The sequence below is a fragment of the Pogoniulus pusillus genome, chromosome 2 (genome assembly GCF_015220805.1).
Source record: "Pogoniulus pusillus isolate bPogPus1 chromosome 2, bPogPus1.pri, whole genome shotgun sequence".
Lineage (NCBI taxonomy): Eukaryota > Metazoa > Chordata > Aves > Piciformes > Lybiidae > Pogoniulus > Pogoniulus pusillus.
The window spans coordinates 48,161,852-48,296,609 of record NC_087265.1 but is presented as its reverse complement, the minus strand read 5'-3'; the positions used below and the strand labels follow the sequence as shown (position 1 = coordinate 48,296,609).

General features: G+C 56.2%; 9 protein-coding genes across 13 annotated transcripts in view; 4 read left to right on the top strand and 5 right to left on the bottom strand.

The window, feature by feature from the left end:
* ASIC4 (acid sensing ion channel subunit family member 4) overlaps nt 1-5,891 on the top strand; it is a 30,350-nt gene extending 24,459 nt beyond the window's left edge. Inside the window, exons 2-10 of the mRNA XM_064164432.1 lie at nt 307-451; nt 654-781; nt 864-1,023; nt 1,591-1,647; nt 1,744-1,897; nt 2,541-2,632; nt 2,945-3,024; nt 3,349-3,453; nt 3,691-5,891. Of these exons, the coding sequence (XP_064020502.1) occupies nt 307-451; nt 654-781; nt 864-1,023; nt 1,591-1,647; nt 1,744-1,897; nt 2,541-2,632; nt 2,945-3,024; nt 3,349-3,453; nt 3,691-3,810 (1,041 nt within the window). The 3' untranslated portion in view covers nt 3,811-5,891. The remainder of the gene's footprint in view (nt 1-306; nt 452-653; nt 782-863; nt 1,024-1,590; nt 1,648-1,743; nt 1,898-2,540; nt 2,633-2,944; nt 3,025-3,348; nt 3,454-3,690) is intronic.
* Nucleotides 5,892-11,111: 5,220 nt separating this feature from the next.
* On the bottom strand, nt 11,112-16,731 carry CHPF (chondroitin polymerizing factor). Its single transcript, XM_064164421.1, has 4 exons — nt 16,335-16,731; nt 14,544-15,108; nt 14,164-14,346; nt 11,112-13,694 (listed from the first exon to the last, which is right to left on the bottom strand). Exons 1-4 carry the CDS (start codon nt 16,649-16,651, stop codon nt 12,432-12,434), a joined length of 2,328 nt encoding a protein of 775 aa, XP_064020491.1. The 5' UTR covers nt 16,652-16,731; the 3' UTR covers nt 11,112-12,431.
* A 4,652-nt stretch (nt 16,732-21,383) lies between these two features.
* On the top strand, nt 21,384-27,027 carry TMEM198 (transmembrane protein 198). 2 transcript variants are annotated; one of them, XM_064164408.1, is made up of 5 exons: nt 21,384-21,463; nt 23,518-23,768; nt 23,876-24,451; nt 24,981-25,171; nt 25,627-27,027. In XM_064164408.1, the coding sequence occupies exons 2-5, from the start codon at nt 23,579-23,581 to the stop codon at nt 25,771-25,773; spliced, it is 1,104 nt and encodes a 367-aa protein (XP_064020478.1). In that variant the 5' UTR covers nt 21,384-21,463; nt 23,518-23,578; the 3' UTR covers nt 25,774-27,027. The 2 variants fall into 2 exon arrangements, with proteins under 2 accessions (XP_064020478.1, XP_064020471.1); XM_064164401.1 differs by having other exon boundaries at nt 24,981-25,189.
* Nucleotides 27,028-27,173: 146 nt separating this feature from the next.
* Nucleotides 27,174-43,948, bottom strand: OBSL1 (obscurin like cytoskeletal adaptor 1). The gene is made up of 25 exons (XM_064166134.1): nt 43,847-43,948; nt 42,279-43,380; nt 41,267-41,536; nt 40,794-41,054; nt 40,164-40,469; nt 39,769-40,041; nt 39,397-39,672; nt 38,989-39,261; nt 36,295-36,567; nt 35,649-35,924; nt 35,300-35,572; nt 34,726-35,001; nt 34,254-34,529; nt 33,885-34,160; nt 31,130-31,399; nt 30,763-31,047; nt 30,409-30,445; nt 29,811-30,160; nt 29,187-29,453; nt 28,757-28,869; nt 28,468-28,621; nt 28,202-28,363; nt 27,943-28,050; nt 27,574-27,840; nt 27,174-27,335 (listed from the first exon to the last, which is right to left on the bottom strand). Exons 1-25 carry the CDS (start codon nt 43,946-43,948, stop codon nt 27,328-27,330), a joined length of 6,534 nt encoding a protein of 2,177 aa, XP_064022204.1. The 3' UTR covers nt 27,174-27,327.
* Nucleotides 31,454-33,585, bottom strand: LOC135181247 (obscurin-like protein 1). Its single transcript, XM_064154249.1, has 4 exons — nt 33,334-33,585; nt 32,311-32,586; nt 31,900-32,175; nt 31,454-31,812 (listed from the first exon to the last, which is right to left on the bottom strand). The coding sequence occupies exons 1-4, from the start codon at nt 33,572-33,574 to the stop codon at nt 31,454-31,456; spliced, it is 1,152 nt and encodes a 383-aa protein (XP_064010319.1). The 5' UTR covers nt 33,575-33,585.
* Nucleotides 43,949-45,974: 2,026 nt separating the features above from the next.
* Nucleotides 45,975-48,085, top strand: INHA (inhibin subunit alpha). The gene is made up of 2 exons (XM_064167593.1): nt 45,975-46,233; nt 46,870-48,085. The coding sequence occupies exons 1-2, from the start codon at nt 45,975-45,977 to the stop codon at nt 47,601-47,603; spliced, it is 993 nt and encodes a 330-aa protein (XP_064023663.1). The 3' UTR covers nt 47,604-48,085.
* Nucleotides 48,086-48,696: 611 nt separating this feature from the next.
* On the bottom strand, nt 48,697-53,072 carry LOC135186568 (gap junction gamma-1 protein-like). 2 transcript variants are annotated; one of them, XM_064164392.1, is made up of 4 exons: nt 53,005-53,072; nt 52,301-52,411; nt 49,687-50,888; nt 48,697-49,568 (listed from the first exon to the last, which is right to left on the bottom strand). In XM_064164392.1, exons 3-4 carry the CDS (start codon nt 50,861-50,863, stop codon nt 49,561-49,563), a joined length of 1,185 nt encoding a protein of 394 aa, XP_064020462.1. In that variant the 5' UTR covers nt 50,864-50,888; nt 52,301-52,411; nt 53,005-53,072; the 3' UTR covers nt 48,697-49,560. The 2 variants fall into 2 exon arrangements, with proteins under 2 accessions (XP_064020462.1, XP_064020454.1); XM_064164384.1 differs by lacking the exon at nt 53,005-53,072 and having other exon boundaries at nt 52,265-52,728.
* Nucleotides 53,073-62,791: 9,719 nt separating this feature from the next.
* On the bottom strand, nt 62,792-84,464 carry STK11IP (serine/threonine kinase 11 interacting protein). The gene is made up of 24 exons (XM_064164371.1): nt 84,236-84,464; nt 83,938-84,140; nt 81,443-81,517; nt 81,030-81,125; nt 79,793-79,900; nt 79,516-79,587; nt 78,413-78,542; nt 78,137-78,240; nt 77,456-77,545; nt 75,780-75,821; nt 75,133-75,300; nt 74,752-74,833; nt 74,296-74,658; nt 73,926-74,116; nt 73,179-73,289; nt 71,766-71,961; nt 69,832-70,314; nt 67,778-67,893; nt 67,506-67,603; nt 67,138-67,316; nt 66,828-66,912; nt 66,319-66,395; nt 64,055-64,281; nt 62,792-63,744 (listed from the first exon to the last, which is right to left on the bottom strand). Exons 1-24 carry the CDS (start codon nt 84,447-84,449, stop codon nt 63,604-63,606), a joined length of 3,651 nt encoding a protein of 1,216 aa, XP_064020441.1. The 5' UTR covers nt 84,450-84,464; the 3' UTR covers nt 62,792-63,603.
* SLC4A3 (solute carrier family 4 member 3) lies at nt 84,396-128,015 on the top strand. Of its 3 annotated transcripts, none has more exons than XM_064164345.1 (23): nt 84,396-84,563; nt 91,555-91,695; nt 92,754-92,910; nt 96,920-97,248; nt 97,678-97,820; nt 98,587-98,798; nt 107,227-107,378; nt 108,395-108,575; nt 109,116-109,251; nt 109,338-109,512; nt 109,903-109,999; nt 112,742-112,926; nt 115,299-115,512; nt 115,818-116,039; nt 116,346-116,494; nt 118,177-118,371; nt 118,803-119,009; nt 119,603-119,692; nt 122,991-123,157; nt 123,512-123,765; nt 124,084-124,253; nt 124,904-125,077; nt 126,239-128,015. In XM_064164345.1, exons 2-23 carry the CDS (start codon nt 91,642-91,644, stop codon nt 126,314-126,316), a joined length of 3,741 nt encoding a protein of 1,246 aa, XP_064020415.1. In that variant the 5' UTR covers nt 84,396-84,563; nt 91,555-91,641; the 3' UTR covers nt 126,317-128,015. The 3 variants fall into 3 exon arrangements, with proteins under 3 accessions (XP_064020415.1, XP_064020424.1, XP_064020433.1); XM_064164354.1 differs by lacking the exon at nt 84,396-84,563 and adding an exon at nt 84,677-84,749; XM_064164363.1 differs by lacking the exon at nt 84,396-84,563 and adding an exon at nt 91,418-91,466.
* The last annotated feature ends 6,743 nt before the right edge of the window (nt 128,016-134,758 follow it).

The window sequence follows — 134,758 nt, the reverse complement described above, 5'->3', positions numbered from 1 at the left end:
GGTGGAGTGCCGCTTTCGGGGAGAGCCCTGCGGCCCGCAGCACTTCAGCCCTGTGAGTCTGACAGAGGCAGCATGGCTGTGCTGCCTTCTGGGTGCTGGGAGTGATGCTTCACCCCCGCAAGGGTGGAAATGAGGTAGCATCAGGGAAGGAGAGTTAGATAAGCTCTTCAAGTGCCAGGCAAGACTGTTTACCCCTTCCAGCAACTCCATGGGAGTGAAAGGGAGTCCCAGGACTTCAGCCTGCTTGCAGAACACCCTGCCAAATCCCTGCCTGCTCCTTCACAACCTCTCCTTTCTCCTCCCCAGGTCTACACACGCTACGGTAAGTGCTACACTTTCAACGGAGACAGGAGGAACCCACGGGTTACCCGCCAAGGTGGCATGGGCAACGGGCTGGAGATCATGCTGGACATCCAGCAGGAGGAGTACCTGCCCATCTGGAGAGAGACCAGTGAGTAGTGCTGTGGCATGGCAGGGCACGGGAGAGGGCTGCTGGAATGGAGGGCTGCTGAGATGAAAGGCTGCTCAGCAAGCAGGGCTCTCTGGGAAGGGCTGTGGGGCAGGCAGGGAATTGGAGGGTCTCTGGGTTGCAGGATGCAAGGCCGAGGGCTGGCCATGTGACCAAGCATAGCCCCCGTGTCCCTCTCCTGCAGATGAGACATCATTTGAAGCTGGTATCCGGGTTCAGATCCACAGCCAGGATGAGCCACCCTATATCCATCAGCTGGGCTTTGGTGTCTCACCTGGCTTCCAGACCTTCGTGTCCTGCCAGGAGCAGCGGGTAAGGCAGGAAGCCCCAGGGGAGGTGTCTGTAGGCATCCAGCCTGGTGTAGCCCTGCAGCAATGCTCCTCTTGCCCCACAGCTCACTTACCTGCCACAGCCATGGGGGAACTGCCGGGCCAGCGTGCAGGGGGAGCAGATGCTGCCTGGCTACGACACCTACAGCATCGCTGCCTGCCGCCTGCAGTGTGAGAAGGAGGCTGTGGTGCGGAGCTGCCACTGCCGCATGGTCCACATGCCAGGTGAGGGATGTGCCTGGCAGAGCGGGGGCATCCCACTGCCCTGACAGTCCTGCCTGGAGCTGCCCCATACCCCTGCAGCCTGTACCCAAGGACCACCCCTACCCCATTCATCTGCACCCAAGGGTACTCCTCTGCTCATCCCATTGCACATGTGGGTTTTCCTTGCCCTATTCCTCTCCACTCATGGACCACCCATTCCTCTCCTCATGCTGGGTCAGCCCCTGTCCTACCCTCCTAACATCACAGATCAGTCCCTTCCCTGTCTGCCTTGTACCCAGGGACCACCTCTGCCCCAGCCAGCCTGCAGCTAAGGGCCATCCATTCCCATCCCCTCTGCATACAGGGGCTGCCCCTGCCCCACTGCCTTTAGGGTACTGAGTCCCAGGGTGGAATTATAGAATCATAGAATCAAGCAGGTTGGAAGAGACCTCCAAGCTCATCCAGTCCAACCTAGCACCCAGCCATGTCCAATCAACCAGACCATGGCACGAATTGCCTCATCAAGGCTTTTTTTTAAGTCAGAAGTGGACCAGACTCTCACCCCACTGACCAGCTCCTTCTCCACAGGCAATGAATCCATCTGCTCCCCCAACGTGTACATCGAGTGTGCTGACCACACGCTGGGTAGGTGTGGTGGTGGGCAGGCTTGGGGCCAGCCAGACGCTCCTGGGGAGGGAATGGGGGAGGGGTGCAGTCGTGATAAGGGGTGCATGTCCCCAGATGCAGCGGTGGAGGACAGTCAGGAGCACTGCAGCTGCCCCACGCCCTGTAACCTGACGCGCTACGGCAAGGAGATCTCCATGGTGCGCATCCCCAACAAGGGCTCAGCGCGTTACCTTGCCCGCAAGTACAACAAGAACGAGACCTACATTCGGTGAGTTGCTGGTGCTGGAGTATGCTGAGGTGGGTGGGAAAGGGGTCTGGGGAACCTGAGGAATGCCCCACTCCTGGGAGAAGGTGTGGAGAGTGGGTCCTGGCATGCATGGTCCCTGCAGCGTCCTCTGGTCGGGGGTGCTCCAGGACAAGGAGCAATGGGTGTAAGTTGCAGCACAGGAGGTTCCAGTGCAACACAAGGGGGAACTTCTTGACTGTAAGGGTCCCAGAGAGGTTGTGGGACCTCCTTCTATGGAGACTTTCAAGGCCTGTCTGGATGTGTTCCTCTGTGATCTGTGTTAGATAGGATTGTCCTGCTGTGGCAGGGGGGTTGGACTCGATGATCTCCTTGGGTCCCTTCCAACCCCTAACATCCTGTGGTCCTGTGATCCTGTGACTCCCACTAGAGCAGCTCCCTGACTCACCACCTTAGCCCTCCTGACAGCATCTCCCCATGTCACAGTCCCTTTTGGCTTGGAACATTCTCCTTCCATGTTTCCACTGCACCAGCCTGAATATCTTACCACGGCCCTGGGAGCACCTGAGAGATGGAGGGCTGAGAGATGGGGAAGGTTTGAAAGGACAATGAGCATGGGAGGGTTGATGATGAGCCCTCCTTACCAAGCACTATGGTGTTCCCACAGGGAGAACTTTCTGGTGTTGGACATCTTCTTTGAGGCACTGAACTACGAGGCCATTGAGCAGAAGAAAGCCTACGACCTTGCCGGACTTCTGGGTGACTTCCTCAACCTTCCTATGGGATGGGGAGGTGCAGAGCTTTGGGTCCCAGACCTAGAAGAGCTAATCAGGAAGGGACCACACCGGGCAGGAGCTAGCTGCAGACTAGCCAATGAGTGGGCATGCTGCCAGCTGTCCTCTGACCCACGTGTCTCCTTCTCCCTCCATTCTGCAGCCCCTTCCCCCATGACCATGCTGTGCCTCTCTGTCCAATAACCTTGACACTGCCCACAGCCCCACTGGCCAACACCAGGATCCCGGTGGGCTACACAGCATCTCCCCATGACCATCTCCTTGTCATCTTCCCCAGGGGACATCGGGGGGCAGATGGGCCTGTTCATCGGTGCCAGCATCCTCACCATCCTGGAGATCCTGGACTATGTCTATGAGGTGTGCTGAGCTTTTGGGGCTCTGTCTTGGCAGTGGGACTGGGCAAGGTGCAGAATGGGGACCAGGTTCCCCAGGGAGGGGGTGCTGTGCATGGTGACCCCAAAGGGCTATTACAGACCCTAAATTGGGGAATGCCCAGCAGGAGGTAGTGGGAGGAGAACAGATCTCCTCAGCAACACTTGGTGACCTGAGGATGGGGAGGGTGATGGGCAGAGGTGCTGTATCCAGTGTCAGGCCTGTGTCCTCTGAGCAGCTAGGGGAGGGGGTGGCAGGTCCTTGCAGATGAGGATGTGGCTTTGGAACTGACCCCTTGTCTGCACCCAGGTGATCCGGGACAGAGTGAGCCGGGTCCTGCACCGCTCCAAGCCACCCCTGAAGAAGCCCTCAGGCAGCATTGCCACACTGGGACTGGAGGAGCTCAAGGACCAGGTATCCACATGGGAGTGGGCTGCACAGGGGGCTGTGAGGACAGGGCCTTGGTAGCATCCTCCCCTGCCCTTGAGGGAAGGGATGTCACCCTCGGGACAGCACAGTTCCATGTTTGGTGCCCTCAGGCTGTGTGGCAGGGAGCTGGATGCTCCTGAGGACAGACTGTGCAGGGTGGGAGGGCAGAGGGCACAGTGTTTATGGTGTCTGCACCCACTCCACTGACTGCTATCCCTGCAGAGTCCCTGTGAGACACTGGGCCGACACGTGGAGGGCACCTACAATGCGGGCATTCTGCCCAACCACCACCACCGCCACCACTACCCTCACCAGGGGGTCTTCGAGGACTTCGCCTGCTAGGTCAGATCGGGACTGGGAGGGGGTAGCCCTATGCTTCCCCCTCCCCATCGTCCTTGTGGAGAGGGACTGTGGCAGGGGGCCTCTGCAGCTGCCTCGCACCAGCACCGGAGCGGAACCCCAGCCCCTCTGCCTGCTCCTTCCGCTCGCCCCTAGCGCGTGGGCTCAGCCCCTTCTCAAGCACACGGCATGGAGGGCAGTGGGCACACCGGGGGCGGTTGGGAGAGAAGCAGGGTGGGATCAGAGGGGCCCTGGCAATGCAGATCGCGCAGGGGTAAGCTGGGCTTCCTGTCAGCCCCTCCAAGACCTCCTCTGTGAGCCCTCCGGGGTGGAGATCTCTGCCCTGCATGAACTCACCCAGGAGAAGGATGTGCCTGGAACATCTTGCCCTCTGCCCAGGGACCATCCCCCTGCCACCTTCCTGCTGCAGAGCAGGGCCGTGTTGCAGGGCAAGCCTCTGAGCAGCACGGCCCCCGGCCAGCCCAGGGACACCCCACCTGCAGCCACACCTGCATGGCCCCACCCTGACCTCTGGCACCACCACCACTGTGACACCCCTAAGCATCTTCTCACTGTTTCCCGACCTCATGCAGCCTGCCAGGGCTGTAGAACCTCCCCCCCCCCCCCACCATCGCTGTTCCCAGCCAGACCCCTGCACTGTGACCCCCTGCCCCCAACTCCAGTGATGGCTCTCGATAGCCCCTAGTCATTGCAGCACTCTAAATCTACTTCCTCCCCCAAGTCCTGCCCCACTCCATCGTGCCCTGCACCCCTCCCCATCCTTCCCTTGCCTAGGTGTTGCCCAGAGCGGCTCATCCCTTGGTGCAGCTGCCTGGTACAGGCCAGGTGGCACAATGGGGAGTCCTGCCCTTACTCCCCCGCCTGTTGCCGCTGTTTTGCACCGTGCACGTATCCCCTGCCACGCTCCCACCCCCCGGGTGCTGAGCACCCACTGTGCCTCCCCCAGACTGTACATGGTTAGGAGCGTGCCCCGTGCCCAGCACCACACAGACAGCCCACCCTGCCGGCCAGAGCCTCAGCCAGGACTGGCATCCACAGCCTTCCAGCCTGCCCTGCGATGGCAGGACCCACAGCAGGACCCACGGCAGGACCCACAGCACTCCTGTTGGAAATTGCCCCCTCCCCCTCCACTGTAGCAGACACCAGCGCAGGGCCAACTGCCCAAAATATCTCAGGAGGGGGGGCAGGCTGGCAAAGCCCCCCTCAACATATACACACGGCAGAGAGGGGACCCCAGGGCAGGAATTTGGGACCTCTAGGGGAGGCTGGGGTTGAGCCAGGTGGTCCCTGGCCCTGCTGGTTTGACCCCCATGCCTGGTGCCCACAGATGGAACGTGGTCATACCATGCTGTGGCCAAAGCCATAGATGCAGGAGGAGCCATCGTCCTTGCAGCCCCTGAGGCCACACATGTGGAAGAGACAGTATGGGGGCAAGAGACCATCCTGATGGTGTGTCCAGCAGCCCTGGCTCTGGGTGTGTGCAGTCCAATGGTCCCCCAAAATATGCACCCATATGGAAACAACCCATGTGGTCCCCCTTGGTGCAAACACCACTCTGTGTGGTGCCTTGTGTCTCCCTGCGTGGGTGGACACTCAGCAAGCCTCCTGGCAGGGCAGGCACAGCTGTGCTCCCCAGGGAGCCCCTCCAGAGCCCCCTGTGCCAGCTCCAACGTGTGTTTGCCTCCCACTCACCTGCAAGCAAGAGTGTCTCCAGAGGGATGCCACACACTAGCCCAGGGACATGCTGGCCAGCCCTACACCAAGGTATCCTTCAGCAGGCCAGAGCTGAGGGGGGTGCAGGATGCAGCTCCCTCCCTTGCAGCGGGAGCAGCCAGCCCCACCGGGGGTCGGCGTGGGCAGCGTGGTGGGAGGGCCTGCAGGAGCACCCTGGTGCTGGTGAAGGTGAGAGATGCGTGTCACTGTTTTATACATGTACAGACGCTCCCTAATAAAGAGGCACAAGTAGGTCCAGAGCTGCCTGTGAGAGCTGGGGCCGGCAGGAGAGGCCGAGAGCTGGTCTCCCCCGGGCGAAGGTAGCAGTGGACCCAGGCAGCGCTTCACAACCCTGTGCAAGAGACGATGTGCTTGAGTTGCTGGAAGGTGAGCAGCTCTGCACTGCCGCCTGCAGAAAGGCTTCCTGCCGAGCAGCTCTTTGAGCCCCAGCTCCTGGCACAAGCGTGGTGGTTGCTAGCTGGACACCAGCAGCACTCACTGCCAGAGCCCTCAAATTGCTTCCCAGGGCAGGGCAAACACTTTACCAGTGCCCCATCAGATTCTATCAGCTCTGGGTAGGCCGTGCAGGTCCTGGCTCCTGCTCTGGGTGAGTGCTGCAGTACTGGGGGCAGGTCAGAGGGCAGAAACTTGGGCTCACACCATGTCATGTCAGGGGAGCATTAGGCTCGGGTCCTAAAGGGAAAAGCACAGAAAGTTACAACCTCCACATCCTTTGATCACCCAGTAAGAGAGTGATCAAAGGTCCCTTTGAGGTCCTTTGGGACAAGGCTGTACCTGCCACTGGGTTTTGACCCATCTGCCCCTCCAGGATGCTTCACCACTTTCACCCACAGCCAGGCTATGAGCAGGAGCTTGTGCTGCCTCCTGCTTTGCAGTGAAGACCTGCTGGAGGAGCTGAGCAAGGAGGAGAACAGGACGGGGCAGTGAGCCCAGTGCATGGCACTGGAGGTGCTAGAAGGCATACTGAGGAAGAAGCCCTGTGGAGAGAGACCTGGGAGTGCTGGTGGAGAACAAGTTAGCCCTGGGGCAGCAATGTGCCCTTGTGGCCAAGAAGGTAAATGGGATCCTGGGGTGCATTAAGAAGAGTGTGTCCAGCAGATCAAGGGAGGTTCTCCTTCCCCTCTACTCTGCCCTGCTGAGACCTCATCTTGAATATTGCCTTCAGTTTTGGGCTCCCCACTTGAAGAGGGACAGGGATCTGCTGGAGAGGGTCCAGCGGAGAGCTATGAGGATGCTGAGGGGACTGGAAGGCATGGCTGGTGAGGAGAGGCTGAGGGACCTGGGGCTGCTTAGTCTGCAGAAGACTGAGAGGGGATTTTATCAACGTTTATAAACATCTGAGGGCTGGCCAGGATGGAAGGGACAGGCTCTGCTCACTGCTCCCTGGGATAGGACACCGAGCAATGGGTGTAAGCTGCAGCACAGGAGGTTCCAGCTCAACACAAGGGGGAACTTCTCTACTGTAAGGGACCCAGAGCATTGGCACAGGCTCCCCAGGGAGGTTGTGGAGTCTCTTTCTCTGGAGCCTTTAACGGCCTCTTTGGATGTGTTCCTGTGTGATCTGTGCTAGATTGTGTGGTCCTGCTCTGGCAGGGGTGTTGGACTGGATGATCTCCTTGACACCCCTAACAACCTGTGAGCCTGTGATCCTGTGAACCAGGTCATGACAGGGAAGCTGGAAGGCATGGCAGTACTGGCTGGGGAGGACAGGGAGAGTGAGAGCTGGGTGCAGCACTATGCCATGCTCACCGAGGTGCTTCAGCCCCTTGTCTTCCAGCTCTGCCAAGCACCTTTTCAGAAACCTCCCTCACAGGGCCAGATCCTACACCTGTGAGAAAGCAGAGGTGATTTTGGAGGAGCAGGAATAAAGCACAGCTGAAGGAAAGGCTCAGGCATGACCCACCATGGCTCCCTGAGGCTGTCAACAAAGTGGCTTCTGGACAGGTCTTGGGACCTCTGTATCCAGCTAATAAACATCAGCACCTCTGGTCTTTGACAACTTCCTGGCAGCACCTAGAGATGATATCTCCTGACTCCCACCACCTCCTAATAGGATGGGTAGTTGAGGTGACCCTCACTACTGGTGTGCAGATGGTGCTGTGCCCAGGAGGACCAACAACAGAGGCATAGAATCATGGAATCATCATCCCCTTCACTAACAGAGCAATTGGCCTTGGGGATAGAAGTGTTAGATCTGAGATAAAGACTGCAGTTAGGCCTCTGGCACCCTCTTGCATGATGTTTCCCTGACCCAGGGAAAGTGGTGTAGACTAAGCTAATCCAGCACAAAAACAAGAGGCAGGGTAGTTATGCCCAGGGCAGCTCTCAGTGACTTGTTATCAAAGTGGAAGGACACACTCACAGGGGTTCAGATGTTAGGAAACCTTACCAAAAGGTGCAGATGGTGAAGGTAGAAGAGGCTGCTGGGAGTGGTCATCACAGGCTAGGCAGTGACCCAAGTGTTTCTCTGTCTTGTGGGAGAGGTTGGGCAAGATCATAGAACAGAATCAGTCAGGGTTGGAAGGGACCACAGGGAGCAGCCAGTTCCAACCCCCTGCCATGCCCAGGGACACCCTACCCTAGAGCAGGCTGCACACAGCCTCACCCAGCCTGGCCTCAAACACCTCCAGCCATGGGGCCTCAACCACCTCCCTGGGCAACCCATTCCAGCCTCTCACCACTCTCCTGCTCAACAACTTCCTCCTCACAGCCACTCTGACTCTCCCCACCTCCAGCTTTGCTCCATCCCCCCCAGTCCTATCACTCCCTGACAGCCTCAAAAGTCCCTCCCCAGCTTTTTTGCAGGGCCACTTGAAGGCCAGCCCCAAACTCTAGTGCCGTGGCCCTCAGGTGCCCCCTCCCACGCTGTGTTCATCCGCAGGTCACCAGAGGTTCAGCCTTTCTCAAGGATAAGGGTCACTGCCACCCAGTGCTGGCCAGGCTGAAAAACAATGTCAGCCCTGCCCAGCACCGCTTGAATCGCCTGTAATGAGCCACATGAAAAGCTGGGGTGTAATTAGGAGGGGACCCACTACAGTCAAACAGGTCCTTAACTTTAACGAGTGCAGCCCTCTGGACAAGTGCCAGGCACCCAGCTGCAGCAGGTTCTGCTACACTGGCAACGGCTCCTGTGGAGGCGACAGCCTTGGCAGACTCAGCTCCTGTGGCATGCACGGCCACCCCCCGGGGGGTGCACCAGGATGGAAGACAGAACAAGGATCCCTTCTGCCCCCAGGAGGTGGCCATCTCCTTGGGCACTTCACACTATGGCCACACCACAGTTACAGCTGTTCCCAGTGAAAAGCTGTGCTTCAAGGAAAAGAAACCATCCAGCTTTGCTCATAGAATCAACCAGGTTGGAGGAGACCTCCAAGCTCATCCAGCCCAACCTAGCACCCAGCCCTGCCCAATCAACCAGACCATGGCACTAAGTGCCCCAGCCAGGCTTTGCTTGAATTCCTACAGAGACAGCAACTCCACCACCTCCCTGGGCAGCCCATTCCAATGCCAATCACTCTCTCTGACAACAACTTCCTAACAACATCCAGCTTAGACCTCCCCTGCCATAACTTGAGACTGTGTCCCCTTGTTCTGTTGCTGGCTGAATGGCAGCAGAGCCCAACCCCACCTGGCTACAGCCTCCATTCAGGGACTTGTAGACAGCAATGAGCTCTGCCCTGAGCCTCCTCTTCTGCAGGCTGCACCCCCCCAGCTCCCTCAGCCTCTCCTCACAGGGCTCTGCTCCAGGACCCTCCCCAGCCTTGCTGCCCTTCTCAATACCTTCCAGCACCTCAGCATCTCTCTAGAATTCAGGAGCCCAGAACTGGACACAGCACTCAAGGTGCGGCCTGAGCAGTGCTGAGCACAGGGGCACAAGAACCTCCCTTGTCCTGCTGCCCACACTGCTCCTGAGCCAGCCCAGGATGCCACTGGCTCTGCTTCCCACCTGGGCACACTGCTGCCTCATCTTCAGCTCCTCTCTCCCAGCACCCCCAGGTCCCTCTCTGCCTGGCTGCTCTCAGCCCCTCTGTCCCCAGCCTGTAGTGCTGCTTGGGGTTGTTGTGGCCAAAGTATAGAACCCTGCACTTGGCCTTGTTCAATCTCACCACTTCCAAGTAAGCCTGTTTACTTCACCCAAGCACAAGGAGGCTGTTTCAGGCCTGTCAAGCAGGTTCCTGTCACCAGTGCCCTTCCTAAAACTTTGTCTATCCCTCCCCAGGGTTTCAGCATGCTTCAATGCTGCAAATAACCTGACAAACACCAAAGCAGCTTCAAAGCCTGCCAGCTCCTTTTAGAAGGGAGCAATAACTGTGCTGGGAGTGCTGTCATTTGCTCCTGTGTTGGAGCAGAGAGGGCCTTGCCGGCGTTGATACTGCAGAGCACTAAGTATGCAAATAGCTCTAACTCATCTGGGCAAACAGCAATGAGGAGGCAAGAGCAGTTCTATCTGCAGCATCCTGTGACAGCTAAATGACAATTCTGGGTTTCTTTTCGCAGCCAACTTGATTTGAAGCCAGTTTGCTTTATTACCATTTGGATACTCTTCTAACACCTAATCACATCCACCTCCTAGGTCTACTTTCCAAAGCAGAAATGTATCTGCAACCCACCTGCATCTGCCTCACTCCCTCTGTCCCAGATTCACATTTAAAGGGAATTTAGGATGTGCTTGGGGAAGATCAAAAATAGTAATATTCAGAGCAAGCTAATGGTTATCCTCTGAACTACAATAAAATTATGCCAGAACATCTACTCTGCTACACCATGAAGACAGGAGCAGGAATGTACAGATGAGGCATCTTGGGGGAAGGGCACACCACACAGCCCAGGGCCCTTCCATGAGTTCCACTAACAGCTTTGACAACTAACAGCAAGCAGTTTCAGTTAATTTTCTTGGGCACGTCTCTTGGTACATCTGCTTTGTGAACAAGTGAAATGTGATGAGCAAAGGGCTGCTGGGAAGCACACATGGAGCCATGGAAATCATGCCTGCAGCAGGCAGCACGGCCAAAGGACACAGTCTCTGCTCTTCACACCACAAACAGGAGCTGTAGGTGATGAGATGGTGAGACAGGACCATAGTGCTCAACCCAACCCAGAACTGGAAACTACAAGATGTTTTGAGAAGCCCTGAGATGCAAAAGGGCTCACAAAACACAGTGAAAGCAATGCAGAGAGGACAGGTCCTGCCCTAATGATTCAACACAGTGCTTGGATGATGACATTTCTGGCCCAGGAGTTTCCTCTGGAGCTGATCCCAGATCCTTGAAGGTGAAGCTCACCCAACTTGGGCATCCAACTTCCACTCTAACATGCGCCAGGGGTCCTCCATTACTCCTGTACAGCCCACAAAGGCTGGGGGACAGCACATGTAACAGGACACATGGCCACAGAAATCCCTCACTGCAGCCCTTTTCCATTCACAATCAGAGCAGAGGAGGGCTGGAAATCTGTGGTGAGTGAGACCACAAACTTAAGGCACCAGGAGAGACAAGGCACTGCCCAGAGCTCAGCACACTGCACGTGGGTACTGCAGCTTCCCATGGCAAGGGGCTCAGCATCCTGCTGCACCACCACTGCCTGGTAGCAGATGGTGACAGCTAGACGGTCCTAAGGACCCTGGGCATCAGAGGAGGTGCAAGACTCCTACTGCAAGCCTCTAGAGGTTCAAGGAGGTACTTCCACGTCTTGGCCTAGCGCCGGCCAGCCTGTCAGTAAGCTGATGGGGTCCCCCTTGGCCTCAATAATGAGAGCTGCTCATCTCCCAGCTGGCCTGGGAAAAGCAGCATCCCTGGGAAGAAGCATTTCAGCCAGCTACAGCGAGGTACAGCACCCAGCCAGATGCAGATCCCTGGCAGGACTCCCAGAGGTGTCCCAGGGAAGAATAAGCCAGACTCACAAATTCATCTCTCCCTTTTATTAGTGTAAATGTCCCCCTCCCCCCCTCCTCTCCCCACTATTAAATACAAACCAAGAGCAGAGAGCTGCTCCTCAGTCACTTTCTCCTTAGGAGACACGCAGGCAAACCCTTTGCTGTTCAGACCAGCACTGGGCACCACGTGCCCTGCTCCCAAGGGCTGCCCCATGGTGGGGAGGGCTCCCATCTCTGCTGGGAGGCTCTCACCCGAGAGCTGCGATCTCCGACGTCCTATTAACGCTGCGAAGGCCGAAGCGGCCAGGGTCACGGTTCCCATGGGGAGCAGCTCACAGTACATGGATACAGCAGGATCTGGCACGCCCTGCTTCCACCAGCCCTGGGGCCCAGGACTCCCCACCCCAGCTCACCAGGAGCATTACAACTCATCAAATTGCAAAACCTCAAATCCAACCTCCTTATTGCTCTTTTGGGATGGGCTGTGCCCCATCCTGCTGTCCCTGCACAACCGGGCCCATGCTCCGAGAGAACGAGGGGCACAGCCCTGTCCCAGGATGCTGGGGGAATCATGTGAGATTACCCCCAGCTCCATGGCAGATACAGCCCAGCAACAGGGCAGCCCTGGGCTCTGCATGACTCTCGGTGACTGTGGACAGGAAGGAACAGGACAGTCCACTGCCTCCCAGACGGGCAGCAGAACCAAGGCAGAAGGATAGAGCTGGCAGCTCTGGGGTGAGGAGCCAGGTGCTTACAGCTCAACAACTCTGACCCCACCTCACTCTGGGAGCTGCACAGCTGTGCCATGCCAGAAGGATCTGGGCACCCCAAGCTGGTGGACCCTAGTCTGAGCAGCCCCAGCAGGGGAAGTCACAAGCTTGGGCATCAGCAATCCCTGAAGCTGCCAGGAGGAGGAAGACAGACTTTGAGCAGCAGAAGAGGTGGGGTGGGCAGGCAGGCATGGCAGGGCAGGGCCAGCTCCTTTGCACCCTAGGGTTCAGGTGCTGTTCCCTTGCTCCTGCTCAAAAAGCACCATGGCCAGCTGGGAGCGAGAGCCTACACCCTCCAGGCTGCTCTGCATGCAGCGGTGGTAGATCTCCTCGCTGAGACGGGGATTGCATGCCTGGTGCCGGTAGTGCTGCAGCAGGGCAGGCTCCACAGCCCGGAAGACATGGAGGTTGGAGTACTTGATGAACATGTCATAGATGTCCAAGGTCTCAAGGATGTCCTCGTTCTCCTGCACATCACTCACCATGCGGGTGCGTGCTGCCATGTAGTCAGCATTGTAGAAGCAGGCCTCATGGAAGACATCACGGTCAAAGCGCCCCGCATCCCGCAGCAGGTCCAGTGTGGCAGGCGGCACCTGGTTGTGGTAAGCAATAGCAGGGTTGTAGCCCTGGAAGTGGATGGGGAAGAAGACCTGCCAGTTGTTGATGGTGTTCATCCGGCAGCGGTTCAGGAAGTCAACAGTGACTTCTGTCCCCACGCCGGCCACAAAGAAAAGTGTGTCCACAGGGTGCTTCTTGGAGATGATGTCCATGACCTTGATTTGGGAAGGTGCATCTGTCTTAACACTGATCCATGGGATCTTCACCTCTGCGTACCTGCGCTCATACTCTGTGATCTGGGCCTTCACACGGGCAAAGATGTCATTCTGGGTGACCTGCTGCGCCTCAAAGGGGTCATAGATGAAGAGGAAGGTGAGCACTGCATTCTCGCTGCTCTCAAAGGCAGCTGCCGCGTAAGCCTCCAAAAAGTGGGCAGCATGGTCCCGGTCGTGAGCAGTCAGTGGCAGGATGACGTTGATGCGGCTGGCCTCTGTCACATAGGGCATGGGGATGATCTCCACCTCACTAAGGGGCCGCACTAAGTGCACACGCTTGGTGATGGAGCGGCTGTGCCCCTTTTGGGTGACCACCTCCACCTGGAGGTCCAGCGTGTACTCCATGCCACGTGTGGGGTCGAAGCGCCGGTAGCCATTCACCAGCTGCTGCTTGCGGATGTGGAGCACTGGCTGGTACTTGCGGTTCAGCTCCTCCATGGCTGTGGCCACCACGTCGGCCACATCCGCCAGATCGGCGCCGCGCAGCTCACACTTAGGGGAGCCATCCACGCAGGCATAGACCTGCTCCTCTGTGAAGTAGTCCCAGCGCAGAACCTCAAAGCGAGTTTTGGGCTGGAAGGGGGGCGGGATGCCAACAGGCCATGTGGCGCCATGATCTCCATCAGCAGACAGACTGCTAGCGTTCTGGATTTCCAGCTGCAAGAGGAGAGATGGAGTGAGAGCCAAGGTGGGTGCAAGTAAGGCTCCCAGCTTTGGCTGCAGGAAAACTGACTCCCAATACTCAAGAGATCAGCCACTCCTGGCCCGAAGACCGGTGCCAGAAGAACTTTGCCTTCAGCCTGACTCCTGTCCAGAACCCTCAGGTTTCCTCCTAATAGCACCTCAAATATGGCACCTACTTCAGCAGAATCCATGCCCGCTCCCACCCTGCTCAGCCTTTGCTGGTGGACCTCAGCACCCTGCCAGCTTCATCACCCTGGACCACCACTGCAGCTCCAGGACCGATCCAGATACAAAGCTGCTTCCCGACTGGCACCACTCACACTGCAGCCATATGGATCCAGCTGATCCTGTCCCACAGCAGGTTCAGGTGAGAAACCCAGATGTTAGAGTGGAGAGGCATGACAGGGGGAGCCCAGATCCTCCTATCCAAGCCAGGTCTCACCTGGAGCTGCTGGATTTCCTGGTAGGTTCTCTCAAGCTCCACCTGTGCGAAGTACTTATGCAGCCGGTACATCTGAAGGGGATCCAGCACGGGGTGGACAGTGAAGGCACTCTGGAACCGGAGGTCAGTCTCCCGCTCAGGGTCCACGCTCTTTTCCAGCTCAAAATAGTTATAATGCAGGCCCTGCACCAGGCAGGAGAGATGGGTCACGGCCAGCCCCAACCCACACTCCCAACTCCACCAGCTGCCAGCACAGCCAGATAAAAGGATGACATGGTACAATGGCTGCTCCCCCCAGGACCTAGGAGTCCATGGGGAGGTGGGAACACCCACTGGGCCAGGATCAGGCTCTTGAGGGCCATCTCCACTGCAGGACCTACCTCGTGCTCCTCAGCACAGTTGATGCCTGTGTAGTCAATGATGCAACGGCCCAGCCACTCATCAGGCCGGGCGCTGAGGATGTCGTTGCGGCAGCTCTCCAGGTGCTGCTGCAGGAGCAGGAGGAGGCTGCGGGACAGCAAGTAACCAAATCCCCCATAGCAGTAGCGTCCCTCGGTGTCCCCACCAATGAATTCCTCAGGACGGCCAAGGTAGAGGTGGGTGTCGATGCTGAGGTGGGCAACCAGGCGGCTGATGCGGTGTGCCTCTGTGTAGGTATCATCCTGCACCATGAAGAACCAGTCAAAGTCGTTCACGTAGTGGTCCAGAAGGTACCTTATGGTCTGGTACATGTTCCAGATGGGTCGCTCATCACTGTGTGTCACCACTGTCATGCCATGGGGCATCTTGCGGCCCCGTGTGCCTGTGAAGTACACTAGGCGCTCCAGGCGGTGGGCCAGCGTGCGGTTGACTGCCACTCCCAGTGTGTTCAGTGTGCTTTTGGAGGTCAGTACACCCACAAAGAGCCGCTGTCGCATCCCCAGCTCTGTGCTGATATACCGGGTCCTGCGGGAGTGAGAGAATTTCTGGCTCCAGGGCACTGCAACCGACCTCGGCCGGCACCCTCCCTCTTTCCTTCAGTGGCACCGACTCTGGTTCCTCTGGGAACCGCTCCCAGGCTTGAATTACACAGGCAAAGAGCACTGGCTGCCGTTATGCCTGGGGCAGAGATACAGCAGAGTAGTCTGTCTGCTGAGGTCCCTCTCAAGCCAGAGGCTCGAAAAAGATTGAGCTACAAGAGGAAAACAGGACTGCACGCCCCAGGTCTAGCAGGGCCACAACCCACTAGGCATCCCACCACGCTGCCAGTCGCAGCCAGGACAGCTCAGCTGGGAAGCACCCAGCCAAGCGCACGCCGCTCAAGCAAGCAGGCAGGCAGGCAGCAGGACCCACGTTGCTCTTCACAGGGAAGCCAGGTGCCACGGGGGTGGTTGAAGCCAGCATGAGGCCAACTGTGTCCCACTCCCCACCACGGGCCCCAGCTGCCCATTCACAATGACTTTCAGGTTTAATTTCTCCAGCTCAGTGCAGTGGCAGGAAGCAACCTCCCCCCCACCCGGCCCCCAGCCTCCGCCTGGCACACACTGGCCCCATTCAAACCCCCTCCATCCACCCACCGCCTCTCCGGCACAAGGAAGCCCTTTCACTGCCTGCTCCCTGTCATCCCGGGGACGCCAGGACGGTCTGCAGCCGCTCTTAGAGCAGGCTGGATTTTGCAGTGTTGGCTGGGGACGTGCCATGGTGGGAGTGGTCCCTGCCAGGGCAGGGTAGAAGAGGGGCCAGGGTAGGGTGCCTGACAGTGTGTGGTGCAGCAAGCAACCTTTGCACAGCAGGCAGCACCGCGGGCATGAAGCTGTTCCGCGGGCACGACGCTCTTTGGGGTGCTCCCGAGGCAGGCAGCGGGAACAAGCAGGGGTAGGGGAGCAGAGAAGGGAAGCAGACTTCGCCCTGAAAGGCGACTTCAGTGAGAAAAATCCAGCTGCAGCCCAGGCTACCTGCAGAGCTGTGAGCAAAGCACACCGCCGGGTCACCTGCAAAGCCCCTCAGCACCAACCCAGCACGCAGTGTCCGACAAGCAGACAGCCCCCAGCACCGGCCCGGTGAGCAGCAGCTGGTGGCACCCCAGGCTGGGCAGCAGCTGCTCCCATGTAATGCTCAGTAAGCGCCGGCCGCCCTTCCTCCGCTGGGGCCCAGTTCCCCCGGTCCGGCCCAGCCCGCCCTGGTCCCCGCACCTGATGGCCTTCTTGGCGACCCTGCCGGGGCTGGGCGGGCGATAGGGAACGACGCGGGGCTCCCAGCTGTCGGCGCCCAGCCCGGGCGGCACAGCGTTGGGCCTGCGAGCCGCGTTGCCGTTGGTGTTGCCGGGGCCGAGAGGCGGCGCGGGGCCGTCCTCGGGACGCGGGCGGGCGGCGGCTGCGGGACGCGGCGACTGCCCACAGGGCTCCTCTACCCAAGTGACGCTGAGGAGGCTGAGGGTGAATCCCAGCGAGACGCCGATGGCCACCGGCCCTGCGGGCCGCAGCACCGACAGCACCAGCGACAGCCGCATGGCCGGGCCGGGAGCAGGAACGGGACCGTGAGCGGCTCCGGCTGCCGCTGGCGGCGCCGCCGTCCGACGTGTCACCCGCTGCCCCCGCCCCGCCGCGCGTCACCGCGGAGCTCAGCGCCCAGCCAATGGGCCGCGCCCGCACCGCGCGTCAGGCACCGCCGCGTCCGGGGGCGGCGTGCGGGCGGTGCCGCGTTGCTCGGAGACCGCCCGGCCCGGCCGCCCCTCGCTGCGGGGCAGGGGCCAGGCACGGGGGCGGAGCGGGCAGCGAGACCGACTCTCCTCTGCCCTTCCAGGCCCGGGAGGAGTCGCCAGGAACCGTGGAGGTGGCGAAGGATCTTCGAGATCATCGAATCCAACGGTTAACCCCGCACGACCAAGTCCACCATTAACCCGCTAAGCCTATATGGTTTTAAATACCTCCAAGGATGACCTGGGCGGCCTGCGCCAGTGCTTCACGATCCTGTCGGTGAAGACATTTTCCCTAACATCCAGCCTAAGCCTTCTCTCGAGCGGTCTGAGGCCATCTGCTTTTGTCCGATCACTTGTTACAGAGAGGAGACTGCTCCCCACCTTGCTACAAGTTCCTTTCAAGAACTGGTCGAGAGCAATGAGACCTCCTCATCAGCTTCATTTCCCCTGAGCTAAACAATCCCAGCTCACTCAACTGCTCCTTGCTTTCTAGATCCTTCCCCAGCTTCCTTGCCCTTCTTTGGACATGCTCCAGCAACTCAATGTCCTTCTTGTATGGAGGGGACTGAAACTGGACACAGTATTGGAAGTGCACAATCGCTGCTCTAGCCCTGCTGGCCACACTATTGCTCAGACAGGCCAGGATGCTTTTGGCCTTGGCCACTTGAACACACTGCTGGCTCGTATTTACCCAGCTTTTCACCAGCCCCAGGTCCTTTTCTGCCAGGTGCCTTTGCAGCCACTCTGCCCTAAGCCTGCAGCATTGCAAAGCGTAGTCGCAACCAAAGTGCAGCACTCAGGACTTGGCCTTGTTGAACCCCATCCCGTTGGCCTTGTCCAGATCCCTCTGTAGAGCCTTCCTACCCTCAAGGAGGTCAACACTCCCATCCAACTTGCTCTTACCTGCGTATTTACTAAGGATGCACATCACTGAGGGACAGAGCAGTGCCCAGTCACAGCCTTCACCTCTGGTGCTGTGGGGCAGCTCCTGGCCATGGCTGCCTGCAGGCTCCGAAAGCATGTTTGGCAGGGTTGTGACTCCTGGCTGAGATAGGGACACGGTGCCTGAGCCTGCTTAAGGGGAGATTCCTCCAGGCAAGTGCTGTGGGGCTGAGGCACAGCTGGCCCTTTGTTCTCGGGGCTGCAGGGGCTGCTGCAGTCAGCCGAGCACAGCTGCTGTCCCTTGCCTGGGATAGCCCAACCCACGCTGGTGATTTTGTGATAGTACTGAAACACCATGTTCTCCTTCTCCAACTGCTTCCAGAATGCAGGGGCAGTGGTGCTGGACTCCTCCTGGGTGTCCTCAAGAGATGGCTAGTGTTCCTGAGTGGGTGGAGTGGATGGGTCTGGGGCCAGGAGCAGCAAAGCACAGTCCACAGGCTGGAAAAGGAGCTGGCCATGATGGGGAGCCTGGGGATGAGGAACACGGGAGGACAAGCAGCAGCTGAAAGTCCATTGCATGCAGAATAGCAAATTGTGCCAGGGCAGAAGTGGGCAGAGTAGCAGGAAATCCCAGCAGTATGGACCCTTGTCCTGAAAGTCAAAGCAGGACCAAAGAGGAGGGCTTCTCCAGCAGAGGCCAGGTCACCATGCCTCCGTGAGCACTCTGCAGCATACAGCCACCTGCCACTGCCTGCCAGATGGAGCAGGTCTGGGCAGAGAGAGCTGGAGGGAGCCGTCTCGGGGCAGAGCTTGCTGCATACACAGAGCCTCCAGCACATGGATTATCCAAGCCAGAAGCTGTAAGGCCAGCAGCCCTACATGGGTGCTTGGTGCCAAGCATTACTGAATAAGGACAAGAAGGAGGACCTGGCCTTTCTGCTCGTTCCCAGTCCATGGCTCCACTTTCAGGATTCTCACAGCCACTGGGGCTGCCAAGTGCCTCTGGATTTACTCTGGCTGGTGGGGAGCCCATCCCACCCTCCTCATGAATACACATCCTGCCTGCCCTGGGGAGTGCTTTGACCACAGAGCATGGCAGGGAACCAAGGGCAGGCTGAAGCCTGCTTGGCTCGAAAGTCTCTTTCATTTTCTGGAACAAAGCAGCCTGTTTTCATCAGGAAGTGCTTAGCAGCTTCCCACCCCCCAGAGATATGGGACCATCATCCAAGCTCAGCTTATTTTCATAGGCCTTTTTCTTCTGGGGAGGCCAAGAGAAGCAACAGGCAGAGGTGGTCATGTGGACAGCAGTTTAACGCAGAACACGTCAAAAACTAGACACAGAAGGAATGTAGTGGAGAGGCCATAATGGGAAAGATGCAGGAAAAAAACATCAGTAGAGACTTCCCATGGACAAACAAAGAACAAAACCCAAATACCACCATGAACAACCAAAGTTGCCTGTTTTCTATATAGGAGAAACATGTCAGAAATAGATGGATTTGAGTTCCTTTGCGGGTTGGAGTATTTGATATCGGTGACTTCCTGCAAAGCCTGATGATCTCGCATGTGTGACAAGAGAGGTTTCATTGTGAAGTAAGCTCTTTAACCTGAGTTTGGGCTTGCAGGTGCAGACTGGAGGAAGTAGTGAAGTTTAAGAAAATGAGACTCTTGTCTCAGAAAAACTGCATAGATATGAAGGTGAGGGCAGACACCCCCTCAGGCTTTGCTTGGGCAGTGGCTGAGCCCAGGGCCCCCATGCCTGGCCCCAAGAGATCCCACAGGGGCTGACAGCGGCAGTGCCGTTCCTCTGGCAGCCCCTTCACAGACCCCCACCAGCTGCAGCGCCTGCCTTTGTCTCCCAGCCTTGGCGTGGGGCTGAGAAGTGGCTGCCAGGGAAACGGCTGCTGCTGCCAAAAGAGCCTTTTCCTTGCCAGGATTTCCCAGGTGTCTCTGGGAGCTGCAGCCAGGAGGTGCCAACTCCAGGGGGTTGTGCCTCTGCAGAGCTCCATGTCTGCCCATCTACCCACTGTGCCTGCATCTGCTGGCTGCTGGCAAGGAGACAGGTGGGCAGGCTCCATAGGTACCCCTTGCTTGTGGGTTTGCCCCCTATAAACGGAGATGCTGCAGTCCCTGTGGACCTGGCACAGGCCTGCTGCACACTGCCCAATCCTCTGTGCTTTGCCCCTGACACCTGAACTGTTGCCAGGTCCTGCCCCACACGGCCCTGCACATACCTCACACAAGTCTCTCCTGTGCTTTTCACGCTCACGTGACATATGGAGATTTGGGTTTCACACAATAAGGTATTCATAAGACTTAATCAGTGAAATACCAAGGTAGCCATGGGTGTTAGGTGTACCAGGGACGGTGTTAGGAGTTACCAAGAGAGTGTCCGCAACCAAAGATAACAGCATGGGAGGATCCAGGAGGCCACTCTGATTGATGTTTGTCGCCTTTCTCTCAACACCTTCCAGCACCTCCACATCTCTCTTGAATTGAGGAACCCAGATCTGGACACAGCACTCAAGGGGTGGCCTGAGCAGTGCTGAGCACAGGGGCAGAAGAACCTCCCTTGTCCTGCTGCCCACACTGCTCCTGAGCCAGCCCAGGATGCCATTGGCTCTGCTGCCTACCTGGGCACACTGCTGCCTCACCTTCAGCTCCTCTCTGCCAGCACCCCCAGCTCCCTCTCTGCCTGGCTGCTCTCAGCCCCTCTGTCCCCAGCTTGGGGTTGTTGTGGCCAAAGTGTAGAACCCTGCACTTGGCCTTGCTAAATCTCATCCCATTGGCCTCTGCCTGTATAAGCTGGATGTTAGAAGGAAGTTCTTGACAGAGAGAGTGATTGGCATAGGAATGGGCTGCCCAAGGACTTGCTGTCCCTGAAGGTGTTCAAGCAAAGCCTGGATGAGGCACTTAGTGCCATGGTGTGGTTGACTGGATAGGGCTGGGTGCTAGGCTGGACTGGCTGAGCTTGGAGGTCTCTTCCAACCTGGTTGATCCTGTGATTCTATGAAAGTACAACGGGGCCAAGTTCACCTTGTAAAGAAGAACAGCTGTAGTTTTGATTGAAAGGACAATGGGGCGGAGGTTTAGTGCGTTAGAGGCAGTGCTTAGAAAATGCAAAAGAATATTCATGAATAAATTCAAAGGTAATACAATGTTCAGTCCTTATCCTACATAAGCATTGTTGCTAGTTTGTGCCTCCAGCAGCTTTGTTATTTGCTATGCACCCAGCGCTCTTTGCCTTTATTTCACAATACACCTCGCATGCTTACATTTTAGAGCGAGTTCGTTGCTCACACCCCGGCAGCACCCTGCACTACTCCATCCGCGGCGCACCGCGCGGAGGGGAGCAGCCCGGTGCGCCACGTGCCACGCTGCACATGTGGTCTTGTTCCAACTCCCCAGTGCACGGCCTGGTGCACCCCGCAACGCAGCCACTGCTCCAACCCCCTCCGCAACGTGGGAATCGCTGCACCGCCGTGCCCGGGCCGCAGCCCCACGCCGCACCCCGCCGAGCACGGCTCGAAGCCCCACGCCGCGCCCCACCCCGTCCCGCCCCCTCCGCCGAGGCCACGCCCCCGGCCCCGCCCCAGCCACGCGCTGACGCGGCGCGGTGACGTCAGGCGGAGCTGTCCGCTCAGCACCGCGCGGCGGGCCGCGCCGCCAGCATGCGCGGGGGCCGGGGCCGGGAGCGCCGGGCGCAGCGGGGCCGCCGCCGCTGCCGGGCCTGGAGCGAAGGTGGGAGCGGGCGGGGCGGGGCCACGGGGGGTGGGCGTACACGTGGGGGACTAGCAGGCGCGGGAGGGAGCGTGCCGTGTCCCTCGGGAAAAGGGCTCGGGCGCTGGGGCTCCTGGCCCCGCATCCCAGGGAGACAGCGCGGTTCCCGGGATGGGCGTGCGGGGCCCGGCGGAGCGGCTCTCGGGCCCCCCGGCCTGAACAAAGAAAGGGGGCGGAGCAGACCCGCGCCCCGGCGGCCTTTGCGGCCGTCTCTTAGCAACGCCGCACCCGCCCTGCCGGCCCGCCGGAGTCCGGCATCCCGGCGGGGGGCAGCGGGGCCGGCTGCGGGGCGGCGGGGAGCGGCGGGGAGCGGTGGAGGGGAGCATCGCGCTCAGGCAGTGCCCCGAGCGCTGCCTCTGGGCCCCTCTGCCACACTGTGACCGACGGGGCGGGGAGGGGGGGGGCAGGGGGCCCCGGGCAGGCCGTGGCGGGGAGCCCGGGGCTGCGGGGCGGGCGGCAGCAGGTGGGTAAGTCCCAGCGCCAATGAGCAGGCGCGGGGCTCCCCTAGCAACAGTGCCCGCGCCAATGGGCGCCGGGAGCTGCCTGCGACGCTGCCTACGGCCCTGCCCGCAGCCCTGCCGGGATCAGGCTTCCAGGCGACCCTTCGCTGCTGCCCCGGCCCCGGCCTGGCGTCGGTTGAGGGGCAGAGAGCACCACCTCGCAGCTCTCCCGGTGCTGCACTTGCCGCGCCTATCGTTGCCGAGCCCTGCCGAGATATCCCATGCCCCGTTCCTGGCCCCCTGGGTACTGCCTCCGTTCACACTACATGGCACTGCCCATCCCCGCCAGCGCTGTCAGAGGTGGTGTATTGCTCCTGGGCGCTGTGGTTAAAGTCCAGTCCTACTTAGCGTCCTCCCTAGGGGCTCAGCAGAACGGGAAAGGGCCCAGCACTCAGCCGCCTACTCCTTGCCCTCCTGCTGCCCTGGGATTAGGCATCACGCTCGGCTTCCCCGGGGGATTTGCCTTGGGTACTGTTTCCTTTCCCAGGCGAAGGGAGGAGGCCAGTGGCCAGGGAAGAGGTGCTGACGGAACCTGGCCCGAGCAGCAAGTTGCTGGGCAGTAGGGAGCCGTGACTGCAGCCTCTACTTAGTCTTCTTCCCTGGCCCTTCTTGGTGCACTGTTTGTGCGAGTTGTCCTGAGTCAGCTGCTCTAAAGTGGCATTTGGAAGCGCTGGCACTGGCCCAGTGATAACCAGTGACAGTAAACCCATCTTAAACCGACTGAGCTTGGAAAGGCACCAGGGAGGCAAAGGGATGCAGGAACCGACTCCAGGTGGGAGCAGGCAGACGGCTGCTGTAATTAGGTTTAAGCTGGAGCTGGATCAGTCTTTGCAGGGGATTATGACCCCTCCATCTGGGTAGGCACTGTGGGGGGCCCAGTCACAGCCTGTTCAGTGGCACGGCATGGCTGCAGCGTTAGAGGTGAGTCCTTCGGTAAGGGGCAGTGCCAGTCAGAACTGGTCTCCCTCCAGCCCTATGGGATCATGTGGAAAGGTTGGATGCAGTGTGGGGCCCTCTGTTTTCACAAGGACACTAGGAGCTGGAGCAGGGATGAAAAATAGCCAGAAATATGATTAGAGGATTGGAGAAAATGCCTTGGAGTACAAGCTTTAAGAGCTCAATCTGTTTAGCCTATAAAAATAGAAGACTGAGGGGTGACTTAATTACCAAGCGTAATTACTTCACAGACATAAAATACCAGGTAGTGGAAGTCTCCCTTTAATCAGGCAGGGAAGGGGCAGCGGAGAGCCAGGGGCAGGAGATTGAAACCGCAGACAAATTACAAATCATCACATCCTGGCAGCAAAGCTCCCCAGGGGTGTGGACAGGCTCCCTGGGGACGACACATCTCTGAAGCTGCCCGCTGGCTGATGCCGTGTGCCCCTGCAACGCCCACGGGCAAGGCTGTTACCCTATTCCCTCACTTCCCACCCAAGTAACAAGAGGCCAGAGCAGGTTTTGTGGTGTCTGAGTGCTGAGCAGACGTGTCTCTATCCTCTTTCTCTCTCTCACCAGCTGGGGTGAGCGTCGGGGTGCAGTTTTGCTGGCAAGCCATGGGGCAAGAGTGGAGATTTTGATGCCTCTCTCGGGAGTCCCCAGAGCCATGACTGCAACTGTGCAGACACTGCGGTTCAAGCTGCTGCCACATGAGCCGGGCCAGGAGTGGGGGCACAGCTGTCAGCAGGAAATTGAGCGTCGATACCAAGTGGTGCCCTCTGTAGTGTGTGCCATGTGCTGTCTCTTCGGCATCATCTACTGCTTCTTTGGTGAGTCAGACCAGCCTCATGGCTGGTGGGGCAGGCAGGGAGAAGGGCAGGGGCAGTCAGGGCAGGTGCTGGTCAGCCACCCGCTGACTGCAGTGGTATCTCCACAGGCTACCGCTGCTTCAAGGCTGTCATGTTCCTGACGGGGCTGATGTTCGGCTCCATCATCATCTTCATGCTGTGCTATAAGGAGCGAGTACTGGACACACAGCTGAGCGTGGAGGCCTCAGTGGGCATTGGGCTGGGCATCGGAGTCCTCTGTGGGCTGGTCACCATGCTGGTGCGCAGTGTTGGCCTCTTCATGGTGGGGCTGCTCCTAGGGCTGCTGCTGGCAGTGGCCACGCTGGTGGTGATGGAGCAGTTCTACCACCCCCCAACTGTGTGGATTCCCATTGCGATGCTCCTGGGTGTGGGAATGCTCTTTGCTGTCCTCACTCTGCAGTGGCAGCGCTTCTTCACCACCCTCTCCACTGCTGTCTTCGGTAGCGCCATCATGACTGTCACCATCGACTACTTCATTGAGCTCTTCCTCCTGGTGCAGTATATCTATGAGCGCATCAAGGTGGCCCCTGCTCGCCCTGTGTGCTGGTACAGCTGGGTCATCCTGGGTGTCTGGCCACTCCTCACCACACTGGGTGTCTTGGTCCAGTGGAAGGTCACAGGCGAGGGCTACTCCCATACAGAAGGTGTGTGAGGGCTGGGACCGATGGGCATCCTTCAGGGAGGCTGTAGCCAGGTGGGGGTTGGGCTCTTCTCCCAGACAAGCAGCAACAGAACAAGGGGACACAGTCTCAAGTTGTGCCAGGGGGAAGTCTAGGCTGGATGTTAGGAGAAAGTTCTGCACAGAGAGTGATTGGCATTGGAATGGGCTGCCCAGGGAGGTGGTGGAGTTGCTGTCCCTGGAGGTGTTCAAAAAAAGAGTGGATGAGGCACTTAGTGCCATGATTGGACAGGGCTGGGTGCTAGGTTGGACTGGATGATCTTGAAGTCTCTTCCAACCTGTTGATTCTATGATTCTATGACAGTATGGGGTGGGTGCAGGAGCTGGGGGACCTGGGGACTGGCGTGGAGGTTTACAGCACCTGGTTTGCATGCACAGATAAGGGGTTTGGGACTCTGGGGGGGCAGAGCCTGAGTGTGCAAAGGTAGGGCTGGTTTGTGCGTGCAGCGGGTTTGGTGGCACCCCTGGTGGTCACAGGCCCCTCTGCCCCGCAGTGATCATCAGCCGGCAGCAGCGCCGCGTGCAGCTGATGCGCATCAAGCAGCGGGAGGACCGAAAGGAGAAGAAGAAGAGGCGGAGACCTCACCACCCACCGCCCCACCAGCACAAAGCCCACCCGCCTGAGCCTGCCTACCGCCGCAAGCCCAACCCCGTGCGCCGCTTCGATGGGGACGTGCTCTCCCCTGTGAGTCCTGCACCCAGGGTAGAGATCTTCCCCAGCCTCCACGGCTCTTCCTTCTCCGTGTGGGTGGGCTGGGGTGCAGAGAAGGGAGAGTTACCCAGGCATCAGCTGGCATCTGAACTCCTCAAGAGATAAGGCTGGGGCATCCTAAGGACCAGGCAGCTCAGGAGGGGCCGAGGTGGGATGTGTCCACTATGGAGCACTTGAGCATTTGCAAGCAAACTGGTGGCCAAAAGTGCTGCAGCCACGGTAGAAGCAGGTGGGCAAGGTGTGAAGCATGTGCCCAGGGAAGAGATGGGGCTGTGCACCCCACTGCAGCCAGACCTTGGTGGGCCTGAGTGCTGGGTTGGGTGGGACTGCACAGGCCTGGTTCTGGGTGGCTGCTGCAGAGCTTAGGGTGGGATGGAGTGGGCCAGGAGAGCAGTCCTCCTCACTTTCTGCCTTCCTCTGTTGAGCAGAGCTACATCCAGAGTTTCCGAGAGCGGCAGACGGGACCGTCCCTGAGCAGCCTCATCACCAGCTCCCATGCCGTGGTGGACCTGGACTATGACTGTAGCTCCACCGTGCCACTCACCACAGGCTCTGGCCCTGCTGTGAGGGTATAAGCCAATCAAATGACCTCGAGCAACACCAGCACCCCAGCCTGCTCCAGGAAATCCCATGTGACACAGGCAGGGCTGTGCCCTTGGCCCCAGGGCAGCCTCATGTGGCTTGGGGCTGTGGATGGAGACCTTTCCTGGGGATGTGTGGGGCTCAGCTGGGCAAACCCTAGCTGCCCATGTAGCCCAGGGGTGTCAGGGTGAGCTCTCCATCAGGGACTCAGCCCAAGGACAAGGAACACCAGCACTCATGAACATGCAGTGTGAGTGACTCTGCTGGGGTGAGGGGTCCCTGAGCCCCTGCTATTGTGTGTTTCTCCAAGGCCTGGGCACATTCATTCTGCATCCCAGAATTGCTCTCCCCATCTTTGAGTCCCCTTCTGAGAGAGCAACTCCCTGCACCTGCCCTGCTCCTCATCACAGCCCTCAGCAGCTCCCCAAGTGCCTGTGCCCCACGTTCCTTCCTCAAAAAGCAGGTCCTACAGCCCTTACCCCTCCAAGGACTCCTCTGAGCATGTATGCCCTGTCCCACCTTGGCCCCAAGAGCAGTGCCCAGGCAGTGCTTCCCAAAACCTGCTTCCTCAGAAGATGCCCCACACTTACCCACCCTCCCGGCTCCCTGACGTGGTTTGCCTCTCCCACTTTTCCCGAGCTGGACTGGGGTAGTCCTGGGACAGAGGTGGCTCCTGGAGTGATGCTGGCAAGTGGTGCCAGTCCAGTGTGAGCTGTGCTGGCAATGTGCACCACATGCATCTCCCCTAGACTGTTTGGCTGGGAGACAAGGACGCTGGATCCAGCCTTTGGGCAGAGGCTGGGCTGCCTCAGGGACATGGGGGGACTCCTGCAGTGTCAGAGGCCATCGCTGTTTTACTGGCGACTGGATTTTATAGTGGCTGGGGGTGCCCTGGGGTTGGGCCAGGCAGGGCAGGAGCCGCTGCCCAGAGCACCACTGCAGGCAGATGCTCCCACCTTGTAGATACTTCTCTTGCTGTGATTTGTATTAATTTATTATGGAGTGAGCCAGGACTAACCCATGGCCAGGCAGGCAGGATGGTGGCAAGACTGGACCGGGGGGGGGGGTGCACCTCTGCTTTAGGAGCCCCCTCAGCCCAGTCTGGTCAGCCTCCCTGTCCCAGGAACTGCATGTTTCTGCCAGGCCCTTCCCCCGCAGCGCCGCGCCGCCCGCCCTCTTTTCAGTCTCTTTTGTAAATGTGCCAAATGCTGCTGAGGCCACGGCCGCACAGTAAAGAGCCTTTCAGAGCCTGGTGTGCAGGGCTGAGGACAGGGGCCAGGGGTCCCCAAGGACTGATCCCTGGGAGTGCTGGGTGGGATTCAGAGCAGTGCCACCACCCCTTCTCTTACAGAGACTCTGGCTCACGGGGGTGGAAGAAGCCATGCCAGAGGGAAAAAAAAAAAAAGCTGTTTAATGCAGAGCCCTGAGGCCACGGCAGACTGGGGATGGTGTTTGTGTGTCCGTGCATCCCAGGTGAAGCATAACCCCATCTCCCGACAGCGGTGTCTGTTGTCTCTGTGCAGCCCCCGAGTACTGCATCCTGGCTTCTAGCTCCCTGTGGGAACAATGGAAGTCAGGGTGAGCTGCAGCATCCTTGGAGCTAGTGGAGTACACAGAAAGGGGGTCCCAGACAAGGTGATTACAGACTCCTGGTCCCACCTCCAGCCCGCTCCCTTGACCCACAGTGCTCAGACCCTTACAAGCAGTAGGGAGCAGGGCCTCTGGTGCCCCTCCACTGTGAGGCACCATGGCACTGTCGTCCCCTAGTGATGTCCCCTTGGGTGCCCCCTCACCCTCCACGAGGAGCCGGGCAGTGGAGCGGTCATCAAAGGCATCACAAGTGTACGAGTCCTCGTCCTCGGGGCCCACGTGATTGATGATGAGCGTGCGGTAGCAGTCCAGATTGCAGATCTCGTACTTGTCGCCGGCAAAGATCTCCGTGTCCCCGCGGAGCCAGCGCACCCGGCCTCGGGCGTGGGACACAGTGCACTCCAGTGTTGCTTTGTGCCGCGCCAGCACCGTCTTGTCCCGCAGTGGCTTCACGATCCGGATAGGCAGTGCTGGCAGGTTCAGGGCATGGTGGGGTCAGCAGGGCTCCCACAGGGACCCCGCAAGCTGACCCTGCTGCAGCCCGGCCAGCCCTTAGCACCCCGTACTGGTACCTTGCACCCGCAGACTAGCCTCCGAGACGGCCGCTGTCCCGGCTGCGAACCGGATGAGTCCCTCGTCCTCGGGGCACGCCCCGCAGAACAGCAGGAAATGCCGAGTCCCTGGGGAGCTAGAGGTTAGCTCAAGGGCACCGTGGTGGGCACCCGCGACAGCAGGGCTACAGAGAGCTCCCTTTGTCCACGCAAACTCCCCTTGCTTGAATTTGCTCTTTCCCAGCCCCCAAACAGGTGTGGGGCTACCTGCATCCCCCACCTTCTTGCCGTGTCTTGACTTTGCTGGAAACCTTGATTTTCTCCCCATCCCGGAACCACTCGCCCTTTATGTCCCCATGTGACACCTCACAGGTGAAGACGGCATTGTCGCCCTCCTGCACCTGGGCGTCCTGCAGCTCCTGCACGATGCGGACCTGGCGCTCTGTTGGTGTGGGGCAAGGTGCCAAAGTGACCATGGGGGGCAAAGAAGAGAGGGCAGTACAGGGCTTTGGGGTGTGCACGGCCTCAGGAGCCGAGGAACTGTACCCTGGACATGCAGTGTAGCTGAAGCCTGGCAGCCACCCACGTCGCAGGTGTAGGTGCCAGCGTCGGCCAGCGCACAGTGGCTCAACTGCAGGATGCGGCGCCGACCCGCTGAGTAGATGCGGCAGTTGGGACCCGGACGCAGCTCCTGCCCGTCCTGCCCGGGGAGAATGAGCTCAAAATTGCAATCAGGCAACACCTCACTGCTTCTGCCCACAGCCCTGGCAGGGGGTTGCAGTTGGGAGGAAGACACGGCTGGGCACTGCTTGAGGTGACTGGGGTGAACCCTCACCTTGAACCACTTCACCTCTGCGCTGGGGCGAGACAGCTCACATTCGAAGCTTGCAACTGCTGTCTCCAGGACCCCCACGTCCTGTGGGACCCTCACCATAGTGACTGGAGGTTCTGAGGGAGGGCACAAGACAAAAAGGTTTAGTAGGGGAAAGAGGATGGAAAGCTGTGCCCAGGACATCTCGGTATGGGGCAAAGGTGGCACTTCTGGGGCACTGCCATGGACAAGCGTTCATCGCTGGTGTCTCAACTGGCTCTGGAGCCAGACCCTGGCCAGGGTTTCCCCACTGCTCGGTTCACATCTCCCTGGGGACAGGGTGACACCTGCTAGCAAGTGCCTGGAGTAACCTAGCTGTCTTGCCATCTGCCCCCAGAGCTGAATGGCATTTCTAGTGTGACCTGCCCCCCTGAGCCTGCCCTGGAGACCGTACCCAACACAACCAGGCGAGCAGTGCAGCGCAGGGTATCAGTGGTGAAGGTGACGGTGCCCGAGTCCTCCAGTGTCAGCCCTTCCAGCGTCAGGCTGTGCCCACAGCCCGTGGCAGTGATTCGGCACCTGCTGCTGGGCTTCACCCGGATGCCGTCTCGCGTCCAGACGCCAGGCACACCAGGGTGAGACAGCTCCAAGAAGAAGGTAGCTGTCTCCTTCTCAAAGGTCTCCACATCTGCCAGTGGTGTCCGGATCGACACCTTCTGGGCTGCAAGGAACCCATATCCACAACCAGATACCTGCTTAATCTCAAAGCCTCCAACTCTCCAGCCTCTGCCTACTGAAACAATCCCCTAAATCCAGCCCTTTTTAGAAAGCTCTCACTCCTGTCCACCCCTGAGCCCCACACTCACCTCTCTGCTCAACCACCCCTTCCAGCTAAGCATCAGTTCTGCCTGCACTCCCATTTCCAACCAACTGTAGCTGCAGCAGGTGCACACCCTCCCCATCCATCCTGTCGTGGTACGATCATAAGCAACCTACCCTGCCTGCCGGGGGGCCACACCAGGCCCCCCGGCCTTTGATCCCCTCCACCATTCACCCAGTGCACACCATGGGGACTCACCGGTGATGAGAGGAGGAGGATCCCTCTGCCCAGTTGGGCAAACTTGGGACTTCTGCCTTTCCTGGAGCTGATTATAAAGGGGAGTGGGCAGTTGGGAGGGCAAAGTGGCCACACCTGGGGTGGGAGGAGACTCAACAGCACCCAGGTGCTCTGAGTTTGGGGGGAAAAGGGCAAAACACAGTGGGAGGTGGGAAAGAAGCAGATATGGTGGAAAAGGAGAGCTGAGGACAGAGTGGCTGAGAGCAGCCAGGAAGAAAGGGATCTGGGTGTACTGGTATATAGTAGGCTGAACATGAGCCATCAGTGTGCCCAGGTAGGCAAGAGACCCAATGGCATTCTGGCCTGCATCAGGAGCAGTGTGGCCAGTAGAATGAGGGAGGTTATTCTTCCTCTACTCAGCACTGGTCAGGCCACACCTTGAGTACTGTGTCCAGCTCTGGGCTCCTCAATTCAGGAGAGATGTTGAGGTGCTGGAAGGGTGACGAAGCTGGTGAAAGGCTTGGAACGCCAAGCCCATGAGGAGAGGCTGAGGGAGCTGGGGTTCTTTAGCCGGGAGAAGAGGAGGCTCAGGGGAGACCTCATTGCTGTCTACAACTACTTGAAGGGAAGTTGTAGCCAGAAAGGGTTGGTTTCTTCTGCCAGGTGACCAGCAACACTGGTCAAGGGGACACAGTCTCAGGTTGTGCTGAGGGAAGTGTAGGCTGAATGTTGGGAGGGAGTTCTTCCCAGAGAGAGTGACTGGCATTGGAGTGGGCTGCCCAGGGAGGTGGTGGGGTCACCATCCCTGGACATGTTCAGGAGAAGCCTGGATGAGGCACTTGGTTCCATGGTCTGGTTGACTGGATAGGGCTGTGTGTTAGGTTGGACTGGATGATCTTGGAGGTCTCTTCCAACCTGCTTGATTCTATGATTCTATGATCTCCATCCCTGTCCCCATCCATCCTGTCCCCACCCCCATCATGGTACTCACGCTCCACATAGAGCTTGGCCTGCGTGCGGTCGTGCAGGCTTTCACAGCGGTAGGTGCCACGGTCGGCAGGGCTGAGGCAGCGGATGGTGAGGGTGCGCCGGCACCCGGACTCCTGCAGCTGGTACTTGCTGCTTGGTTGGAGGAGGATACCCTGCTTCAGCCACTGCACCTCAGCAGCCTCATGGCTCACCTCCACCTCCAGGCATGCATCCCCCTGCTCCTCTGCCACCATGTCCTGCAGCTTCCGTACAAACAGCACCTGTGCCTCTGCATGGTTAATGTGCCAGGTCAGAGCCTGGCCCCAGGGCTGTGCCCTGAGCTGTGCCCCACCTGGCTCCTTCCCCCTCACCTTGCACACTCAGCCGAGCGGTGCTCACCAGCCCTTCGGCATTGGCTGTCACAGTGCCTGCATCTCCTGACTGGCACTGTCGGACAGTGAGGCTGTGGCATAATCCGCTCCTTGTCACCAGCAGCCTCTCTCCAGGAACCACAGGCTGGCCGTTCAGCTGCCAAGTCACGGCCACATCCTCAGGGGACACCAGGCACTTGAAGGTGGCATCCTCTCCCTCCAGCACCGTCAGGTTCTGCAGCTCTGTGATGATCTCCACCACCCTGGGAACTACAGCCAGGATGCTGGGGCATGGCACTGGGGTCCTCCCGTTTTGCAGAGCCATCAATAATCCCCACACACCCCTGCCATCTTCTCCACCACCACCACGGTATAGGGGTCCCCAGGGTGGTGGCCAAGCCTAGGGCACAGCTCACCCTGTACTGTCAGCGTTGCAAGTGTCTTGTCGTCGTTGGACTCGCAGCAGTACTCGCCGGCGTCCTCAGGCTCCACGCAGCTGAGCACCAGCGAGCGCTCTCGCCCTTCCACCATCATCTGGCAGCGTGGGCTGGGTGCCAGCGCCCGTCCGTTCTTCCGCCACAGCACATCGCCCCGCGCCTTGCAGAGCTCGCACCACAGCACCACTCGCTCGCCCTGCCGCGCACGCACGTCCGACAGCCCACGCAGGAACTTCACACGAAGCTCTGCGCGGCCAAACCCTCCGCGTCAGCACCCGCTGCTGCCACGGGGAGATTCCCCAAGCACCTCCACTACTCTCCCCTCCCTCTCACCTCGGACGCTGACGTCGAACTGCATCTGGTCGTGGGGGGAGAGGCAGGTGTAGACGCCAGCATCCTCCTTGGCCACATTGAGGAGGACGAGGCTGTGGACGCGGCCGTCCCGCCGCAGCTCGCAGCGCTCGCTGGCCACTGCCACCTGCTGTGGGCCCAGCCAGGTGACATTGGCTCGCTCTGTGGAGGCGATGGCGGAGAGCACGGCACTGCCGCCCTCCAGCACCAGCAGCTTCTCCCGCTCCTCACGTTTGTTCACGAACAGCACAGGTGCCTCTGCACGAGGGGAACGCTGGGCTCAGCTGTGCCCTTGTTGGCAGCACCGGCGTGGGACAGGGGCATGAAGCATGCCAGCGTGGGGCAGCAGACTGCTCTTGCCCTGGTACGCATGAGGAACACCTGCAGGCTCACCTTTCACATTCAGCATGAACTGCACCTCATCGTCACTGGCATCACAGAGGAAGATGCCCCTGTCAGACAGCTCCACTTGCTTAATGGTGAGGCTGCGTGTGGCGCCCTCGCTGCACACCAGGAGCCGCCCGCCCGAGCACAGGATATCTCCGTCCTTCTGCCACTGCACCACTGCCGACTCTGGAGAGAGCCGGGCCACCAGTGTCACACTGTCCCCCTCCAGCACCTCCAGTGGGCTCTGTGCCTCCTCTTTGTTGATGATGCGCACAGGCTGGGCTGGAAGTGTGGGAGACAGAGCAGGGCTCAGAGCTGTGTCTCCACGGCATGGGCTACTGCAGAAATAGCGCCACTGCGAGTGGAGAGGTGAAAATGCCCACAGTGGCACAGGAGGACCGTGGGGCTGGTGAGGATCATGGTACATCCAGCTGCAGGATGCTGTGATTGGTTGGAGGTTGCTGTGGAGCTTGTCTGGGGGTAATGGTGGCATCAGCCAGGGTCCTGGTGGGTAAGTTGTGCAGGCTGATAGGGTATGGCAGCTCAGGGTTGCCTCAAGGGGCCCCATCGCTCCTGCAGCCCTCTCTGCACAGGCAGCTCAGCTGCCAGCCTGGGGCCATTAATTTTCATGTATCTTCCATCTCAAGCATGTTGCTGGAGAGCTGGGACATTTGCCTGCACCAGACCATTTCCCATCCCTCCATCTTCAGCTGATAAGGGTCTGAGCTGAAGTCAGCCCCTGGCAGCCAAAGCAGGAGGAACGGTGCCTGGGAGCCAGCCGAGGCTAAATTTATCCAGTCCCTGGCTGGGGAAGCTGGGAGGGACATGTCTCCCCAGGACCCTGAGATACCCCTGTCTAATCAGTGCCTCCTGTCAGCTGGGGACAGGGCTCCCAACCTCCCCTGCCACACTGCCATCCTGGCCTCTGCCGTCAGTGGGGTCACAGAGGTATTCCCTCCCCTCACCCAACGCTGTGGCATGATTGCACTGTGCTGGGGGCCCCAGGGTGCTGAACTTCTGACAGCTCACCCGACACCTCCACGCTTGTCACCACGCTGTCACTGGCAGCATCGCAGGTGTAGCTCCCTGAGTCACCAGGCTGCACCCCACAGATCGTGAGGCAACGCAGCACCCCGCGGGCCTCGACCTGCACCCGCTCGCCCGGCTGCACCTCCTGGCCATCCCGGAGCCAGCGCACAGCGGCATCGGGACGGGACAGCTCACAGGACAGCACCAGGTTCTCCCCAGCCACCAGGCAGCGATGCTCCATGACGCCTGTGTTGCCCACAATGGTCACTGGTGGCTCTGGGACTAGAGAGACAGGCTATCACGATGGGAGCAGCAGCCTGTGCCAGGTGCTGCAATGGATGAATCTTATCCAGACCTTCTTTGGCTGCAGTTGGGCAGTACAGGAGTTTCCACAGAGCCCCAGTGTGGATGCAGCCCACTCCCTGTGTCCCTCCAACCAGGCTTCCGATGCTCAATGCCACCCGGCCCAGTCCCACACCAACCTGGCAGCAGCCAGGGACCCACCTCTGTCCGCACCCTGGTGGCTATCCTCCCCAGGACCTCCTGCTAACCTTCCACGGTGACGAAGAAGACAATGCTGTCATCGCCAGCGTCGCAGAGATACTCGCCCGTGTCCCTGCCCGTGGCACCCAGGATGACGAGGGAGCGACGTGTCCCATCCTCCTCCAGCCGCACACGCCCTGTGTCTTGCAGCTTCTCCCCATCCTTGTACCACTTTACCTCCCCATGAGCATGTGAGAGGTGCAGCTCCAGCACGAGGTCTTCCATGGCCTGGCAATGCCAGTGGGTCGGCAGGATGTCCTTCTCCAGGATCCTGACCAGTGGGTCTGCAGTATCCAGCACCAACAGAGCTGGGGTCTCCAGGGTCTGTGCAGCCAGCCAGTGAGCCCCACCAGCCTCTCCTCCAGCCTCTTGCTTACCCAGCACTTGGACAGTGAAGGTCACTGTGTCATCAATAGCATCACAGATGTATTTTCCAGAGTGCTCGGCTTGGGCCACAGGGATGGTCAGGCGGCGATGGGCACCCTCCTCCTCCAGGACCAAGCTACCCCCAGCCTCCAGCCTGATGCCTTCCTTAGCCCAGTGCACTGGGGCATCTGCGCGGGACAGCTCACAGCCCAGCATCACTGTTTCCCCCAAGAACACTGTCATGACAGGGACTGGTCTATGGGGCTGCAGGATCCTCACTGGTGGCTCTGCAAAGAGGTGCAAGGCAGCATGGGCACAAAATGGTCCCAGGGACACCTCTGCTGCCAGTCACGCATTAGCACCCCTACTGGATGGGTCATGGCATGGGCACTCAGTGGCTTCATCACCATGGAGTCACCCTCCCCCAGGCTGGGAAAGATCCTGTAGCCAGAGACACTTCCCTGCTCTCATGTCCCCACTGACCTGACACCTTGACTTCGAAGGAGACAGCCTCATCCTTGGTCTGGCAGATGTACTCGCCTGTGTCCTCTGCACTGCTCCTGGGGATGAGGAGGCAGCGCCAGGCCCCCTCGGCTAGCAGCAGCAGGTTATTGGTCTCGTCCACCTCCAGCCCATCCTTGAACCAATGCACAGGAGCGTCGGGGACAGAGAGCTCACACCGCAGCTCCACACGCCCTGGCGCCTGTGCTGCCAGCTCCAGCGAGCGCTGCTGAGGGTGCACGATCCTTACTGGTGGCTCTGCCAGGGACGAAGAGAAAAGGTGACTGCACTGCTCCTGGCTCTGCTGGCTCTTACTGTCACCTCTGCCCCTGTATCCGTGTGGCTGCATGGGTTCTATAGCCTCTCATCCCAGTGCCAAGGGGGGAGGGCTGCTCAAGGGCAGGGCTGAGAGGCACATCAATACCAGCCCAGCATGGCTGGAGGGGGCTACACACCAGCCCTTGGGCAATGCAGCCACACTCTCTCCTCTTCGATGCCAAGGGCAAGGAGCAGGGCATCACTACCCTTCCTAGGACATCACTGCTGTGGCACCAACCTGCCACTGAGACATGGTAGGAGACAGATGCATCCCCAACATTGCAGACGAACTCCCCTGTGTCCTGTGGCCAGGCGCAGGGCAGCACCAGGCAGCACCGCAGCCCCTCTTGCTCCAGCACCAGGCTCTCGCCCACCTCCACCTCCTCCCTGTCCTTGTACCAGTGTACTTGAGCTGCTGGGTGGGACAGCTGGCACCACAGCTCCACACGCTGCCCAGTTGTGTAGGCATGGGAGGCCTCCTTGTTGGAGCCAACGATCCTCACTGATGCTTCTGCCAAAGATAATGGGGGCTCAGCTGTGGTACTGGGTGAGCCCGTGTAAGGATGGGCAACCCCCAGGCAGCTCACCGCTCACAGTCACCCTGAAGCTGGTGGCATCATCCCCAGCATCACAGGTGTACATCCCTGAGTCGGATGGCACAGCTGCAGGGATGCACAACCTCCGTGAGCTTCCCTCTGAGCAGATGGTCAGGACCTCTGTTGGGACCACAGCCTTGCCGTCCTTCAGCCAATGGACAGAGGCATCTGAGGGGGACACTTGGCACTCCAGCAGCACGGGCAGCCCTGCCAGCACCTCCTGGAACTGCCGTTCCTTGGATACTGGGGCAATGCAGACCTTCGGGGCTGAGAAGACCGAGACTCCATGTCATGTGGGTTCCATCCTACCTGCCCTGTGGCCAGGGTCATTCCAGCCCTGCAGTGCTGGTAGCAACAGGAAGCACCAGGGCTGTGCTGTGAGGCAGCATAACCCATGAGAAGGAAGCACTGGCTGTGCCCTGTGGTGTGCAGGGGCTGCATGGCAAAGGGCTCTGAAAGGAGACCAGGCAGATGATCTGCCCCAGCCCGGTTTCCTCCAATGGCACAGACAAGGAACTGCTCAGAACGAAGTGAGGGGCAGCCAAGATGCTGCAGCTACCAGTGGGATGGCAGCGTGAGCAGGGAGCTGGGAGAGAGGGAGATGAGGGAGGAGGCTGCTGGTGTCAATTGCACTCACCTGCCACAGTGACAGTGTAGAAGACAGAGTCCTTGCCAGCATCGCAGACGAACTCCCCTGTGTCCTGTGGCTGGGCGCAGGGCAGCACCAGCCGACACCGCAGCCCCTCCTGCTCCAGCACCAGGCTCTCGCTCACTTCCACCTCCTCCCCATCCTTGTACCAGTGCACCGGCGCTGCCAGGCGGGACAGCTGGCACCACAGCTCCACACGCTGCCCAGCTGTGTAGGTGTGGGGAGCCTCCTCATTGGAGCTGACGATCCTCACCGGAGCCTCTGCCAGGGATAACATGGGGCTCAGCCAGGATATGAGGACTAGAGTGAGTGATGGTGGCAGCCACAGCCCTGCGTGGAGTGATGGCTTCACCAGCTCATTGTCTTTAAGGCTGGAAGGCACCATCTCATCCACATACTGCATAGCACAAGATGCTGGGCTGCCCTGCTCAGGGCTCTCTCTTCTCAGCCAGCACACCTAGGAGGAGCAATCAGCTTCGAGCTGGGTGTAAATCACTGTTGTGCCCTGGCTTCCACAGCACCTGCCTTGCTTTGCCCTAGCATGGAACTGAGGGATGTAGGAGGGGGATGTGAGTAGATAAGTGCATCATTAGTGAGCCCCAGTGCTGTTGATTGCCATCTGTGGTGCCAGCCCCTATAGCTGGTGCCCACCCTTTGCCTGTCTTCCCATTTTGGAGGGTGCTGGGTCCTGGCTGGGGCTTCTGTCTCGGCTCAGTCTTGGCACTTGCTGACACTGTGGTGCAGGCTCATGGGTTGCTTTCCTCTGGCCCCATTCCTCTGGCTCACCATGCCAGATCACCCCATGCCAGATCACAGTGCTTGGTAAATGCCAGCATTAACTGGTTATACATGAAGTGTGTGCAGCTGGCTTGAGTCAGGTCTCCAAAATTAGAGGGCTTCCCAGTATAACCTTCAGGAAAGCAGCCCTCCTCTCTCTTGGAAGATCAGGATGCTGCCCTTGCCTGCAGCAGCGAGCACCACCCACCTGACCATGCACACTGCTGCAGGTTGTAGCTGGTGCTCAGCCAGCCCAGAGCTCTGGGTAGGCACGGAGCACAGCCAGCGCTGCAGCGTGCTGTTGGCCGAGCAGTGACCTGCCCTTCTCATGGCCTCCAGCTGCCCCACGCTGGGCATCCAGGCTGCTAGCTTCCCAGACAGTTTCCAGCCGCGATGCCCAGCCTCAGCAGAGCCCCACAGCCCCACAGGGTGTGAGAGCAGCGCAGTGCCAGCTGTCAGCATTCAACCTGCCCCACGCTGAGCCTGCATCCGTCCGGCTCCCTGATCAAATGCTCAGCCACCGCCTGCCTCCCTGCGCCTGCTGAAAGCAGTCACGTTGCTGAAGTGCAGCTGGAGATGATGAACAACACTGAAGTGAGCAAGGCATGATGTGCCAGCCCTCAGCAGGCAGTGCCACTCTGGCTTCAGCTCTGAGGGAGCCCCAGCACTCAGCCACTGCCAGAAAATCCAGAGTAATGTGGGAGTGGCTGGACATGAGGTAGGCCATCTCCATGCCACGGCAGCTTGTGGGGGATAGCTGGGATGCCTTAGGGAAACCCATGCATGCCACACCAGTGTCGCTGCAGCAGCCAGCATGGCACTGATGCCAGAGAGGTGCCAGCCTGAGCACCTGGGCAGCCCTGCCAGTGACACTGATGGCCAAATCCCGATTGGACAGAGCCAGTTTCTCTAAGACCCTTCTGCCAAAGTGATGCAAGGCTGCTCAGCTGAAAGGCTGAGCTTCAGCAGATGGTGTTCCCCATTCGCAGCCTAAGGAAGCTGAGTGTTCCATGCCCCACAGCCCTGCAGGGCAGCAGTGCCTCTGCCCAAAGCCCACACTGCCTGTCCTTCCCACTGGCAACTTTGCTTTTATCACATTAAAACCCACCCCCCTCCTTTTTCCACCCTCCCAACACTCACCACTTCCCTGACTCTTCCATCATCTCTTATCACTCACCCCATCTTGACTCCTACCTCTTCTGCCATCAGCTCTGGTCCTTTGCCACATATTAACACTGTGAAGATGCTTTATGGCTGAGGTTGTGGAGCTTTTTAGCTGGGCTTGAACTGTGCCTCAATAACCTTCATGTGGTTGTGGGACTGTGGGGTTTGGGGCCAGCCACAGGAAGTCTTTCTCTCACTTTCAGCTTTCATTATCCTCTGCCACCCAGCAATGCCAACAGGCAGTCTCCCATCCAGGGCAGCTACAGTGAGATGCTGCCCTCCACTCATGCCCAGCAAACACCATCCAGTCACCTGTATCCAAGCAACAGCTAGTGTTCAGGTCAGGAATTAACACTGTCCATCAGAGTGTTGTCTGACCACGAGTGACTCCATACCAGGTGCTGGGACCATGATTTTTATGACCTTGGAGGAGGATTTGGTTACTCCTCATGGCAGAGGGGAGGTGCTGGATGCCCTCAGTGCTTGAGCATTTTGGACTGGTGGAAGAAGCTGTCCCATTTTGCAGTCACTCTGTGTGGTTTTATACACTAGAGCTGCCACAAAGACCCTAACCAACCAACTGACCTGCTGGCGAGGACCCAGAAAGAGCACCTCTGGCAAGCACCCCCAGAGAGCCAAAAAATGATAGCAACACAGGCAGTGGTACATGCTGTGGCACCCTGTACCACAAAAGAAGCCTCCTAAGATGTGACCCTGCCAACTCTCCTGCATCACACCCACCTGCCACAGTGATGGTGTAGAAGATAGAGTCCCCACCAGCATCGCAGACGAACTCCCCTGTGTCCTGTGGCTGAGCGCAAGGCAGCACCAGCCGACACCGCAACCCCTCCTGCTCCAGCACCAGGCTCTCACTCACTTCCACCTCCTCTCCATCCTTGTACCAGTGCACCGGCGCTGCCAGGCGGGACAGCTGGCACCACAGCTCCACACGCTGCCCAGCTGTGTAGGTGTGGGGAGCCTCCTCATTGGAGCTGACGATCCTCACCGGAGCCTCTGCCAGGGATAAGAGAGAGCTCAGCGCAAGAACCCAACAGACAGCAAGTTTCAGCTCCAGCACGGGGCAAGAAGAGAGGCAGGAGCACTGCCAGGAGGTGGGGTCTAAGCTCCCACCTGCCGTTCCCAGCTCACCAGTCACGGTCACTGCAAAGCTCACAGCGTCGTCCCCGGTGTCACAGGTGTACACGCCCGTGTCCGAGGGACTCGCTGAGTGGAGGAGCAGCCTCCGCATGCAGCCCTCTGCCTGTACTGCAGTAACATCATTCAGAGGCACGGCCTCACCATCCTTCAACCAGCGGACAAGGGCACCCGGGGAGGACACTTGGCACTCCAGCAGCACAGGCAACCCTGCTGACACCTCCTGGAGCCGCTTGGCCTCAGGCACCGGTGCGATGCGGACCTGTGGGGCTGAGACAAATTGTGGAAGTGCGAGAAGCATCTTCCAGTGTGAGATCTCCTGCTGTTCTCCTCCGAGCAGGACCCCGGCGTGAATGCCTCACTCACCGTGCACATGCAGCGTGGCTGAGTCTCGCACATCGCCAGACGTAAAGGTGACCTGGGCCCCGCTGTCGGCCAGCCGAGCTCTCCGGATCAGCAGCGAGTGCTCTGTCCCGCAGTGCCGCACGCTGCACCGGCCGCCCACCTCCTCGCCCAGTCTCACCCCGTTAAGGAACCAGGTGCCGTGCACCACAGCCGACAGCTCCAGGGAGAACTGCACATCCTCACCGTCCTGCACCCATGTGTCCTGCAGACCTTTCTCCAGGCGAGCTGCTGGGGCTAGAGCACAGTCGGGCTCAGGCTCGGTGGCAGCAGCCGGCAGCATGCAACGGCACAACATCTCGGTTGGCCCCCGGGGAAAGCCAGCTCCCAGGCGGAGCTCCCAAACTCAGCACCCTCACCGAGATGCACGGAGCCAGGGAATACCACGGGGCTGCTCCTGCCGTGCTCGTTGGCGGCGCAGACGCGGAAGCAGTAGTCAGCCTCATGGGGCACGCTGCCACCCAGCACCCGCACACGGCCGGGCAGGTCAGTGGCGAGGCACTGCACCCACTCACCCCCCGCTGCCTCCCGCCGCTCTAGCAGGTAGCGGCTGGGGGGCCGGAGATGGGCATCAGGTGCGGGGCACCAACTCAGCAGGGCCACGTTGCTCTCCACCACGCTCATCTCAGCTGCCACCGGTGCACTCGGGGGATCACGCTTCACACCTGCAAGTTACAGACCGTTTCACCTGCCTGGGCATAGCAGCAAGGCTCTCAGTAGGGTGGCAGGAGGGCTGAGTGGGGCTACATAGCTTGTTCCTGTGCGACTCCTCTTTCTGGTGGGGAGGATGGTTTTTCACACATGTAGCATGATGCTGGTTACAGGGGTTTGTGAGTGCCAGCAGGACTGCAGCCCTGGAGCCCTCCTAAAAGGCCTGCTCCCCGTAAAGCCTTTGCAGCATGGCATCCCCAGCATAGTGCGTGCCCATCCCATCTCTCTTCTGGGTCACCTCCCATGAATGGGCAGGACAGAGGAGGCAAGGCCCTTACACTTGACACGGAGCTGGGAGGATGTCTGTGACTCGCCGACGGTGAAGGAGATGATGCCTGCGTCCTGGCGTGTGACGTGCACCAGCACCAGCAGGTGCGTTCTGCCGAAGCTCTTCAGCACAGTGTGGGGTGACTCTCTCAGCTGCAGCCCATCCCGGCTCCAGCAGGTCCCCTCCACCACCTCTCGTGTCTCCACACAGAAAACTGCGTTCTCCCCCTCCATCACGTCCAGCTTCCGTGGCAGCCGCTTTGCAATCACCCCTATGGGAAGAGATGCATGAGGGCTGCTGAGAAAGGGCTCTGGAGAGCAAAGTGAGCTCCCCGGGGTCGGAGAAAGGAAGAGATGATTGAGAAGGGACAGCAGCAGGCACCACGACGAGATGATGGGAAGGCAGAGGCAGGGGGCAGTGGAGAGCTTGGAAAGGAAGGAAATAGGAAAGCAAAGCTACGCAGCTGGAGAGCTGACCCTTTACCTCGGACAGAGACCTCGGCAATGCTTCGCCCCTTGTCCTTCATCTGGCAGAGGTAGATGCCATCATCATCGATGCGGGCATCGCGGATAGTCAGGCGCCGCACCACTCCTCGCTCCTCCATCACGTACTTGTGGCTGGGCTGCAGCTCCCTGTCCTCCAGGTACCAGGCAGTGGGGATGGTCTCCAGCGGCACTTGGCACTCCAGCACGGCATCCTCCCTCTCCGCCACCTCCACGTCTGCCAGCTGCACCTGGAACCGCAGCCGGTGCTCTGCCGCCGAGAGAGATGGGCACTGAGAGCATGCAGGGCACTGCACCCACCAGGAGCCCTTCACTCAAGGCATTCCCAGCTCACAGAGTGCCAGGCCCTTGACCTTTCTTTTCCCCTCTCCTTTTCTTTCTTTGTAGAATGGACACTGCCTCAGAAGCACATCTCCCAGAGCAGGAGGGGAGCTAGGGCACAGGCTGTGGAGACCCAGCAATACCTCCAGCATCTCTGCAGTGAGTTTGGGGTGATGCAGGAGCATGCACGTCAGCATGCCACAGCAGGCCTCTCAGCAGAGGGGAGCAGGGGGGTGCAGCTGGGGGCACCAGATGCCAGGTTGCTGCAGCTGTGGGCTGTCCCCAGCTGGCAGGGCGGCTCTGGGTAAAGGGGCTGGCGCCAGTGCAGACTCTTGGAGTGCTGCCCTGCAGGGCTGCCTGCCAAAACCACTTGGCACTTCCAGGGGAATTTGTCACCAAGGCCCAGTTTCCCCCTCCCCACCCATGGCTGGACGCAAGCAGCCCTCCAGAAATGCCACCTCTGCAATGTGAGAGGGGCACAAAGGGGGACACATTTCCCTGGAGGAGCTCAGCATCCCCTGCTTTCAGCCTGCACCTCTGTGCAGGGTTGGCTGAGTGCACGGGCAGGAGGTGACCCAGCGTCTGGCGGGTGACACACAGAGGCCTCCCTGCCAGGTGAAAAGCCAGTGCCAGTGCCAGGCTGCCCCAGCAACGCTCAGGCACCCTCCTACCTTTCACCTGGAGCTGCACTGCGCTGAGGGTGTGGCCGGCAGTGTTGGATGCGGTGCAGACATACAGCCCCTGGTCCTGGGGTTTGCAGTACAGCACCTTCAGGGTGAAGTAGCCCTCCCGGTCCTCATAGATGAGGTGCCTGCGGCCGGGGGCGAGAGCCTCACCGTCCTTCTGCCAGATGATCTCTGGCTTGGGCTTGCCAGTAACGTAGCAGCGAAACTTGGCATGCTTCCCCACGCTCACAGCGAACGCCTTGGCCTTTGGCACCCTGGCCAGCACTGTGCCGTTGGGCACCCAGCTCTCTGGTCTTGCATGTCGTCCTGCCACGTGCTGCTGCCACCACTGCTGCCGCTCCACCAGCGGCTCAGGGCCGTCAGCAGAAGAGCCGTTGGGGAGCCCACCCAGTGGCACGCAGGGCTCAACCAGGAGCACGGCAGCAGCCAGGGCTTCCTGGGAGCCACTGCGTGCCCGGCATATGTACACACCCCTGTCTGGGGGCCGGACATCAAAGAGCTTCAGGAAGTGCCAGTCCTCTGGCTCCTGCCCCACTGCAAAGTGGCTGCTCTCGAAGATGTCCGGGAGCCTGCGCCCGTCCTTCTCCCACTCTAGCACCGGACAGGGCTGCCCAGACACCCTGCAGGTGAACATCACGTCCTCCCCACAGCACGCTCTCGTGGACGAGGGGGCAACAAGGAAAGCAGGTGGTTCGGTGCCTGGGCATCCCTCCTCCTCTTGGGGCTCGCCCACCTCCACCTTGAGAGTAGCAGCAGCATAGGTTTCACCAACACAGTTCTTGGCCTTGCAGACGTAGAGCCCACTGTCCTGCGGGATGGTGTGGGACACCAGCAGACTGTACAGGTTCCCCTTGGCCTCCACGTGGAAGCGGCTTGATGGCTCAACTGGGGTCTTGTCCTTCTCCCAGAGGATGCTTGGCTGGGGGTCGCCTGTGATCCGGCAGCTCAGGACTGCGTCACTGCCGCTTTGCACCGTGATGGCACGTGGGTAGGCCAGGAACCTGGGGGCTCCCCCAAACCCCTCCATCACCACAGCTCCAGGGTCACAGCAGGCAGCTGGCTGGAGCAGCGGTGGCAGATCATCAGCCTGTGGAGATGCACAAACAGCTGAAGAGGGGCTCAGGCTTCAGCAGAAGGACTGTCTTGGAGCACTACCAGGAGGGACTTGTGCCTGGCACGAAGCCCCCAGCACAAACCCCAGCTTTGAACACCCCAGCCTCATTGAATATGCTCATGTCTCAGCCTGAATCATCCACATTCCTGCCGAGTGGCAGTAGAGGGAGCGATAAAGGTGGTCTTTTTACCCCCAGGGGCTGGGGCACCCACAGCCTACCCCAAGGTGGCAGGGAGGACCCCAGCTCCGGGGGCAGGAGACCTCTGCCTAGACGGGGAGCATAGAGAACTACTTGCTGGGGCTGGGGACAGGGGATGGCAGAGGCAGGACGCCCCCGGGCTGCCCCTTCCCCACCCTCGGGACATTCCTGTAGTATCGGGTGGTGGCAGAGCTGCATTCCTGCAGCATCTGGGCTGGCTCAGCAGGCAGGTGCTGATACGGGGCTGCCGCGGGCGGGGGGCACCCGGCTGGACTCAGGCGCTTCCTCACGGGCTCGGAGGGACAGGGGACGCCCCTTGCACCCGGCGGTCACCCGGACCATGCCCTGGGACAAAGCAGGGTTCCCTCGGAAGCAGGTCTCCCCTCTAGAGTGTTGCCTCACAGGCAGGATCCTGCCCTTTGGTATTGAAAATCACTGTTGGACACAACCAGCACCAGGGAGCAGAAGGAAGGCAGGAGATGGGTCTTGGAAGGTATTGCCTCTCCCCCCAGCACTGTGGGTAGCAGTGCCCACCATCACGGGTAGGAGTGAGGCAGGTTGCTCCATACCTCCTCTGGGAGAGTGCACCCCAGCCTCTGCCCACACTGTGACTGGGGCAGAGACATCTCTGCCTTCCTCGGGCACAGACAAGGGAAATGACATACTCCTTGAATGAGCCAGAGGGGACAGTGGGAGATGGCTGGTGCGCGAGGACTGGGTGGGACAAGGACCAGCTTCTTCTAGAGCCCTGCCCCCAGGAACAGTGCATCCCCTGAAGGCCACATGCTCCCCTGACTCACAGGCCACCCCCATGGCAGTTGCTGCAGACAAGCACAGCCCTGAGAGCTCGTCTGCCCTGCTGTCCCTTCGACCACCCTCTTCCCTGATAACCCTGCCCCACGCAGCCCCATGCAGCCCCATGCAGCCCCATGCAGCCCCATGCAGCCCCACGCAGCCCCATGCAGCCCCATGCAGCCCCATGCAGCCCCATGCAGCCCCATGCAGCCCCACATCCCAGCCTCCTGCCCCACTCACACACCTCACTTCACCACCTCTCCCGAGCGTCCGCAGGGCAGGCACCCAGCTCCTGCTGCTTCCCCCAGCTCTGCTCCCGGGCGTCAGCACACAGAGACCAAATGCTACAAATGCCTGCAGCTGCTGTCCCCAAAAATACCCTGTGATGACACACTGGGTTGATAAGACTGAGCCTGCTCCATTCAGCGCCTCGCCTGGGTAGGGCTGCTCTGTCCTATGTATAGCAGCCTGGCAGCCACCACTGGGCCCAGGGCAGCCAGGCAGCTTGTCACCTCCAGAGATTTGGGGTGCCTTGGTGCTGGGAGAGCCAACAGCCAGGGTTAGCACAGTCTATTGGGGGCACAGGACTTGGTGCATGGTGTGGGGTGGGATGCACAGTTTGGCACGTCTGGCGTGGGGTGCACTGTGTGGGACACCAGGCTGCAGTATGATGGCACATGGCACTCAGGACATGCTGCACTGCATGTTGCATGAGACACCAGGCTGCCCGGGATGGGACAAGCCATACATGCCAGGCTGCAGGAGCAGTGAAGGAGATGTAGAGGCTGCCCACAGTCATCACAGAATCAACCAGGTTGGAAGAGACCTCCAAGATCATCCAGTCCAACCTATCGCCTGAAGCTGGCTCAGCCTACCCCAGCCCCAGGCAGCACAGTTGCCATCCCTCTTGCTTCATGCCCTCAGGACCTCACCAGCCTTCAGCCTGCCCCAGAGATACCACAACCCTCCTGCACTCCCAGCTTGCCATCCTCATGGCCTCACACACTGGCTGTCCTGTGACCTTGGGGTTCCCCAGCCATCCCAGGCAGGATAGTGCCTGCCACCTGCAACATGTTCCCTTACACTGGGGCCTCAGAGAGCTCTGGACCCCATGCTCAGATGTTCCCATGCCACTACCACCTCCCACCATCCACCCTGAAGCCCCAGATCTGCAGCTTCTCCACCATTGGGGCAGTCAGCACTGACAGCTGCAAAACTCACCCAGAGTGCCCCCTCCATCCCTGCCAGTGCAGGAGAACCATCTCCTCAGCACCCTGTCCACAGCCTGGCCTCCCCAGCCCCATGCACCCGGTGCCTCTGTCAGCATCCCCCCACACACACACCCCCTGTCCAGGCGCCATCCCCCCCCCAGACCACACCGTCCTTGCAGTCCTCACATTCCAGACGTCTCAGCGCTTTTGCTGCCCAGAGATAATATTCACTGTGAGCAGACATTTGCGTCAGTGTCAGATAGGTCTCAATGCCACCCTGCCCCAGCAGGAGTGCAGCAGGCAGACAGGCTGGGCAGGCAGGCAGGAGCCCACAGCGGAGCCCCCCGAACTGCCACACAGTCATGCTGCTCTTCCTGCACCTGCTGCCTGCCATGCTGCCCACTGCCACCCTGGCTGGCTGCCCCGCAGCTGGTGCTGACCGGCACCTCATTCTAGCCAAGGTGCGGGCTCGGGTGCTGGAGCATCTGAGCCCCCCACATCTTCAGGAGGAGCCCCAGAAGGAAGCACGGAGGGTGCACAGGAGGGACGTAGTTGAAAATGATGAAGTTGAGCCACAGGAGCTGGAAGACACCTCCCAGGTGATCCTCTTCCCTTCCACAGGTGAGAACACCCTGGTGAGATGGAGAGGGCAACGGGTTGAAGGGGCAACACAGATGACACAGAATGGAGGGGGCTGCTGTGGCCATCTGCAGGAGAAAGAGGGTAGCCCAGGCTTGGGGGCACAGGCTTGGGTGAGGTTTTGTGGCAAGCCAGGAGGTGGAAAGTTAGGCAGGCAAAGCAGCCCAAAACACAGACAGGGAGAGGTACAGGAGGCACCAGAGTATGTTGAGAGGCTGGGAAATGCCAGGGGCCAGGCTGGATGTGGAGCAACGGGGAGGTCTGAGAAGCTGTCAGGGTGGGATGGGGTGAGGTACTAGGGAGTGGGGCAGGAAGCTGGCAAATAGGTTGGGATACTAAGAAACAGGACGGGATGCTGGTGGCACAGGGCAGGATGACCAGCTGTGGGGCAGGACACAGGGGCACAGGGACACAGTAACGGGCCAGCCCAGGGCACAGCAGAACTTGGCTGTGGTGTGCAGAACAGCTGCTGCTGCTTAGCTCTAGGTATCTGCTCCCATGCAGCCTCTAAGCCCATTCCAGCACCTCGGGGACCCTCTACAACGTCTCACCCGGCACTAGGGGCCCTCCCGAGGTTTGGGAGCACACCCTGAACATCTTTCCCCTCCCCCCCCGCAGATGTGCCCTGTGAGCCCATGCAGCCGGACAAGCTGCTGGAGGAAGAAGGGATTTTCACCTACCTCTTTCAGCCCTCAGCGCACACCCTGAGCCGCGTGGTGACCTCCGCCCAGCTCTGGTTTTACACCGGTCCCTCAGCTACCCCCAACCACTCGGCCCCCGATGTGCTGACGCTGTCACCAGAGGGCCGAGTGCCGGTGACGGCCACGGTGGTGCGGACGCCAGAGCACTGGACAGTGTTCCACCTTGCCCCTGAGCTGCTGTCCCAGTTCTCACAGCCACTCTTTGTGCTCCTGGTACGCTGCCCTGGCTGCCCCTGCCTGGCCGACGGGGATAAGATGCCCTTCTTGGTGGCCACCACTCGGGCCAAGGGCAGCGAGAGGGCTCGTCGCTCTGCCGTGCCCTGGTCCCCAGCTGCCCTGAGCCTGCTGCAGCGCCCATCTGAGGACCTGGCTGCCCATACCAACTGCCGCCGGGCTTCTCTCAACATCTCCTTCGAGGAGTTGGGCTGGGACAAGTGGATCGTGCATCCCAGCAGCTTCGTTTTCCACTACTGCCACGGGAACTGCGCCGAGGGCCACGGGCTGAGCCACCGCCTGGGGGTACAGCTTTGCTGTGCCGCCCTACCCGGCACTATGCGCTCGCTGCGCGTCCGCACCACCTCCGACGGAGGCTACTCCTTCAAGTACGAGACAGTGCCCAACATCCTGGCTCAGGACTGCACCTGTGTCTAGGGCATCCTACAGCCCAGACCGTGACCCCATCAGGGAGAAGTTACTCAGCCCTGCACTGCAGGGGCCAGAGAGACCCGGCAGGGGGATTTGGGCTGTACCACGCTCCTACTGCAACAAGTCAGAGGTTTGGGCTGCCTCTGTCCCTTGCTGGAGTCAGCCTCATGTCTGCAAGCAGCTCAGCCTCTGCTTCTCCCTACCTGCTTCCCCCTCCCAATAATTTTCTCCCCTCCCCAAAAAAGACTTATGTCTCGCTGCTGCTGCAGCGTGTGACATCCTCCTCAGGCTCCCGGGCAGGGTCAGGCTGCCACGACAGAGGCAGGAACAGGGACAGGCTGCGCCACAGCCAGACCATGCCAGGACCTCAAACTGGTGACAGGGCTGCTGGTCCACGTAGTTCTGCAAGTGAGTCCTCTTCCAACAGCACAGCCTGTTGGAAAGCTTAACAGGATGAGTGAAATAAACCTTCTTTTCTTTAACTGAAACAGCCTGGAAATTCCATCTTCCAGTGGAGGCAGCCACAGAAGTGGGAGAAGGTTGTGTGGTGGGACACGAGCTCCCCAGGAGCTGGAAGAGGGAAGGGATGGGCAAACGCTGCAAGAGGCATCCAGCTCCAAGCTGGGGGTGCTGAGAGGGGATGGGGGTATGCTGGCCAAAATCATCACAGGGTGGCTGGCAGCAGCCTCAGGGCAGGCAAGTGCAGACCAGCGCAGCATTCCTTCTGCTCCTGGCAGCAGAGGTGGGGAGGCCTCTCATCGGGCCCCCTGCCGGGGACAGGACACGAGAGGAATGCAGCTGGGGCAATCCCGCTCCACCAGGCTGACGGACACTGCCCCAGCCACAGCCCAGCTGCCTCCTCACGTCAGGAACGACTGAGTCACCCGAGGCGAGCGGGGAGGTCCCAGCCCAGCTGCGCAGGATTCCCTGCCCACTCCTTCCTCCCGAAGGACCAGATGCAGCAGTTCAGTACAAAACGTCTCCAGCCTTTACTGATATAGATAGAAAAAAAAACCCCCAACCAAAACAAAACAAAAACCAAAACAAACAAAAAAAAAAACAAAAAAAAAAAAAAAACAGTGACAAACATTTCTGAGTAAAAAACCACGCTGTAAAAACCTGTGTGACCCAGGCTGAGATGATCAGTAATGCCCCACGGGCTCCTGGCTAACACTGGCTCAGAGCATCGTGTCCCCCACCCTGCCCTGGGTCAGGTCTGACCCTGCACAAGGGGGCCCGGGCCCACAGCCAGAGAGGTAGGGGGTGGGCTTTGGTCCAAGGCTGGCTGGCTGGGAGCAGGGCAGAGGTGGCAGGAAGGACAGCCCTTGCCCTCTGCACAGACATTTCTGAGCAGGCCAGCCCCACAGCTTGCAATCCTGTGCCAAGATGCTGTGCAGCACGGCCCTCCCTGATGCTCTGGTACCTTCCGGCAGCAGCACCATCAGGACTCTTCCCTCCCCTGCCCTCTCCCTGCTTCAAGCACAATTCCAGCCCAGTGCCCTGCCCCAAGGTTCAGCCAGACAGATCCTCGGGCTAGCTTCCCTTAAGTCCCCACGCCACAGGGACAATACCAGAGTCACCAGCGTGGTCTGCACAGCACCAGCTGGTGACAGTGAGCATGGGAGAGCAGAGGGAGGCGTGAGGAGATGCTGCAGAAAACAGGTGTGGGAGGAGAAGGGGGTGAAGTGGGATGGGGAGACACAGGTCCAAGGCAGAGATTGGGAGCAGAGTATAAAAATGCCAGGGTGCACATACTGACCACTTTATAAAAACGTACAAAAATAAGATATTCCCTTTCTGAAAATTAAGTAAGAATGTCCCCAAAGGCCCCAATCCCTGCCACTACCCACTGCCAGTCTGGTCAGGCAGGCATGGAGGCATCCTCTGCTCCCCTGCTCCTGGCAGGAGTGGTGGTGGTGGTGGCAGCTGCTCTGGCAGACACTTCTGTCATCCCCGGTGGCACTTACAGCCCTGCAGAGAGTAAAAGGAAGGTTAGCACGTGTCCCAGGAGAATGGCATCCCCTCCCTGGGAGTGCCACTCCCATACCTCCCTACAAGTCACTCAGGTTCTTCCCACTCCCCAGCTCACCCGTGGTCCTGTCGCAGGCAGCGGTCCCCTTCTCGTGGGCAAAGTTGAGGCGGTTCTGCTCCGCGGCGATGCCATTGGCCTCAGGGCTGCTGCTGTGGGCAGGGCTGAGGGGCCGGGGTGGGGGCTGCAGATGAAAAGCCACCTCCAGGTGCTCCTGGGCCAGGCGCAGGTGCTCACGTAGCCGGTCCAGCTCATGCACTGGGGGAGCCCTGGCCAGGGTGAAGTGCCCTGCTGCCGGCGCCAGACTGTCTCGGTAGTCCAGCTTGCCGCTGGGCAGTGGGGCTTGCGGAGGCTCCTTCTTCAGTGAGTGGTAGGTGGGCGGTGCGCTGGGGGCTTTCTTGGGGTACTGCGGTACAGGGCTGCCGCCAGCCGGGGGCGGGGGACTGTCGGAGCGGCTCAGGGCGTCCCGGATGCGCCCCACGCCGAGGTGCACGAGCTCGAGGAGGTTGAGGAAGAGGCAGAGCCCGCTGACAGCATACATGATGAGGAGGAAGATGGTCTTCTCGGTGGGGCGAGAGACGAAGCAGTCGACGGTGTGCGGGCAGGGGCTGCGGCTGCAGACGTAGGAGGGGATCACCTCGAAGCGGTAAAGCCGGTACTGCCCGAAGAGGAAGGCCGTCTCCAGCAGCGAGCGGCACAGCAGGTGCAGGACGTAGGCGCGCATCAGCCCGTCCTGCTTGATGCGCCGCCGCCCGTCGTGCTTCTCTCCGCCCTCTGGGCTCTTCTCCTTCTCTACCTCGATCTCCTCAAAGATCATGGGGTCTTCTTCGTTATCATCCTCCGCCTCCTCGTAGTCCCTCCCGGCTCCTCGGCGCACCACCGGCATGCATGCCCGCCGGGCTGCTGGTGCCCGGCGCCGTGAGGACTCGGGCATGCGGGCAATGCGGTGCATGGCAAAGCCCAGGTAGAGCACCGACGGTGTGGCTACCATGATGATCTGGAAGATCCAGAAGCGGACATGGGAGAGCGGGGCAAAGGCATCGTAGCAGACGTTCTCGCAGCCAGGCTGCTGCGTGTTACAGACAAACTTGCTCTGCTCGTCGTAGTAGATGGACTCGCCCCCCACGGCCGTCAGCACGATGCGGAAGACAATGAGGACAGTCAGCCAGATCTTCCCCACAAAGGTTGAGTGGTTGTTGATCTCCTCCAGGAGCCGTGTCAGGAAACTCCAGCTCATCCTGAACAGGCAATTGTTTCAAGCCCTGTGGGGAAAAGGCAGGCAAACAGGTACTAAGAAAACCCCTGTGTGTCTCATCAGATCCCCCCACAAGTCAGTAGCCTTTGCTCCAGCCTCGCCCATCTCACAGCATCTATTCCCTTCCCTTACCCACCAAGTCTACAACACAGCCCTGCCGGGGCACCCATCTCCCCAAAATCGCATCCAGCACCTCCTCGTCAAACTCTCATCCACATCCTGCTCCTCCTCCTGCTCCACCACCAGCTAGGGGGCGGAGGGATTCTGGGGAACAGGGGGAAAGGCTGGCACATCCCTGTCCTCTGCAGAGCAGAGTTCCAGAGTCAGCACACCTGCAGCCAGGATAAACGCAGCAGCACAGGGCAGCACCAGATGGGAAGTGTGATGGGACAGGCATGTGCCATGGCACCCATCTGCCACCTGGGCAGATGCCCAAGCAACACCACGCCCTGCACCAGCACCCACACCCTCCCACAGGTGCCCCTGAGGAAAGGCAACATGGAAGGCGAGTGGCAGGGCCTCTGTCCCACCACAGCTGCCAGTCCCAAGCCCCAGCTGAGGGGGCTCCCCTAAGTAGCATCACCCACCACAAGCCAGGCTCCCTGAACCCCACAGAGCTTTCCCTCGTGGGCCAGCAGAGGCGCAGCATCAATCTAACCCACCAAATTTCCCACCTCCTAATGCTTACGAGTCTCAGAGGACCCCCACAGCCCAAGAGCAAGGACTGGTAGGGGAAGCAGAAAAGCAACGGCAAGGGGCAGCACCGGGTGGCCAAGGAATTGCACAAAGTTCCTGCAAAGCAGCTGACACTGGAGGTCAGGGAGGAAATGACAAGGGTTGCACTGCATGCCCCGGCCAAAGGAGAAGATGCAAGAGGAGATATCCCCCCCGCCCCCGGTTTCTGCAGCTTACACACAAGCTGATGCAGGTGACAAGGCTGCCCAGGGCGAGCAGAAGGGGTGTGCCCTCACAGAACTCTCAGACTGTCCAATGCCTCACCTGTCCTCCAGCCAACCCCTCTGATCACTTCCAGTCAGGGTATATCCCTCTGCTCCTGCTGCACTCAAGAGCAAGGAGATCTTTTGGCTACCTCAGTAACCTCATCTGAACAGGAAAGCTCCTCCAGCACAAGCACCACGTGAGGAACATGCTCTCACTGATGATATGGTGCTCAGTAGAGCCTACTAAGCCACGGGAGGTGGCACAGGCTGGCACCAGGGAGCCAAACCCTGCCCATCAGAGTCACTATCCTCCCATGGTGAAGTACCCTGCAAGGTAACACTGCTGCCCTGCAAGGTACCCTGCAAGGTACCAGTGCTGCCCTGTCTTCTCAGCACAAAGCCCTCTCCCCCAGGACCCCGCAGGAAGAAGGATGCTTTGTACCTGCCTTTAGCCCACGCCTGCTAGCAGCACACCCACCTGGCCCTGAGTGAGGGCTTGGGGCAGGGCACAAGGCCAGGGGACCACGCAGGCGAGCAGCCCTGGGAGCTGGCAAACCCATGGAAAGCAAAAGCACACAGGAGGACACTGCTGCGGTAGGCAAGGAGAGACAAGACCTGGGTCAGGAGCCGTGGCGGGCATGGGCGAGGCAGCGCGGTGCTGCCCGGAGCCTTGCCCTCAGCCACCTCCGGGCAGGCAGCCCGAGCCCGGCTCTCCCGAGGGGGCCTCGCCACCCACCGCCCCCCGGCCACGCTGCCAGGCGAGACCAGTGCCACGTGCCGCGGCCGGGCCCTACACCTACACCGCGCCCCCGGCCCTGCCGACCCCAGGGTGCTCCTGCCTGGACCCGCGGGCCCCTCTGCCCTGCACAGCCACCCCACAGCAGGCCCCCTGAGCACCAGCACCGGGGAGCCCACCTCGGGCTCGCCAGCCGCTGCCCACCCGGGGACCCCTGTCACCCGGACCCCCACTAGCCCGCCGTGGGACCCACTGAGCGGGGCCAGCCTAGGGGTCCAGCCTTCCCGGGGTCACCGACCCCACCGACGCCAGCCCAGCGGGGACATTCAGCAGGGCCCCCCCCTCCCAGACCCTACCCCTAGCTCCCGTCGCACCCCCTCCCCTCCCCGCGCCCCCAGCCCTCCCCGGGGTGCTCCCGCAGCCCCCCGTGCTTCGGCCCCACTCACGGCACGCCGGACTCCGCCGGCAGCGGCGGACAAAGCGGCGAGGCGGGCGCGCCGCCGCCTCCCACCGAACAAAGGGGCCTGGGGCTGCCCCGCCCCGCTCCCGCCCGCCGGTGCTTACCGACCGCCCCGCACCGAGCGGCGGCCGCGACACTTGGCGCGGAGCTCCCGTCCCGTCCCGTCCCACTCCGGCCCCGCCGGGTCCCGCTCAGCCGCTGGGCGGGGCGCGGCGCTGCCGCTGCCGCTCCCGGTCCCGGCCCCTCTCCCCACCGGCGGCTCGGGAGGCCGCGCAGGGCTGCGGGCAGGGGCCGGCCCCGGCGAAGACTCCCCCGAGCACCGCGTCTGTCGGCGACATCAGCGACGGAGAACGTCCCCGCCGCTCGCACGCTGCCCCCGGCCGTCCCAAGCAGCCCCCGGCGGGCGTCTCTTCCGCTCCAGCCTTTGCCCTCCCGGGAGCTCGCCGGCCCCCAGGCCGCCCCTGCCGCGGGGGTGCGAGGCTGCGGCTGCCTGCTCGCAGCAGGTCAATGCTCCAAGCCGCTGCTGTGGCGGCAGCCTCAGGCCTGGCTCCCCCGCAGGGTCTGCAGGGGTGAGCAACACCAGCCGAAGGAGCACCACTGGGCCTGGCCACAGGGGGAGGAGGAGGCAGGCAGCGCTCTAGCCTTGAGAGCCTCCGGCATGACCATCCCCTGCTCCCCTAGTGCCCAATTCATAGGCTGCCTTGGGTTGGAAGGGGTCTTAGAGATCATCTGATGCCTCGGACACCTTGCACTAAACCAGCTTGCTCAAGGTCCCATCCAACCTGGCTTTGAAGGCTTCCAGGGAGAGCCCTGTGGAGATGGACCTGGGAGTGTTGGTGGAGAACAAGTTAGCCCTGGGGCAGCAATGTGCCCTTGTGGCCAAGAAGGCCAATGGGATCCTGGGGTGCATTAAGAGGAGTGTGTCCAGCAGATCAAGGGAGGTTCTCCTTCCCCTCTGCCCTGCTGAGACCTCATCTTCAATGCTGCCTTCAGTTTTGGGCTCCCCACTTGAAGAAGGAATGGGATCTGCTGGAGAGGGTCCAGTGGAGAGCTATGAGGATGATGAGGGGACTGGTGGGCATGGCTGGTGAGGAGAGGCTGAGGGACCTGGGGCTGCTTAGTCTGCAGAAGAGAAGACTGAGAGGGGATTTAATCAATGATTATAAACATCTGAGGGTCAGGAGGTGGGGCACAGGCTCTGCTCACTGCTCCCTGGGATAGGACAAGGAGCATGGGTGTAAGCTGCAGCACAGGAGGTTCCAGCTCAACACAAGGGGGAACTTCTTTACTGTAAGGGTCCCAGAGCACTGGAACAGGCTCCTCAGAGAGGTTGTGGAGTCTCCTTCTCTGGAGGCTTTCAAGGCCTCTTTGGATGTGTTCCTCTGTGATCTGTGCTAGATTGTGTGGTCCTGCTCTGGCAAGGGGGTTGGACTGGATGATCTCCTTGGGTCTTTTCCAACCCCTTGTGTCCCTTCCAACCCCTAATATCCTGTGAGCCACAACTTCCTGGGCTACCTATTCTGGTGCCTCACCACTCTCACTGTAATTCTTCCAGCAAACAGAAAGTGAAAGTGAGGAGAGAGGCAGTGGCACCGAAGGAGTGGTGGCTCCAGGTGTGGTGGGAGCACAGAGCAAAATGTGCACCTGCGGTGGGAACGTGCATCAAATCTCTCTGCTCTTGTGCTGCTTCCCATGGCCCACGCCGGGTCACTGCAGGAGGACCAGGCTGAACGCAGAGCACCTCCAGATGCTCCCTTAGTCACTGCTCACCGTGATTGATAGCACCAGACTCTCGAGGCCACAGCAAAGGCAGCAGTGGCTGCTACCCTCCACCAGAGCACCATGGCCACTGAGTCACTACAGCAGGGCAGCCGCACCCAGCAATGTCCCAGGCAGAGCACCCTGTCCTTGCCTTCTGGTGTGGGGACAGGGGAGGATGCCAGGATGCCTTGTGCAACCCACAGAGCTGGGGGGAAGCTGAAGTCAGTGTAAGCTCCTAAAATGCTGCTTCTTCCTACTGAAACATGCCCCCTCCTGCAATAGGGTTTCCAGGAGCAGGCACCAGTGGGTGCAGCATGTCTGCCCACCTCCTATGGGAAGTAGGAGGGCTGATGCCAGGTGGCTGGGGCAAGGAGCAGGGTGGGAAGCAGGAGGGCTGATGCCAGGTGGCTGGGGCAAGGAGCAGGATGGGAAGCAGGAGGGCTGATGCCAGGTGGCTGGGGCAAGGAGCAGGGTGGGAAGCATGGTTGCTGCATCCGGCATGGCTCTTGGTTATTCTGGGCCCGCTGAGTAACATCTGGCAGCCCTGCAACTTCCCCTGCTGCTTCCCCAAGTCAGTAAGAGGTGCTGCCCCAGGGCCCATATCCTGAGCACAGGCTTGGTGCTCTCACACAAGAAGGGCAGTTGGAGGCCTCCAGAGCAGCGTGGCACACCCCAGCAGGGGCACAGAGATGTATCACAGAATCACAGCATCTCTCAGATTGGCAAAGCCCTTCAAGCTCATTGAGTCCAATCCTGAGTTTCACACTGACAAGTCCCTGACCAAACCAAACCCCTCAGCACTATGAATCACTATGGCTGGAAAGGACCACCAGGATCAGCCAATCCAACCTTCACCCCAGCAGTCTTCATCACTGGACCATAGCCTCAAGCCCCACATCCACTCTTTCCTTAAACACCTCCAGGGACGGCAACTCCACCACCTCCTTGGGCAGCCTGTTCCAGTGCCTGACACCTGCTCTTCCTCCCAACATCCAACCTAAACCTCCCCTGATGCAACTTGAGGCCATTTCCTCTTGCCCTATCATTAGTAATTCAGGAGAAGAGACCAGCTCCAGCCTCACTACAGCCTCCTTTTAGGCAGCTGTAGAGGGCAATAAGGTCCCCTCTCAGCCTCCTCTTCTCCAGACTAAACACCTCAGCTGCTCCTCACAGGCCATATTTGCCGGCTCTCTCCCCAGCCTTGCTGCCCTTCTCTGCACCTGCTGCAGCACCTCAGTGTCCCTCCTGTACTGTGGTGACCAAAACTGGACACAGTACTCTAGGTGTAGTCTCACAGGTGCTGAATACAGGGGCATGAGCACCTCCCTACTCCTGCTGGTCACACCATGTACACAACAGGGAGGAGGAAAGAGCCCCACTTTGGGCTTTCTTGCCTAATCCTTCCTTACCCACTGCTCATAGATGGGTCCCTCCCATGCAACAGCTTCAGCAGATGGTGATGAAGAAAGACCTTCTGTTGAATCCTGCTCCCGTGCATGGAACTGCAGCACTGAGTTTTTGGAAGGGTAAATTCATGTTACAGATCCTGCAACAGGTGTGCTGGAAGCAACTCCTGGGCACAGTCTCCCTCCCAGGCCAGGAGCCACAGGAAAGAGGTGGATGCAGGGAGAAAGCAAGCTAAGCACAGAAACCCAAGCTTCTGGAAGGCTGTAGGGAAGTGTTCAGGGCCAGGGTGGGAGCATGGGGGCTGCAGCCAGGTGGCATGGGTAGGTGGGTGTAAAGCAGGAGGCTGCCAGCGTAAGGGCCACATCCCAGCTGCAACAGGAGAGAAGGACCTGCAGGGGAGGGCAAGCAGCATGCAGCCAAAGTGGAACCTTGTGCTCTTGCCAGGTGGTTAAAGCAGCTTGGGGTTTTCTTTCCCCACAGCCACCACTAGTTTTCAAGCACTCCTGGGTGTCACTTCCAGCTTGGCTTCACCCCCAGCTGGCTGAGCAGTTTGCCACCCAGTGTGACCCTTTGACTTTAGTGCTCGCTGCAGTAAGAACAAGCCCCCATAGCAGTCTCCTGTTAAACTGGAGAGTGTGACCCACTGAGGCATTGCACCCAGAACAAAGCCACTTGGTGGGCCAAGGGCAGGTACAGGTGCAGCAGCAGCACCATTTTGGCAGAGCATACCTCAGCTGATGCCTGGGGAGAGCAGGCCCAGAGGCTGCTGGCAGACACACCCGTGCACTGGCATTACTGCACTTGCTGGCAGCAGCTGCTCTGGTCACATCCCTCTTTTTGTCAGTGCCCTACGTACCCTGGGCTCTACCTTCATAGAATCAATCAGGTTGGAAGAGACCTCCAAGATCATCCAGTCCAACCTAGCACCCTTATCTTGAGCTTGTGACACCAAAGTGCCTGCAGGGACATTGCTCTTTCAGAATGAGGCAGAGGACAAACTCACAACTGGGAAAGGAAGGTGGTGGGTGAAGGGTGGTGAAGGGTGGTGCCCACCCTTATCCATTCCCACATCAGCTGAGGCTGATGGAGCCCAGGCAGGAAGGATGTGTAAGATCAGCAGCCTTGGAGACAAACTTTACAGAGGAAACAGGAGCACTGTCACCAACCACAAAACCCAGATCAGCCCCAAACCACTAAGTCTGGGGTGTAGAGTCCAGGGTTGGAACAATTGTGTGGAGCATGGCAGAGTGGCTGCACAGCCCAGCAAGAGTGAAGGGAGATGGGTATCAAGAGGGCATGGCTGAGAGGGGGTGTGAGGGCAGGGATAAGGAGAATTATCCACTTCTGGGACAAACACTGCCACTCAGGAGGGACATGGCAAGAGCTCCCACAAGTAGCTCTTCCCTGGTCAGTGCTCAGCCACTGTGCCATGATGGAGGTACCCTCTGGAACTCCACCACCAGGCCCTGTCTTGGTTGCCAGACACAAGGTGCCAGGGAGAGCACAGGGCCCAGCCTGGCTCTTGATAGCAGCCTCTATTCCTGCTCTCATCAGTAGGGCAGGATGGGCTGGGTCCTATGACTGCCTCTTCCAGGGATGGGATGGCACAGCAGATGGAAAGGCCATGCACCCTAGGCATGTTTGCTGTGGGGCAGCATGGACCCTGCCCAGTTGGCACTCAGCAGCAGGGTGAGGAAGTGGTGAGCAAGGCAACTTCATCCTCTCTGAGTGGGAACACAGGCAGTGCATGTCCCCAGCAGCAAACACTCTCTCCCCAGATTAAACAACTCATGAGACAGGGAGCAGACAGCTGTATTAGAGACTGTTTGTCCTGATATAAGACAGTTCCAGAAGCAGTGTAATAACCTTCTGATAAGAGGCAGAAGCACACTCCAGCACAGGAGCACAAAGGGCAGTGGCCATCCCCTAGAACACAGGCTGAGTTGGTTTCAAAATGAAGCTCCCTCCCCTCTCCTTTCCCTTCACTTTCCCTTCCCTCCCCTCCCCTCCCCTCCCCTTCACTTTCCCTTCCCTTTCCCTTCACTTCCCTTTCCCTCCTCCCTTCCCTTTCCCTTCCCTTCCCTTCCCTTCCCTTCCCTTCCCTTCCCTTCCCTTCCCTTCCCTTCCCTTCCCTTCCCTTCCCTTCCCTTCCCTTCCCTTCCCTTCCCTTCCCTTCCCTTCCCTTCCCTTCCCTTCCCTTCCCTTCCCTTCCCTTCCCTTCCCTTCCCTTCCCTTCCCTTCCCTTCCCTTCCCTTCCCTTCCCTTCCCTTCCCTTCCCTTCCCTTCCCTTCCCTTCCCTTCCCTTCCCTTCCCTTCCCTTCCCTTCCCTTCCCTCCCCTCCCCTCCCTTTCCCTTCCCTTCCCTGATTACAAAGTGCATTGTGGAGTACCTGGCACAGTCCCTTGCCCACCTCCTTACTGCTAGGGTGTCCTTCCCAGTTCCTGGGTGTTGACTGCTGCTGGCATGCTGGTACTGCACATGGCAGTCAAGCTCAGACTCTGGGATCTGTTCTTTCTCTATCAGCCAAGCTGAAGGTTGCTCACAGGAAAGGTCTTTACACAGCCCCAGGCCGTTGCTCTGTAAGCTGGGTAAGAAGTGCTGACACGCATGGGAGGGATGAAGCTGGCCAGGCAGGTCCACAAGCTGCAGGGAACACATGCCCTTTGCTGCTACATCTCTGGTCCCCTGGAGAGGAGGCCAGCAGGGAGATTCTGCTAGAAGTAAGTGACCAGTCCCTCCAGTCACTCGTTTTGATTAGAAGCAAGGATCTGTTAGTTAGACAGGCTGCAAGGGGGCTGACAGCTGACCCACAGGCTATGTAAGCTCAAGGCAGTACTGCTTTAGAGATCAGAGACACAAAGTAGGAAGCACTGAAATAGGCAGACCCATGATTGAGGCATTGACTTCAGTGAATGAAGTAAGGCAGGGCTGGTATGTGCCCGTTGGGAAGTGGTGATAGCTGCAGGCTGCTCACAGTGGCCAGCCTGAGCCCACCACTGCCTGTCTGTAGAGCCCTGTAGCCACTCCACGTCTGGCTACTCTGGCTGCATACACCTTGAGAACAGCCTGCTCCAGGGAGCTACAGGCAGGGGAGTGCTGAGATTCAAACCAGCCTTTTTCTGTCCTAGCAGCTGAGTGCTGGAACCAGCTCTGTCCCAAAAAGGGGAAAGAAAGGGAAGGTTTCTAAGGGCACAACTTGGGGATTGCAGAGGCCATCTGCAGCTGGTTTCACACACATCACACTTCTGCAAACCCTGGCCCTCCTACCCAGCCCCTGCTCCTGCACAGCCAGCAGTCTGCCGTGCAATCCTGGGGCTGCCTGCAGGGCTGGAGCAGAGGAGCACGTCAAGGAAGCCCTCGCACACGCCCAGCTGATGCAATGAGGCCTGCTAATTCTATCACTGTGCCCAGCGTGGGAAGCACCACAGTGGAGCGTTCACGATTACAAATTAACTACAGAGGGATTAATCTGGCCACAACCAGGTCAAAACCCGACGGGAAAACAAAGCATTCGATGAAGAGGCAGGATGCAGGTTGCAGCAGAGCCTGTGAACTTCCCCATCAGTGCCTGAGGGAATGCAGAAGAGCAGGGAGCTGTTCACAGGGCAAAAAACCTAGTCCCCAGCTCAGGGCACAAACCTGCAGAGACATGGCAAGGGGCAGAAGCAAATGAGCAGTCACTTCTGCAGCAAATCTGGGATGAGATTTAATAAGGCAGAGTGCAGAGTTCTGCACTTTGGCCACAACAACCCCAAGCAGCACTGCAGGCTGGGGACAGAGTGGCTGAGAGCAGCCAGGCAGAGAGGGAGCTGGGGGTGCTGGTAGAGAGGAGCTGAAGAGAAGGCAGCAGTGTGCCCAGGTGGGCAGCAGTGTGCCTGGCTCAGAAGCAGTGTGGGCAGCAGGACAAGGGAGGTTCTTCTTCCCTTCTACTCTACACTGGTTGGGCCACTCCTTGAGTGCTGTGTCAGGATCTGGGCTCCTCAATTCAAGAGATGCTGAGGTGCTGGAAGGTGTCCAGAGTAGGGCAGCAAGGCTGGGGAGGGGCCTGGAGCACAGCCCTGTGAGGAGAGGCTGAGGGAGCTGGGGGTGTGCAGCCTGCAGAAGAGGAGGCTCAGGGCAGACCTTGTTGCTGTCTGCAGCTCCCTGCAGGGAGGCTGTAGCCAGGTGGGGTTGGGCTCTGCTGCCAGGCAGCCAGCAAGAGAAAAAGGAGACAGAGCCTGAAGCTGTTCCAGGGGAGGTCTAGGCTGGATGTTAGGAGGAAGTTGTTGGCAGAGAGAATGATTGGCATTGGAATGGGATGCCCAGGGAGGTGTCATCCCTGGAGGTGTTGAAGCCAAGCCTGGCTGGGGCGCTTAGTGCCATGGTCTGGTTGATTGGGCAGGGCTGGGTGCTAGGTTGGGCTGGACAAGCTTGGAGCTCTCTTCCAACCTGCTCCATTCTATGATTCTAAAACAATGTAGTGGAAGAGCTAAGGACAGGCACAGCACTGAAACCTCTGGTTTTGGCAGTCCCCTCAACACATATCCAGCAACAGATGAGGAATCACAAAGGTGTAGCTTCGGTAAAATGGAAGAAGAAAGCTCCAGGGATGGGTTTTCTCCAGGGATCAGTTTATGCAGAAGAGACATCAATGAGCAGATCTGATAATACCAGTTTTGACACTTGGCCTGTGTGAAAAACACAGCAGTAGGAGATGGAGGCAGAACTTAAGTGGCAAGCTGAAGACATAAACCCCTTACTGGTCTTTACTGGCTTCAGCTCTCTCAGACTCCTTTCCCTGGACAAAGTGCTAGGTGCTGGCAGCACTTCCACTGAGCTCACTCCTGCTCGCACTCAGATTGCTCCAAAGGAACAGAGAGCAGCAGCCATATGCCCATTTAGGAAGATGGGAGAAAGTGGAATGTGTTGTGACGTTTGCTTCAGGACAGTATAGATCTTGTCAATCAGATCTGTAGGCAGCTAGATAAAAATATTGGCCACTGCAGGCCTTCAGGAGCTCAACTGCTTCTGGACGTGACAGGAGAGGGTCTAACAGTGCAGTGACTCCAACAAAGCATCTGTGAGGTGGCCCTCAGACCACTCCAAATTGGCACACTGAATTTATCCCACTCCTAGGGCTTATGGGGATGGCAGAGCTGTGTTTGAGCAAGGAAGGAAACTTCAATTCCAGAGAGATGTTGAGGTGCTGGAAGGTGTCCAGAGAAGGGTGACAAAGCTGGGGAGGGGCCTGGAGCACAGCCCTGTGAGGAGAGGCTGAGGGAGCTGGGGGTGTGCAGCCTGCAGCAGAGGAGGCTCAGGGCAGACCTCATTGCTGTCTGCAGCTGCCTGCAGGTAGGCTGTAGCCAGGTGGGGTTGGGCTCTGCTGCCAGGCAAGCAGCAACAGAGGAAGGGGACACAGTCTCGAGCTGTGCCAGGGGAGGTCTTGGCTGGATGTTAGGAGGAAGTTGTTGTCAGAGAGAGTGATTGGCATTGGAATGGGCTGCCCAGGGAGGTGGTGGAGTTGCTGTGCCTGGAGGTGTTGAAGCCAAGCCTGGCTGGGGCACTTAGTGCCATGGTCTGGTTGATTGGCCAGGGCTGCATGCTAGGTTGGGCTGGATGAGCTTAAAGGTCTCTTCTAACCTGCTCGATTCTATTCCCATTCTATTCTTATCTGCCCAGGTGATGCCCTGGAGCAGCAGGATGCTGTGGGACACAGACACCAGCTTTGGGCACATGCAAAGTCTAGATGTCACAGAGACTGCTGGGAAAAGCTGCTGTACTTGGTGTGCAAAGAAAAGAGGCATCAGCAGGTCACCAGAGGCCAAACACCAGTCTTTAAAGAAATCAGGATCACTCTGGTGTAAACCAGAGGTTTTCTCACTAAGGATTCAGCAACCTTGCCATCAATCTGTGGGCTGAGCATTCATGGCAACAGAGAGACATTGCTTTGGGAGAAGCAGACATCAGTGAAGGTCCCTGTTTGGGCTGTTAGAGCCTACCTGGCAGCACTTCAGTGTAACAGGCCCATTTCTGCTCACCCCAAGGTAGGGCTTCAGCTGCACTGAAGCACCACACACAGCATCTCCACTTGCTCTTCACTGGACAGGGTGCAGAGATCCCATGACACAGAGAGCCCAGGCCAAGCTTCAGCAGTTTTGAAGCTGCATGTAACTCTCTGCAGGAGCAGCTGCGAGAGGGGAAGAAGCTGGAGGCAGGTACTCCCACCTCCCAGCAGCAACAGCTCCTTTCAGAGTTATGCCTCTGAGGCTACCTAGAGCCAGTAAATAACTTGCTGGGGCTGGAAGCCCACAGGATGCATGCCTGTGGGCAACAGCCACAGGAGAACACCACACAACCAGTATCTGCTGTCAAGCCTAATCCTGTCTGGGCCTTGTTCCTTGGTTGCTACTTGGAAGCCAGGCAGGTGAAGAAGATTACTCTAGGAAACTTTCAGCACCCACCCTGAAGAGGAGTGAATGGCTAGAACTCTGTGAGAAGCTGAGAACCCTTCAAACTGCTGCAAAGGTACTATGCAAGACATTACAGAAACCTTCCAGCAGTTACAAGATGAAGCAAGGAACAGAAACCTTAGAGCAGTCCAAGGTGAAGCAAGGAAAATGTGACAGTTCAATAAATATAAGCTTTTATTACAATAGAAAATAGTAAAACTCATGTTAAAATAGACTCTTGCTTTTGGCCTGCTCAGAAAAGCCTGAGCTCTTTACCTGCCTTACCAGGGTCCTGACCCCTAAGTGATGAGCAGCACATTCCCATGCTAAGAGCCTCACAGCTCCTCCCTCCCGTGATGGTGAAAGACTACAGCAGAGGACTGAGCCATATCCTGCCAGGCAGGCAGGTAAGGACTCTCTGTGGGCTTATTAGTACAACATGACTCAACTCCTTGTGCAATCAGGCTCCTCTGTGAAGCAGACAGCTTTAGGGAAGCTGTGGACAAGAGGGAGGGGGAGGAAAAGGGGAAAGGAAAGAAAAAGGCATCAGCAGATAATGGAAGTTGTTCTGAAAAAGCCTGGAAGGCAGCAAAACCACCTGCTAGAAAGACTACCACCCCAAACTGCCTCTGGCCTGCTGCTTGCCTGCATGCCCCACTGAGTATGCTCTGCCTTGGCTCTCCTCTTCCTTCAGTGACCTCCACGTGACCCTGAAGGAGACTAGCAGATACTGCCAAGTTAAAACCCTTGTGTAGCTTATGCAGTACAACAGGAAACACCCTCCACCTCCTCCTTCCAGGGCCAGCCCAGTGCAAATGAGTGACTGTGCAGTCTTCACAACTGTGTGCTCCCCTTCTCCTTCACCACAGAGTCAGAGGCAAATGCAGCAGAGGCCACAGGACAGCAAGGTCAGATGGGAGTGGGAGACACTTTTGCCAGCACAGCAGCACTCTTTGATTCCAGGTCCTGCCTGCCTACAGCCAGCAAGCTCACTCCAGCCCCTGGCACACGACCTCCCGTAGCTCGATGGAGAACATCTCTTCCCAGGGCCTGCGGATCCACTCCACCAGCTCTGCCAGGAGCTTGGGGCACTCCGTGTGGATGTGCCAAGTGCTCTCCACCTTCAGCACCTTAGAGGGAAGAAAGAGAAGGAGGTGAATGATCAGGGCCCGGCCTGAAAGATACTGATCAGCTTTCAGCCACTATTGCCCAGCTCCTCCCCACTGTTAAGTGACATCGCAGTCCTCCCTCTACTGCCGGCCGTGGAAGTATCCCTGCATGACTTCTGTATAGTGACAATTCACTGTGCTCCCCTGCCTCTGTGGTGCAAGCCTGTAGGTTAGGATGGGAGATGACAGCCTCAGGGCACTTGGCAGGAACAGGATCTGAGCACAATGCACCCCCAGCATCTTGTGTGACCCATGACCGCCTCCTGGTTACCTCATCATAAAGCATCAGCTTGATGTCACAAGGACAGAGGCGATAGGTTATGACACTGCTAATACTGCTGATCAGCTGCTTCTCCTTCAACTGGATGGTGCTACTAGAAGGCATTTCTGCCTCACTGTCTTCATCCAAGGAGGGCTGCACCTGCCACTGGTGATCCTCCTCCAGCAGAAACAGCATGGTGCGGGTGCTCAGCAGGGTCACAGGCAAAGCAGATGCCCCTAAAAGGATAGGAAGGAATAGGAGAGGCTTTGCCGAGAGCCTGAGTCACCACAGAGCCAGCTTGGCTTCCCATCCCTCCCCTAGGGAAATCCTTTCCAGCAACAGTAACTGGGTGAATAGCCTTAATCAGCTTCCTGGTTGAAGAGGAGAGACAGTGTAGCTAAATGTGGCTGGGTTTGACCAGCCTGTCCAAGCTCACTGCAGGAGCATGTGTAAGGAAAGCACAGGCTGGACAAGGCTTGCCAGGCAACGTCCTCATGTGAGACAGTAAAAGATCTTTGTATCCTTTGAAATCTTAAACAACACTTCACTGCTACTTAATTAAAGCCTGCAGCTCCAGCTGAAAGGTTGCCTTTCTTGGCCCAAATTCATCTAGCTGCAGATCTCTGATGGTTGAAACAGAAAGCACACATATAAGGTTTAAATACCAAGCTGGGATATGTCATAAGTATGGGCAGGATGCAAGGTAGCTTTGGTAAACTGTAGGGAGGACAAATATCATCCAGATGATTTCAGTGGATGTAAATGAAAAGCATCAGAATTGTGCATAAGTCAGATGCACAGCAACAGAGAATCACCACCAGAACTAGCTAAGGTCACAGTGTCACAAGCTGCTACGGCAACATGATGCCTTTCTCATCCCAGCTCACTCTTGGGAACTAACAGGAGAATCAAAACTGGGATTACAGAATCAAGTAGGTTGGAAGAGAGCTCCAAGCTCATCCAGGCCAGCCTAGCATCCAGCCCTGCCCAACCAACCAGACCATGGCACTAAGTGCCCCAGCCAGGCTTTGCTGGAACACCTCCAGGGACAGCAACTCCACCACCTCCCTGGGCAGTCCATTCCAATGCCAATCACTCTCTCTGCCAACAACTTCCTCCTAACATCCAGCCTAGACCTCCCCTGCCACAACTTGAGCCTGTGTCCCCTTCTTCTGTTGCTGCTTGCCTGGCAGAAAAGACCAACCCCACCTGGCTACAGCCTCCCTGCAGGTAGTTGTATGAGGTCTGCCCTGAGCCTCCTCTGCTGCAGGCTGCACACCCCCAGCTCCCTCAGCCTCTCCTCACAGGGCTCTGCTCCAGGACCCTCCCCAGCCTTGCTGCCCTGCTCTGGACACCTTCCAGCACCTCAACATCTCTCTGCAATGGAGGAGCCCAGAACTGGACACAGCACTCAAGGTGTGGCCTGAGCAGTGCTGAGCACAGGGGCGGAAGAACCTCCCTTGCCCTGCTGCCCACACTCGGGCCAGGATGCCATTGGCTCTTAGTCCTGTCTAACTTGGCAATGAGGCCTCACCTGAAGCTGCAGTCACTGTTGGACACCATATAATCTAGAAAACAGTAGGGTAATAGAAATGCAGTTTATGCTCCTCCTCCCCCAGTGCATTTGTTGAGTTTGAGGAGAGCAATGCACACAGATTAGGGAACAGTTTTCCTGCAGATTCTCTTCCTCTCATACCTCCCCAGTGGCCAATGGTGAACAAGGGAACAAAAGCAGCAACAAATTCAGCACAACATGATTAGCAGCTAGGTTATTTTTTTCATGCTGGAATTGTTTACTGAAGACTCAAATCCCAGGTTTATCACATCTGGCCTTCAGCAAGCCCTGGAAACAGAATTTGATGGGCTCCAGCAGGCTCCTTCTGTCTCAGGTTCCAGACACCTGCTCCTGTTTTCCAAAACCAAGGAACCTTTCAACTCCTCACACAAAGCTGATCCCTCAGCTTGGGGCAATGATCCAGTCCTAAAAGTAACCTTCAGCTTCCCAGAATATTCCAAGTTGTCACCACATCTAGTGTGCAAGATGAACTGCTCCCTAAAGCCTGGACTTTGAAGCAGAAGAGGGCTGAGAGACCCACTGGATATTCCAGAAGCAGCATGCTACTGTCCTACAGGTCTGAACACTGAAAACAGAGCCCTCACCCGTGCCCCTGCCCCATCTCACTGCTGGACCAAGGGCCTGTCTCTTTACCCACAGACTGCACAGAGCAAAGAGCAGAAGGTGTGGGACATCTGGCCACTGAGATCTCCTGTACCTTGGATCAGGTAGGCCAGCAGGTAGAAGCAGCAAGTGTCATCCGCAGAATCTGTGGTCTTGGGGTCCAGCAGAGGCCTGGAGGAGATGAGACAGTGGCCCAGTCAAGAAAGAACTGCTTCCAGTCCAAGTTTGCTGTCATCTAGCTACTGTTCACTGTCCTTTTGGAGAAGGAGGACCCATCTCCTCCAGATGCTGCAAAATTCCTCTCTCCTGTACCTCTGCCTGCCACTTTTCCAGCTAGGAACCAGCTGCTGCCCTATACCCTCCCATTTTCCTCCCTCTGTTATATTCTGCTCAGGCTCCTTCAAGAGAGCTGGAGTTGCCCTGCCTGGCTCACCTCCTGTGCAGCAGACATCTAAGCCAGCTGCCTTGAACCTGCAAGACAGGTCTGGCTGCTACTCCAGCAGTGTCCCCTCCTGTGCTGCCCTATTTTGCTCCCCAGACACTGCTGGACAGGCAGACATCCTCCTCTCTCCAAAACCCCAACCTCTCAGAGCATGTTCTTACCATAGCCAATGCTGTGGATTCATTTCCACAGTGGGGATTTCCTTCACCTTACTCCTGTGTTTAGCAGGCAGTTCTTGCATGAGGCCTAAAAAGGGAGAGTGTAGATGTCATTTACTGCAAGCCCAAGGGCAGTACATGACAGCTCAGGATGGTTTTCTAGCCTACTGAGTGGCACTGGAAGTTATGCTGCCAGTTCGGGTTCTCCACCAACCTTTTCTCTGGCAAGTAGTTTTCCAACATCCATCCCATTACAGCCCTCCTGGTCACTCTCCCTGATCCCAGCCCAGGCCCACTACAGCTCTACTCTTACATGTCAAGGTCTGCAGGAACTGGTCACAGCAGCTTTGGTTGCGGATCAGCAGGTTGTAGGAGGCTTTTGGGTTCTCAAACTCCATTCGCAAGCTCTGGTGGCAGAGTCCCACTTCCAGATGGGAGATGTCAGACAGGTAGTAAGAGTCATTCTTCTTCAGCCAGTCTGCAGGTTGTCCCCTAATCACAGAGCACAGTTCTCAGCTGCAGCAGGCTGCCCCACCTCCTCTCCCACATCAGAGTGCAGCAGAGAGGTTTGCCAGAAGAGCTTTTGCATGGCACCACACCTCCAGGGCAAGGCTGGCACAGGTCGGCACTATCCAGCACTCAGCCTTGCTGCAAGATCTCACTTGCCACCATTCTCCTCACCTGATAGCTCCAGTGACTTCCAGGATGTAAATCTTGAGATCAGAGGCAACCAGGATTGAGAGGAACTCTCCTTGTCGGCCAAACTTCACCATGACCACCTAGAGCACAGCGAGGGTGAGTTATAGCATCGCCTGCCCCCTGCCTGCCTACCCAGGGAAAGGACTACCACATTTCATCTCCCTTCACATCCCACAGGCTCTGGATGCAGAACTTTTAGAGTGCCAGTATAAGGACAGCCAAGGAGCTGTAGAAGTGGTGCTGCAGGAGCTCACCTTGAGGAAGAACTGGAACTCCTCAGTGTTCTCCTCAAAAATGTCCATATCCAGGTAGAGCTTCAAGCGATGATCCACAGCGTGGAAGTCCCTTGTGTTCAAGATGCTGTTCACAGCTGAGGAGAGCAAAGGGTAGGGTTGACACTTTGTCCACCAACCAGGTGCTGCCCAAGCACTCCAGGGCAGCAGTATCACCCCCCTCCACCCTCCTCTGCACAGTTGCTTCCATCAAGTCTCTCCTCAAGACAAAGGGCTAAGGCTAGGGCTTTCCAGGACACAGGTCTCAATGTGGAGACAAGGGACTTCATCACACCCAGCATTTACTGTTTCAGATAGATAACATTTTGGCCTAACCCATCTTTAAGCTATGTTCTACTGTTTAGTCACAGGAGGACACTGCTTTGCTACCCATTTTGGCAGGCAAGCAACTCTTTATCACACAGCCAGAAAGACATTTCTCATTTGATGCTCAGAGGGCTGCAGCAGCTCTGCTGTGAGCACAGACTGAAAGAGTTGGGGCTGTGCAGGCTGGAGGAGAGGAGACTCCCAGGTGACCTTCTTGTGGCCTGCCAGGATCTGAAGGAGGACTACAAAAAAGCTGGGAAGGGACTTCTGAGGCTGTCAGGGAATGTCAGGAGTGGGGGGAATGGAGCAAAGCTGGAGGTGGGGAGAGTCAGAGTGGATGTGAGGAGGAAGTTGTTGAGCATGAGAGTAGTGAGAGGCTGGAATGGGTTGCCCAGGGAGGTGGTTGAGGTCCCATGGCTGGAGGTGTTTCAGGCCAGGCTGGCTGAGGCTGTGTGCAGCCTGCTCTAGGGTAGGGTGTCTCTGGGCATGGCAGGGGGGTTGGAACTGGCTGCTCCTTGTGGTCCCTTCCAACTCTGACTGATTCTGTGATTTCAGCTGCTGTTAGCTCAGGTCTGCAATTTGAACTCTGACTTCAACTGTGGTAAGGTTAAAGGGGAATCAGGAAAACACCAACAAAACTGTTTAAGAACACAATTAAGTTTGTCATGCAATTGTATGACCAAATGATTTACTTCTCAAGAGCACACATTTCCCAGCACAGCCTGTTCTCTGCCAGAAACACTGCGCCAATCAACTCCCCAGCAGAAGCCTTTTCATGGGCTCAGGTTTAACCTGTGACTGTGCAATTTGACTCCAAAAGCAAAGGCTGCTTTATTTCTCACACTTCATAGAATCAGAGAATCAACCAGGTTGGAAGAGACCTCCAAGCTCATCCAGTCCAACCTAACACCCAGCCCTGGCCAATCAACCAGACCATGGCACTAAGTGCCACTTACAGAAATTCTAAACACTGGCTCTACACTAACTCCTCTTTAGAGGCACAACAGTCTTAGAAGGCTGAGGGAGATGTCTGCAGATCAAGAAGCTGGAAGGTTTGCAACTCAGGACTAGGTTGCAGTGGCAATGGCCACTTGGTAGGCTGTGATCATCTCCATAGCTCCTTTCCAACTTCAGTTATTCTGTAAATCAGATGTCTGATGCCCAAGCAAAAGCAACAGCAACAGCCCAAGCAATTTTTGGCTACATCAAAAATCCAAGAGCCTTCACAAAAAGCATTTGTGGGCCTCCTAATAACTGCTGTCTTGCACAAAAGTGATGGCACAGCCAGCACATGCTCCTTTCTTTTGGACAGGCTTTGCCATCTGGAGTTCCTGAAGACCACCGAGGAAAACACATGTAGCTGTAGAGTCGCTAACTAGAGGCTCCTAGGAACACAGCAGCCTCACACTGCACTGAAGCCAGGGCACAGAAGGAGAAGTTGTGCAAGCTGTTCTCACAAGGTAACGCTGCAGCTGGCAGCTCAGTGCTGCCACAGGAACCGCCGCGTCTGTAACCCAGCAGTACACCTCCCGAACAAAACCCTCTTCCTCAAGCCTGAGCAATACCAGGGATCAGGAGCTGACTCCGTTTTTCCAGTCTTCAGGCACGAAGATTGAACAAAGAGGGGAATGAAGAACTCAGCTCACAAGAACCAAGGTTACACTTGATGAGCACCCCCCTAAACCCTGCAGGGCTCTGCACGTACTCACCAGGACTCAGATTCCACGTTTCCTCAGACTCAGAGTTCAAAGAGAGCTGGGAAGGAGTGGGCCCACGAGAAACACTGTAACGGTAGCTGCCCATCAAGCTGCTTCCATTGGTGTCTACGTGGTTGAGGGACAAGTACTGGCTCCTTGTGCCCAGCTCCCTCTGACCACAGTCCCCGTCTGAACTGCGGGAGCTGGAGCGGAGAGCGCTGCCATCGTGGGCACCACTCAGTTCTGGGGTCCTGGTGCTGGTATCCATCTCCAAGCTGTCCTCCCTGCCGATGAAGAGCTTCCCACTCCCACAGGGTGCTTCCTCCGGGCCCTCTTGCTGGCTGCCTCCCTCCAGGACAGAGTCTGACAGATCCTCACTCGTGCTGTCGGGGCCAGGAGCCAAAGGTGTGCTGGAGTACCCCTCTGAAGGCAGGATGACCACATGGTCACTGCAACAACTGGGACAGGCTATGGGCTCACCAGGTGCTGCAGCATCTGTGGAAGATGTTGTCAGGCATGAAGAAAAAACAGAGCAGCTCTCCCCCAACAAGACTTTAGTTTTGGTTTTCCCCCCTCTGCAAACTGCCCCTGCCAAAGCAGACAGTAGAGGAGCTTGTTCAGCAACTCTGTTCACAGTCATGTCCTCCACACCTCCCATTCTGAGTCAATGAGAAATTCCAGATCAGTGCCAACATTCATCTGAAACAGGTAACTGCTCAGGTTTAGGGTGACCAGAGTGTGCTGTAGTTGCACATGAAACCACATCAGGGGTTTGGCTCAGTGACTTCCCTCTGCTTTGTGACCACAAGTGCTCACATAAACTCTCAAAGCCAAGCTTATGACCAGTTCCAACTTTCCTCAGCCACCTCTATCCCTACCTCAGTTTATCTTCTAGCCAGCCAAACCACAAGCATGCCATGTCCTTCTTCCAGCTGCCTTTATCCCTCCTGACCCCAATTCCTGATGCTTCACACAGACTAGAGCAGACTCAGCTGGATCTTGGAACTCGCACTATGCTGTTGCAGGGCTGAAAGCATCCCAGAGTGGTAGTAGCGCTGCAGGCAGGACAACATCTCTACCCTTACTACAGTGCATTGTCAATCAAGCAGCATCTTCCAAGCTAATGCTGGGCACTTCACACTTCAAATATAAGCTGAGCTTTGAAGAAATCAGGAATCAGAAGATGCCTACTCAGCACTTGGCACGGTTCAGCTGGAAAAACACATCTAGTCTCAGACACCCAAAGAAAACTGTGGACAAATGGGAAGGAGTACAAAGGAGACCAGCAGGAGCAACAGCTTTGTATAAGATATGAGTGACAGGCAAATTATCTAGGGAGTTGAGCTTATTTAGTCTAGAGGACAGAAGACAGGACTGGTAGCAGGGGTAGAACAATGGACCTCAAATACAAAGAAAGGAATAAATCATTCCATGTAAGGGAAGCAAGAGTGGGCTTAAGATCACAGTCAGGGAAACTCAGACACCAGTAAAACCACCAGAACCCTAACCTAACGGCCAAGCTTTTACCTGAAATACTGGAGAAGATTCTCCAGAAGCCTCTGCTAGCAAAAGGCCTTTAGAACAAAGTAGTGTCTGTGGCAGAACTGACCCCAGTTTGAGCAGGACAAGAGATTACACGACCTTTAACACCGCTCCCAGACTTCAGATTTCTGTGCACCATCTGCCATTTCCAGCAGTTCTATTCTCTCCCAGACCCCAGGCCACCCAAAACAAGGATGCTGTTAAGTCACCTTAAAACAGTGACTTATTCCTGCTAGTGCACAAGGCAGGGTCCTCTCAGTACAAGTGGGCCAAGCAGGAGTACACCTCACAAGGTTTAATTCCAGTACAGCCTCTCTTGTAAGTTCCATACTGAACACCACAGCTGCTACTTTGGCAGTCTGCCTGAGATAGGTAGCATCCTTTTTCTGGGCACTACATCCTACCTGGATGTGACATGGCCAGACTCTCCAGGATTTTGGCATCTTCAGCCTCTGAAGGATAAGAACTTTTGTGCCAGGGAACCAGGGACTGAGAAAACTCCTGCTTGCATTTCAGGCACTGGAGCTTTGTGGATCCCTTCTCCTGGTCTTGATTTCGCCGATTCTCTTCAACAGCTGGGGACAACACTTCAAGGACACACTAGAAAGGAGTGGCACAGGAAAAGAGTGCTAGCAGGCAGCTCTAAATGCCCAAATGGAAGCAAGCCTCTGACATCAGCAAGTCTCATGTGCCTCATGACAGCATTTCAGAGCGCAATGGGTCCCAGGCCATTTCCCAACTAAATGGGTAGCACAGCCAGCATGGGCAAGACTCACCAAAAGCACAGAGCTTCAGCATAGCAGACCAAGAGAACCTGGTTTTGCAGGTGTGTGCCTTGTACCTATATACTGACAGGCTCTCTCTGGAACTCTCTGGTCTCATAACTCCCAAAAGCACAGAGCTTCAGCACAGAAGACCCAGAGAACCTGGTTTTGCAGGTGTGTGCCTTGTACCTACATACTGACAGGCTCTCTCTGGAACTCTCTGGTCTCAAAACTCCCAAAAGCACAGAGCTTCAGCACAGAAGACCCAGAGAACCTGGTTTTGCAGGTGTGTGCCTTGTACCTACATACTGACAGGCTCTCTCTGGAACTCTCTGGTCTCATAACTCCCAAAAGCACAGAGCTTCAGCACAGAAGACCCAGAGAACCTGGTTTTGCAGGTGTGTGCCTTGTACCTACATACTGACAGGCTCTCTCTGGAACTCTCTGGTCTCAAAACTCCCAAAAGCACAGAGCTTCAGCACAGAAGACCAAGAGAACCTGGTTTTGCAGGTGTGTGCCTTGTACTTACACATACCAACAGGCTCTCTCTGGAACCCTGGTCTCAAACTCCCATCTATTTCTGTATTCTCTGTAACAACTTGTTTAAATATACCCAAATAACAGTACCTCGAGAAAAACACTTGGATTTGAGACCAGAGCTAGCTCAGCAGCTGTACAGACCAGAGCTACCAAAGCACTGCCACCATCCAAAGGGTTAGGGCAGCCTACCCTGCACTCAGCACCCAAGAAACGCTCTGTTGCACATGCACAACAAGTAAGGGTCACTAACTCAACTACTAACTTTTCTTCCCACAAAGCACCCTTTATGACCAGGAGCTCCACTGCCCGTGGCCATGCTCACAGGGCCCTCCACCGGTCATTTGTGCAGCAGGATACATCCACATCCCGAGCTAACAGGTCAGTCATGGGCTGCTACAGGGCAGCAGATGCACAGGTACTTGGAGAATAGGGGCCCTGCACTGCCAAGAAGAATTCTGTGTCTTCCAGTAGCACTGCCTGGCTCCCCAAGCCTCCCCCTCCAGCCTGTCCTACCTGCAGGCACTGCTCCGGGCAGTCATCGAGCACCACATATTTGCGCCTCTGCCGGTCCTTGCGGATGTAGCTGAAGTGCAATGTGAGGACAGGGAAAACTTGCTCCAGGTCCTGTAGGAGACAGAAAACACCAGTTCTAAAGGAGGACACAGCAGGCAGAAGGAAAAAAAAAGGAGTTGGAAGTTCTGGAGGAAAAGAGAGAAATCAGAGAAGCCTGTGAAGGAGGTGTCCAGGCACACACTGGGAGTTAAAATCCTGCCACAGGGAAAATGATTTCCAAACTCCCTTTCTAAAGCAAAATAGGGCTAGGAGTGGTACAGCCTGCACACAGAGCGGGTGGAAAAGCTACCAGTAGCTTTCTGAGCTCAGTGCTTCACTGTCCAAGAAAAAGTACAGTCCGCACACAGTCCTCCAGGGCCAGGGGTAATGTCCCACTGAAGAATGGTTGGGAAGGAGGTCCCTGTTTCACTTAGGCTCCTCAAGAGTCTCTCATTCCTGTGCTCTGGAACAAATCCAGCCATCAGCTTTAACTTCAGCTTTGGAAGAGAATTGGCGCTGGCTTTTGCTGCATTATCAGAGGTACTCTAAGCCATACAGATGCTGTCAGACACACATGCTTCGGGTGAAAAAGGTGCCCATGCAATCAGGCTTTGCAGGAGCTAGGAAAAGACCTGACAGGGCTAAAGCCAGAATGCTGGGGCACACAGGGAGCAAGATGCCAAAGGCTCCCCCAGAGGCCTAACTCACCATCCTCTTCCAGTTCATCTCAGAGGTTTCCACCTTCTGCAAACATTTCAGCTCCAGCTTGTGGAGGACTCTGCCAGCCTTCAGTTCCACCTCGACCACATGTTTAGCTGTGACTCGCAGAAAGATCCAGTCTGGTTCTGGGTCCCCATCACCTTCTATTTGGCTTACCAGCACTGGCTGGCAGAGGTCCACTGCCAAACAAGAGAGTGTAGGTCACTACAAACAGCAGCCCTTCAGGCCTGCTTGAGCCAAGTCATTAGAATTCCCACAGTACTGGGCAGCACAACAGTGCCTCAGAAACACTGCATTTGACCCTTCTGTTCTATTGTCACCTAAGCCCTCAAGCACAGCAGTGAAAGGACTTGATTACCTTCTGGCTTCTCCTCTTCTTCCTCCCCCAGCATTAGCTCATCTGTCTCCTCTTCTCCCCTCTGTTCTTCTACAGGCTCATCCAGCTGTACTTCAGGCTCTTCCTCCTTCTCAATATCATGGAAAGGAGGGGAGGATTCTTTCTGTGATACCTGTGGTGTTCCCTGCTCTGGGTCAGAGCTCTCACTCTGCAAGTCCATTGCAGCAGGTCTGCCTGTGGTTTCAACTGCAGAACGGCTACGGCAGATGACTGCTGCTTGGTCATGCTCCTCCAGGTGTCTCTTGTACTGCAGCCAGTCAACACCAAAGCGATCTCTGAAGCTGTCCAAGCGTTTCATCTCCTTCTGATGCTGTAGGACCAGGCCTGCAGAGAGAAGTATGACAATAGTCACCATGCCAGAGCACTCCTCTGACTGTGGGCAGCTCAGCTGCTGTGTTTCTGGGGGAGAAGCCTCACCAGCAGACAGTGGCAGAGCCTGGGGCTCATGTTCTGTGTCGCTGGGCTCCGAAATACTTGCTCTGCGCACTTTGACTTTTCCCTGGAATAAACAGGACAAGAATAGTTGGGAAGCACCAGACCAACCAAAAGAGCATCTGATGAGACACTCTGCCAAGCTGAAGGGATCATAGCTGTTACAGTGCAGAAGCACACCATGAACCACTTGTCACAGTATATCAAGAGTGGAGTCCAGCCCTCTCTTGACACACAGCAGCGCAGAGGCTTGCCGCCACACCAGCAGCACAAGACCACACCCCACGGCGTGCAGCTTTCACTTTGAGGTAGCCCCTTCACCCAACACCCCAAATATGTGGTTAAGAAGCTATCTTGATCCCAGACCTTGCTTTTCTTCCGAGGTGGTCTGGCAGCCACATTCTCTGCTGGTGACTGACTGTCACTGAAGTCTGCAGCACAGGAACTGTCCAGAGCACTGCGGTCCAGTGCGGTCTTCTCTGAGGTAGAAGTATGGATGGACTGTGACACACTTTGCACAAGTCTTGGAAGGTGCTACAGCCAAAAGAGAACACTGCATGCTGAGAGCAAAGGGGAAACAAGATAACCAAGCCACAGCTCATGCTACACAACTTCCCTGCTCCTCACCCCAAACTTTCGCCATCTCAGTTGAAGAGGCTGAGTGGATTGTTTATCACGACCACTCCTGCTCAAGTTAACCTCTGCCTCTCTTAAAAACAGCAGATGGTAAATTGGTGTTTTTTTCCCTAACATGTAATCAAAGTGTCAAGTGCCAGATAGCACCTGAAGAGGAAAAAGGTCAGGCTCCAAGTTCTGCAAGACTACACAGGACAGAACAATTACAATGGCCAGGCCAAACAATTGTTAGGAATAAGCATGGACTGAGCCAAAATAAACTGTGTCAAAGAGTCAAAGCAGCCCATAAGGATTTATTGGGACACATCACAACACAAAACCCTGCCACAGTTCCCCTCCCAAAGTCAGTAAGATCTGTTTACAGCAAGTACTCTTACCATTATGTCCGAGGAAGAAAGTGGCTGCCCGTCCAAGAGGAACTGTAATTAAAGACCCATTTGCAGTCAGATTACATCTCACTGGCACATACTCAGAACAACATCTGCTGGCTGGCTCCTATTCCTGTTCAGACCACCCTAAGGTTGGGAGCCCTGGCACAAAACTGCGCAGACTACCAGAAACAACCCTGTTCCTGCCTATCCATCACTCCTTTAGTTGTAGCTACCTGACCTAACAGCATATCTAGGCAGAAGGGAACATTGTGGTTTTCCTGTTTACAGACTTTATGATCCCAGAAATGTACCCAAGACAATCTTGTGGAAGAGAGACAAAAAGATTATTCTTGATTCTATGATTCTACAATGATGCAAGAATTGTTTTGAAAGGTGCTTTCATCTCAAAGTTTGTACCCTACTTCTAGCCCAAGTTTACCTAGCTTCCAGTAAGCTGAACTCAGTGAAAGCTTGGGCCAAGATGTAGTTTGAAGAGATTAAATGCAGCCATTTACCAGTAACATGAAGGGTAGAGCAGCTCTAGAACACCTCTGAGCATTAAGAAGCAAGTGTACTTTGCTACACCACCAGAATGCTCTGTCAGCTTCTTTATTTAAACCCAGATTACCTAGAATTGACCTAAACATCAGAGGTGGCACCTAGCTGAGAGAAGAGTGATGGGGAGAAACTGAGAGCTGGCCAGAGGAGTATGTAATTAGTCCCGGTGGGCCAAGTTCCTCCTTTGAAAAGTTCAGCCACATAACCACCATCTAGCAGGAGCAGAGTGAAATTTTGGGACCATCACTGAGTAAAACTGATAAAGTGGACAATGAAGATGTGTTAAGATCTGAGGTCTTGTAAACCTGAGGCCAGGGTTCAACTCTGGTTGCTCTAACCAGTACATCACATGAACATTTCAGGATCAACTACCACAAAAGCCAAACAAACCATAAACCAGTCACCACTGTTAGGTCACTGGAATAAATCAGAGAATCAGAGAATCAGCCACCTTGGAAGAGACCTCCAAGCTCATCCAGTCCAACCTAGCACCCAGCCCTGCCCAAGCAACCAGACCATGGCACTAAGTGCCTCATCCAGGCTTTGTTTCAACACCTCCAAGGACAGAGACTCCACCACCTCCCTGGGCAGCCCATTCCAATGCCAATCACTCTCTCTGACAACAACTTCCTCCTAACATCCAGCCTAGACCTCCCCTGCCACAACTTCAGACTCTGTCCCCTTCTTTTGTTTCTGGTTGCCTGGCAGCAGAGCCCAACCCCACCTGGCTACAGCCTCCCTTCAGGTAGTTGTAGACAGCTCTGCCCTGAGCCTCCTCTTCTGCAGGCTGCACACCCCCAGCTCCCTCAGCCTCTCCTCACAGGGCTGTGCTCCAGATCCCTCACAGCTTCATTGCCCTTCTCTCAACACCTTCCAGCTCCTCAACATCTCTCTTGAATTGAGGAGCCCAGAACTGGACACAGCACTCAAGGTGTGTCCTGAGCAGTGCTGAGCACAGGGGCAGAAGAACCTCCCTTGTCCTGCTGCCCACACTGCTCCTGAGCCAGCCCAGGAATCTTTAGGTTTATGAAATCTTTAGGTTTATGAAGTTCTCTCCCCTCCTGAGTGCCAGAACACCCTACACCCTCAACAGCCAGGGCAGATGGCACATTGTGAGTACTCACAGAGGAGGAGGCTGCCCTTGGAGACAGATGTGCAAGGGTTGCAGATCGGTGGCTTTGATGGAACCATAATGGGTTTCCCTCTAAATGCAGCTAGGCAGGGGAAACAGAAAAAATGTTATTAGCAGCAACAGTCTAATATCCAACCTAATCTGCCTGCAGGCTGCAGGCTTTCTCTCTGCCTCAGGAAATGTTCTTGGAGCAGAATGCTGATCAAGCCAGGAGAGGACTAAAGCTTTTACAACGAGTCCTGAAATTTGTTCAGCAAATAGAGAACAAAATTAAAGTACTTCCTAATAGTTCCCATAAATCATTAGGGACTTTTTCCAGTACTGACTCCAAGGAGTGTGGAGAGAAGAATCCTTTGCAGGCTATCTTCCTTCACAAGCACTATAGTGACTGCAGTTATCCTCCCTTAGCCATCTCTGACAACAAAATTCACCAACAGGATTAGGTTCTTTACTGAACCTGACAGCATTAAAAACAGAAAGGGGGAGAATGGAGATGGGTGCACCAAACAAAAGGTTAGCTTGAGCAGGGTGAAGGTTGAAATACGGGTGTCTCTCTAAGGCCTCCTCATCAGCTGGATGCTCAAGAGCTGATCTTTCAAAGCTTTCTTCCTACCAGTCTCCACTTTGCATCCTCTGACCATGACATCTCTAATCTAGCAGGCTCTGTGCTTACTTTTTTTAAGCAGTGCAGAGTGGACAATGGTGCTAACTGGGCATGTTCCAGCAACAGGTTATAAGCCACATCTAGGTGCTGCAAATTCACTAGCTGTTCAACTCCTGCAAACAAAGAGAGAAGCCATCAGCATGCTAGAAGATACAACTTCCCACCTAGCCTCCCCAAAACTGAACCCTAGTCAAAATAGCTATGCTCAACATGTCAAGTTCTGTTCCTTCTCAGGGAAGAGAGAAAGGCCTTGGACTCAGAAATGCTCCTCTCCTGTGGGCTTACCATTAATGCTGTCAAGCTCATTGCTGCGGAGGATCAGAGTCGCCAGCTTGGATCGGCTGAAGATGCCAAGGTCTGGCACCTTGGACAGGAAGTTATAGGCCAGATTGAGGTACTCTAGTTCTGCAAGGGTCTGTTCAGAGAGAAGAGCAGCACTGGATCAGCTGAGACCTTAGCTGAAAGCCTGACCCTGAACTCAAGACAGAGTACCAGCTCTTGCCATTGTTTCCATTCCACCAAGGTCATAGAATCAAGCAGGTTGGAAGAGACCTCCAAGACCATCCAGCCCAACCTAGCACTATTTTTTGTGAGAGGAATTAGATGAAAGGCTGTGAAAAGGAAACAATGCTGATGTCTGCTGCACTCATAGCCTTGCTGAGATGGATAAAAACAAGAACATAAACACAGATAACACAGTGTGGGTCTCTGTCACAGCTGGTGTCTGTGCTTTCTCCCTGGCCTGCTTCTGTGTAACTAATCCTTCTGCTTTCTAACCCCTCTGGCCGAACCTCCAAACTCACCTTGCATGTAAGGCAAACTCTGGGATAAGTTAGAGGGGTGGAAAGGAGGTGGAAGGGTGGTTGGGAGCCCCTCCTGGGGATTCTGGTTTCTGGGAGGGCTGCTGTGCTTCTGTATCACCTTTAACTTGTATATTTCTGTCTCTAGCTGTAGATATTGATTGTCAATATCTGCTTGTATATTGTGCCAAGCTGTGAATATAAACCTTCAATCCTTAATTTTCAGCCAGCTGAGTCTAGTCTAAGTGATTTCCTAAGAGGGGGAGTAACACCCAAACCATCTCTGTGTGTAACCCTGTACTTATCTCACAGCCACACCAGAGTGACAAGGGTGGTACACACAGCTAAGCTCCTTGTCTCAGAGCGGGTGAGGAACACTGCCTTCTCTGCCTCAGAGCCACAGGGGCTGCACATCCAGGACAACACTGTCAAGGCTGCAAGCACTAGCTCTAGATCACCTGCCTGCTGTGCCACAGCTCCAGTTTCTTTGGCTATGCTTCACCTAGCAAGCACACAGTCAACACTGACTGCACTTAGGCAGTGTTCTCACCACACAAGGAAACACTGATGCTCACCTACGATACTCACTGTTAAATGGTGCTCACAATCCTGGATCTTGTTGTGGCTCAAATCCAGGACTCGCAGAGCATTCAGTAATTGCTGAAAGACAAAAACACACTAGAGCAAGTCCTACAAATATCTCTGCTGCAGCATGGAAACTCTGTGCTGCTGGAAGAGGTCAGCAAAATGAACACTGCCCACTCCTTCCCAGCCAGAGCTAGCAGAACCAGTACAGGAGCGTCCAGTTCCTGTCTGTGATCATCACCTCTCCTCCCCTCACCCACACGAGAAGGATGCCACTCACCAGTGAGTTATCCAAGGCAGTGATCGAGTTATAGCTGAAGTTCACAGTGTGTAATTCCAACCATGGCAGAGCACAGCTGAGATCTCCACCACATGCTGATATGATTTCCTAGGAAGAAGCGAGGAGCCATTCCTTATTGAGTATTAGCTGGTGGAGCAACAGCAGATGGGCACAGAACAGTTTGTCTTGAAGTGGCTGGGACACTGTGCCTTACAGACCCTGCTTTGCCCAGAGCAGCAAGGGCTTTCATGTCACTAACTCAAGTATTTGGAGGTGGTGGGAACTACATGGCAAGATATTTAGAATGAAGAGGAGATGCTTTTGCTTCCTACACCCAAGTGGCAATAGTTACCCCGTTATAATTTGCAGGCTTGGAACACTAAGCACAGTGATTCAGGCTAACAAAGGCTTTTTCACACCTCCCTCAAAGCAGAACTAAGACATATGTGCACTGGACAAACAAGCTGTGCTCTGGCAGATGAAAGAAGTTCTCAAAGCATGCCCTATCAGCAGCTCCTGGCCCCAGGCAGGCAGCTGCTTCCGTGCCACGGAGCCCCATGGCTAGCAGAGCCCACGCTACTCAGTTCTCGGTGCCTGGAGCTTCATTTCACATCTCAGAAACCTGCTAGGCACCAGTGCAGATATGCAGGATGCTAGGCACCACCACAGCATTCCCTCTGACAATCACCTCTAATTTAAGGAAACTAATGTCAATCAGGTGCAGGTCTTTGAACGTGGAAACAGCCAGACCCAGAACAGTGAGACCTCACTCATGAATACAGGCTGGAGCCAGGAACCCTGGAGCAGCTAAAAAGGAGACTACAGAGCACTCACATATCCAGCCAGGGAATACTTCAGCATTCCAGAATAGAGAATCATAGAATCAACCAGGTTGGAAGAGACCTCATCCAGTCCAACCTAGCACCCAGCCCTGCCCAATCAACCAGACCATGACACTAAGTGCCTCATCCAGGCTTTGCTTCAACACCTCCAGGGACGGTGACTCCAGCACCTCCCTGGGCAGCCCATTCCAATGCCAATCACTCTCTCTGCCAACAACTTCCTCCTAACATCCAGCCTAGACCTCCCTTGACACAACCTGAAGGGACCAAAAGCCATATACAACAAGGGCTGATCTGATGGTTCCCACTTTCTCCTACATATTCCCTGGGTGAAGGGCTGTGGGATGAAGCTTTTCTCCTGCAGTGTTCCCCACTAGCTGTGTAGAGACACTTACCTCCAGAGTGCTGATGCATTTGCAACAGGTTAGAGATTCCAGCTGAGAATAAACAAACCGCAGCCCTCGGAGGCAGTGTGGAGGGACAGACCTCAGCTGCAGCAGTGATAAGAAAGAACAACATACATCAAAATAAAAGACTACGGTATAAAATTATACTGTGAGCACCACCCAAGGCTTATTTTTGCAAGGGATGTCCCATTTCCTTGCTGGAGTCTCCCTTCTTAGAACAAGCCTTTGCTTATGTCCAAGCTTTACCCCAAGCTAGTGTTGCAGGAGTTTGGACTCAGCCTTCCAGGGAAGTCACAAAAGCCTACACAGCTTTTAGGAGAAGAGGCATTCTGCAACCACAAAGCAAAGCCAGGAAAAGCCTAATAGCAAGACTCAGAGCCAGTTCTGCCTCCTATACTTACTTCGAGATGCCGGAGGGACTTGAAAGGGAAGATCTTCACAGCAGATTGCAACACATAGCTTGACACATGAACGAGCTAAAGAAATCAGAAAAGAAGTCTCATGTCAAGCTCAATCTGTGCTGCAGTACTGCCCTCCTGATGCACTGATCACAGCCCCCCTTGGATAGGCCTCCACCTGCGGCTCAAGTGTTCACTAACAGCTCTCTCCCAATGCTTGTATCGGCAGTCTCCTGGTCCCACAGTTCAAGAGAGGCCAAAGAGAAAGGCGTGTTAGCTAGTGCAAGACCATGGTCTGCCAGACCATAATGCTGCTTTTCTTCTCCCCTGAGCATGTGGCTTCACTACTTTCAGAACCACAGAGAGGTCTGACAGATGGATTCTTCATCAACCAGCACGAACAAATCTTCTATATAAAGGCAAATCTAACTGCTGGAGCTGTGTTTAATGAGTGGCTGAGCTGAACTAGCACACTGGTGGGAGGTGTGGATGTGCACTTCACCAGAACAGGCCAAATAAGGCAAATGGCAAACAGAGCTGGTCTGCAGGATACTTTGAGCATTAGACTGAGTGACCTGCTAACCTCCTCTTTGCATGCAGTAGTGCAGCCACAGGCTCCTTCACCAGAGGTTTGTGAGGCTGTGCACATGTAGCGCAGAGCAGCTTACTCGATCCAGCCTTGCATGCTCTCCATGGACAGTGCAAACCCAGTCCTTTACACTCACTAAGTCAAGTAGTTTATGCCTCCATCGAAGACACCAGAGCACCACTGCAGAGATAATCTCTGCCAGCTACATCCACTTCCATGCAGAAGTGACTCATCAAGCGCAGAACTGACACCCCGAGGCCTCCTCACCACTACCACTTCCACAGTTATAGCCCTGATGGCGATGAATCACTGCCCACTGCGTGCCAGCACTAATGCAGTGTGTTAAGCAGGACCACTTGTAGGAGAAGCTTGCACTGAGAGGCTCTGATGATTCATTTCAGCAAAGTTTATTTCAGGTGCCTGCCCTGCTCCATGTCCTGACTGTCTCCTTTCTCTCCACTCTCTTAAGAATCTGATCAGGCTGATATATAAGTTATTAGTTCATAGAATCAACCAGGTTGGAAGAGACCTCCAAGTTCATCCAGTCCAACCTAGCACCCAGCTCTGTCCAGTCAACCAGACCATGGCACTAAGTGCCTCATCCAGGCTTTTTCTGAACACCTCCAGGGATGGGGACTCCATCACCTCCCTGGGCAGCCCATTCCAGTGCCAATCACTCTCTCTGACAGGAACTTCCTCCTAACATCCAGCCTGAACCTGCCCTGGCACAACTTCAGACTCTGTCCCCTTGTTCTGTTGCTGTTTGCCTGGCAGCAGAGCCCAACCCCATCTGGCTACAACTTCCCTGCAGGCAGCTGCAGGCAGCAATGAGGTCTGCCCTGAGCCTCCTCTTCTGCAGGCTGCACACCCCCAGCTCCCTCAGCCTCTCCTCACAGGGCTGTGCTCCAGGATTATCAGTCCTGCACCACAATGGGGAGCTTCCCTTTCTTTGCTACAGAAGGAATCCATTTTTCAGTTAACACAAGCACTTGTCACAGCATGCTCCTGACTGCAGCATCCCTCCCCACCTCTCCTGCCAAAGGACACGTGTTTCTCCAGGGGCTCTGGGCCCCACTGCAATCTCCATCCTCAGCACACTGACACAAATCCCCCCCAGCAACGTTCAGGTAACCTCTCCAACCTGTATCATACTTCTAATGACATTACAGGCCTAGTGCTTTGCCCCAACACCTCCTGAGCATCACTGTGGAACCTAAGAACAGCTGCTAATTCCCCTCCCAACAGTGCCCCAATGCCGACTACAACCCTGTGCAGCCTCACAACTCATGCCACCTTCCAAAAAGCCCTCTAAAAATTCCCTGACTTTCTACTGTTATCTTTGCAACAGCCTTTTTAAAGTTAAGGACACACTACCAGCCCTATCCCACACTACCACACAAATCTACTCCTGCCACTGCCCAGGCAGGAACACGTAATGAGCAGAAGGTCTCAGGGCAGTGGGGGCACACATCTAACTGCTCTGCCCAAATAACCTGGGCTCTGCTGCCTCCAGCCAATCAATCACCACTCAAGAGAGTGCTCAGCTGTGCTCAGCTGCCAGATACTGCCGGAATTGCTCAAGCATGTCAGGAAATAATCATCTTCCCAACAATGTCAACACCTCACCAAGGTCAAAACCTAATTAACCCCTGCTGAACCTGGTTTTCACTCTTTAAAAAGCTTCCCTCGGAACGGCACGACTGATTACAGACGAAGTAGCTACACCCAAGGATGCTGAACTACGACCCCACGCAAGGGAACTGCTCAACCTACGCGGCAGGCACATAAGACAGCACCGGTGGGCACCAGGGGAGGCCGCTCTGAAGCAGGCAGCTGTGTTTGCCACCGTCACTGGCCAACCCTGCAGTCCTCCTGGCCCCGAACATGCCCAGTCACAGCGGGTACCGACCTTCAAGGAGTGAGTCTTCTGCAGGACGTCGAAGAGGAACTGTGCCTGGAGGATGGCGGCGGTCTCGGCGGGGTGCGAAGGCAGCGCCACGAAGCCCCGGTTCTGGTTGCGGAAGCCCAGGTGCTGCTCGAAGACCCGCGTAAGGTGCTGCAGGGTTGGGGTGAGCAGCGTCAGCGTGCTGGAGCCGTCCAGGACGAGGTCTCCTGCGGAGAAACGAAAGCACAGGACGGGCCGTACGCGCGGCCGCCCCCACTCCGGGGCCTTCACCCCGGGCAAACCCAACGGGTCCCACGCTTACCCGCGTCCTGCAGAAGCCGCGCCAGGCCGCGCACCAGCGTCTCCGCCGCCGCCATCGGCAGGGGGCCGCCAGGCGGAGGTGGTCGCGACCCGGTTGGGCACAGCCCGCGCCGCCGCCGGCGGCACTTCCGCGTTACCACAGAGACGCAGCCTTCCGCCGCACCACCGAGGCGGCCGCCGCAGCTAGAGCGCCGCCGCTTACATCCGGTTGCCATGGAGCCCGCCCCAGCGTCCCCCCTCCCGTCCGTCGGGGCCCGCGGCCCCCGCCCCGCCGCCCTCACCCCGTGCTGCCGGGGAGCTCCCAGCGCCGTCGCTCCGGAGCCTCACCGGTAAGCCGGCAGCGGCCTGTGCGAGGCGGCGGGCCCGTGCCGCGCCCAGCGCAGCGCCGGCGAGAGGCCGGGAGAGCAGCGCCGCCCGCCGCCGCTAGCGCGGCACGACACGTGTCGTGCGGAGCGCGGTGGCGGGGCCGGGGCGCGGCGCGGCGGCGGGTGGCTCTCCGTCTCCGGCGGTGCGAGGTACGGGCCGGGTGGGGGCGGGTCCTGGCGGTAGCCTCTCCGCTGCCCTCACCGCAGCAGTTCACGGGCCGCGCGGTCACGCGTGGGGAGAGCCCCGGTTCCGTACGCGGGGCTCGGCGTGCGCAGGGCGCTGCGCTGCTGCAGGGTGCACGGCGCGGTGCGGAGTGGCGCATGGCATGGGGCAGGACGGTGCATGGCATGGGGCACGGTGCATGGCACAGCACGCAGCGCAGCTCCGGGCATGGCACGGTGCGGGTCCCGCGCACCGCACCGCACAGGTTGCACGGCACAGTGCGTGGTGCCTCCCCGGTGCCGTCGCTTACCGCGACTGTACGTGTTTGTGTGCGTGTCCGTCTGTCAGAGCCGTCCGTCCAGTGCAGGGGTGTCTCTTTGTCGCTGCCTGGTAGCGATGCTTCGTTGTGGAGCGGGTTTTGTCCCCATGCGCTCCTGTGCGTGTGTCCAGAGGGCTGTGTGGCTCCGTCCCGTCTGCTGCCTCTGCGAGGGGGCTGGCAAGGGCGAGTCGGGGAGCGGAGCAGGTGCTTCAGAAGTGAGTGGCTGTGAGGACTCACCCAGGTTCGTTCAGTTCAGGAGGGCGTGGGTTTCACTGAAATATTTAAGGCTTATAGAATACTTCTCCATCCTTAGTTTCGGTGTAGCCGTGTGACAGAGAGAATCTACAGGTTAAATCCTTCATGCCTGAAAACTTTCCCTGTTTGCTGCCTTAACGTGTTGCCTTTCCCTTCTGGGGCGTGCGTGTGCCCCCCGTTCCAGCGCCGTGGCTGGGGAGAAGCGGGGGCCGCGCAGCCACTGCCGCTTGATTCAGTTTCGAGGCTGTGCCTGTCACGGCAGGATCTGGACGCTTCAGTGTACGCAGCAGCACCCCTCTGGCCACTCTCTCTCTGCTGCGAACAGGCTCCTCACTATGTCCTCCCAGGAAAATCTTCCCAGGCCTCTAATTCTTCTCCGTTTTGAGCTCTTCCCATCTGTATCTATCAGTCGGTCTCTCCTCTTCCCCTGTCCCCAAACCAGCTTTGCCTCTGTGGCTTTATTACTGTCTTAAGAGCCACTCCTTGTCTAGACGCTCCACAGTTAAATTACTCTCAGCCCCACGGCCGGAGGCTTAGGGAAGAGCTTAGGAGATGGACCCTGGGCCTAATGGCTGTCTCCACACAGCGCCTTGCCCAGGGAGCAGGGGCAGCCTGCTGTAGCCCTCCCGGTTCGTTCTTACTGCCAAAGGGACAGCGTGAACACCACGGACCTGGTAGTCGGTGGGTTCTGTGCCTCTGCCCCCCGAAGACATGCCAGATGCGTTGTTCTGTACGGCCACTGTAAAGCAGCCTCTGGAGGTCAGGGGAAACCCAGCTGGAGTCCCTGGCAGCAACACGTGGGAGATGCTGTAGCTGTGTCAGCAGCGTTCCTGCTCGCTTTTCTCCGGCATCGCCCTTGCCTTTAGGTGGTCAGAAGGAGGCACAGCGACCCAGGCTCTGTTTATGGATGCTCTGGTGGGAGGGCAGGGAGATGTGAGTGGGCAGGAGTCGCCAGGCTGTGGGTTGTTTTTGGCCTCCCTTTGAAGCTGGCCTGCTGGCATGACGCTTCTACTGCTGAAAATTACTTGTAGCGGGAGTGCTGAATCACCTCCTGCCAACAGCCAGTGCGAGCAGGAGGATGAAGGCATCCTTCATTCACTCTTCTTCACTGCTTTGGGTTTGGTTGGGTGGGTTGGTTTTTTTTTTTTTTTTTCTTTCTTTTTTTTTCTTGTGTTCTTCTTATGGAATCATAGAATCAGACAGGTTGGAAGAGACCTCCATGATCATCCAGTCCAACCTAGCACCCAGCCCTGCCCAATCAACCAGACCATGGCACTAAGTGCCTCAGCCAGCCTTTTCCTGAACACCTCCAGGGACAGCGACTCCACCACCTCCCTGGGCAGCCCATTCCAATGCCAGCCACTCTCTCTGCCAGCAACTTTCTCCTAACATCCAGCCTAGACCTCCCCTGCCACAACTTCAGACTCTGTCCCCTTCTTTTGTTTCTGGTTGCCTGGCAGCAGAGCCCAACCCCACCTGGCTACAGCCTCCCTTCAGGCAGTTGTAGAGAGCAATGAGCTCTGCCCCGAGCCTCCTCTGCTGCAGGCTGCACACCCCCAGCTCCCTCAGCCTCTCCTCACAGGGCTGTGTTCCAGACCCCTCACCAACTTTGTTGCTCTTCTCTGGACATGTTCCAGTACCTCCGCATCTCTCTTATAGAATCATAGAATCGGCCAGGTTGGAAGAGACCTCCAAGATCATCCAGTCCAACCTATCAACCAGCCAATCTACTGTTTCTGTCACTATCAGAAGCCATTATGTCCACAAAGACTTCCCCTAGCCTCAAGGGCAGGTAAAGCTCTATTGCCTTTCCATATTTTATCACTCTATTTGTTTTTCTTGAATGGAGGAGCCCAGAGCTGGACACAACACTCAAGGTGTGGCAGTCCATGCAGTGATGCCAGGAGGCTGGGTGCTTCAATGCTGGTCAGACCACACCTGGACTACTGTGTCTAGTTCTGGGCCCCTCAATTCAAGAGAGATGTTGAGGTCCTGGAAGGAGTCCAGAGAAGGGCAATGAAGATAGGGAAAGGTCTGGAACACAAACCCTATGAGGAGAGGCTGAGGGAGCTGGGGGTGTGCAGCCTGCAGAAGAGGAGGCTCAGGGCAGAGCTCATTGCTGTCTACAACTGTCTGAAGGGAGGCTGTAGCCAGGTGGGGTTGGACTCTTCTCCCAGGTAACCATCAACAGATCAAGGGGCCACAGTCTTAAGCTGTGGCAGGGGAGATCTAGGCTGGATGTTAGGAGGAAGTTCCTGGCAGAGAGAGTGATTGGCACTGGAATGGGCTGCCCAGGGAGGTGGTGGAGTCGTCATCCCTGGAGGTATTGAAGCCAAGCCTGGCTGGGGCACTTAGTGCCATGGTCTGGTTGATTGGCCAGGGCTGGGTGCTAGGTTGGGCTGGATGATCTTAGAGGTCTCTTCCAACCTGCTTGATTCTATGCAGCTTGATGCTCACTAGCAGAATTATCCCTGATACTCATTTTAAGTTTCTCTTTTCATTTTTAACTCCTTTCCAAGTCTCTATGCAGGGCTGCCCAAAGGGGAGAAAAAAAAAAAAAGAGTGCTGTTGTGTTTTACACCCTGGAGATCTTTCCAGACTGCTGGCTTGTCCCCTCCCCGCCTTAGTCATCCCATATTGCGCTTAGACAAATTTAGCTCCTAACCTTTCCTTATAAATCAATCCCTCTGGCCAGCTGGATTTTTTTTTTTGTTGCTCTTCTTTGGACTCTGCCTCTCATGGGCAGTAGAAAAGCCAGGCCAGAATCGAGGTGGTGTCCATCCAGCCTTTCTCCCGGAGGCTGCACGGAGTAAAGACCAAGTGGCCTCTAGTGGCCAGCTGTCGACTGGTACACCGAAGGGTGGCACCGGTGCTCCCAGGCAATGGGATCTGCCTCCTGGAGAAGGCAGAAGAGCCTACAGAGCTAGGACTAGTGAATCTGCTTTTCATCCTCACCCCGTCTTGGTCTCAGAGTGGCAGACTCCTCGGCAGCTCTGAGCCAGAGCCGCCCAGCCAGTGCATCTCTCTTTCACTGGCTGGTGAGTAGGGGATTGATGGAAGCCTGTGATCACCTTGCAAAATTACAGAGCAACTCCCAAAGGCTCTCTTAGTTTACTACCACTGTCCTGTCTTGCTTTTGGCTGTTCAGTAGCATCATTAGAGTGACTTCTTTTTGGTGTGTTTCAGAATTCACTGCTTCAATGCATAAAGAAAGACTATAGATGCTGATTTCCCCCTCCTTTTAAACTTCATAGAATCAGTCAGGGTTGGAAGGGACCACAAGGATCAGCCAGTTCCAACCCCCCTGCCATGCCCAGGGACACCCTAACCTAGAGCAGGCTGGCCAGAGCCCCATCCAGCCTGGCCTTAAACACCTGCAGGGACAAGGCCTTGAACACCTCCCTGAGCAGCCCATTCCAGACTCTCACCACTCTCATGGTGAGCTTCATTTAGGCTATCAGGCTGTAGTTCTAAACTCAGTGTAACATCTCCCAAAGCTGGAGCCAGCAGTTTGTTGCACCCAGCAGTTCTGTCTGTGGGTTTCCTCCTGCCCAGAGCACTGATGTCCCTATGAGCCTCTGCCTAGCTCCAGCCAAACCTTGGCTTGACTGAAAGCAGAGCACATCATCTTACAACCTTGCTGATAGCGTTGCCCTTTCCTTTGGAGGCTCCTTAAGTGGCACAGAGGTGGAGATGAGCATTAGCCTTTTTGTTTCTTTTGCTAAATACTCTTTTGCTATTTGTCAGGGTTTCTGCAAGCATAGGAGCTGCTGTCCAAAGCTCTGTTGTCATTTTATCCCCTGAAGTAGCAGCGCTTGCGAGGCGTTTTTGCAGGCAGTCTGTTGCTGTAGCTGCTGTGTTCCTTTCTTTAACAGTTGTGATGCCGTGGCCCTGCAGGACTGCAGAGCCACATTCCCCTGCCAGGGTCTTCCCACTGGAATAAAGCATGCCCTGCCTTCAGTTTCAAATGTGTTGCTGTTTGCATCATTCCATGAAAGCCCTCTTCCTGAGCTGAATGCAGAAGGAAAGTAAAAGCCATGTATTACTCTTTTCTCCACCATATCTCTTGCTGAAGTGCAGCTCAGTTGCTGCTCAGAGATTATTTCCAGACCTTTCTCCTTTTTCCTTTCTCTCTTAGAACCCTTTTGCTCTATCTTGGAAAACAGATTGCAGTTTCAGATTTGCAGGATAGATTGTGGTTTTGCATTTTTTTTCCTGTCCTGTTGTTTATGGCTTAGACTCTGCATTTGCCTTTTAGTCATTTGTCTTGGCAGCAGGCTTCTCTTGAGCTGCTCAAGTCTCATCCAAGAGTCTTAGAATCATAGAATCAGTCAGAGTTGGAAGGGACCAGAAGGATCAGCCAGTTCCAACCCCCCTGCCATGGGCAGGGACACCCTGCCCTAGATCAGGCTGCTCACAGCCTCAAATGAGTCCAATGAGATGTATTTAAGGGGCTTCTTCCATTAAATGTTGTCTTGTTCCTGGTAATTAGGAGAGTGGACCATGGGAGCTTCCTTCATAGAATCACAGAATCAAGCAGGTTGGAAGAGACCTCCAAGCTCATCCAGTCCAACCTAGCACCCAGCCCTGCCCAATCAACCAGACCATGGCACTAAGTGCCCCAGCCAGGCTTTGCTTCAACACCTCCAGGCATGGTGACTCCACCACCTCCCTGGGCAGCCCATTCCAATGCCAATCACTCTCTCTGCCAACAACTTCCTCCTAACATCCAGCCTGGACCTCCCCTGCCACAACTTGAGACTGTGTCCCCTTCTTCTGTTGCTGGTCAGATTAGCTCCTCAAGAACGTGCCTTACTGATGGCCCTGGGGTTGGAATTTTCCAATTAGGATAAGCCATTTGGGTAGGCAGAATAAGCAGAGACTGTAGTAACACCTTCTGGAGATCTTCAAAGACAGAAGGATGGGTGATGGAGTGGCCTTACTGATATCACCTTTAGACCATCAGGCCTACCAGATGAGGTAGTAAGACACCCCTCAGCAGAGCACTGCGATAAAATATATTATAGTGCTTTCATAGCTGGGGAATAGCTTGTCCTGGAAGATGTGTTTTAGCTTCTCTTCTTTTTCTTTGTCACAAATATGGCAACTTGTCCAGAGAGCTGGCCAAACTGTCCTCTGACTTGGCAGTTTTTTCCTCCTTGATGATATCACTGGAAAAGCTGTTTTCTTTTGCCAGTGTTGAACTCATTTGTATTCTACCCCTGTGGTTTTAACTAATGCCTCTTTTTCTTGTGCTGTGAGTTGAGAACACTTTTCTTGTCCCTGTTTCCAAGACTGTGTGCAGATGCTTCCATCTTCTTTCCTTCTCTATGAGTTCAGATGAGTTTGGGGGGGAGGTGGGGCAGTGTCTTCCCAAGTGCCATTCTCTGTGCCATCTCCAGTTTCTCCTGGGGTGCAGCACATGCCTAAGCTCTGCACTGTGGCTGTAGATGATAAGACTGCATCTCTTTCTGTGTTAGCTTCCATCCCACTCCTTATCAACTGTGGCACCTCACTGATTCTTCACTTTGGAGTTAGAGATTGAGCAGAGCCCTCTGGTGGGGTCATCTGTGACCCTTAGTGACACCAGTGCAGACAGGGCTCAGATCTGCAGTCTGAAGGTTGGCCTCTTTCTCTGTAAACGTGTTGTTTTGTGTTTGTTGTTTGAGTGCTTAAATGTTTGTCCTTGTGCCATCTCCCTGGCCTGCACAGATCTCTCTGAGGTTCCATCTGGCCGTGTTCAGAGCTTCCTAGTTGAAGCTAGGTACAGCTTCAGTTAAACCTGCTCCTAGCACGCCCTCCCAGCCCCGAATCTCTCCAACTTCATGCTTGCCCAGCAGGCAGTCATAGCCTAGCTTTGCACAGGTGTGCTGGTGAGAGGTGGCTGAGTGAGAAGCTTTTCTTTCTCTCACACAGCTGGTGCAGAAGTTGATGCATAGCTGCTGCCTGCGTCGGCTGCTGCACCCCTCCGCTCAGCAGCTCGTTTGGAGGAGGACAGGGTGGCACCGTCCTGTGAACCGTGGGAGCTGGTGCACGAAGCAATGTGAACTGGGCTATTCCTGCCCCCTTGCTGCAGTGTGCCAGGAAAACGTCCTAGGAATGCTGGGGAGGTTCCCCCAGGGCTGGCGAGGTGACCTCTCTGGGCCAGGATCCAGGGGGCTGAGGGCAGTGGCCAGCTGTCTCCCACGACATTCCCTTGTCCTGCCCTCTCTCCACAGGTTATGCCACTCTCCAGGTTTGCTGGGTGCCTGACGGTGAAAGAGAAGGGTTGATATTTTGCCCAGGCCTTTAGGTCCTGAACCAAAATGGCAGCTGGAGAGGCCCCTCCCATAGGAGATGTCTTCATCGACCTGCAGCAGGTGAGGTGGGAAGCCAGCAGTAGCGGCGCCGTCTCCTCTTCCCCCGGGCCCGTGCCCCAGCCGGCTGCGTGCGGACCAGCAGCCTCGCAGCTTGCTGCAGGAGGAGCTGCAGCCTCTGTTCTCCGGGAACAGAATTGCACAGAGGCTGCCCCGAGGCTGCCCAGGAACCTGCATCCGCCCTCGCAGCAAACTGTGGTCCAGGAAAGGCCTGAGGCTGCTGTTTGGGGTCCCTCTGCCTTCACAAGCTGATGGGTGGGGAAGGCAAGCAGCAGGAGGAGCTGGGCAGGTTGAAACGAGACTCTCCCGGCTTGGGACGCCCGTGCTGAGGTGAGAGGAGGGGCAGACCCGCGTACATGTGCAAAGCTGCTCCCAGGGCACAGCTGGGAGCAGATGGAGGCTGTGAGGAGAGGCACAGCTCGGCTAAAGCTGCCTGGCTCCCTCCTCCTGCCCGCCACAGACAGATTTGTCACAGTTGGGCCTCCTGTTTCCATGGAAACGCAGGAGTCCACAACAGCTCTGTGCTGGCATTTTGGCTTTATTGATGGAACATTTTCGCAGCCGCAGCTGCTCGGCAGGCAGGAAGGACAGGAGTCACCTGCCGATGCTCTTCTCGGAGCACCTCTGCTGGCAAAAGGCAGAGAAGTGCCCATGGCCTGAGGAAAGCAGCCCGGGGGGAGCTGCTAATCCCCAGGAGTGCCGAGAGGCGGTGGGAAGGCAGAGGGTGGTCACTGCTCTGAGAGCAGCTCACCGCAGCAGGGATGTCACTGCCCAGGGGGAGATAGTGCAGACCGGTCAAAGGCAAGGCCAGAGGGCAACACTGAGACGTGAGGTGAGGGAAATTCCTGCTAAACAAAAGCTGTTGAGCCTGGAGGAGGAAAGACTTCAGTGACATAGTCCCTTGATACTTGTCACTCAAGAGAGGTGTGGAGGACTACTGAGGCTTGCTTATCTCTTGTCAGACGCCTGCTGCCTCTCAGCAAGCCCAGCACTGTGTGCAGGATCCAAAGGGGTGTAGGAGGTCTGCAGTGTTTGACTCTTGTCTGGCGACTTCTGTGCAGGGCAGAGATCGTGCAGAGAAAGGCTCTCCTGGTGCCGAGGACGATGAGGACTTGGATAAGACTTTGTCAATCGAAAGATTTGGGGACCTGATAAGCAAATCAGCATCAAGCAATCTGGAGAAGCAAAGACGCAGCTACAATGAGAGAGACTTTGAATGTAGGTTTGAACTGTTGTAATCCACTTCCACCTTCACCACCGACCCTTGCTCAGCCCTACAAGCTCTTGTGCACGGACCCTAGACACGATGTTAACCTCTGCTTTACTTCCTTCCTTCAGACTGTTCCCAAAGTACTATATATGCCCAGTTTAGCACAGGTGCCCAGGGGCCTCTTCCCTGTCTGTTCCCTGTCCCTGCAGGCATGGCTACCACCCAGCCCACATGGTAGCACAGCTCAGATTGGGGTGTTCACTCACCTTCCCACTCGGGGGGTTCACTTGCCAGATCCCCACTTGGGGATCTCTGCAGCTGCTTCCCCCATGTTCCAATTTCCATTTTGAAGCTATTTTTCTTCCACATGGTTTCAAAGAAATACCCAACTATGGCCACAAGCCAGGCTGTCCTCCTCAGCCCAAAAGCAGATGCCTACAGTCAGGCATGCCTGTGTATTTCTGAGTAGCAATCACGAGACCATCAGGCTTTTCTGTTCAGAGAAAGGACTGCAAAACAAAAATGGAGTCTGAATTTGGAATGTGGAAACAATCTCACCTGAACTCCTCTGGTTAGCATATTTATTCATAGAATAGAGTCATTGAGTCAAGCAGGTTGGAAGAGACCTCCAAGCTCAGCCAGTCCAACCTAGCACCCAACCCTAGCCAATCAACCAGACCATGGCACTAAGTGCCTTAGCCAGGCTTGGCTTCAACACCTCCAGGGACAGTGACTCCACCACCTCCCTGGGCAGCCCATTCCAATGCCAATCACTCTCTCTGCCAACAACTTCCTCCTAACATCCAGCCTGGACCTCCCCTGGCACTCTTTCCCCACATTTATTTTATTGGTCCTCTGGAAACATCTCAGATTTTAAGGATGCTGATGGCCCTTCCATGGTGAAGGCAAAGTAGTCTGCCCAAACTCTCTTTGGCTGTAAAATGGGAGCGTGCTCACAAGAGTGGCCATAGGCTATTGCCTGGTGTGGGTCACATTAGCTCATAGTAATAGCAGTGAAGGACAGGAGGAAGAGGCCCCCGTCCAGCAACCTCCTTGTGTGGCAGGCAAGTAACAATGGTTAGAAGGATTTCCCACTGTCTGGCTCTTTACAGTCAGACACTGCTGATTTTCTGAGTTAGCTTTGGTGGGATACAGCCTCGGGAGCATCACTTTCCAGCTACATCACCAGGCTGTTTTCTGCTCGGCCGCTCCTTTCCGACGGCTGCTGCTAGCGCACCCCAGCTGCTACTTTCTGCTTGTGTCGTTTCTCTACAGAGGTTCCATTCAGACAGCCTGAGCACACAGCCACTCTCCCACACGTCTGCGAGGTGCTGTTAGCTTTGCTGTGGGTCGAATACCTGTTCTGTGCCTGTGGGACTGACCTGCTTACGAGCTCTGCCTCTGTGCACAGGTGTGCGGGTTGGCTTGGAGGACATGGAGAATCTGCTTGAGCATGCATGGCAGAAGCTTCTTGGAAAAACTGGACTAGAGATTTGTACTGTTTAGGATTTTTTTCCTTCTTAATAGGAGAGTCAAGCTTATTTTCCTCTGAGCTCCTGATGTACCCCTGTTATCTAGGGCTACACCAACCCTGGTTCTCAGAAACTTGATGCAGCTCACATTCCTGTAGCTGGAAGATGTGGTTAAGTCATTGAACTTTGGAAAATAACATACCAGCCCATGGAGGTGAATGCTCTCTAGGTTTAGAACTGTTTCCTGCTTTATTCAGAGCCAGGAATTCCTAACCTGTAGGTTGTTCCCTCTCGGCTCCCTTCCCAAATGACTTTTTCATCTCTCTCCTGTCGAGATCAGTGAGAAGTGTAATCAAACACCTAGGTTGGGCAATAACCTTCCACACAGGCAGGCTCTGCAGGGGAGGAAGAAGGGATGGGAGGCAGGGGATGGACATGCAGGAATTGCAGGAGAACAAGGAGGAGGAAGAGGGAAGTATGAAGCCTTTTCTGTTTGGAAGAGGTATGTTTTGCCTACCTGCAGGCAACCTCTGTGGAGATGTGTTTGGTTGATGTGGGGAGGGCTGAGTGCAGGCAAGAAGAGCAGTGCTCCCCTCTCTAGTGTGAGCTCAGCCACTTACCATCACTGCTCTTCCCTGCAGTCTAAGGCTTCAGTCGCCTTCTGATTCCAAGGGTAAATGTTTCTGTCTTGGGGGCAATATGGACAAGCCAGAAGGGAAGGATGGACTGTGTCCTCACCAGCACCTTTGTGCTGTAGAAGGAGCAGTACCTGTACAGCTGGGCCCTTCCTTGCTTCCTCTTGCATTAGAAACCCACGGCTGACCTATCTCTGGCTTGCAGAGCAGCACTACAGGAGCGTAGCAGAGGGACAGGAGGGTCTTGAGACCAAAACCTGTGAGTGAAAGAGGGTACATATAATTAGGTCAAAGAAAAGAACATGTGGAAGGAAAGAACATTTCTAAAGAGCCCAAACTCTTTCCAATTTGTAGTTATCTGACCATAGAATCATAGAATCAACCAGGTTGGAAGAGACCTCCAAGCTCATCCAGTCTAACCTAGCACCCAGCCCTACCTATCACCAGTCCAACCTATCCAATCAACCAGACCATGGCACTAAGTGCTTCATCCAGTCTATTTCTGAACATCTCCAGGGGTGATGACTCCACCACCTCCCTGGGCAGCCCATTCCAATGGCCCATTCCAGATCTCCTCTAATTTTGCCCCGAGCCTCTCTTGCTGAACCAGGGATGTGTGTGAAATATCCCTGCTGTTCCCAAGGGGGGAAATAAGGGAGAAAAGACTTGAGGAAACCAAAGCAAAGGAAACATGACAGCAAAACAATGAACCTGCCTGGCTCTCCCAGGGAGCAGGTTAGAGCTTCCATTGAAAATGTCCTTTGAAGGTAGTTTTCACTATAAACAGATTTTGCTGCCATGTCACAGGAAAGCTGGGAAGGAACCAAATCAAAACAGACTGTGAACAATTCCTCAGGAAGAGCTGCTGAGCAAAGCCCCCTTGCAAAGTGGCTGGTGCCCCTGCGATTTCAGCTGCTCTGGGTGCAGCCCCAGGAGCTGTGCATCCTGCAGGCTGCCTATGGGAGCCTTTGTGCCTGCAGACAGACCTGGCAGAAATTGCTTTCCTCTCTTCTGGCAGGCTGAGCTTACCCTGCTCTCTGCCTGATGTATTATCACTGATTTTGAGTGAAGGCTCAGAAATGCCATTAATTTCTTCTCACTCTCTAATTCCCTCAACACCCAGGTCAAGTCTGTATGAATTTCTCTTTGCAGATTAGTTTAAAGGAAGGTCCTTCTGGCCTGTTTTTTTACCCTGGTTTTTAAAAGGCAACCTCCTAATGGAACCTGCATTTCAGAGGCTGGTACACAGTACCTGGCATGTGGGCTGAAGTTGCACCTGCACTAAAAGACCTTGTCTGTGGTTCCTGTGGGTATGCAGGAGGGACTTGCTGTCAAATACCTCAGGATAAATGAGGTGCATCTATTTAACCCAAAGAACACCATGCCAGGAACAAATATAGAACCACAGAATCATTAAAGGAAAGACCTTTAAGACCATAGAGTGCAACTGTAAACCTAACACTAAGTCCACCCCTAAGCCACGTCCCTAGCCATGTCCCTAACTCCTAAGCCATGTCCCTAGAATGTTTGCAAAGGGCCCAAATCATGCTTGTTTGAGAACAGGAGAAACATTTCCCCATGTTTAGGCAGGAAATAGTGCCTCTGGCAGGGCAGGTCATTGCAGTTCTGCCTAGCCATGTGGTGGTGGCTTTCAGTGGTTCTGGGAGAGGAGCCCTACCTTCCCTATGGCACTGGTGTGGTTTGGACCTGTGCAAGGGCTACCTCCCCAGCTGCCCCAAGCTGGACACAGCCTACTGCATCACTGGAAGAGCTTTGCTATGTCCCTGTGGGCTGGTGGCTCTCCTTGCCCTTCCTGATCCTTGATCTCCAGACCATGCTGTTTCCTGGAGGGATGCCTGGCAGGTTCCTCCCAGCCTCTTCCTGCCCCTGACTCTCTTTTTCTCTCTCAGTCCACCGTCAAACCTCGCACCACATCCATCATCCGCTTTCCACTCACCTCCCTTCTGCCCTCAAGTTCCAAAAGAGGACTCCCCGTGCCAGCAAGAGGAAAAAAAGGAGAAGGAAAAAGAAGAAAACTTCAGTACCCCCATCGGAGGTCACCCCCACCATCCAGGAAGAGGACGAGGAGGGAGGAGAAGAGGAGGAAGAAGAGGAGGAAGAGGAAGAAGGAGAATCTGAGGCAGAGGAATCCCATGAGAAAGAGATATCTGTGGAGTCTGAGGGTGAAGCTCGTGGGAAGGACACCTCCCTTAAGCTGGAGCCCCTAAGCAAACCAAAGGCAAGGCTAGGGCATCCCTACCTGGTGAGGGTTGGAGGCTGTGGGGAGGTGGAGTCAAGGCCAAGGGGGTAGCAGGGTGTATGATGATGGGAGCGTGCTGCTCAGGAGGAAGAGTTTGTGCAGTCTTGTGAGAAGAGTGGTTTTGTCCCTGGCTAGCAGGTACAGGCACTGGAGCATAGTGATAGGTAAGCCATTGCTTGGGGTGGATGCTGAGCATGCCCATTTTGCACGGGGTAAGATCTCTGTGTCTGTACTTGGAGTGTACAGGATATGGGGGAGGGGCTCGTTATGGCTAGTCCCAGGCTATGAGGCACATGGGAGAAGCAGTGTGGCCCATTCGAGGAGATGGGGACCTGGGGAGGATCTGCCTGCCAGGGGCTGGGATGAAGGCTGCCTGCCCCAACTCTGTCAGGACTGTTGCCTCTGCAGTTCACCATCGGTAGTGATGAGGAGGAGTCTGGCAGTGCACAGGCCCCTGCGCAGTTCCACGTGGAGGAGGAGTGTGGCATCCTGTCCCCCATGCCACGCTTCGCTGACCTGCTGCAGGACAAGGGCTCTGCCTCCCTCCGCAGGTAGGTGAGGGGTGCTGAGCTGCCTGCTGCTCACCCTGGCTCAGGGGTGCTGCACAGACCTGGTCCTTGAGCATAGTGACTGTGCTCAGCAGCACTTTCCTGGGAACATGGAGCCCAGAGGGAGAGGATCGCAGAGTTGTCAGAGATGAAAGGGACCTCAAGCATCATCCAGTTCCACCCCCCTGCCACGGGCAGGGATGCTTTCCACTAGATTAGGTTGCCCAGAGCCACATCCAGCCTGATGTTGAAAACCTCCAGGAATGGAGCCCCCACCACCTGTCTGAGCAACCCCTTCCAGTGTCTCACCACCCTTATGGTGAAGGACTTCTCCCTAACATCTAAACACAGCTGCTCCCCGATGGGACAGTCACCCCCTGGGTCTCCTGCAACCTCCTTGGCTCTGTGGAATCCCCGGAGCATGGGTCTGAGGGCGCTGGGTTGCACGTCTGAAGTCCTCCTCTTTCTTGTGCTGTGATGTTGACCCTGCAGGCTGGGAAGCCTCAGGAGGCTCAGCTGAGTCAGAGGACCGTGAGGCCATTAAGTCAGAGGTGGATCCCTAGCGCTGACCACAAACCGATCCCAGTCTGTGGTGGGGTAGAGGAGGAGCAGAAGGTTCAGGTTACCAGGATGGGTCACTCCTGGCTTCCCTTCTCAGGGACTTCTTGGGCAGGGCAGGGCAGGGCAGGCTGAGGTCGCTCAGCCGCTGAGGGGCTGGTGCCCATCCTCCTTCACCCTGTGTTCTACCGTCGGTCTCTCTTTCTTCCAGCCCCCCTGGGCCTCGGGAACGTCTGCCTCGGGGCTGGGAGAGGCGCAAGCCCTGGGGCCAGGTGGCAAGCGGACAACGAGTCACCTACGACCTGAAAGAGAGGATGTGCATCGGCAGCATGACCACGCTGGAGAGCGCCGCGTACCAGCGCGTCCCCACGGACGAGGCCGAGGCCCAGATGCTGGCATCTGCTGACTTGGATGGCATGAAAAGTGAGGCTCTGCAGCTCTGCTTACCTTCCTGCGAGCGTGTCCCTCGCTTCTCCCTGCTTTGCCCTCTTCCCTAGCAGCTCCACACCCAGCCGTCAGCCTGGTCCTCATCTCCCTGTCCCCTGGTCCCTGTCTGTTCAGCCTTGACTCCTCTCTCTCTCTCAGTTTTGCCATGTCCACAGTTTTGTCCCCCATGTTTCCAGCACCTCTACTCACACCTGCCCTTGCTCCTCCACCTGCCATGCTACCCTCCCTTGTTCAGGGCTCCCTGTGTTTCCCTGAGACCCAGCTCTCTCTTCTCCTGACACACTTTCCCAGCGACCAGCCCTCTCTGTGACATGCCAGCTCTGGCATCACAGAAAACCCGAGGTGAGGAAGCCTTCCCTCTCCTCTGCTCTCCTGGTGGAGAGCCAGCTGCCCTCTCCAGAGCTTCTTGGAGCGGGACTGCCCCTGTGTGCTGCGTGAGGGCAGGCAGCAGAGACGTCATGGAAATGCACGCTGCGGGCCCGAGGACATGGAGAATTCAATAGGTTGCTCTGCAGGCTGGAGAGGGAGGGAGACACCAGAGGGGAGTGAGGGAGAGAAGCGGTGCCGTGCGCTCAGCCTGGCTGTCCCTGGGCATCGCATCCCTGGGCAGCTGGCACGAGACTGCAGCACAGCCAGGACCCTGCTCCTGAGCAGCTGGAGGGGCAGTCCCCTGCCGAAGCATCCCTGGGTGAACCTGGCCTTACAGGGACCTCATCAGTCCTCGGGGGCTGCTGCAGCCAGCACCTTCATGCCCCACGAGGAGGGGAGCCAGGCACTGGGGCTGACCCCAGGGCTGCGGTGAAGCGCCTGCAGGATCTAGCTTGCTTTCCACCATCAACCTGGCTACCCCAGCCCCTTCTCTGAAGGCAAGTAGCTCATGGCTCCTGACCCCTGATCTTCACAAGGACAAAATGACAACCCTGCAAGAGAGAGAGGAAGCAGCAAAGGAATTGGAAGGGGTCAGCAGCCCAGAAGTAGCAATACACACCTGTATTCGCAACTCACTCGGCTATGAAGACTTTGATGAATTTGCCTTCAATTTTGAAGACTATGATTTATGGGAGGCTATCAGAAACCATCTGGGCTACCCAGGCAGTGAGCCCACCTGTAAGTACTGGCCGGAGCAGTGCCCCCATGGTTGCAGCTGTAGATCAGAGCCCCCAGCTAAAGTGCTTATTCCTCACCCTGTGTTTGCTGTCTGCACCCTCTTCGCGTCAGGTTGGTCTCCTGGTTTAGGGGAGTTATGGTTCTGCCCCACTGTGTGCCTGGGGACACTGGAAGAGCTGCCTGGTGTCTGTGTGTCTGTCTGAGGTCTTTGTGCAGATCTATGTTGCGGTGCTGTGGTGCTTCCCTAGGTGCATCTTGCTCAAGCAGCTCTGGAGGCAGCTGCACTGTGCTTATGAGGAGAAGAAGAGGCTCAGGGGTGACCTCATTGCTGTCTACAACTACCTGAAAGGAGGCTGTAGCCAGGTGGGGGTTGGGCTCTGCTGCTAAGCAAGCAGCAGCAGAACAAGGGGACACAGCCTCAAATTGTGCCAGGGGAGGTCTAGGCTGGATGTTAGGAGGAAGTTCCTGGCAGAGAGAGTGATTGGCATTGGAATGGGCTGCCCAGGGAGGTGGTGGAGTCTCTGTGCCTGGAGGTGTTGAAGCCAAGCCTGGCTGGGGCACTTAGTGCCTTGGTCTGGTTGATTGGCTAGGGCTGGGTGCTAGGTTGGGCTGGCTGAGCTTGGAGGTCTCTTCCAAGCTGGTGGATTCTGTGATTCTATGTGGCCCATGGCATGGGCAGAGAAAAGACAACTGCTCCAAAGTGTGTGTAAGGACAGAGGCATTTTCCCTGTCATCTGTGGCACAAGGTGACAGCATGCTGCTACTCTGTTTGCTGGAATTGAAGCTAAGCTGCAGATCCAGCAGCTGAGGTGGATATCATGTTCTCAGCTCTGCAGAGTAGCCTAACACCCAGAGGAAAAAATAACCTGCTCCCCATGTCTGCAGGCTTGAGTGTGGCTGTGAAACTGGCTAATGGCAGGCTGGCTGGGGTGCCTGGAAAGGGGTAAAGAGCAAGGAAGGAAGAGTGGGAAAAGCAGGGAAGGAGAATAGGAATCCCAAGAGTGAAGAACACCTCTCTGTTTTCATACCTGCACATCCCTTGGGGAGAGCTGGATCTCTAGGCTGTCCCAAGGGCTGTGCAGAAACTGGAGCCTCACCCCTGTCTTGTGCAGGTGGTTCTTCCTTGGCATAGTGCTAACTCACAGTTTAAAGGTCTCTTTGTGTGTTCCTCTGGGAGTGACACTGTTTATAGCCATAGCTCTGTGGCAGTTGCCCAAATGTCCTTGTGTGGATGATGTGTTAATTTAGGAGTGCACACAGGAGGGTAATGTGGGCCCAGAACCAGCAGGGATAGAGAAGCAGAGTGCTTGCAACAGGGACTCCAGATACTTTGGTTTAGTTTCTGGCTCTGCCACAGCCTCTCTGTGTGATCCCAGGCAAAACACTTGGCATGCCCCATCTCCCAGTCCCAGCAACGTGTTGCCTTTCTCAGCTGGTCCATGTTTATGAGTCTTCAGGAAAAGAGATGTCTGCCTCTGTGCTTCTGCAGGGACCAGCGAGTGGAGATTTGCTTCTGGCTGGGTCTGCTACTCGTTATTGTAAATGGATAGGTACCAATAGATAGCAGCAAAGTCCAGAGTAGAAAGCTGGAGTGAATTGGCTACATGAGTGGTCCCCAGCTGAACAAACTGTACATGAAAAGCATGAACAGTTGCCCTGGGTTCACCCAGGCAAGGATGACTGTTCTTGGGAAGGTAGAAGGGGCAGATGGCTTCTGCAAGGTGTGATATGCATCCCTTATGAAGTGGGGAAATGGGGCTTGCTAGCACTTAACACTTGGATTAATTGCTGCAGCTAACACTGCAGGTGCTTGAAATAGGATGTGGTGTACACTCAACTCTTAATTGTTGCTGCACAGTGAATCTGCGCCGCGGATTGATCCTGCAGAGAGACGTGGAGGAGGCAGGGATGGCAGAGACACCAGAGCGAGTTCTGTGCAGAGCCAGCTCATGCCCAGCCAGTGTAACTCACCCAGCTATTTACTCCATAGCAATACCTCTTCCAGGATCAGCTCAGATCCAGGAGCAATTTAATAGCTTTTGAGCAGAACCAGAGTCCTTCTTGGAGCTGAGCCTGTTTCCTTGCTCACCTTTTAGCGGTCAGAGCGCGGGGAGGGTTGTGCAGGGACACCTGGATGGCAGCAGGAATGAGCTGGGGTCCAGCTGTCCCCATCACATCAACCAGGAGAAGCTTGGACTCTGTGCAGGGCAGGGCAGTAGCTTTTCCCAGAAGGTAGCAGAGGGTTGTGACTTACTGTATGTTGAGTAGCATTTTGTCTAGTCTGATTTTAAGTATTCCAAGAGATGGATTTTCATAGGATCAGTCAGGGCTGGAAGGGACCACAAGGAGCAGCCAGTTCCAACCCCCCTGCCATGCCCAGGGACACCCTACCCTAGGGCAGGCTGCACACAGCCTCAGCCAGCCTGGCCTCAAACACCTCCAGCCATGGGGCCTCAACCACCTCCCTGGGCAACCCATTCCAAGCTCTCATCACGCTCCTGCTCAACAACTTCCTTCTCACCTCCACTCTGACTCTCCCCACCTCCAGCTTTGCTCCATTCCCCCCAGTCCTGGCACTCCCTGACAGCCTCAAATGTGCCTCCCCAGCTTTTTTGTAGTTTCAGTCTCTTGTTTTCCCTCTTGCTCTAACTTAGCAGTTGGGGTTACATGGGAAGTGTCATCACCTCTGTGATACTGGGCTAGCAAATTGCCCTCATGCTGATAGAAATACTCTCAATGCCTCTTGCTGTGCTTCCTGCTTGTGGATAGAAGCTAATGAGAGGAGGGAAGCAGGAGCCAACACATGAATTGAAGGCAGTCACCCACTGAGTTGGACTGACTCACGCAGGCATTCTGGGGGAAGAATTTAACCAGTGCAGCCCTATTTGTATTCTTCACTTTAAGCTGGTGGAAAAGGAACTTGGCCATTCCATGAGACCTGTCCGTGGAGGCCAATGTGGCAAGTAGATCTTCTGCAGGAGGCTTTAGGAGATGCTGTGTGGGAGGATGACACCAGTTTGTAGTAGTGGAGCTGCAGTGGGAACCACTCTGTGCCCTCAGAGGTTGTCACTATCTCATGCTTTGCTCCTGCACTGGAGAGAAGGTACAGGAAGAGCCATGCTTGGGTACTTCCCAAACTGGGATGTTTGGCTTCAAGCAAGGATGGCAGAGCTATGCCCTGGGCACACCACATTGGGTGTCAGTCTAGGATCCTGTCATAAGTAAAGACCCCAGACTCAGGTGCTTGCTTCAGCTTGACTTCCATTTGGGGGAAGTGACTTTCATTTGAGGGAGGCACCGATCTGATGGGACAGAGAAGGGCTCTCAGCAGAGCAGCCTGGATCACCTCAGCTGGGCTCTGCCTGAGACTCCCGAAGTCAGCAGCCTGTTGCTAAATTAAGCCCACGTGTCCATACTGCAGCCCCAGCTGTCATCCCCAGCTGGCATTTGAGTGGCCACAAGCACTGCCAAAGGAGAGCAGCACAGAGTATCACTTCTCAGGCTGTGTGGGGCTCTGGAGGTGTGCCCTCACCAGCTTGCTCTGAGCCTGTGGCGCTCTGGCTCCTGTTCCTGTCAGCGAGTGTGGGAGGCACTGGAGGTGCTGGCAGGAAACTTGTCTCTTCTCATTTGGTCTGTCCTCCAGACATGTGGTGCCTGAGCCTGAACGCTTGTGCGTGCTTCCCAGGGCTCCTGCTGAGGAGCCCTGCACTGCAGCCTCTCCTCACCCTGGGGGAGGCTTACTGTGCTCTGCCTGAGCACTCTGCCTTGCTGGGCACAGCATCATCTGGCCCTGGTCTTCCACAGCCATGGAAAGAAGGAAGAAAGGGTCCTTAGGGTACTGGTAGATAGTAGGCTGAACATGAGGCAGCAGTGTGCCCAGGTGGGCAGCAGAGCCAATGGCATCCTGGGCTGGCTCAGGAGCAGTGTGGGCAGCAGGACAAGGGAGGTTCTTCTGCCCCTGTGCTCAGCACTGCTCAGGCCACATCTTGAGTGCTGTGTCCAGTTCTGGGCTGCTCAATTCAAGAGAGACGTTGAGGTGCTGGAAAGTGTCCAGAGAAGGGCAACGAAGCTGGTGAGGGTCCTGGAGCAGAGCCCTGTGAGGAGAGGCTGAGGGAGCTGGGGGTGTGCAGCCTGCAGAAGAGGAGGCTCAGGGCAGAGCTCATTGCTGTCTGCAGCTGCCTGCAGGGAGACTGTAGCCAGGTGGAGTTGGGCTCTGCTGCCAGGCAAGCAGCAACAGAAGAAGGGGACACAGTCTGAAGTTGTGCCAGGGCAGGTTCCGGCTGGATGTTAGGAGGAAGTTGTTGTCAGAGAGAGTGATTGGCATTGGAATGGGCTGCCCAGGGAGGTGGTGGAGTGGCCGTGCCTGGAGGTGTTGAAGCCAAGGCTGGCTGGGGCACTTAGTGCCATGGTCTGGTTGCTTGGGCAGGGCTGGGTGCTAGGTTGGGCTGGATGAGCTTGGAGGTCTCTTCCTACCTGCTTGAGTCTGTGACTCTAAGAAGGAGCCCCAGGCTGTGTGGGAGAGTCAGAAACCACAGGGATTGGAGGGGAGGTGCCAGATACCAAGACCATCTGCCCAGTGGGCTGTTTGTTTGACACCTGAGTGTGAAGAAGTGGCTACCATGCACACGGGGCCTGAGAAATCCATGCAAGCATCTGAGGAAGCTCCAGATGTGTCCAGCTCCCAGAAATGTTTGTAGCAGTGGGCAGTTATTGGCTCCTATTGACATAGCAGTGCAGTAAGTGGAGCAGGGAGGAGTCCATCTGTCAGCAGGGCATGCATGGGCAGGGCAGCCAATGGGGGAAAATGCCCTGAGGCTCACTATTGATTCATTTTAGATCTAATTTAGCCTCCCAGATCAACAAGGAGCAAGGCCATGGTTTGCCTGGCCAGATGCTGGGTGTGTCTTTCCCTGCCAGAGATGCACAGATATGCATCTGATGACACTGAGGAGACCACTTGGCCTTCAAACTCAGAGCTGTTTGCTACCGCTCGTGCCCTGGGAGTGCAGGTCTTGAAGCCAAGTGCAGAAAGGTGTATGGAGGCTGAACATTCATACTGCTCTGGTGGGACCCTACCTGGAGTCCTGCATCCAGTTCTGGAGCCCCTATTACAGGAGGGATGTGGAGATGCTGGAGTGTGTCCAGAGAAGGGCCAGGAGGATGCTGAGAGGGCTGCAGCAGCTCTGCTGTGAGGAGACTGGATGAAGCCCTTAGTGCCATGGTCTGGTTGATGGGACAGAGCTGGGTGCTAGGTTGGACTGGGTGAGCTTGGAGGTCTCTTCCAACCTGCTTGATTCTATGACAGACTGAAAGAGTTGGGGCTGTGCAGTCTGGAGAAGAGGAGGCTCCCAGGTGACCTTCTGGTGGCCTTCCAGGATCTGAAGGGGCCTAAAAAAAAGCTGGGGAGAGACTTTTGAGGCTATCAGGGAGTGGCAGGACTGGGGGGAATGGAGCAAAGCTGGAGGTGGGGAGATTCAGCCTGGAGGTGAGGAGGAAGTTGTTGAGCAGGAGAGTGGTGAGAGGCTGGAATGGGTTGCCCAGGGAGGTGGTTGAGGCCCCATGGCTGGAGGTGTTTGAGGCCAGGCTGGGTGAGGCTGTGTGCAGCCTGCCCTAGGGTAGGGTGTCCCTGGGCATGGCAGGGGGGTTGGAACTGGCTGCTCCTTGTGGTCCCTTCCAGCCCTGACTGATTCTATGATGCTATGCCAGCCACTGGAGAGCCTCATTTGGTCCCTCAGGGAGAAGAACCTGTCTTTGCTTTACAAGCAGGGCCAGCAAGCCTTGCTGGACTGAAGCTGAGCAGAGCCCCTCATTCAGTAGGTTTCTGTGGGAGCCTGCCCATCCTGCACCTGGGGTCCAAGGCTTTCTCCATCCCCACAGACTGTGCTGAGGAAGATACACCTGCTGCCTCTGAGCAGTGCCCAGGGAAGCTGCCCTCTGTGACAGCTGGTCGCCCAAGGGCTGTTTCCCTGGCATTGCAGAAGGAACCAGCACAGTCACGGCCAGGCTTTGGCAGGGGCTGGCTAGCAAACAGCACTGAGGAGCTTGGTGTTGGGTCTGTAATACAGTCTCAGCAGCCTCTCTGGAGGCTTCAGGGGGCTTTGATTCAGCCAGCCAAACTGTAAGCTGGACCTTCCAGAGGCATTGCAGTGGCCCTGCGGATCATCTGGAAGCAGCGATAGCTGGAGCGAGCTGCCCAGCCTCCATGCGGCTCTCATCTGCACTGTTACCCTGCAGTCTCCTTGCACAATTAAATCAAACAGCCATTTGTATTTCTCTGTGTCTCCCAGAGCAGCAGCTAAATATTCTTCCCCTTATGCTTGCTGAGCACCAGGCCTTCCTCCAGTGGGAGAAATGATCTCCAGGCAGGTGCCTGCCTGGGCTAGCTGGGTGCAGAGCTGTGCAGGCGAGGCTTCAGAGTGCTTTGCACCGAGGGTTAATGCACCACTTTTGCAATGGCTCTGCAGTCTATGCACAGGTCTGGGGAGTCTTCTTCTTGAGGGAATTAGCTCACAGGTGTCTGGAAGAGCTGAAAGTAGGCTGGTGAGTCAGAAAGGATCTTCAAAGGTCTGGAGGATGATGGCAATTGCTCCATCTGCCAGGTTTTTGCTACTGAAATCTAATGAGAGAAGGAGAGGCTTGGATGTGTTTCTCTTCCAGGCAGTGTGTTTCCACTAGGCAAACTAGCCTGGCCTGGCTCAGGAGCAGTGTGGGCAGCAGGACAAGGGAGGTTCTCCTGCCCCTGCACTCAGCACTGCTCAGGCCACCCCTTGAGTGCTGTGTCCAGTTCTGGGCTCCTCAATTCAAGAGAGGGTGCTGGAAGGTGCTGAGAGAAGTGCAGCAAGGCTGGTGAGGGTCCTGGAGCACAGCCCTGTGAGGAGAGGCTGAGGGAGCTGGGGGTGTGCAGCCTGCAGAAGAGGAGGCTCAGGGCAGAGCTCATTGCTGTCTACAACTGTCTGAAGGGAGGCTGTAGCCAGGTGGGGCTGGGCTCTTATGCCAGGCAAGCAGCAGCAGAACAAGGGGACACAGTCTGAAGCTGTGGCAGGGGAGGTCTAGGCTGGATGTTAGGAGGAAGTTGTTGGCAGAGAGAGTGATTGGCACTGGAATGGGCTGCCCAGGGAGGTGGTGGAGTCTCTGTGGCTGGAGGTGTTGAAGCCAAGCCTGGCTGAGGCACTTAGTGCCATGGTCTGGTTGATTGGGCAGGGCTGGGTGCTAGGTTGGACTGGCTGAGCTCGAATGAGCTTCCAACCTGCTTGATTCTATGACTCTAGTGGTCTTTTTTCCCTTTCCCATGTTCCAGGCCACCGTTTTGAAGATAACCCTGGAGTGAGGAGGCATCTGATGAAGAAGCCATCTCGGAGCCAGATCACCAGGACGAGCAAGAAATTAGCAGCAACTCCATCTGTCAAGAAAAAGAAGAAGAAGAAGAAGCTGGATAGAAAGCCCCATGAGGTAACGATGTGCTGTCCTCCCACACTCGTTCAGGAGCCATAAAGCAGGACTAGAGACAAGCACTTCAGAAAGCCATGAAGGTGCTTTCCTGATGCTTAATTCTTTACGTGACCTTGGGAGTGGCTTTTTAGGCTCTTCTCAATGATCACGAGGGCTGAAAATACACTTTTTTTTCCAGTGAAAGCAGAGATTTCTCTGAAAGCACAAAGCTTTGACCCTGGAAGAAGATGCTATAAAGTCACAGGGCACTGCTGTTGTGGAAGTTGGCAGCACAGTAACGTTACCATCTCTGCTAAGTGTGGGAAATCTGGAGGGAAACCAAGAAGCAGGCAGAGAGGAAAATGGTCACAGTTGAGTAGAAAGGAATTCAGCACTGTAAGGTTATACTCTACCCATGCCATGGGACTTGGAGGTTTTTGGTCCTCCATGTGCTGATGGAATCAACTGTGATGCTGCCAGTGGTATCTGTAGTTGGGGTTGTTTAGCCTGGAGAAGAGGAGGCTCAGGGCAGACCTCACTGCTGTCTACAACTACCTGAAGGGAGGCTGTAGCCAGGTGGGGTTGGGCTCTGCTGCCAGGCAAGCAGCAACAGAACGAGGGGACACAGCCTCAAGTTGTGGCAGGGGAGGTCTAGCCTGGATGTGAGGAGGAAGTTGTTGGCAGAGAGAGTGATTGGCATTGGAATGGGCTGCCCAGGGAGGTAGTGGAGTCACTGTCCCTGGAGGTGCTGAAGCCAAGCCTGGATGAGGCACTTAGTGCCATGGTCTGGTTGATTGGCCAGGGCTGGGTGCTAGGTTGGACTGGATGAGCTTGGAGGTCTCTTCCAACCTCTGATTCTATGATTCTATGTCCTGGGCTGCTTCTCTTCACTAAACCTCTGATTAACTGAGACAGGCTTGCTCAGACAGCACTTTAGACCAAGTGGTACCTTGAGAACAAACCTGAGGCTTTCCCCGTGTTGCTGCTCAAGCTGTATACATCAGGGGAAGTGCAATGTCCTCTGGAATTTCCACCAGGTGTTTGTGGAGCTGAATGAGCTGGTGATGGATAAGAACCAGGAGATGTACTGGAGGGAGACAGCCCGTTGGATCAAATTCGAGGAGGATGTGGAGGAGGACACAGCAAGGTGGGGGAAGCCTCATGTGGCTTCACTGTCCTTCCGCAGCCTGCTGGAGCTCAGGAAGACAATTGCCCATGGTGAGTCAGTAGCCACAGGCTGGGGTTGATGTCTTACTGTGGGACAGGTTTTACTGCACTGCTTCTGTCACTTGCTTGACCCCTTGCTGTAAACAGGCTAGCAGTGACCGTGTCCAGGTTCCAGGTAGGGTCTATGTTGACAGACAATCCTGCAGCCTCTGTGCCAGGGTTTGTGTTAGCCCAGGGGTGCCTGTGTTGGTTCCTTGCTCTGCTTAGCTGCTCTCAGATGTGTGGCAGCTGCTGCACCCAGCTGTGCCTGGGCTCACAAGTCCTGGACACATCTTTGGTGTGAAAGGACAAATTTTGTCAGAGTGGGAATCTGAAATGAGAGAGAAATGCCATTGCACCTTGGCACTTTTGGGTTCCCTTGGGGCAAGGATGTACACAGAGGGCATAAGACAAGTGGACTTGGGGCGTTTCTTGGTGGGGAGAATCTCCAGCTGCAGCCTGGCTGCTGGTGGGAGAGCTGTGTCCTCAGGGTGTGCATGTGCTGGGGGCTACTGCACACTAGGAGCAGGGCTCTTCCCCTCCTGCTGGCAGGTGCCATCCTCCTCGACCTGGAGCAGACCACTCTTCCTGGCATTGCTCACCTCATGGTGGAGACCATGATCATCTCTGACCAGATCAGAGCAGAAGACAGAGCAAACGTGCTGCGTGCCCTGCTGCTGAAGCACAGGTGGGTGGTGCGTGGCTGAGGGCTGTCTGGGAGCCCCAGGTGGCAAGGGAGGCAGGTCCCCTCACGGCCACCATTCTCCCCCTCAGCCACCCCAATGATGAAAAAGAAGGCTTCTTCCCGAGGAACCACTCCAGCTCCAGCATGAACTCCATTGTGGGGAACCACCACCACAACCACACCACTGACACCTGCGTGCCTCTGATGGGGGAAGAGCGCATTGAGATGGCTGACCCCAAGGCCAATGAGACTGAGTGCAAGGAGGTGAGGGTGACATGGGACTTTACTGCTTCCTTTTCCATACACTGGGGACAGCTGTTAGGTGGTGGCAGCACCTGGTATCCGTCTCTGGGCCCCTGTACTTGCAAAGGCTGCTCTCCCCTGGATCACGCAGGCTACTGGAAATCAGGTCACTGCCTTATGATGTCAAGACCTCATTTTAGCTTTATGCTGTATGCAGATGTCTGCTTGAGCATGCAATGGCAGCAGCAGCCCTGGCACTTGCAGGGTGGGCTCTGCCTTGTGTGCAAAGCAAGGTGGTGTTGGGTGTGCAGCTGAGGCAAGCCCAGTTGCAGATACTCCAGTGGGATGCGGGTTGCTTAGGGAGACAAAGGTGTGGGGACTTTGTCCTTCCTTACTTTTATTCCCTGGCAGAAAACCCCACATCTCCATAACTCCGAGGGCCACCGAAAGTACCTGAAGCTGATGGAGAAAATCCCTGAAGATGCAGAGGCCACAGTGGTCCTTGTGGGTAAGAGGCAGTGTGTGGAGTGCTGCGGCAGCAGGCGAGGCTAGCGCAGAGCCGGCCCTGGCCCCGGCTGTCTTTGACCTCCTTCCTGAGAGGCATTCTGTCAGCTGGGACATGTCCTGGAGCTCAGCTGGGGGGAGAGCCGTGCATGCTCTCTCTCCTCTGGCAGTGGCACGTTTTGTTTGCCTGTATCAAATGTAGGGGGTGCCAGGGTGCTTCCTCTCCTGAATTAAGAAAGAGGCTGACAGAAAACTGCTGCTGGGAGGTGGGTCCCAGGCTGGAGGGGAAAGTCCCACCAGGCTCACCAGAATACCCCAGAAGTGGGCAAGTTGTGCTCGAGGGACTGATAGCCACACACTGGCTGCTAACAGTCCTCACATTGTCCTCTGACTATGGCTGCCCTCCTCCTGACCTCTCCACCCCTCGCCAGCAGCTGGGCCCTGCCCCTGGCCAGCGTTGGTTGCTGATTGTGTGTGCCAGGTTGCTTTGAATTTATGGAAGCTGAGCCTGGCTGGTGGCAAGCTCTTGGGTATTGACCACAGCACTGCCAGGAGGTAATTCTTTGCACAAGAGGGCTGTGAGCAAGCATCCTCAAGCATCAGTGGGCTTGGGCTTGGTGCCTTCTGACCACCAGAGGAGTTCTCAGTGCTTTGCTGATATTAATATCTTAGCAAAAGTAGCTACACTAGAAGCAAAGTAAATGTCATTGTCTGTCCAGTAGGTGAAAGGCTCAGGCAAGCAGGCTCAGCAGCTCTACCAAGCCAATGCTTAACCACCATGAGGCCAAAGAGGCTTCACAATCACAATTTGAATACTCTCATAACTAAACACTGCCCATTTCTGAGGTCAGGCTGTAGTAGAATTTGCTCTGCCCCTTCAGATGGCCCAGACTTGCCAGTCTAACACAGAACACAGCTGCTTTCTAGACACAGAGGGCAGAAAGATCATCAATAATGCCAGAGAAATGCAAGTGTCCAATAGAGGTTTGTGTGCAGCATGGGAAGGAAGTGGCTGCTGTGCCAGAGGATGCAGGAGTACTTCCCAATCTGTTAGGAACCAAGGAGGGTGCCAAGCATTGATGAGATCTGGACATTGTAAAACAAGCTGTGCAGTTTGCACCTGTGAGTCTTTGAAGGGCTGGCTTGTTTTCATCTCAAAACAAAACCAAAAGAAGTCTCAGAATGCAGGGAACACAGGAGAAAAACAGGTAAGAGCTCATAGCTTCAGTGCTCAAGAGGAGAAGGACTGTGATCCAGTACCTGTAGGTTGGTCCTGGGACCAGTCTTGTTCAACATCTTTCTGGGGGCCATGGACAGAGGCACTGAGTGCAGCCTCAGCAAGTTTGCTGCCCACACCAAGCTGTGTGCTGCAGCAGACAGGCTGGAGGGCAGGGATCCATCCAGAGGGACCTGGGCAGGCTGCAGAGGTGGGCACAAGCCAAGCTCAGGAGGTTCAACAAGACCAAGGACAAGGTCCTGCAGCTGGGTGGAGGCAATGCCAAGCACAAGTCCAGGCTGGGCAGTGAGAGGCTGGAGAGCAGCCCTGAGGAGAGGGACTTGGGGATGCTGCTGGAGGAGAAGCTCAGCATGAGCCAGCAGTGTGCACTTGCAGCCCAGAAAGCCAAGCAGAGCCTGGGCTGCAGCAGCAGAAGTGTGGCCAGCAGGGCCAGGGAGGGGATTCTCCCCCTCTGCTGTGCTCTGCTGAGACCCCACCTGGAGTACTGCATCCAGCTCTGGAGCCCCTGGGACAAGAGGGATGTGGAGATGCTGGAGAGTGTCCAGAGCAGGGCCAGGAGGATGCTCAGAGGCTGCAGCAGCTCTGCTGTGAGCACAGACTGAAAGAGTTGGGGCTGTGCAGGCTGGAGAAGAGGAGGCTCCCAGGGGACCTTCTGGTGGCCTTCCAGGATCTGAAGGGGGCTACAAAAAGGCTGGGGAGGGACCTTTGAGGCTGTCAGGGAGTGCCAGGAGTGGGGGGAATGGAGCAAAGCTGGAGGTGGGGAGAGTCAGAGTGGAGGTGAGGAGGAAGTTGTTGAGCATGAGAGTGGTGAGAGGCTGGAATGGGTTGCCCAGGGAGGTGGTTGAGGCCCCATGGCTGGAGGTGTTTGAGGCCAGGCTGGCTGAGGCTGTGTGCAGCCTGCTCTAGGGTAGGGTGTCCCTGGGCATGGCAGGGAGGTTGGAACTGGCTGCTCCTTGTGGTCCCTTCCAACCCTGACTGATTCTGTGATTCTATGATCAGCCTGATGTCCTTCCTAGACAGCACAGTGCAGAACTAGGATGGGATTCATTGAATACAGAGTTAAAAGATAAGGATGTAATTATTGCCAAGCAGTGAAGTTCATGGGAAATAGGTCATGTCAAGCAAACCTGATTTCATTCTTTGATGAGATTAGAAGTTTGTTTGATAGAAGTAGCATGTAAGGGGCTTGCTTCCACGAGGCAGTGGCTTAGTGGAAAACAACCTGCTCTAAAATTAGCCAAATGTAGAATCAGTAGAGTCCCATCTGTAAGAGGTTAAGAAAGGACTGTCTGGGAAGCTACCAAAGCAGCACTGCTTGGGAGCAGTCAGGGAACAGAGGACTTAGAGCAATCCTCAGCATCAAAATCTCTGCAGTGTCAGTGATCTGCAGGCAAGTGCAGGACTGCAGGGCTCAGGGGAACCCCCCACATCCCTGTTTCCACTGTTAAAGACAGCCTGGTGCAGCTCCCCCCACTGATTAACTCTGTTCAACACATTGCTTCCTGGTAGGTTGTGTGCAGTTCCTGGAGCAGCCAACTATGGCCTTTGTCCGACTAAATGAAGCAGTCTTCCTGGAATCTGTCTTGGAGGTCCCAATTCCTGTCAGATTCATCTTTGTGCTGCTGGGACCGAGCCAGGCTAACATGGACTACCATGAAATTGGCCGTTCCATCTCCACCCTCATGTCTGACAAGGTGAGGAGCTGACAGGCAGTGATGCTGGCACAGGGGAGAGAGCTTTCTTAGCTGCTCAGAGGTCAGTCCTGGGATGAGAGTGCTGAGAGATGCTGTGCTGAGACTCAGGTGGGGCAGGCAGATGTGAGCACCTGGAATTTTAAAGAGCAGTCTGGCTTGACCCAATGGGATGCTCCCAGACTGTCTGGGACAGGGAGAATTAGGCTGGGTGAAGAAAGGCACTGGACCAGAGGACTGAGTCCATCCTCAGTAAGTTTGCAGATGACACCAAGCTAGGAGCAGTGTGGAGCTGTTGGAGGGTAGCAAAGCCCTGCAGAGGGACCTGGCCAGGCTGGATGAGTGGGCAGAGGCCAATGGGATAGGATTGAACAAGGCCAAGTGCAGAGTTCTACACTTTGGCCACAACAACCCCAAGCAGCGCTGCAGGCTGGGGGCAGAGTGGCTGAGAGCAGCCAGGAAGAAAGGGACCTGGGGGTGCTGGGAGAGAGGAGCTGAATCTGAGGCAGCAGTGCCCAGGTGGGCAGCAGAGCCAATGGCATCCTGGGCTGGCTCAGGGACAGTGTGGGCAGCAGGACAAGGGAGGTTCTTCTGGGGTTGGTCTCTTCTGCCAGGCAAGCAGCAACAGAACAAGGGGACAGCCTCAAGATAGGGCTGGGTGCTAGGTTGGAGTGGATGAGCTTGGAGGTCTCTTCCAACCTGGTTGATTCTATGATTGTATGTGAAAGTAGGAACAAAGAATTGCCCAAGGTTAGAGCTGTGTTCAGCTGACATTTCACAGTCAGTGAGGAGGGGAGGCTGAGCAGTGCCTGTGACCATGATGCCTGGCCCAGGCTGCAGTGACAATAAGATGCAGCAATGCCTGAGAACTCTTGTCAGCTTTTTAGCTGAGTCCTGTGGCTGGGTCATCCATACAGAGGAACAGAACTGTGCAGGAGGAAAAATGAGGAGGCAGGAAGGTTTTTCTGCCAAATGTGTGCACTTTTAGAAGCTCCCCATCTGGCTAAATGGTAAGAAAGTGAATTTTAGTATCATGGTAAGCAATTAAAGGCAAAGAAAGGATAATCTGAGCTTCTGCTGCCTATGTCCAGAATAGAAGAGTCAGAGATTCACAGGATCCTCCTGGCTGGTACCATGTAACAGTGACAGACACCAGTTCACCACTCTCCCTGAGCTGGAGACTAAGAGACCCACTCAGAACAGGTGGGTTGTGGCCCACAAGGACTCCAAGCTGAAAGATCCCATCCTGGGAGTTGCTCAGCTGAGGATGTGCTTTGAACCAAATTCCAGCTTCAGCACTGCCTTTGGTGGCTGATCTCGCTCACTTGAGCCTCCTCTGTTGCAGGAGGAGGGGGGCAGCTGCTGCAGCTGGGGCTGGCTGTAGCAGGGTTACACAGTGGCTGGCGCCACAAAGACACTGTGGTATCATTTACACTTTGAAGCTGTGGCTCCAGGGAGTCTCTGTGCTGCAGAGACCGTAGCTGTCTCCTACCTGCTCTACAGATTGTTCACTTGTTCATCTTTCCTCAGCCTTTTTTTCTTGCAGGCATGTTCCAGAGGCAATGTAGCACTTCCACCCATTTGCCAGTTCATCTCTGTCTGTCTGCAGTAGTCCTGTCCCCCATGGCCTGCTTGGAGTCCTTCCTTGTCATTCCAGCACATCTCTGCCTGTCTGCAGTAGTCCTGTCCCCCATGGCCTGCTTGGAGTCCTTCCTTGCCATTCCAGAACATCTCTGCCTGTCTGCAGTAGTCCTGTCCCCCATAGTCTGCTTGGAGTCCTTCTTTGTCATGCCAGCACATCTCTGCCTGTCTGCAGTAGTCCTGTCCCCCATGGCCTGCTTGGGGTCCTTCCTTGCCATCTTGCCCTCAGTGTCAGGCGTGTCTCCCTTTTTCTGCCTGGTTTCCCTTTCATGGCTTCCTTCATGCTGTTACCTCTTATTTTCCCCTCTCTTTCCCTTGTGGAGACTCCCAAAAGTCTCTTTTGTTCCCTGCTCAGGTCTTCTCTCTGGTGCTTTAGGGCTTCCACCAGCTTTTTCCTCAAGACAAACCCAAGACCAGACTAGGAGGACATCATTCTGTGGCAGAGTCCTAATTCCAAGCTGCAAGAGGAATGGGGACTGGGGGAGAAAAACAGGGGGAAAGGAGGGATAGGGAAGTGGGGGGAGACATAGTGTTAGGTGGAGGTCGTTGGATAAGACTGGGAGGAGGGCCTCAGGAGTGTGAGCCACAGAGTGGCAGTGACAAGACAAGTAGGGGATTGAGGAAGCAGAATGTTGGTCTGGTCACAGCAATCATTGTATTTCCAAGCTGTAGGTGGCTGGATGCAGTCTTGATCTGAGTTTTCTCCCTTCCTTTTTCTCCCCTGCACCTCCCAGCACTTCCACGAGGCTGCATACTTGGCAGATGATCGTCAAGACCTCCTCAATGCAATCAACGAGTTCTTGGACTGCAGTATTGTCATCCCTCCATCAGAGGTGGAGGGAAAAGACTTGCTAAAATCCATTGCCACTTTCCAGAAGTTGCTGCTGAGGAAGAGGAAGGAGAGGGAGCAGAAGTCCATGAAGGAGGGGGCTGTCCAGGAAGCCAAAGGTCTCTTAACTCACATTTGGGCGAAAGAGTTTGTGTAGCACCCTATGTGCCCCAGCAGGCCCTGTCCTCAGAGAGCCTGGCAGAGGGGTGAGCAGGGCCTGGCTCCTGCAGCATGGGCAGAATGGCTGGGGGCAGCTGGGGGCAGCTCTGGCAGCTGGGGGCAGCTGGAGGCAGTGGGACGTGTCAGCTGCAGGGTGCCCATCGGGTTAGCGGTGCTGGAGAAAGGTCTCCATGGGGTACGGGAGAGAGCAGCCCAGGGACAAACCTGCATGCCCCTGCTCAAGCCCCACTCTGTGCACCTCCAGAGCTGTGTGAAGTGAAAGCTGATGAAGAGGAGGAGGAGGCTGAGGACGACCCTCTGAAGCGGACTGGGATCTTTTTTGGAGGTCTGGTCCGGGACATAAAGCGCAGGTACCCCAAATACCTCAGTGACATCAGAGACGCCTTGCACAGCCAGTGTCTCGCAGCCGTTCTCTTCATCTACTTTGCTGCTCTCTCTCCTGCCATCACCTTCGGGGGACTCCTAGGTAATGGGCCTGCTTTCTGCTCTGCTCTTTGCACGCTGGGACGCTGGCTGTGCCTGTGTGATGCTGTGCCGGGGTGGGCTGCGGTGCTACTTGCTCAGGGAGAGCAGCAGCACCACGTCTTGGCTGCTGCCTTGTCCCTTCCCTGCCGCCGGGCTCCCGCCGTGCTCCCTGTGCGAAGCAGGGGACCTCTGACTGATGGGATGGGCACCTGCCTCCTCTGTCTGGAGCTGTGTTTGCAGCCTGCCTGCTTGTGGTGACGGTGCTGGTGTCTGGGCTGTAACACTCGCATGTTATTCTCTTTGTCAGGAGAGAAAACTGAGGGTCTGATGGGGGTTTCCGAACTGATCATCTCCACTTCAGTTTTGGGCATCCTCTTCTCCCTGCTGGGAGCCCAACCACTCCTGGTCATTGGCTTCTCAGGGCCTCTGCTGGTGTTTGAAGAAGCTTTTTACAAGGTAAATGTGAGGCAGTATCCATGCTTGCCACCAGCTCACTCTGCCCTTCTGCTGGAGAGGGCAGAGAGCATTTTTCAGCTCTCCAAAGGATCTTTGGTGGTGCAGACTCCTTGGGTCCTACCAGACTGCCCTCAGCTCAGCCAAGGCTGGCCCTGGCTTTGCTGACCCTTTGCAAGTAACACCATAGAGACTTCTGACTCTCTTGCTGATCCCCTGGATGTGTGGCAATGCCCTCTGCTGACTGTGAGGGGAGGTCTGTTTCCCTGCTCTGTGTTGCAGCCCACCCTGGCACAATGACCACTTGCAGCTGCATCCTAAAATACTGGTCCATAATACTTTCTTATCCTTGAGGCTTCTTTCAAAGACCATTTCACAGCTTTTACCTATGCCCAGGTTTCCCTGTGTGGAAACCCTGCAACACTGAGTGGATTTCCTGTTTGGGATGTCCCAAACTCCCACCTCTTAGGATGAGCCCAAGTGTACACACATGCAGAGATCCTGACAAACCAGGATGGACATGTTTCATTAGCAAGCAGCACAATCCCTTCCCTGTTTGAAGCCTCCCTGTGTTCCTCTAAGCAGTGAGTCTAATCCTTCTCCTTTCTCTCTGAATCCTATCATGTCTGGGATTTTAAAGCATGGGTTTTCCTGCAGCTGGATTTTCACCTTTGGTGTGTCAGGAGTTTGGAGCTGGTGATGTTGATATTGCACAGTGGGAATTTCTCCTCTGATCTCCTGTGACCACACTTGCCAATGACTGCTTTTGCTTTGCCCCATCGTTGTGTACCTCTGGCCTGTGTGAGGGCACTGTCTGCAGTGCTCCTGAGGAAGGCTGCAAAGTGAGGGATATGATTTGTGCTGGAAGTAGTTGGTGTGGAGCACAGGCAGTGGAGATGCTATGTTCTGTGGTGACAGTCTGGGGGGGTTTGTTCTTTCTGCCTGGGATCATGCCCCAGCTGACGTAGCCTTTCTGCAGCAGGACATAGCAGGCTGCTCAGGCTCTCCTTTGTGGGGAATAGGTTTGTGCTGCTGAGTGCATGGAGCAGTGGAGAGCTGTGTGCAGCTACCTGAAGGGAGGCAGTAGCCAGGTGGGGTTGGTCTCTTCTGCCAGGCAAGCAGCAACAGAACAAGGGGACACAGTCTCAAGCTGTGCCAGAGGAGGTCTAGGCTGGATGTTAGGAGGAAGTTGTTGTCAGAGAGAGTGATTGGCATTGGAATGGGCTGCCCAGGGAGGTGGTGGAGTTGCCATCCCTGGAGGTGTTGAAGCCAAGGCTGGCTGGGGCACTTAGTGCCATGGTCTGGTTGATTGGCCAGGGCTGGGTGCTAGGTTGGGCTGGCTGAGCTTGGAGGTCTCTTCCAACCTGATCTGTGTTGGAGTAATGGCATCTCCACATGGGTGGGATGGGGAGCATCATGCACAGAGTGGCTTCAGCAGAGAGCAGAGGAGATAACAGTTATAAAGACTGGAGTGGTAAAGACCTGCTTGGTGTGAGCTGGCTGATGTTGGTGACAAGTTTGGAGTTCTACCTGTGACCCCAACCCCGAATCCTCTGCCTCTGTGCTGGATGCCTGAGCAGATCTAGAGATTTTTTTTTCCTAGGAGAGTCTTTGATCTTAATATGGAGCAGATGTGGGAGGCAGCCTGAGGAGCCACGAGTGACTTCTTCCCTTTTCCATTCCAGTTCTGCCAGACACAAGGCATTGAGTATCTGACAGGCAGAGTGTGGATTGGTTTGTGGCTCATCGTCTTCATCTTCATTATCGTGGCAGCTGAGGGCAGCTTCTTGGTGCGCTACATCTCGCCCTTCACCCAGGAGATCTTTGCTTTCCTCATCTCCCTCATTTTTATCTACGAGACCTTCTACAAACTCTACAAGGTGAATCTTCCCCGGGGAGATGGGCTGCTGCATCTCTCAATTCCCCCAGGAGCCTGCAGTAGGTAGGGGAATGTGCCCAGCTGAGCCACATCTTTGCCAGGCGTTCTGCAGAGCAGTTCTTTGCGAGCCTCTCACGCCCCAGCCCAGCTGCTCCCTGTGCCACCACAAAGGCTGGCAGGACAAACCCTAATGTCTGTCTCCCGTTCTTTTCCTGCAGGAGGCACTAAAAGAGGTGCCACTTTTACCTCCCCAGCCCTCTCCAGCTGGGTGGGTTGTGTGGCAAGGTGACAGACGCTGGGATTGTCTGTGCTCACTATCTGCCACCTTCTCCACAGAGTGAGACAGCTCTGCTCCCCCCTGCCCCCAGGAGTGACAGTGTTTCTTGTCCTTCCTTGTGCTGACAGTGCCTGCTGCTTCTCTCACCTGTCCAGGTGTTTGCAGAGCATCCTCTGCTGAAGTTCTACCCACCAAACGTGCAGAGTGGCCTGAATGCCAGCATGCTCTCTGCAGATGCAATGTCACTGGGAATCAGAATGCAGCCCAACACTGCTCTCCTCTCCCTCATCCTCATGCTGGGCACCTTCTTCATTGCCTTCTTCATGCGCAAGTTCAAGAACAGCCGTTTCTTAGGGGGAAAGGTGAGAAGCTTGTGGCACCTGGGTGCTGAGGGATGTGCCAAAGAAGAAATGCTTCTTGCTGCAGCCCTTTGTTCTTCAGAGCATTTCGGCCCTCCCAAAGAAACACCAATAATCCCTTAAGTACGAAGCAGAAAGGATGGAACCCTGGCCTAGGCTGGGTTCAGAGACCATCAACAGACCCGAGCTGGCTGTTGATGGCATCTCCACTGTCCTTCTCCAGTGAGCTTTAGTGGGCACATCCTTTGGCTGGATGCAAATTTGTTAAACTAGAATATAGGGGAAGAGTTTCCAGCTTGTTCCCTTTGGACATGGCTGTACATCTGTGTAGTACCTGGACCACTATCTCAGTAGGGCAGTAGGAGCAATGCCTTTCACTTATGAGTGGCTGGAGCATTGTGCGTTATGGGGGCAGCAGGATGTGCAGCCCTGTGGTTCAAGGCTGGGTTCACTTGCCTTGCTCATCAGCAAGGTGCTCAGGTTTGCTGTGGTGCTTGGCCCCACCTGGGGCTTCTGTTTGCCACAGACTCCTTGTAGCAGGGTGCTTCCATGGAGACAGCCTGTGCCCTTTCTTAGCAAGGTTGCTTGTTCTGCAGGCTCGACGGATCATCGGAGACTTTGGGATCCCCATCTCCATCCTGGTCATGGTGCTGGTGGATTACACTATCACTGACACATACACACAGGTAGGTGCCAGCACTGCCCATGGAGCCCCTCCTGTAGCCCAGCCATGATCTCTGTGGCACCATGGCCTGCTCTTGTGCAATGCAGGATTTCTATTTCCTGCCTCCTTAGTCTTAATAGCACAAGGCAAGCAGAGACACTTCCCTTATCATTCCCATGCTGAAGGGAGGCTCTAAGGGTCTTGTTGAGACTGAGAGCAGAGCTGCAGGGACTGGAGTGGCCCTGGTATCCCTCTGGTATTCCAGCTGTTAGTAGGGGAGGCTTTACGGACCAGAGAGGTTCAGTACTATTAATTCCTTGTAACTTTGAGGAGGCTCAGGGGTGACATCATTGCTGTCTACAACTCCCTGAAGGGAGGCTGTAGCCAGGTGGAGTTGGGCTCTGCTGCCAGGCAAGCAGCAACAGCACAAGGGGACACAGTGTCAAGCTGTGGCAGGGGAGGTCTAGGCTGGATGTGAGGAGGAAGTTGTTGGCAGAGAGAGTGATTGGCATTGGAATGGGCTGCCCAGTGGCAGTGGAGTCAGGGCTGGCTAGATGGGTGGAGTCACCATCCCTGGAGGTGTTGAAGCCAAGCCTGGATGAGGCACTTAGTGCCATGGTCTAGGTAACTGGATAGGGCTGGGTGCTAGGCTGGACTGGATGAGCTTGGAAGTCTCTTCCAACCTGGGTGATTCTATGATTCTGTGAACTCTTAAAACTTGCAGTCAGCCAACCCACCATAAGCTGGTTGTGCACAATGAAGGGGAGTGGTATTTAGAGTGGTTTCAGTGGGGTACTTGCTATGGGTTGAGGACTTAACATATTTACATTCTCTTTGATTATAGGCCACTAAATATTTTGCTGACAACCATCCCTTTCCCAGATTAAGCATAAACTGAATGTTATCAAACAAACCCATCTCAACAGGTCTTCCTTTTTCTCCCTCCCTCTTTTTTTTAGTAGCTGTGTAGTTATATCTTTTTTTTTGGGGGGGGGGTTGATTTTGTTTCTTTCAACTCACATTGTGGAGAGGGAGGGAGGCATTTCCTGTTCAGCCTGCAAGCTTTTCAGCAAGACAGCCCCAAGGCTTCATGCAATCCAAATGCTCTTTTTTTTTTTTTTAAATTCATTTAAATTTCAATGAAAAATCTGGGGGTTTATCAGATGTTAATAAAATCTTTGTTGCATCCTTTTCATAGCCTTCCACATTTTTACAGTTCATATCAAAAGCATTATCACTTCAGTATTCACTCAGCCCATGTACAAAGCGTTCTGGGCAAACAGGAGCTGGTTACAGAGCTTAGCTGAAGCACAGGCATTCCAGGAATATTATTCATACTTATGCTGATTACCATAAATGCAAATGATAAGCTCTCTCTGCAGTGTTTGGTGCAGGAAGATAGCAGAAACCACTGTGGAGCAGCTCAGAGCCAAGAGTTCAAATGCTGGTGAACTCAGGGTCAGGGCGATGTACAGCCAGGAGTCTGTGTGGTCTCTGGTGGGAGCACAAACATGAACTTAAAGCAGAGTGAGGTCATTTCCAGAGAATGTGGACACTTCTGGGGTCCACACTGCAAAAACAATGCCAAAAAAACCCCAAAACTGTCACAGAAAAGGCTTGGGAGGTCTGGAAAGCCATCACAGAGAAGGGCAGATGGGTCAGGGTGCTTCGTGCGAGAGCTGGGGCTCTGCATCATGGAGAAGGGAAGGCTTGGAGGAGACCTTGGAGTGGACTTCCAGTATCTGAAGGAGACCTACAGGAAGGCTGGGGAGGGGCACTTGACAAGGTCTTGTAATGACAGGACAAGGGGGAATGGGTTTAAGCTTGAAGAGGAGAGATTCAAACTAGATGTTAGGGAGAAATTCTTTGCAGTGAGGGTGGTGAGACACTGGCACAGGTTGCCCAGGGAGGATGTGGCTGCTCCCTCCCTGGAGGTGTTCAAAGCCAGGTTGGATGAAGCCTTGAGCAACCTGTTCTAGTGGGAGGTGTACTTGCCTATGGCAGGGGGTTGGAACTGGATGATCCTTGAGGTCTCTTCCAACCTAAACCACTCTCTGATTTCCCCAGTGCCAGGAGCAGCCCCATGGATGTGGACTGAGCTGGGTTAGGTCTGTTTGAACAGGTCTGCACCATAGAATCAACCATGTTGGAAGAGACCTCCAAGATCATCCAGTCCAACCTATGCCCCAGCAATACCATGCCCTGTTCCTCTGAGGTGTTAGCGATGAGGAGTTGAGGCAGCACAGGGAGGGGTTGTCTATTTATTGCAGTCTGTGTAACATACTGAAGGGAGATGAAGGCACAGAGCCCCCAGGAGAGCTGCTGCTGTTTAACCTGGAGAAGACTGCGGGGTGGATCTCGTTAGTGTGATAGCTAAAGGACAAGTGTCAGGAGAACAGAGCCAGGCTCTTCTCAGTGGTGTCCAGTGACAGGACAAAGGGCAGTGGACACAAATGAACACAGGAGGTTCTACATAAGTATCAGGAAAAGAATTCTTCACTTTGAGGGTGGAAGAGCACTGGAACAGGCTGCCCAGACAGGTTGTGGACTCTCCATCTCTAGAGGCATTCCAGGGAAGGTTTAGGTTGGACGTTAGGAAAGATTTCTTTACTGAAAGAGTGGGCAGGCATTGGAACTGGTTGTCTGCAGGGGTAGTGGAGTCACCATCCCTGCAGGGAGGCTGTAGCCAGGTGGGGTTGGGCTCTGCTGCCAGGCAAGCAGCAACAGAACAAGGGGACACAGTCTGAAGTTGTGCCAGGGGAGGTCTAGGCTGGATGTTAGGAGGAAGTTGTTGTCAGAGAGAGTGATTGGCATTGGAATGGGCTGCCCAGGGAGGTGGAGGAGTCGTCATGCCTGGAGGTGTTGAAGCCAAGCCTGGCTGGGGCACTTAGTGCCATGGTCTGGTTGATTGGGCAGGGCTGGGTGCTAGGTTGACCTGGGTGATCTTGGAGGTCTCTTCCAAGCTGACTGATTCTAGGATTCTATGACATGCCACTTTGGGATATGGTTTTGTGGCCGTGGTCTGCAAGCACTGACATGGGGGTGAGGTTCCTGAGGGAAGATATTTCCTTGGTCTCCTGGACAAAATCCAAGGGAATTCCAATAGCTGGAAGGAAATGAGACAGACCTTAGAGGCCATGGATTTTTTTTTGCACTGAATGGGATTATCCATGAGAAAGTGCTGCTGGGGCAGGGTATCTGCCCCATCATCTGAAGTGTTCAGAGCAGAGGTCCCAGAGGGATCAAGGCTAGCCCTGTGTGAGGCTGTGGGCATGTGTGTGTTGATGAATAACTGCTGGGTTTTGTGGCTGTACCACCAGAAGCTGAATGTCCCCTCTGGGCTGTCGGTCACATCTCCTCACAAGCGTGGCTGGTTCATTCACCCCATGGGCAGCACTGGGACATTCCCAATGTGGATGATGTTTGCCTCTGCAATCCCTGCCCTTCTGGTCTTCATTCTTATCTTCATGGAGACACAGATCACTACGTGAGTACCTCCCCTGCCAGCACCATCCACCCCTGACCCCGGGGCAGCCGGAGTGAGACAGGTGCTGGTGCCATTCACATGGAGATGTGCCTGGCATTCCGGCAGCATCCTGGTCGTTTCAGAGGGAATCCTCTTGGGTTCTCCCATCATCTCTTGGCTCCCCTGCTGATGGTATAGTCTGGTGGAGGTCTGTATTAGCCAAGCCCAGGAGGAAACCTCTAACCTGAGGTTGCCAGCCACTGTCCCTCAGCCATCTCCTTGTCTGTGTGTGTGTGAAGGTTGGCCCCAGGCACAGTGGTGTCCCTGGACCCCGGGCTTGCCACGGCAGTGACCCAAGGCTTTTCTCCCTTCCAGGCTGATTGTGAGCAAGAAGGAGAGGAAGCTGCTGAAAGGCTCTGGCTTCCACTTGGACCTGCTGCTCATTGGCACTATGGGGGGGCTCTGTGCGCTCTTCGGGCTGCCCTGGCTGACGGCCGCCACGGTGCGCTCGGTCACGCACGTCAACGCCCTGACGGTCATGAGCAAGGCCATTGCGCCGGGGGAGAAGCCCAAGATCGAGGAGGTGAAGGAGCAGCGTGTGACAGGAGTGCTCATTGCTGCCCTCGTCGGTGAGCCTCTGCTCAGGTGAAGGAGTGAGGGGGGAGGTCAGGGCCAAACACTTGCGTGGGCTAGCAGCATCCCTACCCCACGGCCAGCCCATGCTCTGCCTGCTTGCTGCAGCACTGCCCCCACCTACCCTCGGGTCTCCTCCAGCAGCCCTCAGTACCGCCCCAATGGCAGATCCATCTCTGCAAGCCTTCCAGCTGGACCACTCTTGAGCTTCCTTTCTCTTGCAGCCCAAGACAGAGAGGAGGTGACGGGGGGGTGAAGGTGCCGTGTGGAGGGGCGGGGGGGGGCACACTGTGCCCTGAGCTCTCTGTGTGCAGGTCTGTCCATCGTGATGGGGAACATGCTGCGGCAGATCCCGCTGGCTGTGCTCTTCGGCATCTTCCTCTACATGGGGGTTACGTCGCTCACTGGCATCCAGCTCTACGAGCGGCTGCTCCTCATCTTCATGCCGTCCAAGCACCACCCTGACCACATCTATGTTGTCAAGGTGAGCAAGGGAGGCAGATAATGAGGAAGAGGCGGGTGAGGGGAGGAGGGTACCTTGCTAAAGTGGTACTTGGCTTGGTTGCAAGCTTGCGCTGAGAAGTGTGTGCAAGCCGTGCACAGAGGTGTTAAAACATGAGCACAGGATGCTCATAGGCTGCACACAGGATTGTATTGCCAGGGTATTGTATGGAGAATCAGCCATAGAATCAATCGGGTTGGAAGAGACCTCCAAGCTCATCCAGCCCAACCTAGCACCCAGCCCTGTCCAGTCAACCAGACCATGGCACTAAGTGCCTCAGCCAGGCTTGGCTTCAGCACCTCCGTTGAAGGGAGGCTGTAGCCAGGTGGGGTTGGGCTCTGCTGCCAAGCAAGCAGCAACAGAAGGGGACACAGTCTCAAGCTGTGCCAGGGGAGGTCTAGGCTGGATGTCAGGAGGAAGTTGTTGGCAGAGAGAGTGATTGGCATTGGAATGGGCTGCCCAGGGAGGTGGTGGAGTCGCTGGTGGTGGAAGTGTTGAAGCCAAGCCTGGCTGGGGCACTTAGTGCCATGGTCTGGTTGGTTGGACACTGCTGGGTGCTAGGTTGGACTGGCTGAGCTTGGAGGTCTCTTCCAACCTGCTTGAGTCTATGATTCTGTGCTTTACCTCGCTAGGTGAAGACCTGGAGGATGAATCTCTTTACCTGCATTCAACTGGCCTGCATTGTGCTGCTCTGGGTGGTGAAATCTACAGTGGCCTCCTTGGCCTTCCCCTTTGTCCTGATCATGACAGTGCCACTGCGACGCTTCGTGCTGCCTCGCTTCTTCCATGACAGGGAGCTGAAAGCAGTAAGCAAATAACTGTCCTCAGAGTCTAGCTCACAACTTTAGAGTGAGACTGAGGGATTTGGCAGACTGGAAGGCTTTTCTTGCTGTTGTCTGGGGGTCTTTGTCCAACAGCTGTAGTTGGGTGGATGGTTTCCTCAGAACTTGTAGTCCTGGGAGTGCAGTGGGGGATGGATGGGCAGGCTAGAGCAATGCAGAGGCCTGCAGTAAGGGCTTCCTTTTCAATCCTCCTCCCCATTTGTGTCCAGTTCATCAAAAGACACCCCACTTACCCACTGAGACAGCAGCAAGTGAATGAATTTGATACTCAGAGGGCTGGAGCACCTCTCCTATGAAGACAGACTGAGAGTTGGGGCTGTGCAGGCTGGAGCAGAGGAGGCTCCCAGGTGACCTTGTGGCCTTCCAGGATCTGAAGGGGACTACAAAAAAGCTGGGGAGGGACTTTTGAGCCTGCCAGGGAGTGCCAGGAGTGGGGGGAATGGAGCAAAGCTGGAGGTGGGGAGAGTGAGAGTGGAGGTGAGGAGGAAGTTGTTGAGCAGGAGAGTGGTGAGAGGCTGGAATGGGTTGCCCAGGGAGGTGGTTGAGGCCCCATGGCTGGAGGTGTTTGAGGCCAGGCTGGCTGAGGCTGTGTGCAGCCTGCTCTAGGGTAGGGTGTCCCTGGGCATGGCAGGGGGGTTGGAACTGGCTGCTCCTTGTGGTCCCTTCCAACCCTGACTGATTCTATGACTCTATAAGTGCAGCCCAGCAGAACATCAGAGCTTGGCACTGGAGCACTTAGCTACAGAGCCAGGGTGCTGGCACCTTCTCAGGTGCTGGCAGTTCCCCTATGCTGCAAACATCCTGATCTCCTGTTGGAGAGCAGCCTGGAGAAGCACCCTAGAATGGGTGCTGCCAGCAGGAGAGGGGAGAGAATCTGCTGGACCAAGTGCTGGAGCAATGCCCCAGTGTTGGGCCACTGTCAGACACAAACAGGAGAGGGCATCAGACTGGGGCTGCATGGATAAGTGTGAGGGGCGCTGTTGGGAAGGAAAGGAGCAAGAGCTTTGCCCTTCCCAGTTTATCCCAGCTACCTGGCTTGCTGTGGTGCTGATCCCTTCATGCCAGGCTTGACCCTGTGCTGGGGGTGGCTGTGGCCTTCAGAGCCCTGTCTCTACCTCTCCCCAGTTGGACTCGGAGGACGTGGAGCCGAACTTTGACGAGGATGGCCGGGATGAGTACAACGAGTTGCACATGCCCGTGTGAGCTGGGAGCTGCCTTCCCTGCTCGTGGGACAGGCCACCTGTGCCTGCTTGCTCCTCACACAGACTAACTGGAGACTTGCTGTGAGTCATCCAACCTCTTGCCTGGACCAATGAATGGCTGTTCTATAGCCCTGCAGGAGGCAGCCCCAGCTCCTGCTGCCCTATTGCTCACTCAGCAGAGGCTGTGAGTCTCTCTTCTGTTGGACCTGCTGGGCAGAGAGATGCCTCCTCACATCCTGAAGCAGCACGAGTCCTGAGTGCCCATGAGTCAAGCTTCTACTCCCTCCTTGCCAGAGGCAGCCTGTGGCTGCTCTCTGTGTGGTTAAGGGGAGCCATGCCAGCTGGTGCTGCTCTGTCCCTCTCCACCACCACGAAGTTTGGCTGTCTCAGCACCACATGCCACTGAGCAGTCATAGGGATAGGCTGGATGCTGCCTGTGGACAGCCACTGAACTTACTCCAGCCCAGCAGCCTCCTTGCTCACCTGGTAGATGCCTCCTTCCTACTGCCTCTGCCCGCTTCCAAGAGAGCCCACACTGGGCCTGTGGCACAGCCTCTGGCCCGTGGCACCGCTACAGTCTGACAGATGGACAAGGAGGGACCAGCACCCTGGCCCTGTCCTCCAGACCATCATCTGTCCAGTCACCCTCCCACAGAACTGTTCACAGCTCTTGCCTGGCATAGGCAAGACTGCTTGCTCCTCATTTTCCCAACCCACTTCCCAAAGGAAATGTGCAGAGGGAGGGAAGCCTGGGGACAAGCAGGTATTCTGAAGATCCAAGTGCCTGCCCTCCTGCAGAGACTAAGAGGAGTCCTGTGCCAGCCAGCACCTCCACAAAGGTCAAAGGGGTAACAACTCATCACAGGGCTGCATCCTAGTTCCTGATCCCTACATTCCTGTCCCTGAGAACAAGCCAGATTGGAGAAGCTATACAAAAGATGTAGTGCTGGGGCACAAACCAGTCCTCTCTCTCCCTTCCCTTTCCCTGTGCAGTGATCCACTGGGTCTGGCACCCTGCAGCCTTACAAGGAAGTCACTGAAACCTCCAACCCCAATTCTGCTGCTATACCAGGGTGACCTTTAATAGCCAGGGGCCCCCTCCAAGTGGGAAGGGGCAGCATTCAGCATGCCCAGCTTCAGCTCCCACCACCTCTGGGCAGCTCTGAAGACGTTTTTTCACCTGCAGTGCTGTCCCCTGGGGTCTTCCTGGGCTGGCAACCTCCGTTCAGGGCTACCTCAGAGTGTTGATGGTGCCCTTGCTACCTGCAGTGGCTCTGAGAGCAGTGCCAGGGGAATAGAGAGCCCAGCCTCTGCCTGATGGTCAGAGCCAGAATGGCATAGTGGAGGAGGCTGCAATGCTTATTTCACCGTTGGATTTGGGACAAGCTGCTGTCCTGGTCCCCACTTAGCAGCCTGACCCCTGTGAGAGATGGTGAGTGCTTCTTTACTGGAGAGGGTCTGATGCCCTCCCCAGGAGGCTGCAGAAATATCCTGCCAGAGAGAGAAACCTCCCTCCGTGGCAGGTTTCTGCCTCACAACCTGGCCCCTCTGCAGGGCCTGGGGTGGAGAGACAGTGTCTCTGTGTCTGTGGCCATGTGTGTCCTGTCCTCCCCGTGTAGTGTAGGAGGCCTCTTGTCGCTGTGTGTTGTGACTCCTCTGACTGTAGTGGAAGCAGCTACATCAATAAACTCTAGACAGGAGCTGTGTCTGGCTCTCTGCTCTTGTTTGGTAATTGGAAGTAAATGAAATTGAACCAAATGCACAAACACAAAACTCTTCCTTGTGCACAGCAGTAGTCAGCGAGAGAGGAAGCCTCAGCTGAAGTGGGGTGAGTGAGCTGAAAGAGGTGAGCTCAGTCAGATGCCTCCATTTTTGTGGGACCAGAGGAGGAGGGAGAGGCTGCTGAGTGCTGCCGCACTAGGAGTGTGCTGGAGCAGAGAGCGCCAGCGGTGAGCAAGGGGAAAAGCAGAGAGCGGCTGCCTGCAGCCCCAGGGGATGCTGCTGTGGGTGGGGCAAGAGTACACTGGGCGCCTGCAGCCTCCCAGGGGATGCTCTGGGAGGAGACGAGAGCCCTTCCACTGCCTGGGAAGGGATGTGGCTTTGCCAGAGCAGCGCTGCGCTCGGTGGGGCGGTTTCTGCCACCTCTCGGCTGTCTGGGGACAGTTTAATCTCTGCGAAGGTAAGCAGCCACCAGTGCCTGTCTGGAGAATTAAAACCAGGCCTCTTCCCAGAACTATCAACCCTATGGTTTTAAATCAGTGTATGTTTAAGCTAACTCTTTGGGTTTCTGTTTCTGCCACACGGGCTCGAGTATATACCCAAGCCACCTTCTCTGGCTGTTCTTATTCTCCACAGCCAGCAGGGGCTGGCACATCTCTGTTGAGAGACAGCACTGGCACCCACTGGAAGGGCTGTGCGGCTGGGAAGTTCAGGAAGCTGCTAGTTAAGACCATCCCCATGACAATACTGGGAACCAGTGCCATTGACAAAGTTTCTCCTTTTGCCCTCTATACCTGGATGTCCTTGCCTGGGCTGTGCTGCCTGCTTTAGGCACTCAAATGTCTTTAAAACAACTGCTCAGGTCACACCTTGAGTGCTGTGTCCAGTTTTGGGCTCCTCAATTCAAGAGAGATGCTGAGGTGCTGGAAGGTGTTGAGAGAAGGGCAGCAAGGCTGGGGAGGGTCCTGGAGCAGAGCCCTGTGAGGAGAGGCTGAGGGAGCTGGGGGTGTGCAGCCTGCAGAAGAGGAGGCTCTGCTGTCTGCAGCTGCCTGAAAGGAGGCTGTAGCCAGGTGGGGTTGGTGTCTTCTGCCAGGCAAGCAGCAACAGAACAAGGGGACACAGTCTGAAGCTGTTCCAGGGCAGGTCTAGGCTGGATGTTAGGAGGAAGTTGTTGTCAGAGAGAGTGATTGGCATTGGAATGGGCTGCCCAGGGAGGTGGTGGAGTTGCCGTGCCTGAAGGTGTTGAAGCCAAGCCTGGCTGGGACAATTAGTGCCATGGTCTGGTTGCTTGGGCAGGGCTGGGTGCTAGGTTGGGCTGGCTGAGCTTGGATGTCTCTCCCAACCTGGTTGATTCTATGATTCTGTGATTTTCCCTCTTCCTTATGAGGGTTTGTGAGTCCTGCCTCTGGGCCAGGGGGGCAGGTAAAAGCAGCAGGAGGTAGCAGCAGGGCACATCCCTCACTCACACTGTGGGCAGGCACAGCAAGGGTGGCTTTGGTTGCATTCACCTTCCCCAGCAAGTGTCTGCAGCTGGGTTTGTTTAAATGTGAGTTGCAACAGTTTGGAGACAGCAGAGGTGATGCTGGAGGGGCATGATGCATGCATGTGGTTCCCCAGCTCAGGAGTGCTGGTTTCCAGCTTGCTCTTGTAGATGCCGTGGATGGCCAGCAAGTAGTGCTGAGCACCAGCGACCCTGCACGTCCTGCTGCAGCTTCATCCCCACACTCTCTGCCCCCTTCTGCCCTCCATCCGTCTCCCCTCTATGTCACTCAGAAGAAAGGACTCACCAACCCCAAGAGATGCACCGGGTAGAGGAGAAAGTGCTGAGCTGAGCCCTGCTGCCTGTCAGGTAAGGAGCCTGCCCTCCTCAGGCACGGACACAAACCTTCCTCCCCATGGGAACGACAAGTTTGGACGTGTCCCTTGCTCAGGAGCCAGTCACCAGCCCCACAGGCATTGCCACGGAGCTACAGGGCAGAGGTGCAGCTCCCTCCAGCCTCTCTCCCTTGCACAGATCTTTGCAAAGGACACTTCTCTCGCACTGATGCCTGAATGCTGGATACTTGGATAGCACATTTCTTCTACAAGAGTGAGTAGTCCTGTGCCTGGCCCTGAATTGCTCCCAAAGGCTTATCTGGCCTTGGCAGGAGAGAGGCTCCCTGGCCTCAGGCAGTTTGCTGCCTACCTGCAGCTTTTTGCCCTGCCCTGTCCCTCCCAGTGCATTGTCTCTGCGTGGCTCTCTGACTTTATGAGATACCTGTGCAGAGACTACTCCCCAAAGGGACTCTTCTGAGAAGTAAATGGTCTCTTGAGGGAATGAGAAGAGGAAATGGAACAGATCATCTGTCAGAGACCTCTGCCAGGTACATTACCCCGGGAACATGGACCTGGCCCCAACAGTTCCCCTCCCACCTCCACCTTGCTGCTTATGGAGGGGGGAGCTGTGACCATGGTGTTCCAGCCTGCACAGTGAGCAAGTCCTGCTGGCTCAGACAGCTGGATGGGTCTGTGCCCAGCCCTCCTGCTTGGTACCATGACCCTGTCTGGGAGCAATTCCATGAGGACAACACTGGGACACTTCTATGCCTATGCGAGGTTTTTCTGCCTGGTGCTTGCTTTTGGCTGGCTTGCATCTAGCCACAATCTGCTGTGTCTTGGTGCAAGAGATGACTCACACAAGCTTCCCTGCTGAGAGGGGCAATGCTGCTATAGTCAGGACAGGGAAGGCTCAGCCTGAGCTCTGAAATGTGGCTGCCAAATGTTTTCCTTGCAAAGAGCAGCAGGAAGGTGTGCTGGAACCCATGGGTGTCCTGCCTCATTCAGAAAGGATCATGCAGGGGCCACAGCAAGGAGACGTGTGAGCACCAGCACTGCACAGCATCCCCCATCACTCCTGCCACACTCTGTGACCTCCAGGCTGCCAGATGTGACCTTGCCACTGAGCAGCACCGAAGGGTAATCCCCCTCATGACTTCTGCTGAGAGGGGGAGGATCTTGTGGTTTCTGCTGCAGCAGCCCAGCCGGATGATTGCCTTCATCTATCAACCCATTGTCCCTGGAGGATGTCCCCCTCCTCCAGCACACAGGGCACAGCTACACCACTGAGGCTGGGAGAGCCTGGAGAGTGGCCAGCTCCTGCTGCGACAGGCTCTTCCAGCCTCCCTTCAGGTAGCTGTAGGCAGCAATGAGCTCTGCCCTGAGCCTCCTCTGCTGCAGGCTGCACACCCCCAGCTCCCTCAGCCTCTCCTCACAGGGCTCTGCTCCAGGACCCTCCCCAGCCTTGCTGCCCTTCTCTCAACACCTTCCAGCACCTCAACATCTCTCTTGAATTGAGGAGCCCAGAACTGGACACAGCACTCAAGGTGTGGCCAGAGCAGTGCTGAGTACAGGGGCAGAACCTCTCTTGTCCTGCTGCCCACACTGCTCCCGAGCCAGCCCAGGATACAAGGAATACATCCAACAAAACAGAGCAGGGACTGGCATCAGTTTGGCTGCAGGTGCACAGCAAGGAGAAGAGTTTTGTCCTTTAGCACAGAAATGATTTTGCACACTGAGGCTGTGCAGTCAAAACCAGGAAGAGGAAATGTACTGAGCTCCAGCTAGCAGCACTCCTCAGCAGAGCTTGGCCACGGCCAGTGGCTGTGATGTGACACCGTTTAACCTCCTTGCCTGGGTTTATTGTGCAGCCAGGGACACAGAGCTCCCCACATCTGGCCAGACAGCCCAGGCTGAGAACCGCCTGCACCACAGCTGGCTGACACACTTTCTGCAGCGTGAATCCCGCGGCTCCAGCATCCGTGAGCAAAGCCCTGCTCATGCACCCAGCTGAGCAGAATCCACAAGGCTGTTTGTAACACAGCCATCTGTGACCTCCACAGCATCACCCATTAATAGCAAGGCTTGTTCTGGGTCAAGCAAAAGCAGGGCAGGCTTAATAGGAGAGGAAATTAGGTGGATGCGCTTGGCTGGCCTCATCCTGGCATTTTCCTGCTGTAATTAGAGGCTTGTGCAGCCCAGCTCCCCTGTTCAGCACTCACCACCAGGGCTACATTTGTCAGGAGCAAGGTGCAAGAGCTGTGCTTGGATGTAGAATCATAGACTCATAGAATTAGAGAATCACAGAATGAACCAGGTTGGAAGAGAGCTCCAAGCTCAGCCAGGCCAACCCAGCACCCAGCCCTGCCCAATCAACCAGACCATGGCACTAAGTGCCCCAGCCAGGCTTGGCTTCAACACCTCCAGGGACAGCCACTCCACCACCTCCCTGAGCAGCCCATTCCAATGCCAATCACTCTCTGGCAACAATTTCCTCCTAACATCCAGCCTAGACCTCCCCTGACACAACTTCACACTGTGTCCCCTTGTTCTGTTGCTGGCTGCCTGGCAGCAGAGCCCAACCCCACCTGGCTACAGCCTCCCTTCAGGGAGCTGCAGACAGCAATGAGCTCTGTCCTGAGCCTCCTCTGCTGCAGGCTGCACACCCCCAGCTCCCTCAGCCTCTCCTCACAGGGCTGTGTTTGGGCCCCAAGGAAATCTGTGGCAGCATGAAGGGACAAGTGGTAGGGAACCTCATCTTGTCACTGCTGGGAGCTGATGTGTGGCCTGGAATGTGGCAGGGAAGGGAGGGAAGGACTGGGTTGGGCTGGGAAAGCAAAAGTAAGACCTCTATCTGCAGAGAAAGTTGGGAATGTTCAGTTATGGGTTTGGTCTATCCAGCATGGACAAGTGCAAATGGAGCTGGCAGAAAGTCGCTAGCTGGTGCTGGCCCCAGTGACACAGCTCAGGAGGATCTGCCAGAGCTCAAGAGGTGGCACAGGATGACACTGGGCTGGATGTTCCCAGCATCCACTCCCTGGGGCCACGTGCTCTAGCTCTCTGTTCTTGTGCTCAGGGTGAAAACAAAGAAGACATCCCATTTTCCTGGCCTCCAGAGAAAGGTCAGCCCTAGTAGAGGGCATTCCTGCACCTGGATGTGACAAAAAGCTTCTCCCGCTGTGGTCAGACCAAGCAAGGCTGCATCCTCCCTTTGCCTGGGCCTGTAGTGTGCAAAGGCAACCCTCTGTTTTTCAGTGAGATGAGCTCACTGTAGGCAGCAGCTGAAGTGAGGTGGGAGCCAATGGAGTGCCCAGGACAGATACCAACATCCTCCAGCCCATCCTGTTCCCCCCTGCACATAGGACTTCCTGTCACACTCCTGCTCTCCAGGGGAGCAGGTGCCACAGTGCTTGGTCTGACCCTGTGAAAGCCCCTCCAAGCAGCCTTAATTACATTCCTCTGGAGCAGGGACACATCTGGCACAAATATGATCCTGTCCCCAAGGGGCCTGGGCTAATTCCTGCCACAGAGCCCCACAGCATCCTCAGGCAGAGACAGCTTTGTCACAGCTTTGATCATTACCATCCTTACCTCGCAGGGGGCAGGTCTGGCTTGTGAGCAGTGGGGTAGGAGCAGAGGTTCACAGCTTTCTGCTGAGTTGTGGCAGCATGAGCCTTAGCTGACCTAGCCAGGCTGCCCAGGTCTGAGCTGTGGCTGGGCTCCCCACAGGCTGGGAGTGGGAAAGGGGAGAATCTCTGCTTGTCAAGAGTCGATTTTTAAGCCTATTTCAAACGGCTGTGAAACTGCGGTGGGGAGGCAGAACTTCAGGGTCAGTACATGCCCTGCCATGTGTCCCCTTCCCCTTGCACTTGTGTAGTCCTGGCTGCCCTGTGCTTCGGGCAAGGCAGGGCTTGGGGGCACTTGTGTAGTCCTGGCTGCCCTGTGCTTCGGGCAAGGCAGGGCTTGGGGGCACTTGTGTAGTCCTGGCTGCCCTGTGCTTTGGGCAAGGCAGGGCTTGGGGGCCCTAGCAAAGCTGCAAGGTCTGGTGGCAGGGGCTGTGATGGGAGAGATGCACAGCAGAGCACAGCCGCGCTTCTCCTGCATCTGTACCTCCCTGTGCCCCTGGTTGGACCCAATGCCTCTGCTGCTGGCTCTTCTGAGTGAGATCATCCCAGGGATGATGTCAGAGATCAGTTCCCCACCCTACGGGTATGGCTGTAACGAGCCACTGGGGAGGTGTCACCGGCGGGTGAGGTATCAGCTGTCTCCTTGCAGGCGGTGGGAGAGCAAGCCTGGCACGACAGTGCTAGCCTGCAGCGGGGGCACACCGGCCTGCCTTCCAGCCGTGTGCCAGACCCGTGCCAGAGCAGGAAATTAGGCTATTGTCCAGAAGGAATTCCTGCCCTGGCTTGTTCCTGCCAGTCCCCCGGCGGCCCTCCCTCGGCGTGGAAGCTGACTCACCGCCCGCTGCCAGCGCGGCTGGGTGCGGGGCTGTGCTGCCAGCGCGGCTGGGTGCGGAGTTGCGCTGCCGGCAGCGCTGGAGGGCTGCTCCTTTCCGGATGCAGGAGCAGCTCATTGCCCAGCCCCCCAGCACCCGACCGCCCTGGCTGTCCTCTGCCAGAGCCCAGCCCCCTGATGGCAGCAGAGAAGAGTAGCCATGGCACACCGGCTCCTGTGCCGTCTGCAGCTGTGATTGATACGAGGTCCCTGGGACCTCACTGGGTTGCCAGCATTGCTGCCGGTCATGCGGGCAAGGCTGCTGTGCCAGGCTTGGGGCAAGAGGTAGCCTTGATGGGGGAGAAGGGGCTGGGGCTTGTCCTGTAGAGTGGGTCCCATGCCTTTGTTGACTGCTTCACGTTCATTGTGTGGCTGATGTGGCAGCCAGCCCCGGAGCTGTCAGGGTGTCAGA

What these genes read in the sequence shown, in the direction of transcription:
- CHPF (XM_064164421.1), bottom strand. Translation starts at nt 16,651, where the DNA reads ATGCGGCTGTCGCTGGTGCTGTCGGTGCTGCGGCCCGCAGGGCCGGTG. An exon ending in GTCGCCAAGAAGGCCATCAG is followed by an intron (nt 15,109 to 16,334) that starts GTGCGGGGACCA and finishes TCACTCCCGCAG; the next exon opens with GACCCGGTATATCAGCACAG. An exon ending in ACTGTGCTGAGGAGCACGAG is followed by an intron (nt 14,347 to 14,543) that starts GTAGGTCCTGCA and finishes TGCCTGGTGCAG; the next exon opens with GGCCTGCATTATAACTATTT.
- TMEM198 (XM_064164401.1), top strand. Translation starts at nt 23,579, where the DNA reads ATGCCTCTCTCGGGAGTCCCCAGAGCCATGACTGCAACTGTGCAGACA. An exon ending in GGGCTACTCCCATACAGAAG is followed by an intron (nt 24,452 to 24,980) that starts GTGTGTGAGGGC and finishes TCTGCCCCGCAG; the next exon opens with TGATCATCAGCCGGCAGCAG. An exon ending in CTGTGAGTCCTGCACCCAGG is followed by an intron (nt 25,190 to 25,626) that starts GTAGAGATCTTC and finishes TCTGTTGAGCAG; the next exon opens with AGCTACATCCAGAGTTTCCG.
- LOC135186568 (XM_064164392.1), bottom strand. Translation starts at nt 50,863, where the DNA reads ATGAGCTGGAGTTTCCTGACACGGCTCCTGGAGGAGATCAACAACCAC.
- STK11IP (XM_064164371.1), bottom strand. Translation starts at nt 84,449, where the DNA reads ATGGCAACCGGATGTAAGCGGCGGCGCTCTAGCTGCGGCGGCCGCCTC. An exon ending in ATTGTGAGCACCATTTAACA is followed by an intron (nt 78,543 to 79,515) that starts GTGAGTATCGTA and finishes CTCTCTGAACAG; the next exon opens with ACCCTTGCAGAACTAGAGTA. An exon ending in AGCTGATGCTTTATGATGAG is followed by an intron (nt 63,745 to 64,054) that starts GTAACCAGGAGG and finishes CTTCCCTCTAAG; the next exon opens with GTGCTGAAGGTGGAGAGCAC.
- LOC135181247 (XM_064154249.1), bottom strand. Translation starts at nt 33,574, where the DNA reads ATGGAGCATCGCTGCCTGGTGGCTGGGGAGAACCTGGTGCTGTCCTGT. An exon ending in GACAAGCGTGGAGGTGTCGG is followed by an intron (nt 32,587 to 33,333) that starts GTGAGCTGTCAG and finishes CCACACTTCCAG; the next exon opens with CCCAGCCTGTGCGCATCATC. An exon ending in GTTCGACGTCAGCGTCCGAG is followed by an intron (nt 31,813 to 31,899) that starts GTGAGAGGGAGG and finishes TTGGCCGCGCAG; the next exon opens with AGCTTCGTGTGAAGTTCCTG.
- INHA (XM_064167593.1), top strand. Translation starts at nt 45,975, where the DNA reads ATGCTGCTCTTCCTGCACCTGCTGCCTGCCATGCTGCCCACTGCCACC. An exon ending in GATCCTCTTCCCTTCCACAG is followed by an intron (nt 46,234 to 46,869) that starts GTGAGAACACCC and finishes CCCCCCCCGCAG; the next exon opens with ATGTGCCCTGTGAGCCCATG.
- SLC4A3 (XM_064164345.1), top strand. Translation starts at nt 91,642, where the DNA reads ATGGCAGCTGGAGAGGCCCCTCCCATAGGAGATGTCTTCATCGACCTG. An exon ending in CACCTTCGGGGGACTCCTAG is followed by an intron (nt 116,040 to 116,345) that starts GTAATGGGCCTG and finishes TCTCTTTGTCAG; the next exon opens with GAGAGAAAACTGAGGGTCTG. An exon ending in ATGGAGACACAGATCACTAC is followed by an intron (nt 123,158 to 123,511) that starts GTGAGTACCTCC and finishes TCTCCCTTCCAG; the next exon opens with GCTGATTGTGAGCAAGAAGG.
- OBSL1 (XM_064166134.1), bottom strand. Translation starts at nt 43,948, where the DNA reads ATGGTCCGGGTGACCGCCGGGTGCAAGGGGCGTCCCCTGTCCCTCCGA. An exon ending in AGCCACGCTGCATGTGCACG is followed by an intron (nt 39,673 to 39,768) that starts GTGAGTGAGGCA and finishes AATTTGTCTCAG; the next exon opens with CCCCACAGGTCCGCATCGCA. An exon ending in GGCTAGTCTGCGGGTGCAAG is followed by an intron (nt 27,841 to 27,942) that starts GTACCAGTACGG and finishes TGAACCTGCCAG; the next exon opens with CACTGCCTATCCGGATCGTG.